The sequence below is a fragment of the Pipra filicauda genome, unplaced genomic scaffold (genome assembly GCF_003945595.2).
Source record: "Pipra filicauda isolate LSUMZ 115617 unplaced genomic scaffold, ASM394559v2 scaffold191_size1418713_pilon, whole genome shotgun sequence".
NCBI classification, from domain to species: Eukaryota; Metazoa; Chordata; class Aves; order Passeriformes; family Pipridae; genus Pipra; species Pipra filicauda.
Window position 1 is genome coordinate 128,577 of NW_024104300.1, and position 103,303 is coordinate 231,879.

General features: G+C 41.0%; 2 protein-coding genes and 1 long non-coding RNA gene across 4 annotated transcripts; 2 read left to right on the forward strand and 1 right to left on the reverse strand.

Annotated features, from left to right (window-relative positions):
• Positions 1 to 37,558: 37,558 nt before the first annotated feature.
• On the forward strand, positions 37,559 to 78,735 carry TUT7 (terminal uridylyl transferase 7). The gene is made up of 29 exons (XM_027731840.2): positions 37,559 to 37,654; positions 39,551 to 40,077; positions 44,228 to 44,403; positions 44,926 to 45,042; positions 45,780 to 45,957; positions 46,458 to 46,546; positions 47,465 to 47,516; positions 49,302 to 49,371; positions 50,238 to 50,364; positions 51,116 to 51,235; positions 59,606 to 59,737; positions 60,460 to 60,640; positions 61,002 to 62,140; positions 62,267 to 62,417; positions 63,099 to 63,185; positions 63,522 to 63,622; positions 64,139 to 64,196; positions 64,914 to 65,017; positions 66,997 to 67,086; positions 67,175 to 67,288; positions 67,397 to 67,474; positions 68,690 to 68,867; positions 69,570 to 69,617; positions 69,731 to 69,822; positions 70,286 to 70,401; positions 73,063 to 73,382; positions 75,117 to 75,193; positions 75,333 to 75,396; positions 77,033 to 78,735. Exons 2-29 carry the CDS (start codon positions 39,582 to 39,584, stop codon positions 77,098 to 77,100), a joined length of 4,623 nt encoding a protein of 1,540 aa, XP_027587641.1. The 5' UTR covers positions 37,559 to 37,654; positions 39,551 to 39,581; the 3' UTR covers positions 77,101 to 78,735.
• On the reverse strand, positions 78,427 to 81,487 carry LOC120323070. Its single transcript, XR_005563163.1, has 3 exons — positions 81,372 to 81,487; positions 79,518 to 79,626; positions 78,427 to 78,811 (listed from the first exon to the last, which is right to left on the reverse strand). It is a non-coding gene; the product is annotated as an uncharacterized LOC120323070 (long non-coding RNA).
• Positions 81,488 to 81,513: 26 nt separating this feature from the next.
• Positions 81,514 to 88,587, forward strand: ISCA1 (iron-sulfur cluster assembly 1). 2 transcript variants are annotated; one of them, XM_027731844.1, is made up of 4 exons: positions 81,514 to 81,693; positions 83,781 to 83,834; positions 85,586 to 85,691; positions 86,150 to 88,587. In XM_027731844.1, exons 1-4 carry the CDS (start codon positions 81,613 to 81,615, stop codon positions 86,296 to 86,298), a joined length of 390 nt encoding a protein of 129 aa, XP_027587645.1. In that variant the 5' UTR covers positions 81,514 to 81,612; the 3' UTR covers positions 86,299 to 88,587. The 2 variants fall into 2 exon arrangements, with proteins under 2 accessions (XP_027587645.1, XP_039236205.1); XM_039380271.1 differs by lacking the exon at positions 81,514 to 81,693 and adding an exon at positions 82,628 to 82,888.
• The last annotated feature ends 14,716 nt before the right edge of the window (positions 88,588 to 103,303 follow it).

Below are 103,303 nucleotides of genomic sequence, written 5' to 3' on the forward strand. Positions count from 1 at the left end.
TAAACCAGAAGCTCTGAGCCAACAAGCTCCAAGGTCAGGGCCTGTCAGTCAGATTGCTGGTAGACAAGCAACTCTTAAAATGTAATCCCCATCTCAGAATAACACTCACCTATATTCTTGTGAGTTCATAAACTCCTGCAGCTGGGGAGCTGCAGTGGGCAGCACCCCAGTAGCAGACTGTGTGCTTCCTACCATCTAAAGGAATCTCAGAAGGGTCCCAATGGCTGGAAAATCTATGGTGTTGGGATTTCTTCTCCACAAAGGGCACCTCAGTGGCTGGTGCAAAGAGCAGCCGCTTCTGCCATCTCCAGCCTCAGACTCCCAGGGGACTGTGAACTGCTGAGCAGAAGGTTTCCAGGCACAAAAGAATTTCTAATCTCAACAGCGGTTTCAGGAAATAGACTCTAATCCCAGGCAATTAAGTTTATAAGAAATATGCAGCCCATAGGGGGACATTTAACTGTGGCCTGCAAGATTTGTGTGGAGATTCATTAATGCTCCTCCCTGCCCCAGTCCCCAAGAGGGCCACAATGCAAAAAGAGCTGTATAACTTCCGAATCTGTACACCAGGTTGAATGCACCTGCTATACTTCTGTGCCCCACCAGACTAAGTTAGCTGTTCAAAACAAGAAATAAAACAGAACTGGTATCCCAAGGCACATAGACAGATTTCTAGGAGAGAATCCCAGCTCACAGTTCACGTTTTGCAGCAGTGATGCAAGAAGCTGGACAGAAGAGCTGGGATGTTTATATCCTGTTATTTAACTGGGCCATTAGCTCCAGGGCCTCCACAGTACTTCTCTGACATGCACCCAGATCTACATGCAAATCTACCATGGTGGAAGACATGTCAGGGCCTCGTCCTTCCAGGCTAGAAGGATTTAAAACCATCCATCACTGCTTGCAGAAAGCAAAGCCTCTACAGAAGGGGTGTGCTCATCCGCAATCACAACGGCCAGCTGTAATTCATAGCTATCAGCTGAGTCCTGGCATGTCAAGTGCAGCACTGTTTCACATGAGACAACCAGGTGGAGGTGGCAGCTGGCACTGATGATGCAAGACAGAGTGGGAAGTGGGTGGTGTTTGGCCATGTTGGCTCTGACACAACCAGAGGCCTGAAATAGTGAGGGGATTCAGGAAGGCAGTGGGCATGTGGCGTTGGAGTTATGCAGGCATGGAGACTGGATATAATTGGGGACGGCCAATGTGACATAGAATCTTCTTCCAAAGCAGGGACAGGATTACAAGAAGCCTGCAATCACTTTATTGTAAGAGGCTGCAAACATTTATACTTTTCACACATCACACATGTCAACTTTCTATTGGTGCCTTTCATGTAAACATATATCAGGCTATACACATGTCATCCTGCTATTGGTACACATAGATCAGGCCATCAGGCCATCCACATGTCAACCCGCCATTGGTACTTTCATGTATACACACACCAGGATTGGTTGCAAAATAGCAAACACAGTTTTTGTCGAGTCATCCTGACTTGCAGAAAGTACAGGAAGTCCATTTCTGTTTTCCATCTTCTTCCTGTCTGAAAGTTGCCCACATTCCTCTGCATGCTGTGTTCTCCTCCTTTCAGGGGTAATCTGGTCAATGTCGATTGCTTCATCGATAAGTGCCAAGCTGCTGACAGACCTGCAGTCAACCCCGACAGGGTGGGAGCTGAGCCAGGAGGCTGGGGCAGGATTGAGATATGTGTAAACAGATGGCAATGGAAGAAGACCAAGGAAAGTCTTCTTTTCCTTAGAGCAGAAAGTTAACTCATGGAAGTTAACTCCCTTTCAGGGAGCCTCCCTTCCCACAGCAGCTCATCCCATTGGCCCCTCCAGCCTCCAGTAGACTGGGGAACTGCAGCATCTGCTACTGGCAAAATTGCTGGGGAGAGGGCAAGAAGTGCGAAGCCAAGGGGGAGCTCACAGCTGCAAGAGGGTGTGTATATTTCTTGGTATGCATGCTTTTTGGTCCTTGGAGACCAAACAATACCCCACATCTTCTTGTCCTGTAATTCCTCTTCTCTTCACTAGATTCATCTTCCTTCAGCGTGGGGTCCACACAGGGGAGAACAATCTGCCACTGCTATCAGTTACTTCATTAGCAAAATTGGCAATGGTTTTCAAGCCCTCAGGAGCATAGGCTTTTTAACTTGAAGGAGCTTGTCAGCTTCATAATAGAGCTCCACAGTCAGCTGTTACATTTGTCCCAAGGTTAGTGCAGTTGGTTAGAGCATGGTGTTAATTGATGCCAAGGTTGAGGGTTTGATCCCCATAGGGGTCAGTCAGTTAAGAGTTGGACTCAATGATCCTTGTGGGTCCCTTCCAACTCAGAATGTTCTGTGAAATGGCCAGAAAGGTAAACATCCAGTTTTTTAACACCCAAAGTACATTTGGAGGAGTTTTGAAGCAGAAGGTGAAGCTACTTTTGTTCTAGTCTTAAGTAACATACAGCAATTGATCCATCTAAGAAGATGACTCATGTCACTGACTAGCAGCAGCTGTTATATTTAGATTTGACACCCAGAAAGGAATCATAAAGAAGCAATATTTTATAAGGGAAAGACTTCACTAAAAACTCAAGGTTAGTTACCTGATGCCTTAAAGGGAGTAAAACTCCCAAAAGTAGTTTAGATATGAAAGACAACTACTCAGACTCAGAAAAGGTATGCACCAGCAAGTAAGAAAGAAAAGCAGGGAGGCAAGAGACTTACCAGTGTAATTATAGCAGTAGGGTTCTTTAAGAAAAAGAGAAACTCTTCAGGATTTAAATTTAACACAGATAAAGTCAATAAACAAGAACATAAATTACAGTAGGAACTAGGAGAGAAAATGGTTAAGCTGGATTGTCCATGGCAAATAGCATGAGGCATAAAAAGAAACACGAACGGATCACTTAGGTGTACCTAAATAAGCAAGCCTGTGAAAGCACTGGGAGATGTTTGAGGACTAGTAATGAGAAGATATGCAACTTCTTTGCATTAATCTTCACTGCTTCAGTAACAGCAATGAAATATCTGCTACGATGGAGGTGTCAGAATAAAAAGTGGAAGTAAATTTATCATCCTAACCATTCTAGATGACATCATCATGGCTAGGCTTCACAAACGAAGATTTGGGAAGGACTCTACCCACATTTGCTACAAGTGCGCTGGTGGCTAAAGAGGCCAATGCAAGATGGACAAGTCTGGTGGCAAAAGGAAAAGCAGAAAGACTCCTTGGATGGTATCAGCAAGACACGATTCTTTCTGTGTTGTCTTTTCTCGTCAAGAGTGATCGTGCGTGTGCTCTCAAAGGCATCAGCAGCGTTATAGATGGTGTGTCTCCAGGCATCCCGACTGGAGGCCAGAGTAGACCAGTGATGAAGATCAGTCTGGCCAAGGCCGAGATGTTGTTTCGGGGAGTCCCTATATCTCCTCTTCAGGGCTCCTCTTTTACGGCAGCCAGTGGCAAGTTCACCATAGAGCAGGATCTTAGGGGGGCGGTGGTCCTTCATCCTGGAAGGACCTGCCCAGCGCAGCTGTGTTCCCATCCACATGGCCTCAATACTCGTAATTGCCGCCTGTTCTAGAACAGACATATTAGTCACATAATCTGACCAGTGGATGTTTAGGATTGTACAGAGACAGTGTTGATGGAAGAGTTCTAGGAGTTGCAGGTGGTGGCGGTAGATGACCCATGATTCAGACCCATATAGAAGAGTAGACAGCACTATGGCTCTGTAAACACTGATCTTTGTACTTTTCTTCAGGTGTTTATTTCGCCAAACTCTTTTATGGAGTTTTCCGAAAGCACTATATGCCTTTGCCAACCTGTTGTCTATCTCTCCGTCAATCTTACCATCCGAGGAGATGAGGCTGCCTAGGTAATTAAACTGTTGGACTGATTTGAGCTCTGATTGGCCAATGGTGATATGGGGATGATGGAAAACTTCCTGAGGTGCAGGTTGACAGAGAACTTCTGTCTTCTTTAAGCTGACTTCCAGACCAAAAAGCTCAGCAGCCTCTGCAAAGCAGGATGTTAAACGCTGCAGAGCTGCTTCTGTGTAGCCAGCGAGGACATTGTCATCAGCATAGAGCATCTCCCGGACAAGATGGTTTAAGGTCTTAGTGTGGGCCTTCAGTTGCCTTAGGTTGAATAGGCTTCCATCGGTACAGTATTAAATGTAGATACCATCTTTTTCATCGAGGTCTACTGTGGCCCTTTGGAGCATCATGCTGAAAAAGACTGTGAATAGGGTTAGTGCGAGAACGCAGCCTTGTTTCATACAGTTGGTTATTAGAAAGGGCTCAGAAAGTGCATTGCCATATCTGACTTGGCCGTGCTGATCCTCATGGAGTGAGATGATCATTTTAAGGAACTTGGGGGGACAACCTAAACGTTCCAAAATCTGCCAGAGACCTTTTCTGCTCACAGTATCAAAAGCCTTGGTGAGATCAACAAAGGTTACATCGAGTCCTTTGTTCTGTTCCCTACACTTCTCTTGCAGTTGTCTGAGAACAAATACCATGCCTGTGGTACTCCTGTTGGCTCTGAAACCACACTGACTTTCAGGTAGAATTTCTTCTGCTATAGTGGGTATTAGTCTGTTCAAGAGTATTCTTGCCAGGATTTTGCCAGCAATGGAGAGCAGAGTAATACCACGGTAATATGAACAGTCTGATTTATCTCCTTTCTTCTTATACAAAGTGATGATGACTGTGTCACGTAGACCTGTTTGCCTAGTTCCCAACAGCACACCACAAACTCGTGAAATACAGCATGAAGTGCTTGGCCTCCATGCTTCCAGACTTCAGGTGGAATTCCATCAACCCCAGCTGCCTTGCCAGTTTTCACCTGCTGTATGGCCTTGAGGGTTTCTCCTATAGTAGGGGCAATGTCCAATTCATTCTTCACTGGTTGCAGTGTAATGTACTGAATTGCTGCTTCAGTAACAGCAATGAAATATCTGCTACAATGGAGGTGTCAGAATAAAAAGTGAAGTAAATTTATTATCTGAACAGTTCTAGATGACATACATCTGCGGTTTGTGACAGCAATCAGGAAAAAAAGGTAACTAAAAAAGGTCAAATAGGTAACAAAAACAGCAGTTACAGTCCAGTAACTTGAAGAGTATATAATGCATTTGTGTTTAGGGCATAAATAACAAAATATCTTAATCCTAACCATAAACATTTGCATTATATCACTGGTAGCACAGATAGAAATAGTTTACTTCTTTCAGTGTGCATTTGGAAGCTTGAGACTCGATATCTTCTCGGTGAAAGAATGATTTTTATTTATAAGCATGATGTGATAACTTTACAGAAGCAGGCCTTCCTAGAGGTGAGAAGGACCCTCCTCAGTCTGAATGTTCCTAGAGCCCGTCATCCTCTTTGGGACACTGATGAAGGCTCAACCTTTGAGTCCCCTTTTTTCTCTACTGAAAGAAAAGAAAGGACATTCTACCTTAAAATTGACAGAGAGAAAAAACTTGTAAACAAGTGTCTTCTATAGCCTTGGATTCTGTTATTTTTGTATTAAGTTTTTTCTCTCCTCTCACCATTCAGTTTTTCTCTAAGTCTTAGTCCTTTTTTATTTCTTTGGTGTTTTATTTTCAATTTTTTCATCACTTTGTCTCTGTTTGCCCCTTTTTGCCTTTCTTTCTTTCCCCTGCCAGCCTTTTTCCATAACTGAGATGTCTTTTTTTCCTCTTTGCAAAGTCCGGTATAGTAATGAATAAATAACTGATAAAACACCCCACTCTCTCTGTCTTTCCCTTATCTCATGAAGTGCTGCAGCATGAACATCATTTAGGTAGTGGTCTGTGGCATCACACTCACCCTTCTTTGCCCTCTGCTGCACGACACTTCCTTCCCATGACAATATTCCTAGTTGAGTTCTCAGAATTGCAATCCCCAAATCTCCACCAGATTCCTGGCTTGATTTCTTCTCAGCTAAACTATTAAGTGTCTGTCCAGCCTTGCAATCTCCCCTCTCTCTCCACCTCTCAAGTTTTCTGTAAAGCCACATGCATAGCCTAATACTGCTGTCAGTAGGGCTCGTTCAAAACAAACCCTCCTGGAACAGCATTCCTAAACGGTTTGGGGATGATTTTCATTTATGCTGCAGCTCAGTGTAAGCCAGAAGCAACATGCTTTTGTGCAAACAGTAATGCAGTTGTGCAGACACAAGCTGTGCTAATGTGTTTATCTGCGTGGGCCGCACATCCTGTGGGAGACTCTCATCTGGGCAGCTACCAGCAATGGCAGCAGCAGTCGGATGTAGGCAGAAGGGCAGCAGTGGGTGTGAGATGATGTGCTTCCCCCTCTCCCTTCACTACTACTGCAACCAGCTAGGGTAGCCTAGGCACAATTTAATCCTTCCAGCACATACCAGGGCTTGCTCTCTGTTTCCCTGCAGTCATGTTTCTGAGGAGCTATCCTTCTCTGGTAGCCTGTATTGAAACCCATGACTTGGTTCTCCAGGCTTTAGGGGGATATGTCATCACACCCACATAAAATCATGAAATGTCAGAGGAACAAAAGGACACAAACAGCAAGAGCATTCTTATGCCTCCATTCCAAGCATGCAGTTCCCATTCACAGCTCTGGATCTGAAAGCTCCCTGGCAAATGTCCTCTTCACATTTTACACCCGCTGATTATGGGTGTGGGAGTGTGTGTGTTACTGCAAATACCCAGCGAGAGCCCATTTTTGTTGAATGAGAGAAGCCTTCTGAACTGATATTTTGGAAGCCTTCATGTGATGTTAGCCAAATGCTAACATTATTTTTCTTCACCCACGTACTGCTAGGAGCCAAAAAATGAGGCAGCTGCCTGCTGCTGCTGTAAGTTTGCCAGGCTGGCACCACACCACTTGCAGCCTGCCATCAGCTCCAACCAGCTCACAGGTAGCAACAGGCACACATAATTCACATTTATGTCTCAAGAACAAATTGAGCTCAGCAGTTCTGAGGCTTGCAGCAAAATTCCCATATGCTCTTTGGTTTGTTTGCTGAATTAGAAGTACACTTGAAGAAAGACCATCAACTTGGGATTAAATGTGTAAGAAACACTAAGACTCATACTGTGTATGTATTTCAGGATACAAGCTTTTCACCAAAACTGAAATATCACCAAGTCATGGGATGACCTTTCTCTTTACCAGTAAATTTTTAATGTATTCTTCTTTTCTACTTTTAGTTCAGCCAGGTATGTTTTGGGTTGTCAAGGTTACCTGGGATTTAGTGCCTTGCCATGTTTCCAAAGCAAGTGATTTACTTGGAGCATCTAGATATCCCAGCTCTTGTTCTCTTCTTACCTGACAAACGTTTAAATAACAAATAAATTAAGCCATTTTCCCCACTATTGCTGATGCATGTGCCTCACCTGGTGTTTACATTTCTGACATGATTCTGTTGTTGTGACTCTTTTGGGCAGGATATTTTCAGAAATTAGACAACAAGAAGCAATTTAGCAAGGCTTCTTCCGAGAGCTAAATGACTGGAACACAGCTTTTTTATGATTTGGAAAAGAGGATTTCTAGATATCAATCATGCTGACAGTTCTTTCTTCCAGAAAATTTTAATAGTCCATAAGTTGTCGTCAATTTGTTTTTTAAATCCTTCTTTAGAAAACAAACTTAGTCATTTTGGAAATAGTTGTTGGTAGTGCTAAACAACACTTCCAAGAGAACATCTTACCTAAGACAACCAACCAAAAATGTGAACAGAAGGAGAAATAATTTCAGACTTCAATTCCTCATTACTACATTCTGAAAAGCGGAAAAGCATAAGCCCCAACTGCTGTCACTGATGAAAGGGGTATGAAACAGCTGAATAGCATATTTTCAGACAGACTTTTCTGTGCACTTCTGCAGCTTTGGGCCAAGGCCTGAGCAGACACAGTGAACCAGACCCTCCACTCATATAAATCAGTCTAGTTCCAGACAAATCACCAAAACTGTCCCATGACACACAAGAAGAGGTCTGGTACCTCAGTACTGCATAAACACGCATTTCAAGTGTGAGATTATTGTGTGCTCTGAGTTCTGAAGGACAGGGAGGAGCACTTTGGGGAATGAGGGAGGGAAGAATTTATTGTAGAATAGAATAGAAACATCTTCCAAATTCTCAGTTTTAATAGTCCTTCTTTCAGGTTGGATTTCCACCACTTGGATTTGTCCCATGCAACTGCAGTGAAGGTGGCTGTGTCAGTGCTCCTTCCTTAGAAACCTTCTGGGGCCACTTTACTGCCTCTGCGTGATAGATTATAGAAATAGGCTAGTTGTTCCCTGCAGCATTGCCCTGTAGTTACAGCAACATAACACCACTGACTTTCAAAGAGCTACATCAGGTCTACGCAGGCCTACAGTGGCAGGGAGGAAAAGATTCAGTGAATGGTTTATTTTATTTAAATTCACCCATTTCTGTACTGAGAGTGCTCCAGGGTAAAGCATCTTCACACGTTATCAAGTCTATCCTCATGAGGGTATGCACAGCACATGCATATTGGGAGTGGGAGGGAAACAAAGCACAACCTCAGATGTGTGCACCCAGATCCAAACCTGAGGACTGTGTTTCTTTCCTGCACATTGCAGCCAGAAGCCGAAGGAGCACAGCAGCCTGCCAGATTTGTTCCCATGCATTTGGAAATCACGGTGAAACACAGCAGCCATATTTCTTAGTGTAAGTGCCAAAAGCTTTTTCATCGTCTTCCTTCAGCAAAATCAGCTCTTAAGCTGTTTTTACATTTTCATTTATATATTTATCCATCATATTCTCAAGACCTTGGAAAGACTTCTCTTGGCTTGACTAAGGGTTGGATCATGCCTTTAACAATGCATCAGTGAGAAAAAATTTGGGGGAAAAAGAAAGCAGAGACAGAGATAAGAAACCATTTCAAGTTTTTTTGAGTTTTCCCTTGCAGTTTTGAATTTAAGAAGGAAAATTATCTTCAAGAGCAGATAGTTTTTCCCTTTTCAAAGAGGGTTTACAATAACATTTCTATTTACAGGATGAACAGAAGGCCTGAGTGCCTGTGTGTGATCTACTGATCAAGTAATATTTGCTAAATACTTGTTTGCTAGGGTATGTAGCTGTTGCAATCTTCAGAAAATGGAAGTGCCCAGGTTCTAAAAAACTGAAAAATAACCATGTTTGTACTATTTATAGTAGAAAAAATGCCATAGTTCCTAAATCCACTTAACCACCTAAATAATATTCTTTAACCTGACAATCCAACTAATTTTACACTTTAACAGTGTAAAACGGTGAAAATTTGAGACACAGCAAGAGACATGGCATTTGTAGCTGATTAAGAAAAACTGGATAGAGCCCAGATATGGATTATGCAAAGTGATTACTGGTGTTCTTTAGAAGTTGATGATTTTGAAAGCATTTCCTTGTGTTTGCTCACAGTAAACCAAGTGTTTTTCCAGTAAACCAAGATAAAAAATATTCTAAAGGGAGAAAAATATGTTTCTACAAAGTAAAACTGTCAGTGACAATTATTTCCATTATTTCAAATTGATATGTATGGTAGTCAACGATTGGGTCACAGCCATTCTTTCAATCAAATCTTATTTAGTTGTAACCCAAAGTAAGCACTGCATGTAGTTTTCAAGCATGGAGTGACATTAATTGTGGAACTCTACATAGTAATTCCCACTGGGAATATCTGTGAAATAGTAATATTTCATTTGTGCTGGGAAAAAGCAAGCAACTTAATAAATACTAATTGGTACTGGTAAGATTGTGCTATGTTTGATACCACTGAGCTGCTAAAGTGAGTGAAGCTGCTTGTCAAGTAAGAAGCCAGTCAACCTAAGGAAAAGAGACAGAATCAGACTTCATAGAAGAAACTGCCAGCACTATACCAGGACAGCATGAAGAAATACAAAAGATATGTTGCACAAATAAGCAGCAAAATACTTGTAAATCTCCTTTTGAAAGAATATTTATTACAAGATTTTTTGATAGTTTATCAAATTGCCATCAGAATATTGGGGTGGAAACTGCCAAAAAAGTGTAAGCAATTTGGAAATGAATTTATGCTAATTTTGTGGTGGGAAACTTGCCCATGTGCTTGATTTTACAAAAGTAAGAAGTGGTATCTGTAGTAGCTTCTGCTTTCTCTCTTTCCTCTCTCTGTTTTAAAGGCCTACTGATCTTATTGTTAAATACTAGCAATTTGGCATAAATGAGCCTTAGAATTCAGTAAGAAAGTCTCCAAACAGAAAAAAATTGCCATTCTGCAATGCAATCATCACAAATTAATATGATTTTTAAGACCAATATGCCCCTTCTGGGTTTTTGTAATCACTTGTTGAATTACTCTTCTCTACTTGTTGTAGTTGTATTGACAAATATTGCAGTGTAAATATAAAATATTTTTTGGTTATGAAACAGAACAGATGGAATTTTCGATTTCCATTCTGCCATGGTGAACTAAATTGGACTGTCTTACATTTTCTGTTTCTGTTCTTAAAGACATTTAAGATGATTACTGTTCTATGAACACAAGGGAGTTTTCACGCTCCATGATTTTCTCAGTCTACTTCCTACCTGTCACCTACAGCCCCATTAAAGCCTCAAGACACCCTTGCAGCACTTGATATCTATACCCACATCATATCTGAGATCACCTGATAAGGGATGGCATAACCAGATATGCACCTGGTGGGTGCCAAGTTTAGAACCAGCCCCATGGGCTGATGCAGTGTGAAGACAAGTGGACTGGACATCCATGAGGCAGTAGATGCTCCTTCACAACATGTTGCAGTGGGAATACCATTGCCAAGCAGACTCTGATGGAAAGAGTTTGCAACCAAGGAAAGAAGTTAGAACCAGATGCAGACAGTCGTTGAGTGCAGTGCAGCAATAACTTGCTAGTCGTCTCAATATCCCAAAAGCTCAGTTGCTGTCTGCTTCTTGGAAGCACTACAGAAAAGGAGGGTTTTAAAAGAAAACAAGTCTGTTTTGGGGGTGTTTCCCACAAGTTCTTTTTGAACAAGAGAACAGCATCATGACAGAAACCACAAAGGCACTTGTTTGTCACTTAGGGAAGTGATGAAAACCCAGTCATTTGGGAGATTTTCAGCTAGTTCTGGACAAGATGAATTCATGAGCAGACTGGATCTTGGGGAAGCAGGTTGGTGGGTGACAGTGTCTGCTTCCTTTAGTATTTTTATTATGAGGCACAGCAGCAGGCATGAATAATGAAAAGTTGCACACTGTGCACATTTGTTAAGATTCAGACCAAACTATGTTGCATTAAAAGACTTGTTAGCAAAAGAGACTTTATCATGTTATCTAAAGCCAAAACACAGACATCTGGAAAAAAAAGTAGTCACAGAGTAATAAATAATTATCACACACAGGACTGACCCATGGTTAAGCAAAGTGAGTGCAGATGGAAGAACTGGAGCTGAAATGAGCTATATTTCATTTGTGAGCGTAACTATTGCCCTCACTGTGCTGAACTCACAGAACTGCACATACGAAATATTGTTAGAGAAAACAGGGAAACTATATTCCATACTCATTATTCTGAGATAGAGCTCTTTCCTTATACCCAGACATATGCTGTTATTCCATGTACTCATAAAGTGTCTGCTCTGTTCTTCATTTAAATTTTGGCCTCAGCAAAAAACAGCCTTTATTTTCATATTTATATATTCCCAAACATAACAATATATGTGGAAGAACATATTGATATCTGTGTATGGTATCTGTTTATGAGATCAAGAAAAAAAACCTGTCTGTATAGATAATATTCCATTCCAGTCATATTATTAAAACCTTGATTATCCAGTCTATTTTCATTGCTCTCAGGGACAGAAATTTTAAAAGTGATTAGCAGCAAAGAAAGTTAAAGGTAAGGTTGATTTAAAAGCCTTTCAGTTTCAATAATTTACAGTAGTATTAGTAATTCAGCTAAAGATGTCTCTAGGAATGCACAAAAAAAAATATACTGCTTTATATCCATCCTTGCAACACCAGAATTTAGCTCATAGCTTTTGTCTTGATAACATCTTGGAGACTGAAGTTGCAGCATCAACTAATGCTCTTTCCTGTACAGAGCTCTTAAAAAAGTGCATGGCCTCATCATAAGTGCCACGTATATCTTCACAGTCTTAATTTCCTCAGTCAGAAATATTTCTGTAGGTAAAATAAAAGTGTGTTTTCCCTGTGGCTGAAATGATGCATAAATCTTGCAAAATGCAATGTACTGATGGATACAGTCCCAAACTATTTGGGGTCTCCTAACCTTTGTGGGAGTACATAAGAAGGCATAGCAAGGTGCCCTTTGAGGGGTGTGCACAAGCTCCCCAGGATCTCCTGCCCTGGATGTGAGGACATGACTTTCACACAATTGTTCTTGACTACAGTTCTCTACACCAGGAGATCCACCAATGTTGTGTTAGGTTTCTCAGCCCCAAAATCCCAGGCAACGCCCTTGCCCCACTCCCACTGGCTGGGCACCACAGCCATTCCCTCCACTCACCTTCCATTTACAGCAAGTCCCCCTCAAAGAATCAGTGAGAGCAGGCTTCCAGATTTCTTTCCAGAACTTGCCAAATTCCAAATTTTGGATGGTTTCAACTCAAAACCAGGAATCTGACCAGATTTTCTTGAAAACGGGCCCAGTTTCATTCAAAATGTGTTACAGACTTCAACAAATAGAGTCTGGGTTTTGACTTTCTTGTGAAACTTTAAACCACATGTGTTCCACATGGTTTAGGTTTTTGTTGTGAATATTTTACACAGCTCTATGGGAATAACCTTTTCTTGTGGGTTTTTAGCATTTCCTATCCCAGCCAGAACCATAAAAAGCAAGGGCTGGAAAATATGAAAACTACAATTATGTGGAAAAAAGGGGAAATTAACTTTTTAAACCTCAGACGTTTGTGTTCATTTAGAGTGCGGAGTGAAGTTTTGAATTAATTCATGTTTTATTTTAACTGTTAGCCTTAATTAGGTGCACTCAGGAGAAATCACTTCCCTTCTAATATAAAATCATGGAGCTTGCGACACATGGAAATTATAAACACTTTGGAATTACTTAGAAGATGGGTGTTGGCTTTGCAGCAGCAGAAGAGCAAATATTTACAGTACATTATGCTTCACTTCACTTCTAAATTATTATCTCCCCCTTTGGAATAATCTGTTTGCCAAAGACAGATTGCTACTAACGTTAGTGCTCTCTTCATCCATTTTGTTGCAGGCAATTATTTTTCACTAATTTATACATTGAAATTTCTTACTCTAGCTCTCTGCAGAGTCAAATGAAAACTGAGGAAATCCTTAATTTGATGTCTCTTTTGTCCCTGAATCACACTGACAAATTGTTATACTTCTATGAGCCTCAGTCTTTCTTTTTTCAAAATAAAAATACCAATACTTAACTTCTCAACAGAGTTGTTAATTAATTCATCTCCATAATAGGACTTTAAAATATAACTTGATATATAATGTTAATTGGTGGTATTATAATTGCTTATTCTAAAAGCCCAAAGAAGCTGTTACTTTACAGATTACTTAAACTAATGTTAAAATATTTCCATCTTTGCTCTCAAGGGGCTCAGTTATGGGAAGTTAAATATTAAAAAAGCAATGCTATGACATAAAGGAGAAGAAATAATCACATATGCTGTTTTTATTCCCCTGATATAACTTCTTCAGTGCATGATGTACCATTAGGTTTTGCAATAAAAGTACAGCAACCTGGCTTTGCACTTACAAAAGCTAAAACCATCTGCATACGTGTAAAACCTTTGCTGGCAGGTTTCCATGTGTGGTTCATGCATTCCTTCACCTGTGCAATTTGAAGCTGTCAAAAACTAATTAAATAATTATGTGGTTGTTACTGCAGCTGTGTGTATTCTTCATTACAAGGCTGTGGTTTGAGGCACTCTCCTGCTCTAGGTTTCAAACTATTAGTAATGGAAGGTGTGTTGTCACTGCATGTTCAGCTGCTGCCAGAAAAAGCAGAGAGAGAAAGTAACAGCCTTTTATATCAGTCTATGATTGCACTTTTTACTGTATATTTCTTCTATACAGCACAGAGGTGAAAATACAAATTGACTTCTCACAGCCTTCTCACATTGGGCAGAATTTGTCATGGCCTGTCCTGAATATAAGACGGAGAAAAGTCCCTACAGTACCTCCACAGTGGGTGGTTGCATATCTGAAGCATGCATGTTTTTCTTTAGTGCCTCTCAGCCTGGTGAGGTGATTTGGAGGCTGACAGCAAAAGGAGAAGATAGAGGCTGTGGAGGAGACCTCTTTCTCACCTTCCTGGCCAGGAAAAACACTGCTACCACTTGTGCTCTTGATTCACTCCCTGACTCCAAGGAAATGACTCTCTGGGCCTACCTGCCCTATCAATAAATCATGGATAACTTGGTATTACCTCCTCCAAGAACACATCAGGATAGTAATTCAACTTGATCTCAGACTGAGGATGCTACCCAGACACAGTACAGTATTACAATATTCTGTTATTGGCAATGATGCCAAATTACCACATCACCACTCACTACCACTTTTAGTTGAAGAACAAGGAGCTATCACTGCAATAAAATAATACCTACTCATTCCCCCAACCCTCCTGATGGAAATTACTCTTGTACATAGAAAAACATGGCTATTATTTACATTGAATAAAATAGTGTATATGAGCACCAGGAGTCAGCCTTATGGACATAATCCTGCCTCACATCTCCTGACCAGTGTGAAACAGAAAGGTAGCAGTCCCAAAGAAGAAGGTATCTGAGACCTCTTCACTGAGGGACACTTTTCTCAGGACTACTTAATGAGGTGTCTGAGGCAGCTAAATCCACATAGTGCTGCTCTTTCCAGACCAAACCAGACCATATCAAGGATGTTTTTCACTGCTACAAAAGACATACCCTGGTTGCACATGCCGTGTACAATTTAGAGTCAGCACAGCTGTTGGAGGAACAGTGAGTTACTGCAGCAGCAAAGCTGCATAATACAGAGTGTCTCCAATTTATTATGTTTATGGAGCAACTTTACTTTTGGTAAGTTTTTCCTCTAATTTATGGAACTGTCCCATCACATCTGCAGTTTTCTGCTTGGCTGAATGTTCAAAAATACTAATAAAGGGAAAATTCCAGATCCTAATTTTCCTCAATATTTTTCCTGTATGCACCTGCAGTATAATACATGAGTGCAGATGCCTTCTTTCTACATATCTTCAGATGGTTTACAACTATCAGTCTAGATGCCACACAGCCTTCCCTAGTTCACCTGGCAGCCATGACAAAGTTGTTATCTACAGCAGCCTTTTATCTAAGCGTTCTTCTCAGACTTCCCTTCAAAAGCTTATAGGTGAGTCATAGTAAAATTCCTGAAAGCTAAAACAAAATAAGCTGCTTTCTGAAAACCCAAGCTGGAAGCTAACGATCCTTCGAGTTTGCAGGAGATACCAGAAAGCAGTGCATGTCTTTGGGTCCCTCTTGTGGTCTTGCAGTAACTAGCTGCCATCGCTAACACAGTCTTTCATGATCCCAAACACACCAGCACACAAGGAAAGACGCGCGTTCTCAGACACACAGCCAGATCCGGCACAGACAAAGGAAGGACAGAAGTGCCAGTAATCCATCTGAGAGCTGAATGTCCATTTCTTATCCTTACTACAACTATTGAAATTCCAGGGAAATACTACATAGAGCCAAAGAGTGTTTCCATTTTCTTGTTGAAACCTTCTTTACTCATAAATAATATTCATTATTTATGAAACTACTGTAGATTACAATACAACATGCATAAATGATATCAGAGCATGTGTCTCAGATACTTTCCAGATATACATCCAAGATCATATATTTGAGATTTTGTATAAATGTATACCGAATATTTTGTGCATTCAAGATTTGTATATGGTATATTTGTATATTCAAGATTTTGAAGGCACTCTCCTTCTGAGGCATAGCCATAGCCTTTGGGATTACTATAAAGCAAAGTTTGTTTGGGGCAATATAAATTTAGTTTTGGGGAGAATCTAATGATTAAAATATAACAGCTAGCCTTATCCACTCTTTCTGAACTTCAGCCTGTTTATAAGATAACAACCTCAGAAACCACTTCAGACAATTAGGCCATAGCTTGAAATTACACATTTGAGGAAGACAAGAGGAGGACAGAGTGAGAAAAATTCCTTTAAAATGTGTAGCCCTGGCCAAAGGAGCAAACTCCTTTTGGTATCTGTCTCCATTCAAGCACCAAGAGGTGACACAAGAAAGTCATATGCCGTCTGGTCATAGGTGTTTCAGAGGAGCCTAAGGAGTATTGTCTTCTCCCTCCAGCTGCTCCATTACTACTGCAGATCCTCAGAAGGCATAAAAGGGTCAAAGAGGTACGAAGCAACAGCTGGGTAAAGAATCATAGAATCAGCTGGGTTGGAAGGGACCTCCGAGATCATCAAGTCCAACCCTTGATCCACTACTGCTGCGATTGCTAGACCATGGCACTAAGTGTCACATCAAATCTCATCTTAAAAACCTCCAGGGACGGACAATCCACTACTTCCCTGAGCAGCCCATTCCAATGTCTGATTACCCTCTCTGTAAAGAAATTCTTTCTAATATCTAACCTAAACCTCCCCTGGCACAACTTGAGACCATGCCCTCTTGTCTTGCTGATAGCTGCCTGGGAAAAGAGACCAACCTCCACTGGCTACAACTGTGGCACTAAACCTGCATTATATGGGAAAACTGTTGTTTAAACATGTCTTAAAATGGCTTTTTGTGGTCTCTTTGCAAACATGTGTTTTTTCTTCCCAACACCCCCCACAGCAACTGTTATCTCCCATGCAGGAATGTCCTGGGAAAGTGTCCTGAGGTGTTTGCCATTGGTCCTTGTTAACCCCTTCCTGTGATTGGGTGTTCCTGTAAGCCCCTTGAGACTTCTAATTGGTTAACCTGTGATTCTCCCTAACCCTATAAATGTGACATCCCCCAACAATAAAGTCTCTCTTGCCTCCTCTCCACGCCGGTGTGCTGTCTCTGTGCCTGCCATGGAGCCACGTGGGTGCTGGGGGGAGGGGAGGGCACCTCTCCCCTCCAGGCTCGGGGCCTGAAAAACCCTGTCGCTGGAGTCCCCTTTCCCCGTCCCTCAAGACGTCGGAATGGTTCTTCAGATGGAGAAGGAACTAGAACTGGGCTCCACCACGTCGTGGGTGGGGAAAGGGATCCAGATACAACCTCCTTTCAGGGAGTTATAGAGAGTGATGAGCTCTCCCCTGAGCCTCCTCTTCTCCAGGCTGAACAGCCCCAGCTCCCTCAGCCTCTCCTCACAGGACTTGTGCTTGAGTCCCTTCACCAGCCTTGTTGCTCTTCTCTGGACCTGCTCCAGCACCTCAATGTCCTTCCTGAACTGAGGGGCCCAGAACTGGACACAGCACTCCAGGTGTGGCCTCACCAGCGCTGAGTACAGGGGAAGAATCACTTCCCTGGTCCTGCTGGCCACACTGTTCCTGACACAGGCCAGGATGCCATTGGCCTTCTTGGCCACCTGGGCACACTGCTGGCTCATGTTCAGCTTCCTGTCAATCCAAACTCCCAGGTTCCTCTCTGCCTGGCTGCTCTCCAGCCACTCTGTGCCCAGCCTGTAGCGCTGCAGAGGGTTGTTGTGGCCAAAGTGCAGGACCTGGCACTTGGCCTTGTTGAACCTCAAGAGATCAGTGCAACACCCAAAGTCATAAAGAATAGCAACATGTGGGATCGGAGGAATGTGTGCTAACGAAGGAGGTTCATCCCAGACTGCTTGTTGCAGTCCTGCCTTCACCATCATTCAGCTGTGACAGCTTCATGTCCTTTCTATTGCCCAAGTACCTGTCACCTCAGGTCCTTAGTGATCTCCCACCTCTCCTAGAAGTAACTGTGCAGCTTTGGCCATGTTCCTAAAACAACTTTCCTGAAATGCCACTTATCCTTTTTTGTCCTTCCAACAGCTCCCCAGACCACCAGGACTCCTCTGAGCTCCTTTCTCCTACCTCCAAATCATCTCTCCCAACTTTCTTCATCTTTCTCACCAGCATCAGATCTAACACTACCATAAAACCACACTTTTCTGCCCCCGAAGAGTTATCTTGCTTTCACCTGTAAAGAAGCAAAATTCAGTGTTGCCTATGCTACAGAGAAGCCTGAAACTACTCTGAGTTTATTTATAATGTTGGCTCACTGTTATTTGCCACAATGCAACTGTTAAAGGTAAGAACTGATTTTCTCCAGACTGAGGGCAAGGGTACATATATCAAACATCCAGCAGTGTTGTGTGCAACAGCTTGCATCTCCAATTTTAGCAACCAAATTCCTTACACACTTCCTTGGAAATTATAAATAATAATATATATCAGTATGTTCAGGGAAAACCTCATTGTTTCGTTCCAAATAATCCTCTAATCTACATATCTAATGATGCAGCATCAGAAAGGCAATCAACGCTTTTGGCTCAAGACTGTCCACTTTTATAGCTTCCCCATTTCAGAAATATTTACATCTTCCTACATTCCTCATATACTCAAGAGGCTTTTTAAACTCGCCTAAATACAAATAACTTGATGCATGTGAAAAGATAATACAACGTATTTCTAATGCTGGACAATCTGAAATGAATATTTTGATAGGAATACAAAAAACACAGTAGAATTTGTTTTTCTTTTATGCAGTATTGTTTTCCTGTTTCCTTTTAAAGGGAAGGCAGACCTTTTCTCACATAATGTGTCTCCACTGCTTGGAAAACCATTCCATAACAACGCTAACAATTCCTTAAATGCCAGCACTACGTAGGTAAAGCTGACTGGAGCTAAACTCACATTTCCTCATTCAACTGCCCTCTTAAGAATACACAGGCTTGCAAATGAAAACTAGCCAAAAAAGTTATCTTATTCAGTAGTTCTCTTTATTCCTTTTTGTGACTTCCAGACTGAGCTGTTCTTTGATTTTCTCAGCTACGTCCTCTTTTCCAGCCTGAAGTCTTTTCTGGGAAGATTTGGGGGACTTTGGATACTTACACTGGGTTTTCAGGCATCCAACAGCCCCAGCAGAGAGGCAATACTTGTTCCCAGTGGACATCTGAAAACCCTTCATGTTCCACTTTGGCACAAATAGGGCATCCAGCCTTCAACAGGTCTGCAGTAGAAATCCCATCTTTCTCTGTTTATCCAGAGTGGCTGAGGCAGAAGACACAGCTGTAGGGGTACAGAGGATGCGCTGTCCCACCACAGGGGCCAGTGCAGGTCCTTCAGTGAACCCATGGGGGCCACTTCCAACACAGCTGTGTTCACCTACACTTGTGCTGGACTGTGACACGAGATAACGTCCAGAACTGAATAATTTTCTGGGTCCTGTCCTGCTGTGTAACTGTTATCGTTAGTACTCCAAAAGTAGCTTTTGGAGGGAAAGCTTGGCAAACTTTCCCCCCAAAAAGAGCAATAGTACAAAGCCATATTGTCTCTCATCTGTTTGTAGCTTCTCACTTGTAACAACCCATGGTAAAAAAGCACAACCACAACAAGAGTTTACTTTAAAACTGAAGCAAATATTTTCAATTTAAATACCTAAAGATAACACATCATCTTACACAGCCGGTCTGATTTTTAGAGATACTTAGCACCACCATTGAATTCAGGAAGTGCTGAATTGAAGATCAATATTTATGACTACACAGATTGCATTTTGAGTATTACAGCCCAGTTGTTATAGGCAATCAACTTGAGAAAATCTTAGTGTAAAAGGATCTTTGGACAATATTGTTTCCTGAATTGTGGTTGTTTTCTATTTTGCCAGTCAGTAGAAATACATCAGTTCAAATGAACTGAGTATCTGACTCCTCAGATTTACATATTCACATGTGCATACATATAGGTAAGTACATGTATATACGCTGTATTTACTTAAAGTATTTAAGTCTTTTTATAAAGTAATGCTTCTTATAAACTAGGGAAGTCAATGCTATCTATATACTTTTTACAACAAGAAATTCTCACAATGAGTAACTTGCCATGTTCTGTTCCTCTAATTTATTATAATGTCCAAAAAATACATTAACCTGGGAATTAATAAACATGTGAGAGTTATAAAACTATCCACCTAATAATAGACTTACAGTGTTTTTAGCTAGCTGAAGAACCGGGATTTAGGCTGATGGAAAGGATTATTGCTTAATATTTTCCATAACATCAGCAATTTTGTCAAAATCCCCTGGTTGCTCTGAGAGTAGGAGACATCTGTTTTATGGGGTGAGCACATATCCTGGAATGTCTGCCATTAAACAGTATCACAAACGGGCTTCATTACCCCTTCACATATTAAGCCCAGTTTACGCTTCACAGTGGCGTGGAATAAGCATTCTGCTTATGCCAGCAGAAGCCTTGTTGTAGACATGGTGCTGAAGATTAGAAAGTCTCCTTGCCAGTATCATTTAGTACATGTGGTGAGAGACTGTAGGCTGTACCAGCACATGAACCATTTTGCTATTTCCTTGCACCACAGGTTTGACATGTAAGCTTTTGTCAGGAGGGTTTGACTGTGTAGTTGTTTCTCATATTCTAGCTTTAGGATTGTGATCGGTGGCACAAAGCCCACCTGGAGGTCGTTTCCTAGTGGTGGGCTCTATGGATTAATACTGGGGCTACTAGTGTTTGACATTGCCACAAATGACCTAGACACTGGTAAAGAGCGCACTCTTGCCAAGTCTGCAGAGAGTACAAAACTGTGAGGAGAGGATGATATGCCAGAGGGTCCTGGACAGGCCGGTAAAACTGGGTCAGAGGAACTTTATGAAGTTCAACAAATGAAGTGCAAAGTCCTACTCCTGGGGAGGAAAAATACCATGGACAAATACATGCTGGGTGCTGACCTGGCTGAAAACCAACTCTGCAGAGAAGGGACTGGTGGTCTTGTGCACACCAAATTGACTATGAGCCAACAATGTGCCCTTGAGGCAAAAAAGGTCAACAGCTTCCTGGAAAGAACATTGCAAGCAGGTTGAGGAAGATGATCCTTTTGCTCTACTCAGCACTGACGAGACATATCTGGAGTGCTGGGCCATGTTCTGGACTCCCCAAAACAAAAACAAACACAAGCATAGTGAAGCAAGCCCTACAAAGGGGCACAAAGATGATGAAGGGGTTGCAGCATCTTTCATACAAGAAGAGGGTGAGAAGAGCTGGCCTCTTCAGCTGAAAAAGAGAATTCTCAAGGGCATCTCATCAGTGTATATAACTACCTGATGTGGGAGAGCAGAGATGACAGAGACAGGCACTTTTTATTGGTGTCCATTGAAAGGACAAGAGACCGTGAGTACGAATTAGAACATTTAGTTCCATCTGAAAACACTTTTTTATTGTGAAGGTAGTCAAATCTGGCACAGTTGCTCAGAGGGCAGCATCTCCATCCTTTGAGATACTCAAAATCCAGCTGGACATGGTCTTATGTAACTTGCTTCAGGTAACTCTTGACAGAGATGGGTAGACTAGAGGATCTCAAGAGGTCCCTTCGAATTTCAGCTATTCTGTGATTCTGTGGCTGTGATATTGACAAACCTTTGGAACTAGAATGAAGTTTTCAGATCCATGTCCCTTGACAGACATGTCTTCTAACTCCATCTACACCAGCAGAAGGTGTTACCCTTTCAATTTATGAAATTTTTCCTCAGGCCCTCTATTTCTCAATTTATGAATTTTATAACAGGTATAGCAACTGAATCAGTTTTTAGGAAAAGATCAGATATGGAGGTCTTCTGGAGCTTTTTAAGATAATGGTGATAGTTAGCTAAATATATTTTGTGAGCCTCTGTTTTACAGCCTCTGTACTTCAGGGCAAAGAAAGCATTTGGGAGAAAGACCATTAGAATAAGAAAGTCTTTCACAGAGTGGGAAACTATTCTAATAAATTGTCTTAGATTCTACTGACATAGAGCTCTTGGATGTGGCACAGGGAAGCTAGACATGCTAGCTTTAATCTAGCGAGCCTGGGGAAAGAATGGGAGAAACCTCAGCCTAGGAGGGCCAGCAATCTAAAGATTGTTCAGAAGTTGTGACATAAGACTGTACTTATCGGACCAGACTGAAGGCTGTGCTACCATTTCCATCCTGCCTTATCCAGATTAGATAAATTTTTATCACATTTTATTATGGCACCTTAATTTTTCTGCATAAGCATGTCTTTAAACTCAGTTTTCATGGGTAGTTTTTCTACCCATGAGCTACAGTTTTTCAGCAATTCTTTTGAATCTGCTGCCATCTAGTGAGCAGAAATCAAACTGAAATGTGTGGGATTTGTGGCCAGCAGTACTTTTACCTCCCAAGACATGCACGATTTTGTTCTGCTCTCCCTACATGTCAAGGCATAGCTTATGGTATGGTTTTGCATGCATTTCCCTAATAGGCTCCCAGATGTAAAGATAGAACTGACATAAGGTCTCCTCTGCCTTATACCCTCTCTGGCTAGTTCTAAATCACTTCATTTTTAATACCCGGAGATTTTCATTTGACTGCTCTCCATTGATAAACCCATATTTGCAAATGTCAATAAAAAGTTGTGAATATGCAGGATTTTGACCGGGTGTACTAGTTTTGGCTGGGATAGAGTTAAGTTTCTTCACGGTAGCTGCTATGGGACTGTGTTTTGGATTTGTGCTGAAAGCAGTGTTGCTATTACAGAAATGCTTTCTTTACTGCTGAGCAGTGCTTACACAGAGTCAAGGCCTTTTCTGCTCCTCACCCCACCCCACTAGTGAGCGGGCTGAGGGTTTACAAGGAGCTGAGAGGGGATACAGCTGGGACAGCTAACGCCAGCTGGTCAAAGGGATATTACACTACATACAACTCTATGCTCAGCATATAGAACAGAGGGAAGGTTGGTGGGATTGGTCATTTGGGAATAAGCAATTGTTTTCATTTATATCACTTTTCTTGGGTTTACCATCTTCTTCTCTGATGTTTTCTCCCTCATTACAATAACTTTTCAGTATCTTGAAAATCCTTGTGTAGTTAAAATACTTTCATTGGTATTTATTAGGAATATTGTTTTGCCTTTTTCTAAGGCTAACAAGCTATTAAGGGATATGACCCAGGACCTGTGGCAGCGTGGTCATGGCTAGTAAGCATGAGGGAGAATATGAACAAGAAAATTCTAGAAAAATCTAGAAAATTCCTCACCTGCAATTGTGGAGGAACACCAGGGCGAGTGGGATTGCTTCCAAGCTTGGAGAGACTTATATGGAGCTTAGAAAAGACAACTATGGACTTTCGTGTTAATCCCCAGTTCATCCCATGTTTTATGTACACTTACATAGATGTTTCTGTATTAATCCCCTTGGTCTGTATTGTTTAGGGCTTGTCTGTACTTGCCCTCATGCTTTCCGGCCAAAAGTTGTTTACCACCTTGTTCTCCCCTGCTTTCCCGCTCATCCCACACTGATTGGCCAATGAGTGCTGCAGTGCGGAGTGAGCTCCCTTTGGTCCCTGCTGCTCAACTCCTCCCAAGTTCCTCCCACCTTTCCCTCATTCCCCAATCCTGTGATACCCTGAGATGTCAATCCCATGCTCCGCCCTGGTTATCAGACCGCCCCTCATCCGAACCCTATATAAGTCCTTGTTCCCCTCAATAAAGTGGCCATTGCACCCTGACCTTCCACCTTGTCAGAACCCTCTGTACAGTGTCACATCCCTATTCCTCTCCCACTGGGCCGTGGCATCCAATGGTCTGGAACTTCACCCCCTGACAAATGGAGGATCCTAATGAAGTAACAGTATGTTTGAAAAAAAAAAAAATGCTGTAGCTATTTCAAAGAGGCACAAGTTACCACAGTGTGTTGAGGCCTTATCAACACCTACGAAACGCTGCTTGATATGCAGGACACTCCAGAAGAAGAGAGGGTGTCTGGATCTGAAAACATACCACAGATACTGTGGCTAAATAAAAGACTATATCAGTTGCCCCTGTAAACAAAAAAAACAATGGAAATGGGAGTCAGCTTGTTTAGCAAGGGAAGAAGTTTCTCCTAAGAGGAAGTGGGAAAAAGAGTCAGAGGAGGCAGCCCTTAACTGCAGTAGATGGGGAAGAGACTGAGAACATAAATGAGACAGAAGCCACATGATTCTTATCCCTAAGTGAGCTATGAGATATGTGAAAAGATTATAACTGTCAACAAGGTGAGAAATTCTCAACAGGTCAGTCTCATGTTTGGATATTGGGGCCAATAATCAGGAATTAGAGGGCAAGGAAGACCAGCAGCTGGGATACCTTGCTAAGGACAAGGCCACTGACAAAGTGGCATGAGTTCTCAGTCTTTGGCAGAGACTCCTGTCACATGTGAAGTACCAGTAGTCCTTCAATGAGGAATCTGCAAATTTGTAAAGTAAATGGACCAACATTGAATGACATATCCAGTATCTGAGCTTTGGCGGAGGTGATCTATAGCAACCTGGATAATGACCAGGCATCCAAAGAGCTGGATGAAATACGGTGTTTGCAGTCCACGTGGTGAAAGTTTATACAAAGTGCACCAATGTCATACGACAGCACCCTGGATATAATGAGCTGGATCAATACAGGGGCACCAACTATGGATGGATTAGTCAAACATCTCCACAAGTACAAAGATAAACTTCCTCCCTCTCTACAGGTCTGTGTCTTAGCTGTGGAGGAACTGACACAAAATTTTTCAGAGCAATCTGAGAGTGATAGATCCTCCTCACTCATGCCAAACAATGCCTCAGCAATTGAGTCACCTTTCCAAAGTAAATGTAGTGCCCCTCTACAAGAAGGGCCAGAAGGAGGATCCAGGGAACTACAGGCCTGTCAGCCTAACCTTGATGCCAGGGCAGGTCATGCGTCAGATCATCCTGAGTGCCATCATGTGGCATGTGCAGGGCAATCAGAGGATCAGGCCCAGCCAGCATGGGTTTGTGAAAGGCAGGTCGTGCTTGACCAACCTGATCTCCACCTATGACAAGGTGACCCACTTAATGGATGAGGGAAGGGCTGTGGATATTGCCTGCCTGGAATTTAGTAAAGACTTTGACACTATCTCCCACAGCATTCTCCTGGAGAAACTGGCTGCTCATGGCTTAGGTGGGTGAACTGTTTGTTGGGTTAAAAACTGTCTGGATGGCTGGGCCCAGAGAGTGGTGGTGAATGGAGTTACATCCAAGTGGTGGTCAGTCACTAGTGGGGTTTCCCAGGGCTCAATGTCATGGTCAGTATTGTTTAATATCTTTTTTGATTATTTGGATGAGGGGATTGAGTACACAGTCTCCAGATGACACCAAGTTGTGTGGGAGGTAGAAAGGCTCTGCAGAGGCATCTGGACAGGCTGGATTGATGGACCAAGGCCAGTTGGACAAGGTTCAACAATGCAAAGTGCTGGGTTCTGCCCTTGGGTCACAACAGCCCCATTCAGCACTACAGGCCTGCGGAAGGGAGGCTGGAAAGATGTCTAGCAGAAAAGGACCTGGAGGTGCTGATTGACAGCAGCTGAACATGAGCCAGCAGTGTGCTCATGTGCCCAAGAAGGCCAATGGCACCCTGGCTTGTATCAGCAATAGTGTGGGAGCAATTGTACCCCTGTACTCGGCACTGGTGAGGCCACACCTTAAATTGCGTGTCCAGTTTTGGGGCCCCCACTTCAAGAAGGACATTGAGGTGCTGGAGCATTTGGAGAAGTGCAATGGAGCTGGTGAAGGGTCTGGAGCACAAATTATATGAGGAGCAGCTGAGGGAGCTGGGGTTGTTTAGCCTGGAGAAAAGGAGGCTCGGGATGGACCTTATCACTCTCTACAACTACCTGAAAGGAGGATGTAGCCAGGTGAGAGTCGGCCTCTTCCCCCAAGTAACAAGTGACAAAAAGAGGATATGGCGTCACGTTGCACTAGGGGAGGTTTAGATTAGATATGAGGAAAAATTTCTTCACTGAAAGGGTGGCCAAAGCATTGGAACAGGCTGCACAGGGAAGTGATGGAGTCACCATCCCAGGAAGTATTTAGATGTGGTGGTTTGAAAAAAAGGCCTTTCCTCAGGGGTTATTATTTTTAATACTGAACCAATTGAAAGCTCCTATGCTTTTGCGGAAATTACATGCTCACAAAAACGGAAGAGAAGGGCTTAATTTTTTTAACTGCGCAACTAGAGGGAGAAGTGGCCATGCTTTGAACGCGCCTCGTGGCGGGGCCAAGGAGCTCCTGTCCCCCTGGCTCCTGGCCGGCCGGGCCAGGAGCAGCCAGCCATGGAGTGGCTGCTAGTGACCAAGGGGGACCCTGAAAGATCGGGAAGGCCCCCTGGGTTGCAGTTCCTCCCCCCTCGCAGCGCTGAAACTGAGCCAGCACGAATTGAGGAGTGGCCGGAGCATGACGAGCTGTTCAGCCATGACCTTTAGGAGGCGGCTGCAGCACACAGTCATGGAGTGGCCTGGGACAAGTTGAAGTGGCAGCACCAGTGAATCAGTTGGAATCAGTTCTAGGGTAAGAACTAAACTAAAAGCCCTTAGAACTCTTTGACTCCGGGGAGGAGGGGTGGAAATCCCCGAAGAAGTCTCCTGAAAGCTGGGGCTCAGGGGCCAGGACGTTCACGGAGCAAAAGCAGGGGATAAAGACTTTAAACTTTAATCCCTAGCACTCTGTGCTGCAGACATGATAACATGGGTGTTCCACGAAACCTACGGTAATACTCTCGGAATGAGGTGGCCGAGGAGTGAAAAGTTGGGGTCGACCCCGCCACACCCCTTAGAAGAAAGAAGAATTCTAGCTACAACAAATCAAAATTGCTACCTTAGAATAAGAGACACTTCTAAAAGCCGCTGAAAATTAATTTGGAAGAGCTGTGGCCTAAAAGTAAAGAAAAAGGACCTCTTCTCCTTTCTTCCTGGACTCTTTTTGAAAGAAAGGAGAGACTTAATCTAATGTAAATATATAGCTTTACCATAGAAGAGATAGTTAAGTTGTTACATGTATATATATGTGTATAATAAATTGTAATGTATATTTCCCCTCCTCCTATACCAAGTTATGTGTGTGTGTGTCTGAAAACTTCTTCTCTCTCACATTAGAACAAATTGTAACAAACCTTTTAAATTAGCCTTTTTGAAATTCCTGTGTTTTTTCAAACCACCACATTAGAATACATACAGATGTGACATGATTTATTGGTGAACACAGTTGTACTGGGTTAGCAGTTGGCCTTGATGACCTTAGAGGTCTTTTCCAACCACAACAATTCTATGATTCTGGGATTCTTTTTCTGTTCAAGGGAGAGAGACTGGTGACACACACCACGTGCAACCTTATAGTTCTTCCCGATCAGAGGAAGGGCATGAGGAAGTAGAATGATGAGCCTACTTGGGCACTAAAAGCACATGTACAGGTACTGCAAGGAAAAACAACAGCCAAAAGGCATCCGTCCAGGCAAATTAATGCCCCACTGTCTGTTGAGCAGAGTAGAAGGGTTGATTGTACTTATGACTCTGATGAAGGGACTTCTGTTTTGCAGTTACAAACATTAAGCAATGCAGAATCCAGCTAGGAATAGAAGGGCAATGCCCAATGCCTTCAATGAGGCAAAGGGACACTGGGTTTACTGGACCATATGGGTTCAATGGCCTGGAACATCAGCCCCACAGGAGTCTAAATCTCTAGCGGACACTGGTGGTATTGTATTAGTATACACTAATACCATCAGATTACAAAGGTACAGCATCCATCTCTGTTTCTGGAGAGATGCAAGGATCCCAAGAACTGTCTGTGTTAGAGGCTGAGGTAAGCCAATCTGGGAACAAGCGGCAATTGTGACTGGTCCAGAGGGTCCATGTGTCCTTGGCATAGACTACCTCAGGAGAGAGTATTCCAAGGACACAAAAGGTCCTTTTGGTATAGCTGCCTCGAGTACAAAGAAGATTAAACAGCTGTCTACCTTGCCTGGTCATTCAGAGGATCCTTCCACTGTGGGGTTGCTGCAGATTAGAGAACAGCGGGTGTCAGTTGCTACCATGACAATGCACAAGGGACACTATTGCAGCAATGGAGACTCTGGGGTTTCCACACATAAGCTGACCCAGTGACTGGAGAGCCGAGGTGCAATTATTAAGACTCACTCACCCTTTAATAAGTCCCATATGGTCAGGGCAAAAATGTAAAAAAGTGGAGGCTAACAGTGGACTGCTGTGTCCTGAATGAAGCCACACTGCCACTGAGTGCTGCCATAGCAGACATGCTAGAACTCCAGTGTGAAGTGGAGTCAAGGGCAGCCAAATAGTATGCAACCACTGGTATCACTAATCCATTTTTCTTGATCTCCTTGGCAGCAGAGTGAAGGCCACAGTTTGCTTTCACATGGAGGGGTATCCAGTACATCTGAAATCAACTGGTCCAAGCGTAGAAACAGGCCTTGTGATGCTCACAAACCGTTTGCCATGGACTCATCCAGACTGCACTCGAACAAGGCGAAGCTCCTGAACATCTGCAATATACTGTGTGGGGCAATACAATGAAGAAAGTGTGTAAGGGGAGAACATTAATGCAGATTCTCTTGAAAGCTGGTTTTGCTATGAAACAACATAAGGTCAAAGTCTGTGCACAGGAGATCCAGTTTGCAGGAATAAAGTGGCAAGATGGGTATTATCATGTTCCATTGGATGTGCTCAATAATATAACAGCTATGTCTTCATCAACTACCAAAAAGGAAACACGAGATTTCTTAGGTGTTGTGGGTTTCTGAAGAATGCATATTCCAAGTTACAGTCTGATTGTAAACGCTCTCTATCAAGTGATCCAGAAGAAGAACAACTTTAAATGGGACCCTGAGCGGCGACAAGCCTTTGAACAAATTAAATGGGAGATAGTTCATGCAGTAGCACTTGGGTCAGTCTGGACAGGACAAGATGTTAAAAATGTGCTTTATACCTCAGCTGGGGATAATGGCCCCCCTGGAGCAGAGCTCTTGCAGAAAGCACCTGAAGAGACTCATGGTTGACATCTAGGGTTTTGGAGCCAGGGGTATAGAGGATCTGAAGCCCATCACACTACAACTGAAAGTTGTACCAGTTGGTACTTAAGCACAGTGCTTTTTAGCACCTTGATTGCCCATGCTGTTCTGGATGTTCCAAGGGAGACTCACAGAATCACAGAATCACAGAATATGTTGAGTTGGAAGGGACCCACAAGGATCATCGAGTCCAGCTCCTAGCCCTGCATAGTACCACCCCCAAGAGTCACACCATGCACCCCAGAGTATCATCCAAAAAGTTCTTCAACTCTGTCAGGCTTGATGCTGTGACTACTTCCCTGGGGAGCCTGTTCCACTACCCAATCACTCTCTCAGTGAAGAACCTTTTCCTAATATCCAACCTAAACCTCCTCAAACACAGCTTCAGGCCATTCCCTAAGTTTCGATCCATGGTCACCACAGAGAAGAGATCAGTACCTGCCCCTCCTCTTCCCTTCACAAGGAAGTTGTAGACTTCAATGGGGTCTCCCCTCAGTCTCCTCTTCTCCAGACTGAACAGACCAGATGACCTCAGCCGCTCCTTATATGGCTTCCCCTCAAGGCACTTCACCATCTTCGTGGCTGTTACACTCTGGATTTAGGCCACAAGCTGCTCAGAGCAGTTACATTTATTTAAGGCTTTTAAAAAGCCTTTGGTTCATTACTGCCTCAAGTTCACATCCACAGAAAATGCTACTACGCTTTCTCTAAGAGAATTTCTTTTAATTTAGTGAGAGAAATAAGATATTTTGGCAAAAGAGTTTTACATAAAACAGATAACATACAAGCAAAGAAAAGCACTAAAATGCCCAGCATAAAGACGCATTCCACAAAAAATCCACCACGAACAATCAATACATTAGCTTTAGTAAAACACAGATCATTTGTTTTAAGTTGCCCGCAAGAAAAAGAGTAAAACAAGAAAACAGATTAAAAGAGTAAAGAAGGAAGGAAGAAGGAAAGAGAGGAGGAGAGAGAGAAGAGACAAATAGTTACTGCCAAGATTGGATGGTTCACATGGTAGCAGTTGGACAAGAAAAAGCTCACATGGAGCCATATGGTCCCGCATTTCTATAGTTTGGTCCTGCCTCCCAGGCAAGACACCTGGGTCACTGAGTACTCTGTTCTCCTGGCCAGAGTAAGGTGTGCTGTAGCCAAACACAGGCTCCAGGGGTGTGGTGTGGGCAGGCTACCAGGCAGGCCGTCCTTGATTGACAGCCCAGCCACATGGCGCCCATGGCCATGTGAGCTGCAGGCCATATGCTTGCCGGTCTGCCATGTGCTCTCAGCAGGCCTTATCATGTACCTGCAGGCCTCAGCCCAGCCCTCCCCACACACACACTCACAGTGAGTTGGCTCCGATGCATATGAATATATAATTCAGTGAGATTTGAATTCAGTATCTCACAGTTGCCCTCCTTTGGATGGTCCCTAAGAGCTTAGTATCTTTCTTATATTGCAGTGCCCAAAACTGCACGCAATATTCCAAGGTGAGGCCGCACCAATGCAGAGCAGAGAGAGACAATCCCCTTCCTGGACCAGCTGGCGATTCTTTGCCTGATGCACCCCCAGGACATTGTAGCAAGTCAATAACTATGACAATTCCAGGGACGTAGAAAACTGGAATCCTTTATTGGACTTATAAGTTCATATTTAAAGGGTTTATGGTTTACATATTCATTGGGGGGGGGTTGCATATTCATTCTATTAAAAATGGGGGGTTTCACAAGGATGAAGTAATAGGGAAAAACCCAGGTTGACAAATCCTGGGGTCTTAGCAATTACCCGACGGGGAAAACCCATTTTATCTCAGTGGATTTTACAGAGGGAAACAGGTATTCGGGTCTACAAAATGCAAGGATTCAGGGAACACAGAGGGAGAGATAAGGTACAATGGTTCTTCTGCACGGGTCTGATGAGATCAAGGTTCAGACTCTCTGGCTTGGGCAAGGCATGTGATAACGTCATATAAGGAGTCTCTTTACGTCCTGCTGAAGAAGGCAGGAGGAATCCACAGAGATGAGGTCAATGAAGAGGGGTTTTCCCAGCTTCTGTTGTAGCCCATGGCTTTTAGCAAAGACCACTCAAATCTCTCTCTGCAGATATCATATTTTGGAATCCAGCAGGACATGGCTGGCCCTCCTGGCTGACTCATATTCAACTTCAGATGATGTGCAAGCAGTGGTTTGCTACTGCATCTTGAAACAGATGGAGAGATGGCCCTTGTGACTCCAGAGCACCATGAGTGAGACCACTACGCCAGAATTTTCCTTTAATTTAAATTAGAAGAGTGTCCTACATCTTCCTGGTTAAGAAAAGATACAACTCTGGTACAGCAGCCCCAAGTGCCAAGATCTGCAAGCAATGTGCTTGCAAGTTGAGCAAAACACCCCATTCATCTCATCTGGACTCTATTTAACATCAGCAAGCCTGAACTCTGTGTAGGTTCCCAATACGGGGTAGGTCACCATCAATATAATTTCATCACAGACCTCTCAGTGTGTGGATTCCTTACCTGCTGTCTTCCCTATCACAGCTTTACAAAGACAGGCTCTACACAGCAACCTCTACACTCAGGGTCATCTGCACTTCAAATCTAACTGCTTCTGAAAGAAGAGATTACTCCCCTGCGACTAACATATTCTATGATTATATACATTGTGTAGACTCCTCTCTATACATCATGCAACTGATACTACATGGATTAAGTGGATCACACTGATAACTCAGTGGGCTCACATGGGAAGCCTAAACCACCCAGGAATCCTGGAAGTGATCATGTACTGGGAAGAAGGCTGAAACTTCAGACTGTCACCAGGTGACTGATGCTGAAGAGACCCCACTGTATAATAAGTTACCAGAAAATAAAAAGCAGTATGCCTCATTTACGGACATATCTTGTCATGTTGTGGGAAAATATCAAAGGTGGAAAGCTGCTGTGTGGAGTCCTACATCACCAGCTCCAGAAACTGCTGAAGGACAAGGCAAATTGAGTCAGTTTGCAGAAGATAAAGTTCTCCAGCTGGCTTTAGACATTGCTGAAAAAGCAATACTTTATCTCTGTACTGACCCATGGATCATGGCAAATGCTCTGAGAGTTGCTACAGCAATGAAAGCAAAGCAGATGGCAGAGCAGAAGTAAACCCATCTGGGCTGTTGAATTGTAGGGAGATATTGCTGCTCATGTGGTAAACCTTGTTGTAAAAGTACATCACATAGATGCTTACATACTCAAGCATCTGCCACTGAAGAACATCAAAATAATGAGCAAGTGGACCAGGCTGCTAGAATGGAAGTGGTTCTGATGGATCTGGACTGGAAATTTAGGGGTGAGCTATTTATATCTCAACGGGCCCATGATATATCAGAACATGTAGGATCGGGAAGAAATATACAAATGGGCTCATGATCAAGGCATGGACTTGATCACTGATGCCATCGCACAGATTACCCATGAATGTGTGCCATAATTAAATAAGCCAAGTGGCTGAAGCCTTTTTTGGTATAGAAGATGACGGCTGAAACATACATGCAGGGAAGCCTGGCAGATTGATTTTATCACACTACCATGAAATTCACATAGCAAGCACTGTGTGTTTACAGTGCTGGAAGTGACTACTGGATGGTTAGAAACATAACCTGTAACCCATGCCACTGCCCAGATTACTATTTTGGACTTTGAAAAGTAAGTTTTGTGGCTGCCATATATTGAAGGTATTATAACCTCTTGCTTGTAGAAAGCTAGATGGAAGAGGAGGAATTCCTTGTCATGTTAAAACATACAGCCTAGTCCAAAGGGACTAGAGCTGGAGAATGTAATGGATACACTTTTAAATTGTTGTAAACCATTATTTGAGTTGGATGTTACAGAAAGTCCTATAGCAGAAATTACCTAAACCAATGAAGGATGGCCCTCATAAGAAGCACTGGTGCAAGTGCAGCAGTGACCTAACCTGAGCTGGTTTTTGTGCCAAACAACTCTACGCAACACACCATCTCTTCCATCCTGAGTGACAACAATAACAGATGGAGCCCAAAGTCAAAGACCAAGTGAACAAAGCAAGCATTTTTTGGATATTTATGGACATTTCACAAATATATTATGGGGAAATGGGATGTATTGAGATAGGGCGTGACCAGAACATGACATAAATTGTATGGAATAATGGGTGAGGAATGTACTGGTTTGGGCTGGGATAGAGTTAGATTTCCTTATGGTAGCTTTTACAGGGGTGATGTTTTGGATTTATGCTGGAAACAGTGTTGATAATACAGAGATGTTTTAATTACTGCTGAGTAGCACTTACACAGCAACAAGGCCATTTCTGCTTCTCACGTCAGCCCACCAGCAAGTAGTCTGGAGGTATACAGAAGAAGTTGGGAGAGGACACCACAGTGGGTCAGGTTATTTTCAGGTGTAAATGGTCAGATCCACTGTCTTCAGAAAATACCACTGTAAAATATCTGGCAGACAAGTTTTCTAATTTATCTGCAAGTGATGCAATCTTTCACTGATGAAGACAAACAGCAACATTTTCTGTATTTCTAGTAGTTTTTCAAGCTGGAGAGTGTTACAACAGTGAAAGGCTGAGGTGACAAAGTGTATTAGGGAGGGTTCGGAACATACTGAAGTTTGCAAACCAAGGCACCGTTGAAAGCTCAATAAAACAGATATTTATTACATAGAAGTGGCTGAAATAAACTGGCACCTGGGAGAAAGAGAAAACCAAAGAGGAAATATGACACCCTACTCACTTAGGTGCCATTTACGGGATGATCTTACCCACTCCAGATACTATAAAATCCTCTGCAGCAGCTGCGTTTTCCGGAGGGTTAGCAGGCTCCCATGATAGCAGGCGTCCTCGCTAAAGGCAACTTGATCCTTCGTGTAGAGCAAGCCCACCACACACGGAAAACCTGTCTGCTTTTATACAATCCATTGAGCACCTCTGCCCGGGAAGGTGTGGCCAGTACCGCCCTGCCAGAGGTTCCCAATCCCACCCTCTTGGTTATGTAAGTTCATCCCTTCAGCACATGCGTGAGAACTTCGGAAATCCCCCGACGCACGCGCAGTATGCTTTAGGGGTCTTTTCTAATTGAGTTGGGGGTCGAGCCTTCCTCCCTTCCTCTTCCTTCAAATTCAATTCCTCCTTCAAATGCCCTTGGCAGACAATGAACCAATAGTAGAACACCAATTAAAATGGTTTATACAGAATTTCTCCCTCCAAGGACGAATTCACTGTTTTATCACTGAACTTGGCAGGGAGAATATAAACTACTACAGGTGGCTGGGGCCAAACACAGACCAAAAAATATCAACATTCCCACTACACAAAGACAGCAGGTATCTGTGGGGCTCCAAGAGATGTTTGAGTCATAGTCAAAACAGGCAGTCTGTCTCTGCTTCCTACCATTTCTGTGCCTGGGCAATCCTGCCCCATTAGCACAACTATGGCAGGTTTTGGATTCCAAAGTGCCCCAGTTTATCTCACAAAATGACAGAAAAACGCAATCTTTTATTTCTTGGTGGACAAGCTTTTGTAAAGGAAAACAGTATCTTTTGTACGACAACAATAAAACACACCAAAAGATATTTAAAAGATATACAAAATACTTGTTTGAGCTAAAAGAGCTCAAACTGGAGAAAATGGGAATGTAGTGACTTGCTCTAAGCTGGACCAAAAAGTCTGAAGCAGATTCCAGATCAGCACTCAAAAAATTCAAGAGACTACATCTCTTAAAAAATAAAATATGATTCTATGATGCCCAATACCGTGATTTGGTCTTTAAGCTCAGTCTTATAATTTATATGCATCTGGCTGATCTTACTTGACTTAGTGAGTTGAAGTCTTTTACTATTTTTCAATTTCTCTCTCTTGTTTTCTTTTATTACAGAGAAATTTAGGAATATTTGCTAGCTACCTTTCCCATTTCAGTATATTTGTAATCAGTATATTAAGTTTACTTTTTCTCATAAAAACTGACTAATTGCATCTTCATGCTACCTATTTAGAAAAAAATCTCAGCTGATCAAAATCTGGATTTTCCAAGTACCAAGTGTGTTTAGGACATATGACACTCTTAGCTCACTTCCTCTTGTTTTGTCTGATCATAAAAAATTATAATATTTGACTATATAATAATCCATCTAATGGAAATCTAAACAAGAATCTGTGAGTTTTATAAAAACTACAGGAATTTTAGTTTAATAAAAATTGCGGAAACTTTAGACAGTCTTCTATACGTGCACTAGTGAGGAGCTTCCATAAAACCAAAAACTGTTTCACTCACCACAGTTAATATGACATGAAACATCCTCAGCCTCCAACCACTCAACAATGTTATGGAGAAAAGAGGTAAGACAGGGCTCAGAAACATTTTTGTGTTTGGTACCTGTGCTGGTTTTGGCTGGGGTAGTTAACTTTCTTCACAGTGACTAGTATGGGGCTGTGTTTTGGATTTGTGGTGAACACAGGGTTGATAGCATAGAAATATTTTTGTTATTGCTGAGCAGGGCTTACACAGAGCCAAGAGCCAAGGCCTTTACTGCGTTTCTTACTGCCTCACTGGCGAGGGGGCTGCGGGTACATGGGAGATTGAGAGAAGACAGCCAGAACAGGTAAACGCAGTCGACCAAAGGGATATTCCAGACCTTATGAAAACTTGCTCAGTATATAAAGCTTGGAGAAAGGAGGAAGAAGGGGACATTTGGACTGATGGTGTTTGTCTTCCCAAGTAACTGTTATTCATGATAGGACCCTGCTCTCCTGGTGATGGCTGAACCCACCCATGAGAAGCAGTGAATTAATTCTTTGTTTTTCTTTGCTTGTGTGTGTGGCATTTGCTTTCCCTATTAAACTATCTTTATCTCAACCCACAAGTTCTCTGGCTTGTACCCTTACGATTCTTCCCCTGATCCTGCTGGTGAAGCAGTGAGCAAGCGGCTGCACGGGGCTTGGTTGCTGGCTGAGGTTAAATCATGCCAGTCCCCCAGCCACATCTGCTCACAGTAATTGTTTTGGTAAGTTAAGGTATTCTTCCACGCCAGGCCCTCTCCAGAAATTGTCTTACCAGGAAAGGGTAACGGAGGGGAAGGCGAAAGTATCTTGCAAGTGTTAGTACAAAGCACCAGGCTATAAACTCTTGTATGGAAAGGTGCCATAAATGATTTTTGGAAATCTCTGCTATTTACCTCCCCTCAAAACCTGTATACTGATAAGGGATGATCAAAATATAGAATGGTGATAAAAGATTGTAGCCTTAGATACTTACTAGAGTTAATTTTAGATATAATACTGTTAAATTGCCTTGCTTGCTTGAGTTAACTCACAGACAGGATACAGTTAACTTTATAACGAGAACTCTAGCAGGAGCACAAAACCTTGGAGTTTCAATAAGGAGCTTTGAGGCTTAAGAAGAGGGACCTTGAAGACTGATAAAGAGAGGTTCCTAGAGATGATACTGGGTTTGAGGTAATTGGACAATGCCAGCTCAGCAGTTCTTAGCAAAGGTGAAAAGTTTAGGGCAGAGGAAGACTGCTTCATCCAAAAGATCCCCAAATGAAGATCTCCAAGGGGCGTTCTGAGGTGGAGTTGGAGGTGTGGTATATGTTAATGATTTTCCCTCCCAATTTTCAGGAATTTGCTGACACAGTTAATGCATATGAAACAAGCTAATGTATATGTAACACAACAATGCATATGTAACATTGTATCTCTTAAAAGGGGCTGCGTTTGGCGAGATTACTCCCCATGCATCCAGCCGCTGCAATAAATATACCTGCTTCAATACCCTTTGTGAGTTTTGGGGTTTGTTTCCCGCAAGTCAATATATATGCACATTTTGTCAGTGAAGTCTGAATTGGAATGGGAAGGTGAATTCTCATGAGGTTTGCTAAGAGCACCTCTTTTCCATAAAGATGAATACAAAAGAGCGGCAGGAAGAGACTTTCCTAAACCAGGCAGTAATTAGGTAATGAAGAGGGCATGCAGAAACAGGACGAAATTGTAGGAGGAAGAGGCTGAGCAACTGCAAGCAATATTCACAAAATGCACAGGTCACTTAATCACTGAGAAGGGTAACTTAGTGCGACAGGCAGTAGAATTTTTTTTTCCTACAAGAAACCAGGCATGTGTCCATTTCCGCACCTGCCCCAGGTTTTCCCAGTTCCTGTAATTTGTATTTATGTTTCTCATGGGTAGTTTGCTCTGAACATTAGCTGCTGCAAACAGGGGTCTTGTTTGATGAGATACACATGCTGTATGACTCGGTTGGTTTCAGTACCTGGTGGTGCAGCAATGTTTTCAGTTCTCCCATGAGAGAGACAACAACATCACATTCAGAAACTATTAGACAGTTCTTGAGTTGGGTCCCGCAGAAAACGAAGTGGCGCGTTCACCCGGCTGTTGGTATGAGTTTCCGGGGCCCAGTCCCAGGGGAACTCTCGAACCCTCCCTCTTCATAAGTGCTTCCCGCCTCCTCCCTCTCCCTCTCTCCTCCTCTTCCCTCCCCTCCCGGTCCCTGTCCCGCCCCGCTGGGCCGGAGGGCGGGCTCGCGCAGCCGGAAGACTCGCGCAGATCGGGCGCGCCGACGGCCCAGCGCTGCTTCCGCCTCGGCACAATGGCGGGCGCCGGGTGGCGGCCGGGCCAGCGGTAGCGGGCGGTGAGTGCCCTTCTCTTCAGCGGTCGGCAGCTGGGCGAGGCCTTTCCTGACGGCGGGCGGTGTCCCCCAGCGTTCTGTCCTCCTTGCCCGCCCGTGCGCCTCTCTCCCTCCCTCCCTGGCCGGCCCGTCTCTGCCGCGGCCCCTCCGCCCGCGAGCTCTGTCCGGCTGAGGTGGTGGGGCCGGGTTGTGTGTCGCCACAGCCCCTGCACCGGGGTCAGGGCGGGCAGGAGGGGGCTGGGGGCCTTCGTCAGCCGATGTGAAGACGGGGAGAAGGGAGTCGGGAGCTGGGGCGTGGGAGCAAGGGAGCCCTGGCCCACGTAGCGTGTTTGTGCGCCAGTATCGTAACGCCTCTGCCTGCGTCCCGCTGGCAGCTTGACCGGCGCTGCCTGGTGCTTCTGGCCCCGCAGGAGCCTTGTCGGGCCCATCTGTGATGCCGCTGACCCTCTAGGGCAGCCTCCCCTTCCCCCTGCCCGCGCCAGGCTCGCACCTTCAGTCGTGGTTGGGAGCCGGGGGCGAGCGCAAACTGACTTTTTGCTTCGTTCCAGTACAGGGAAGTGTCGTCATCCATCCTGGCGGCAGAGTATGCGCGTTGCTTCTGGGGATGACTAAAACAAGCTGGTTTTAGGTTGCTCTGAAATTCGGATTTGACAGAGGTTTCTTTCCTAAAATAGGAAGCAAGTACACTTTGTGCGTTTGAAACTTTTCTTTCAGCACTTAGCCGTAGTAGCTTCATTTTCATAGTTGTACATAACTGCCTAAGAATTGTGATCTTTAGGACAGGAATCCTACTTGGTTTGTTGCTTGTGCAGGAGCAAAAAAACTGCTTAAGAGGGGGATAGAACTGAAAGCCTTAGGCCTATAGAAAGCAGACACTGAGATGCCTAAGAGTTCCTTTGTGGCCTGCAGAACTTAAAAAAAAAAGTAAGAAAATCAGGTACCCTACTTCAATATTAAAGGCAACAGAAGGGCATCTCCTGCTGCTTAAGTGCTTCTTAAAAATGCTCCACAGCTTTATCTGCATCCTTAAGCACCTGCACATATTTTGAGAGAGAAAACCTTTTTTATTTGGTTGTAAATCACACAATATTCGGTGTTGATGAGACCACTGCTGCTCATGTGGTTTATGCAGTCTCTTCCAGTAGTTCCCCCTTTCACAGTCCACATGGGTTTATGCCAACATGGGAGTTACAGCTCCCTGGAAATGTTTCACAGTAAGAACAGGAATGTGGCTGGGGAAGGGGGTGGAGGTACACAAGCTAATCAGTAGCCCAGATGTTTTAGGCAATGCTAAAATAATATGAACATGAGTACTTAATACTGAGTGCTGTGAGACCTCACACTGATGGTCTGGGTAAAATGTGCAGAGTCCACAGGGAGTGCATTGTTTCTAAATAATTGTATCATATTTGCTGGTTGCAGCTCAACTTCTTCATCTCTGTCTACTCTGATCATCACAATTTTCATTCTTAACAGGGTGAACGGTTTCAAGGTTATGTAGAATGGCTTTGGGGCCATCCTTGTCATCTCCTACATTATCGACATGCCTTCAGTCGATAATGAAAATTCCTTCAGTCATTCTTTCAAAACTTTCCTGTACTGAGCTGAAACTCTGATGTACACTCGTAAAATTAGCTATGTCTTTTAAAGGCATCTAGACCTTAATGCTGGAAAAGCCATAGGCTGCCTCTGCATTTTATGAACAACCTATAGGTCTCAGACATTTTAAGAGAAGAAACCTAGCTGAGTTTTGTACTGCCTTTTGTTTGTTTCTGCCGAGACTTGCTTGCCTTATTTCAGAGCCAGGGCTTTGATTGTTGAGATTTCTGTAACAAATAAGAGCCAGTGTTTATTGCTTGATTGTTTTTAAAATGCAGCTTTTAACTTTTTGATTTCTAGGTGAGAATCACTAAATTGAACAGCAATAACCATGGGAGATGCTGCAAAACCTTGCTTTACCAAACAAAATAAGGAACAGGACATTTTGCATCAAGAAGAATTAAAAGGAAGTCCCTTACGGAAAGACTACCAAGCCATGGATGAATATGGAAATGGCCATAGCAATAAAATAGATACCAGCCTTCAAAAGAGAAAGGGAACACCAGGTCATTATGGAAGCAGTCTGAGGCGAGGGCCGCATAGTGTTTTGAGTAGCCCAAACTCACTTAAAAACGCAACTTCCAGTCAAGGGTCAAAGTTAAATGACACCCAAAGAGACCAAATGAAGAAGTGGATATCTGATGACCACCATTGTGCTTTCGACACCTGGAGAGAGTACCGATCTGTTTCCTGGGTTCCTGTGCATGGCAGGACAAGAAAGGGCTCTTTTCATGAGGTGGAAGGTGCCGGAAAAAGAAATGTAAGACCACAACTTCAGGAAGACGTAATGAGCGAAGATGCGCCAGATGTGCAGAAAGGAACTTCTGGTAATCAATATGTTTGTTTGTTTTTACATAACTATCCAGTGAAGTAGCTTCCTACACGTGTTACTGAAAAGTAAAATTTCAAGAATTCACTGTTAAAGCAAAAAATTGTTTTGTCATATATTGCAAACTATTGACTGCACTGTACTGCAGCATTTTAAACAAATTGTTAACAGCAGATGGTACAGAACTTGTTTTATAAATTGTGTTGTCCTTGTAAACTGGTTTGTAAGTGGTAGGAGTGAGTAGGTTGCAGCATCTGTGGTGTTCCTGTTTGTAGTTTTCCCTGTACAACTTAATTGAGTCGTCAGGGCTGGTAAGGGATGTTCCAATTAAGTCGATACAGTTGATACCGATTTTGGAGCTGCTTATGAGGTCTGTAACAGTGTGTCTTAATTAAGATTGAGAACAATGCCTTGTTAGTATTGTGAGGACTTAATACAGCAATAACACAAATCTAATTCTCCATACATACTGACCTTTCCTGTGCACAGTTGGTACTAATAATGAGAGTACAAGCCCAAAGCATTGAAATGCAAGGAAGGACAGGCTAAGGGAGTACAAAGTGATCAGTACTCTAATATCTTCATTGAATGCAAGTAAAGCAGAAAGAGGAAGCTCTAAAGAAGAGGCTAAGATTAGATAAAATAAGAAAGACTAAGGCACAGATGAGGTGCTACTAACATAGAACACCTATTGACAAGAAATCTGTATTGTTTTAGTTAAGACTGGGAACCAAAGACAGCACTGATCTGACCCCCCTGCTCAGAGGAAAAGCTATGCTGGTTGATACGAGGAAGTCCAGGAATTAAATGTCCTTTCTGTTGATATTAACTGTCACTAAAAAGATAAACTGTGAGCTGGTGCCCAGTGTCTCACTGTTAGAAGTAAATTGCACACAGTTCAACTTTTTATGAGGAGAGAGCAAAATCAGAATGCTTTCACAAGTTTATTGTCAAATTTACTGGATCTAATGAACTTTTTTCTGTGAAACTTCAGGAACTCACTGAAATACATTTTTGGAACCACTGACAATCATACTTGAGAACTTACTCAGGGGAAGTGAGCTACTAATATAGGGAAAGGGCAAGTGTCTCTTAGAAGTGGAATTGAAAAAACTGGTATACAGCTTTAATCTTGAGAGTCTGTTTTGGAATGAATAAAGTAATCTATTTTAAGTATTTGAAAAGTAACAGAGATAAGTAGTAGTAAGTATGGATTTGTTAAGAAAAAGGTATGTCCGGTCCCAATCTGTTTCTATAAAGTCCCTGTGGACTTGGGAAAAGCAGTTGGTAGATATTGCTGGTACTATATTGTACTACTTTAGATATTCCTGTGTGACGGTTCTGTAAGTAAACTAGAGGAAAATTCTCTGAATTAAATTAATGTAAGAGACTTGCAGAGCTAATTAGATAACTATACTCAGAAAATACTAAAGATTTTGTCAAAATTATAAGAAGTAGTGAGTGAACATCTAGTGAGTGAGGATTCTGTCCTACTCAATGTTTATTATACTACTCTAATGATGAATGAAGACTCCACGCTAATTAACTGTGTGCTGTTAAAATTGAATATGCTGTGGAGCTGGTAGGAATGGAATGCAGAAAAGCAGGAAGATCAATTAAAATAACTTTGCAGAATTGGAGAAATGACCTACATATAGGATGAAATACAAAGGACATAAATGCCATTGTTAAAGTAGGTGTATCAACTGTGCAAATAAAGGAGGAAAAGTTATTGTAAAGCAGTACTTTTCCCAGAGAAGAATCTGAAATCATAGTGAATCGGAAGATGATAACGACTGAAGTGTCATGGTGTTGTGAGGCATGAAAAATACAGCCTCGAATACCCCTTTTTCTAAAAGCTTTTTGTAAACTCAGTTGCAGTACTGTGTCCAGTTTTGGCACCCCAGTTGTATGAATAAAATGGAAACAGTTGAAAGAAGGGCAAGAAGATTGTGAAAACATACAGAAAACAGAAACTACTCAAAACTGTGAACAATGCCCGATCTTTCTGCGAAATGATAGGGTAGGGAGGCATGATTCCGCTGTCTAGGAAAGTAGTAAAAATCTGATGTAGTAATCTGTCTTGTTTCTTTCAAATAGATGAGACACAAAACAGTGGGCCCAAAATTGAGCAAGAAAGATTCAGATGAGGAATAAAGGGAAAGTTTCCAATGGTAAAGCTAGGAAAAAGGTACCTGAAGGCCTTTAAGAACTGGTTACCTGAGCATTGCTCAGGATTGACAAGGTTCCTTTCATCGTGCTGTGAAACAGAGGCTTGGCATAGCTCACCTCTTGAGGTCCCTTCAGAAGCTCTACTTCTATGTCAACTAGCAAAGAATTATTAAAAATGTTTCTTTTACCATTTTCTTTTACTTGAAATATTTTGTGCAGTTGTCCTTTTCCATTACCTTCATGTCTTTTTACCGTAGCTCATAAGTAAGGAGTTTACAACATCTCTGAGGCACTGATTTTTTTGCTGGAGCTTTATCTTTAACTTGCCTTTAGTACTTTATTTAATCATTGGCCTATAATTAGGTTGTCACTGTTGTAACTACCAAATATGAGAAGTATTTCTTTACTTTTAATTTTTTTTAAAGTTAATTAGTGGTTACAGAAATAATTGATAAGTAGGTAGTTGTCACAGTCTTTCCTGTAAAGACATTAATTTAATACACCTTTTTTTCAGTTTCTGTCTACACTGATCAGTTAAAAACGTAGTCAAACAGCTGTGGAAGGTCTTAGAAATTTGAACAGGAGAGTCAATGCAAAAATTGAAGGGTTGTGTAAAGTTCAGAAGCTCAGACTTCTGTTCTGCTCCTTGGAGGTTCCTTTGGAGTACTGCCCCTGCAACCTATTAAGCCTTAGTTCTGTTTATTCCTGCTTAAATTTGTGCTGCTGCTGAAAGAAGTTATATTACCATTCTTATCCTGGTCCTGTTTACACTGCTAGCACATGCATGCTGTTTAGTGAACTGAATCAAATAACTGAAAATACACAACCACGTTGTTTCTCTTTTGCCAATTATTAAGAACAAAAATTGTGGTCACGGAAAAGAAACTTTTTAAATGTATTTGGTAGAGCAGCTGGGTTTTATCTGGGAGGTTTATTGTTTTGTTTTTTTTTTTAATTATTACAAATTAAAACTTCATGTTATAATAAAGGTTTGGGAGTCTAAGGAAGTTACATAAACTTTCTTAGGAGAATGGAACTGTAGAAATTCCATGCATCTGGATATCCTGTTTAGCTGTACAAGTGAAAGGTAAGATCTGAAGTCAGTGTGAAAGTCTGATCTATGTGTATTCATTCCTGAGATGATTTTTACAGGTATGCTTTGGACCAATAGCAATTTCTGCTTCAAAATGATGACAAAAGCTGCTTAAAAGTAGATGTGGTATTTACATTAATTTGTTCAAGAACTTTTGCTGTAAACATTGCAAGCTTCCTAAGCATTATTAGTATGTTTTGCAGCTTTATTAAGTAATGTGTGCAAATACTTAGCAAGTCTATTCTTTATTGATTTCAGTAGCCAACAGGGCTTCTTACTGTTTTCAGTTGTTTATTTAATAATGTGAAGGCAATATTAATGCATATACTGATTTAATTGAAAGGCAAATGACATTATCACCAGTAATAACCATTTGTTAATAAGTTGCTATATGTCATGTAAGGCATAGTGCTGTTAGCCTTTACAAATTATTCAGTCTGTGATACTTGTAGTGGCCAATGGGTCTAACTTATTCCTCTACCAAAGCCTGACCAGGCATCCTGAAATCTTTGGATATATTCTGCCTTATCGTTATAATGACATACAGGTACATTCCAGCTAGGCAGCGAAATCTATTGCACTGAGTTTTGATTTTTTGCCAGTTTTGACAGAGGTATCTGAATAAGGTCATTGTTTTCAATGGGACAAATCAGTAGGGTTTTTTGTAGTTCAGAACAAAGGTACTGTAGATTTTGAAACTAATATACACTCTTATTAGTATCAGACTTGCACAGAAGAGATTATGAAACCATACAGGGTAGATGAATTGTGCCTTCTTTGATTTGCACATAAATAGAATGGTAATTAAGGAAAAATAAATTAAAAAGTGCTGTGTGGTACTCTGCAGTTATTTGATATATTTGCTCTCATAACTCTTTATAAGAAATGAAGAAGCTTAGAAAACCAAGAAGATCAAGAAGAACTAGAAAAGATGAATGTGATCAAGATGAATTGGATGGTCCAGTCATAGATGAATCTGGGCTGTCAGCAAAAGAACTTCTCGGGCTGCAGCAAGCTGAAGAACGATTGAAGCGAGACTGCATTTATAGGCTGAAGAAGGTGCCACTGTCTTTACTTGTATAGATCTCTCCTATTTTTTTTATTCTGTAAATACAATATAGAGAGTATGCTTTGAGCAATTTCTCTGATTGTAGCTAAAAAGTTTAGTTACAGAATTTTAGTAAAATAAAAATGGTTTCTGTTAATGAATTGTCAAGCGAAGTCAGGTTGTCCTTTTGGATTTTTTACTACAATAAGTCTTTGACAACAATTCACTGAATGCTCCTTTAGTTCATGAATTAACACCAGATGTTAATTAAAATGCTGGAGCAGTTGTTTGTTTAGTTAATATATTCTTTCATGGGCATTGGGTATTTTCTACTGTAAAAGATAGGGTGATTGACACAGTAGCATCATTATTCTGGCATTTGATTTGATATGCAAACTTTTTGACTGTAAATATGGAGTTAGGGAAGTTAGAGTAGTTCTGGATTTCAGAGTTAGTCATTCAACTTAGAAAGGGTACTGAATGAAGGTAATACCTTTGTATATTTTAGGGGTTTTTTATTATCTTTATTTTAGCAACCTCGAAGCTACCCATCAGCAAAATATACCTGCAAATTGTGTGATGTTTTGATTGAATCAGTGGCTTTTGCTCATAAGCATATTAAAGAGAAAAGACACAAGAAAAGCCTGAAGGTGAGTTAAGGACAAGAAAAAGTATAAAATGCATATTTATGATACTTTCCTTACCCCGCTAATGACAATGAAACTGCACTGCTTTTAAAATCATTCCTCGTTCATTTTTTGCTATGTTTCAATCTTTTTAAAAACTATTACTTGGTGATACTGGTAAAAAGATTAAACTTTGGGACCTGCACTTTGGAATGAGCAGTAGCAATAAGGAAATGTAGTTGGTATGGCAGAATTAGAAATTATAACGTATATGTCAGAGTGAATATTTCAGTTCAGAAATACTATAAAAATTAAGAACTCATTGATTAAGAACTTGTTTATATTCGAAGGAAATTGGGTTTGTTTTGAACATAAGCATCAAAATAATTTCCAGCACAGTGTCAATTTTACTGGGTTTTTTTAATGAAATATCTTCTGTTCCTTTTACTTTCTCCACTTGAAGTGGACAAAAATATGTCCTATGCAGGTTTTCTGTTTCTTTCTCTTTAACTCCTACCTTTTCACACCTCATAGGTGAGGAAAGAATTAGTGATTTTTTTTTAACATACCAAATACATGTATATATACCTCTGCACATTACTGAAGGCTTCTGGAGTATCAGAATTCTTTATTGCTTCTGACTACCTACATTATCTGGAAAACCTCTGGTGGTGTTACTTGGGATGAGATGTTGGTGTTCGTTCTAGTACATTAAGCAACTCAAGGAAACCATTAAAACATCAGTCTTATTATCTCGAAAGGAAAAGCAAGAAGAACAGCTGCTGACCGCTCTGCCTCCTCCAACGCCTTCCCAGATACAAGCTATTGGTGTTGCTATTGAAAATGTAGTGCAGGAGTTTGGCTTAAATAATGAAGATCTAGAAGAAAGGCTCAACATTAAAACAGTGATGGAAAACTTACTGCGTCAAAAATTGCCAGGTATTATTTGCAATTCGTTCTAAGTGTTAGATATGCCAACTTAAAGGCAAAACAATGACAACAAAAACTGAACAAACAAAAAAGAAATCAACTAAAAGAACACAAAACCCAGACAGCTTGTAAAGTGAAAACTGAATTAAAAATCTTGGCTAGCTAAACTCTGAAACAGTGTATTTAGTTACTTGTCTGTTGAATGACATGATGTAGCAATACAACCATGTTTCAGAATTAAATTACAATGGTGCTCATGACCCAAACAGACCTGCAGTAAAAAGTGAAGATGAAAAGGACATGGGGATCATTTGACCTTCATGGTAAGCCTTTACTAGCAGCAGCATGGAAGGCAGGATTTACTAACAATTCTGGGTTTTTGGAAGACCTTCTTTTCCTGGGGTTATCAAAACCAGTTGTAGGTTTAAGATCTATTGACAATGCTGTGAAGTAGCTACAGACTTAGAATTAGGCATAGAGTAAATGCAGTATAATTCTTTTTGTTGCAGAGTGTTCATTAAGATTGTATGGCTCCTCCTATAGCAGATTTGGTTTCAAAACTTCAGACATAAACATAGATACCCAGTTTCCTGCCCATGTAAGTAAGGCTATTTTATTAAGTATGTCTAAGTAGTTTTGAATGTTTGTATCTTACTTAGATTATAGTTTAAATATATCTTACAGTGTGGTAGCAACATTTTTTCTGAAAACCCAGTGAGTAAAAAAAGCAGGTCTGGTCTTGGGATAACATTCCTTTCTTCATATAAGAGTAGTGATCAGGCAATATAATACAACTTTGTGTTTTGTTGAAACTTCCTTCTGAAAAACTGAAAACATTTAAACATCTGTGCTCTAGCAGTCCTGTGAGACAGATCATTATTTATTTTCTCTTACATATGGATTAAATAGCACTTCTGTGATCTGGTTTCTGTACTGATCTTGTTACTGTACTGACGTATTCACATATATGCATGTTTTGAGCCATGAGACCATATTACGTGTTTTATAGGTAGACTAATTTGAAGTCTTAATTTGTCATGCTACTTGTTTCTATACATCTTTGTGCTTGAACACTGAAAAGGAATTAAGGACTTGACTCCATACTCAAACTTACTCCTGCTGTAGTTGATTTGACAGTGCCATTGTTGGAATTTAGCATTTTCTTTAGGAAACAAAGAATGATCCAAGTTCTTAAAGTGCATATGATTTTAAAAAGCTGTGATTGCAGTCTGTGACCTGATGGAGATCCGCTATGTGAGAATGCAGTCATATTTAAGCATTGAAATAGTAGTTCTCATAGTGTTTTTTTCCCAAAACCGGATCTTTGATAGAGGTAAAAATAACTTTACTTACAGTTGCTCAGAATTTTTTTTCCTTCAAAATAAGAAGAGTTCCTGTTCCTTTTGATACAACTTAATAATAGCCAAATACACCTAGAGGCAATGTTTTAAATTTGAATTGTAGAAAATCACCTTTTTGACAGCTATGAAAACAGCTTTCTTCCTTTTATTGACAGATGACTCAACCAGATGTTCTCTTACTTGTGCAAGAAAGTCTCCTAAGCAGTGGTAAGAAAAAAGTTGCTGCCTTCTCAATTCCACTAAATTATTACTGCTTAGTATTGTTGAGTTTCATCTCTGTTGAACAGATAATATCACAGGCTATCCCTTTTTTAGAAAGATGTGAGACTGAAAAATACTGCAGGACAGAATGCACTGGCAGAACTGCTTTTGATTTGCTATTCAGTGTTATGAGGGTTGAACTTCCACTAGTTGTGCTAATGTGAAAAATTCCTAGTAGGAAGCTTTCTTCTACATTGTAAGTGAAGATGTCATTACACATGAGGTAGACTGCTGCCTTTCTTTCCCCAGACTGCTCTATTAGCCATGCATAGTACAGAAAGTAGCCTAAGCTCTTTAACATGTAACAGAAACCTGGTAAGGTACTTTCAGATGTGGTCTCTTTTCCTGTAATTGTGCACACGCCTGTTAGTGCGGTGAGGGCCATGTGCAAATGACTGCATACACACACATGGGGTTTTTTTCGGGTAATGAATGCAACTCTATACATTAATACAGGGAAATGAAGTTTACAGTCTTTTAAAAAGAGTGCACTTACTCAAACCAACTCAAGCATATGCAGGCAAAAAAAAATGAAAATATGCAGAAAAAAGTTCTGTACTTTTTAAATGCAAATTGCAAAAAGCTTCACTGCTTTCTTGCCTTGCTTTGTGCCCGCAGTTGGGAAGTCAGACCATATGGTTCCAAACATGTATATTAAACGTGCATGTATTTACTGACGTAGATTTTTCTCAGTGCCACCCCCACCGTTATTGTATGTACATTTTATTGTCTGGTCAAATGACCATTATGATATTGGAGAATTTTTCAGCCACATTAGAGAGATCCTGTAAGAATTTAAGATCTCTAATGTGTTTCAAATGCAAGTAATATTTGCATTAACATGTTGTGCAAAGCCTTTTCTATGAGTGAGAATATACAGGGATGGAGCATTAGGTGTTTGAGGTACCCCAGTGGCAAAAGCAAGATACTTTTTAAAGAAATTAGGTGTCCAGTTGGCTAGGTAACATCAAGCCTTGGTAACATCAAGAAAACCTTGTCATTTCAGAATTTTTGAGTTGAGTTTCTAGAATTGTTTCATAGTTTTCTCTCTTCCTGGCCCAGTGAAACACTGAGGCATCAAAAAATGAGTCCAGTTTGAAGCAATAAACACTACTCAGAGAAAAGACTGCAGCAGGATTTGTACTTGGTTAGTGTTTAGATTAAAATGAAACTGAATTGTATTTGGAAAACTGTATAAAGAATAGGAGGAAAAAAGATTTTAAAAGCATAGCAAAAAGACATTACATCATGTAGGCAAGCCAGTTCTGTACTTATATAGAGCATTGTCAGATAGCCAGGGAAAACAAACTTTGATTCTTTCTATATAGTACTGACTTAACACTCTGGATTTTTATTTTTCATGCTAGCATTGTTCCACAGGTGTCATTTGTCTGTATGTATGCCTAAATTATTGAAACCAGCTCTTAACCTAAATATACCTCCTTAATTACAGCTATTGTGTCTGTGTAGATATGAATTTTGAAAAGTTCCATTTTTCTTCAGTATTTTCTTAACAGTGCTTATTGTATAGACCATACTCTTCCCATCACATGTGAAAGTTAATCCAGTCATTCTTGTAAATCATCAGATATACTTTTTTGTTTTTCTCAAAATTAGTCATTGTATTAGGAGCTGAAATTCTAGCTGTACTCCTCTAGTTCCATCCAGTTCAACATATTTTTTTTGTCAACACCGTGCTTAACGTGGCTTCTTTTTCTTTCTCCTATCTAGAATCTTTTACAGAAGTTGATGCAGATTTCCATGCTAGAGTACCAGTGGTGGTGTGCAGAGAAAAGCAAAGGTCTCAGTTGTCACTTTGTGTGTTCTAATAGTATATAGCAATGTAAATTATGTGTACCAACATCTGATAAATGACGTTTCTGTACTAAATTATTACAGTTCCATGGATCTTGAAACACAAACTAACACTCATGGGCAAGTCATTCCTAGCCTAGAATAAGAGGGTAAGGGTTGTTCTGTCGTCAGCTGTGTATTTCCCAATCCCTTCAACCATTATGGCTTCCAGCATGTACCCTTACCCTTCCATTTGGGATAATTGCTTAAGCAGAAACTTTCCTTTCTTATAGGTAGCTTACATACCATATTAAATTATAGATTTCTGTAAGGACAAGATCAGTTCGCTTAGCTTTGCTAGTATTTTGAGAACAAGTGAAAGCTATTTTATTTTGCCCATTTAATGGATATCAGTTAAGATTCATGAAACAATCTATAAACAGCTACTGATAAAAATATTACCTGTTATTTGCTGCTACCTTTATTTTTTCATGTTTGAAAATATTTCATGTGCTGTGTAAACAGCACAGAAACTGTTTTCTGGTGGTTGTGGTATGGGAGGATATTTTTGTTTCATGAAGGAAATTAATACTGTAACTTTTTCAGTTCAGTAAATTAATATCGTTAGAAAAAAATACTTAAATTTGAATTGTATTTTAAAACACTTTTACAGGAAATTATAATGCATATATCTTCAACCTAACCATAAATCAAATTAGTATTGCATGCTGCTTTTCATGCAGAGACACAGTCTTTGAGAGGTTTTCAAGTCTTTCCTTACAGCCTTCTGCTACACTGTTCTGTGAGATATTATCTGGCCTATGGGTGTTATTATGAAACCTCCAAGATCTTTTGTTTCTTTTTGGGTTTTAGTGGCCTTATTTGTAAAGTGAGTGCAGGGAATGAGAGTGCTTGTCTGACAACAAACCATTTGGCTACACTTGGAAAGCTGGAACCTGCTGTCGTACCTTTAGTGACTGCCTTCAGGTACTGGGCAAAGGTAAGAGTCATTTGTGTTCCCCCATCTGTGAATAAATATTGAATGAGTTTCTATGTTATGCTGGTAAGACTGTTGTTATAGTTGAGAAAACAATTGTTGAAACAGTCCTTGGAAAAAGAGTTGGAATAAGGGTATAGATTTTCATAAATTGTAAATTTTGTAAATTATGTAACTATCATTTGTCTGCAATAATGTTCTGCTAAATTTCAAAAGGGGAATTTTAAACTTCATTCAGTAACATGCAGACTGTAAGAATCCTGCTTTTTTGCTAAACTAATCAGAGGAATGTATATGAAATGGAATTGCAAGTTCCCCATAAACTTAATCCATCATGAAAAAAAATAAAGGAAAAAACTACTTTTCTCCATTGTAGATGAAAACCATCTTGTGAATAAACAATGTGTTCTAAAACTTTGTGTGCTCACCATTAAAATATTATTTAATTTAAAAAATTGAAAAACTTTTGTCTTGTACTGTAGCTACATAAAAGGAGTCATCATTTTCTGAAAATGGCAAAGCAGACAGCATATGGCACAGTCTGCATTCTATGGCTCTTATACTGAAAATGTTACAGTAGTAACATACCTGCAGTAAATATACAGGCCTTGAGAACAAATTCCATCCATTAAAAGCTCAAAGATATCTGAATTTCTGTCAGTATTTAATGTGTAAGGCTTCTGAACCATAATTAAAAGAATATTTTTCATGGTATCACTTCAAAATCTAATGACTGCACAATTCGTTTTTGCAGTTGTGCTGTGTTGATCGTCCTGAAGAAGGAGGCTTGTCACCTTACGTGTTTGCTTTAATGGTTATTTTCTTCCTACAACAGAGGAAAGAGCCTTTACTACCTGTCTATTTGGGATCGTGGGTATGTGTATTTATACAGTGAATAGTGTGAATGAGAGGACCAGTCGCTTGTGGTGCTTTGTAATCTGTCAGCTTCATACTATTCTGAGCAAGCCATTAGCAAGCCATTTCTGCAGGAATTAAGAACGTGAATTCATCCAGGCTACACCCCTAACCTTTGTATGCCTGGCTGTAAGATTGCATTTCACAATCTTAGCCATCGAATTAAGTGCTCTATTGCCCCTTTTGTGGATAAGGAGAGCTGGACATTGAATAATGCATTTTGCAACAATTTATTTTTTCTTTTTTTTTTGGCCTTTCTTCCAGAGTCTTGTGAACTCAATCCACATAGCTACATATCCCAAAACAGTATCTTGGAGTTTGACATCTAATTCTTCAAAACATAGACTATATTTGGGGAGCACTCTGGTGTGATACCTGCCCAAGGGATCAGATTAGAAGTTTAGAGCATGTATTTCTTGGTTTTAGAAACTGAAATGCTTCTTAATATCAAGAGTTGTATTATGGATGCAAATCCAGAATCCAATTCTCCAGGACACCGTTTAGGTGTTATATTCATGGCACCCATTTTTGTTCCTTTAATCTCATTATATTAAGTGTGCATGTTCCAGTGTCTGTAACCAATTACATGGGCCTTGTAGTTAAGAATTTACTTCAGTACATTAGTGACTCATTCCAAAGCATCTCAACTCTCTAGATGAGAGAACTGGATGAGTAAAAATATCCTGTTGTATATGGTGATGTAAGGAAAAGATACATGTTTATGGTTGTCTAATGTGCAAAGACAAGGTTGCATGATGCAGAATCACAGAATGGGTCAGGTTGGAAGGGCACAGTGGGTCATCTGGTCCAACCTCCTGTCGTGTGGGGTCTTTATATGATAAAGAAATGAAATCAGCTCCCCAATGAGATGGTAATCAAAGAGAGTTTAATTCAAACCCAGCACTGTTTTTATCCCTTAAAACCATGTGACCTTGTGACCAATGAGGGTACATCTTTCCACGCATGTCCCCTGGGCTTCCCTGCCCTGGGTGCTTCCTCTGCACCCTTGGACACGCCTCCTACATCACCCCTTTCTCAATTATTTAAGACGGTCACGAAAACAGTGCAAAAACAACAGTGCAAACAACAGAACAGTACATTATAAACTACCATAGCTTTGCAATGACCCAATACATCGCTTCCTTTGGCTTCTTATACATCTGTTGTAAACCTTTTAAAGCCTTCTTATATTTCTAAGGGGTAGTGCAACTTGGAAAAACAACTTTATTAACCTAGGGGCCTTAGCCCAACCATGCATAGACTTATAACTTTTATTAATCTGAGGGTTTAAATAACTGGGGAGTTCAACTTTATTTCAAAAACAGGGTAAGCTTAGCAAACTGAATTCTCTTAAAGTGACCATGTGGCGGAGGTAGTGTTATTTTTGTGAGGTGTTTGGTGTTTAAGGCACTTGTCCAGTCAAACAACTCTCTTATTCATTCACTCACACATTCACTGACGCCCGTCATTCCATTCATCATACACACACTCATGGATTTTGTATAGACTCAGCATTTTGCCACACTGGTCATCCTTATATGTAAACTTGAAACGTAAACATAACCTTTCTATAACTTCTACGTTACTCTGGTTCTTGCTGCTGTGGTTGTGTACCTAGGTAGGGTCTAACACACCTGGAAGGAATCCATTTCAACTCCTTTCCTGTAGCCACACAGGCATAACCTCGCCCCCAAGTCACGAGGTCCGTTGGTCCTGTCCACTGCCCTGAAATCAGATCTCTTACCATGACTGGTGGTTTGGGAGAGGCGAAAGCTTGAGGCCTGTGCTGCCTTCCGTACCTGCTTTTTTCAGCATTGTCACAGTTTAAAAAATTTATGACATATGTGGCTTTCCACAGACACTCTTGCAGACTGATTCCCCTCTTTTTTGTTTTGTTAACATGTCTTTCAGTGTGCGATGTGCCCTTTCAACAATTGCTTGTCCAGTGGGTGAGTGTAGAATACCTGTGGTGTGAGAGATTCCCCAATCCGATAGGAAGTTTCTTACCTTTTCTGAGATGAAAGCTGGCCCGTTTTCGGTCTTAATCTGTTTTGGGGTACCAAGGGTTGCAAAACAACTGAGCCAGTGTCTTATTACATCCTTGGCCTTTTCCCCAGTGTGTGCTGTGGCAGTTATGTATTGTGAATGGGTGTCAACTGTTACATGTATGTATTTTAACGTACCAAATTCAGCTATGTGTGTGATATCTGTTTGCCAAATCTCATTTGCCATTAACCCTCTGGGGTTAACGCCTTCCTGAGATGGCATGGGTGTGATTTGCTGGCAGTCTGGGCATGACATGATTATGTCTCGAGCCTGATTGAGTGTTATTCGAAATTGTCTCTTCAGTGAACGTGCATTTTGGTGGAAAAATGAATGAGGCGATTTTGCTTGCTCTAAGACTCTAGGTACGGTGGTAAACATAGCTGATTTGTCAGCCTCTCGGTTCCCATCAGCTATTGGTCCTGGCATTTCTGTATGTGACCTTGTGTGCATTATGTAAAAATCAAACTTTCTGTGATTGACAAGAAACCATACAGAACGCATTTGAAACAACAGGTGAGGGTTAGCAACATCTCGAAGAAACGAACTCTCAAGACAGGACACTAACCCTGCAGCATAACAGGAATCTGTGACAATATTAACAGGTGGTTCAGAAAACTTTCCCAAGGCAATACGTATGGCAGCCAGTTCCAGAACCTGTACAGAACCCTGGTTCATGGTCTGTACCTCTCGTTCCCATTCTCTTGTATCAGGGTTTACCCATGCCACTGCAGCTTTTTGGGTCTGCCCAGATGCGTCTGTGAAGACCGTAAGGCCTTTCGCTGGTTCATGTTTGCATCTGGTTGTGGCTTTTAAAGGTAAATTACTGATTTCTGCCCACAGTCTGTGTTTAGGGAAATGAATTGAAATGTCACTGTCAAAGGCTGCCAAGGCAGCCTGGAATCCTGCATCCTCAGCTAGCATCCAATCAAGGTTGTCCTTTGTAGCTGGGATGTGGATGGTTGCAGGATCTCTCCCGTCCAGCTCCTGTAGTCGTTCTCTGCCTTTAATGACAAGCTTGGCAAGCTTTCATTAGTAGTCCACACAGTTTTAGGTGGTGTGTGGGGCAGAAACAGCCACTCTAGAATTGCAGTGGGTCTTTTTCAGTCTGATCCCACTAAAACAAAGCTGCAAATGGCTGGTACCTGCTGGAAACAAGGGCAAGGCAGATTTGTAGTTCAGGATTTCTCCTTCTACCTTGCCTGCCTTCTATTGCCTTGGCACAAGTATCTAATGCCTGCTTTGCCTCTGCTGTCAGAGACCGGCTAGACGTTAGGTCTGAGTCCCCCTTAAGGAGCTCAAATAGAGGGTGTAGCTCCTCTGTGGTTAGGCCCAAAATAGGCCTTAGCCAGTTGATGGCTCCCAGAAGTTTTTGCAGCTTGTGTAAAGTTAATTGTCTTTTACCTTGAGCTGCAGTGGCTGTGGAGAAATTTCCTGCTGCATGATTTGCCATCCAAGGTACGTCCAGGGTTGTGATTGCTGCATTTTTTCTGGAGCAGCCTGTAACCCGGCATCTTGGACAGCTTTGAGTAGAGCAGTAACAACAAATTGCAGTTCATTTTCTGTGGCCATGGTTATTAATATGTCGTCTATATAATGGTGTATGATGGCTGTTTGATATCTCGTTGGGCTATTTTGCATCCCCTGAGGAAGGACAACCCAACGATACCTCTGCAGGGGCTGTGCATTGTTCAAGGCGGGGATGGAAAAAGCAAACCTTGGTGCATCCTCAGGGTGTGGGAAGAAGGTAAAAAAGCAGTCCTTTAAGTCAATAACCATTAGCGGCCACTTTGCTGGAAGCATAGCAGGTGAGGGAAGTCCAGGCTGCAATGCTCCCATAGGTTCTATGACTGCATTTACTGCTATTAAATCTTGCAGCATTCTCCACCGGCCACTTCTCTTGGGGATGCAGAATACAGGGGTATTCCAGGAACTGGTTGTTGGCACATTATGACTTGCCTCAAGCTGCTACCTCTCTTGCTCGCGAAAGCGGGTGGCAAAGAGGAGGATGGAGAGCAGCACGGTGGCAAGCAGTGCAGTGCCCATGGCGTGGCCCCGGCCCCGCCCACGGCACCCTTGGTACAACTCGGCCCATTCCCTGCTGCTTAGGTACTTGTGGGGTGTTGCTGCTAAGGGTCTCCAAGGGCAATCCCTTTGAAAGTGGTCAGGGACACCACATCTAAAGCCAGACCCACCACTCTGGGTCTGGCCCCTTCCTGCACTCTTAGCTGGGCGCTTAGGGCTGTGGCTAAAGAGGCAGACTGGTGCTCCACAGAGCCAACTCCTTGGCAGGGTCAAACCAGCTCAGCAATGCTACAGCTCTCCCTTTTAGGAAGGGCCTGCAAAGCTCTTTTACAGTCTGGGTTTGCCTTCTCAAAAGCCAGTTGCCTATAAAGCATCTCTCTGGCTTCATTGTACTCAACTTGCCTGTTTAAAGCAGATTGCAGCTGATCTGGGGATTGTGAATATGATTCAGTAGAACCTTGTAACACTTTTGTGGATGACAGGTTGCTATTCCGGTCTGTAGTGGGTAGCTTTCTCATGGCTTTCAGGGCTTCTTTGGCTATTACTTTGTACACCTCCCAGGGATAGGTTGCCTGGGCATCTGCTCTGCTATAATTTCCTTCCCTGGTTAATTGATTTGCGGTTATGCCTACTTGGGTGTTGGTTGCACATGTAGCACAATTCTCCAGGTAGTCAGTTAACCAGACTGTATACTGAGTGTTGTTAAGAACTAATTTCATTAGGTTCTTCTAGTCATGTGGGGTGAAAAAATAGATGGAACTCGATGTCTCCAAATACGTGAAAGTATTTGTTAAGGACACGCCAGTATCTCTTACCAATTGCCTCAATTCCTTTGTCACCTCATATGGCAGAGACTGGAATTGAGGGGGCTGACTTTGGCAAAAAACAACTGGGCATGCATGAATAACCTGCAAATCTCCCACTCGAAATGCCTCCTCCTGACATTGTTCCCCCTTGTCAACTGACCTTTCCCCGTTTGCCTCCTCACTCCCTTCCAGTGGAACCATCCCTGGTCCCTCCTCCTCATCCCCCCATGTCTCTCCCCCCTGTGCCCCCAGTAAACCCAGTTCCCTCTGGGGGGGAGTGGTGGGTGATGGATGCGGCATGGAGGAGAGCCCCCCCCCCCCCCCCCCCTTGTGCCTATGACTGGAGCAGGGCGGCGCTGGGGCTGGAAGAGACGGATCGACTTCCTATCCGTTTGGCGTGGAATGTGTTTGCGCCTGTGCTGGTGCACGTGGTCGCTGATCATCTACAGCGTGGGGTGGCAAATAGGCTGGGTTCCCCCCCTCATCACTGCAACAGAGCCCCCTGCGCTGCTCCCACGCATGCGGGGCTGGGATCCCACGTTACAGGCTTCATTCCCTCCCAGCGACCCCTGTTCCCGTGGCTATTGGCACCCAATCCATAACTTAACTCTCGAGCAGTTCCCTCCCCTCCCGGTAAACCCTCGTCGGTTTCGGGCTGCGACTAGCAGTGTGGGTGGGGGGTGGTGTGTTGGTGTTGGATGCTTTTACTGTCCACTTATGGCCTCTGTGTGGTGCAGACATTATGACTTGCCAGGCTGAAATGGCATTGTTAGCTTGGGGGTCTCCCCCCTGAGCATTCAGTTTCATGAGGTTTCCTATCTTGTCCCATATTTCTATGTGCAGAGCTTCTAGCAATGGCAGCTCTGGGACTGCTGCATTAATGAAACGTAAAAGCTCTGTTAATTCAGCCCTTGTGGCTTGTGTATGGTAAGGTCTTAGCAGATAGATAAGGTGTCTGTGTTTTGTGAAATCTTGGTGGAGAAAAAACTTCCCATGTTTTTTACCTTATTCTTGCCGCTGTCGATGCACGCGTGTGGAGGGGTCCTTTGATTTGCAGCTGCTGAGTTTTACTTTCAGTTTCTGGATCGGCTGTTCCTTCACTGCTTTTTTTCTTTTCGGCGTCTCCGTCGGCGTCCGGTGCTGTCCGGGTTTCGGCTGCTGCTCCGGCGGCTTGGGGGCGGTGGCAGATGGCGGGGGGACCTCCCAGCGTGGTGCATTGGTCGCAGCAGCGGCGGCAGCGTGTGAGGTTCCCTTACAGTCTGCGGCGCTCCTGGCGGCTGGCTCAGCGGCGTGGAGGCTGTACGCGGCGGCTGTAGGCACGCACGGGCCAGCGGAAGGCGGCTGCCCGCTCCCACAGTCTGCTGGGCGGGGCGGGGGCTGGGGCGCTGCGGTGGGCTCGCGGTGCGGCTGCTACAGGTCCCGTGCTGCTTCTGGTGTGGGCGCGGGGCTCGCAGAGGCGGCGGGCGAGTGCGGGCAGGCAGCAGGCTGCACGGAGTGGCGGCGCTTCTCCACTTGGCAGAAAAGTGTGCCGGTGCGGGGTTCGCGGGGTCTCGCAGGTGAGCTGGGGGTGTTCAAGCAGCAGCGGCACTGCTTTCGCGCTCAGTGCTTAGTGCACGGCAAGCGGCGGGTGGCAGGGGTCCCGGCGGGGTTCGGTGTGCTCTGCCACTCGGGTTTCCGAGCTGTGGGCTCACAGCTGCTCAGGGAGCAGCCCTGGCCACGGTGTTGGTTGCTGGCGCTGTTTTTCAGCTCACTCACTGCTCAGGTGGTTAGTCGACTCCGCTCTGCTCTCTCCGCAGGTGCTGTCCCGGTTTCTCGGCTTCTTCTTCTTCTTTCTTTTTCTTCTCTGTTCCTGTGTACTTTCCTTAATCTTTTTTTGAGCTCTCTGTACTAACTGCGTTTCTCAGTATCGGCTGAGACAACGGCTTAAAGACGTCTGATTTTTTTTTAGGTGAAAAATGCCCATATTCTAAAAACGGATACGATAACCGGAATTTACCAATATTCCCCTGATTGAGGGATTTCTATTCTGGCCTAACGTAGGTTCTGAGCCCCAAGTTCAGGCGCCACGTGTTGCGTGGGGTCTTTATATAATAAAGAAATGGAGTCAGCTCCCCAATGAGATGGTAATCAAAGAGAGTTTAATTCAAACCCAGCACTGTTTTTATCCCTTAAAACCATGTGACCTTGTGACCAATGAGGGTACATATTTCCATGCATGTCCCCTGGGCTTCCCTGCCTCTGCACCCCTGGACACACCTCCTACAACCTCCCTGCTCAGGCAGCGTCATCCTAGAGCATATGGCACAGGATTGCATCCAGACAATTCTTGAATATCCCCAGAGAGAATACACAACCTCTCTGGACAACCTGTTCCACTGCACAGTCACCTACACAGTAAAGAAGTTCTTCAGGTTCAGGTAGAACTTCCTGTTCATCTGTTTCTGCCCCATCTTGTCCTGTTGATTGGCACCACTGAGAAGAGCCTAGCTGCGTCCTCTTGCACCCTCCCTGCAGATACTTGTATACATGAGATTCCCTTCTCAGCTGTCTCTTCTTGAGGCTGAACCGGCCCAACTCTCTCAGGTGATCCAGTCCTTTAATCAACTTTGTAGCCCTCTGCTGGACCTGCTCCAGGAGGTCCATGTCTCTCTTGTCCTAAGGAACCCTGAACTGGGTACAGCACTCCAGACATGGCCTCACTAGGGAGTAGAGCGGCAGGATCACCGCCTCAACCTGCTGGCAATGCTCTTCCTAATGCACCCCACAATACCATTGGCCTTCTTGGCCACACGACACACTGTGAGCTCATGGACAGCTTATTGTCCAGCAGGTCCTTCCCTGAAGAGCTGCTTTCCAGCAGGTCAGTCCCCAGCCTGAGCTGGTGCCTGAGATTATTATTCCTCCCCAAGTCAGGACCCTGCACTTGCCTTTGCTGAATTTCAGGCAGTTCCTCCCTGCCCATCTCTCCAACCTGTTGAGGTCCTTCTGAAGGGCTGCACAGCACTGTGGGGTATCGGTCACTCCTCCCAACTTTATGTCATCAGTGACCTTGCTGAGGAGACACCTGTCCCTTCATCCAAGTCACTGATGAAAAAGTTAAATAACAGTGGACCCAGTATTGAACCCTGGGGACACCACCAGTGACAGGCCTCCAACTAGACCCTGTGACACTGATTATGAACCTCTTGGGATCTGCCATTCAGCCAGTTCTCAATCCACCTCATATTTGTCCACATTTCCGGAGTGCATAGCCTTCCAAAAGCATCAAGCTCTAGAGAGCTTTTTGTAGAGAAGTATGTGGAGAAGAGAGAAGAAGATTGGGCCATATTCGAGACCTGTAACAGCTATTTTTAAACTTTGCTCTGTTCTCATTTGGCTTACTGTCATAGGGAGTGGCGGTAAGATTTAAAGTTCATATGATGTTTAGCTCTATGTTTCTTTTTCTATTTCTTTAGATTGGAGGATTCTCATTAAACAAATTAACTAATTTTCATCTGAAGGAAGTCAAGAATGATGCTGTGGTTTGGGAGCATAACCCTACTGATGATTCTGATTTGCCACAAGAAACTTCTCCTAGAAGGGGCAAGGTTGGAACTTTTAAATTTATTTCTGTAGTAGTCTAGCAATTGTTTTTGTTCACAAAAAAGAACCATCTTCTATTTTAGTTTTGTATTTATGTTTCAAAACCGTGTGCTGAACTAAGATATACCTATAGGATATCCTTACCTATTGGCTAAGAAGCTGGCAGGCAAATAGATGTTATTTCAAACTCTTTGATAAGACCCTGGGTTTTAATCTGTCATGGGAGAATAGTTTATACAGTTGGAGCAGTTTTATCTCAGAAGTAGGTTAAGCATATGGAAAATATTTCCTCTTTGCTTTGAACTCTTCCTTATTTCTACTATAACAGCTTTGTAAGAAACGGTATCACTATATGATTGCATGTTATGAGAGTTAACAGTACAGCCTAGGCTTTGCTAAAAAGTGAGCTTTATAATCCATTCTGTCCTGTTAGATGAGATATGCTACTTTCCTGGAAATTTATAAATTATGGCATAAAAACTTAAAGAAGCAATTGTTATCATTGATGCTATTTTTTACCATTGCTGCAGTCTTTAATTTTGAAGTTTCATAATCTGATTTTATACTATGGCTTCCAATTTTTTAATTGCAGTTATATTGCAATTGCAGGAGTATAGTAGCAGTGATAAATTCTGTCATACTATATTGCAGATGAAATACAAGGCAGTGTAACAGTTGAACACCTGTGCACTAAATATTATTTAAGATTTTCTTCTGTAATTGACAGGTTCCCTTAGTATTTCATTTAGGTCAGCACCGTTCAGCACCTGTTGGTCAGCTCTGGCTTGAACTGCTTCGTTTCTATGCCTTGGAGTTCAATATGGCTGACTTGGTGATTAGCATACGACTCAAAGAAACAGTGTCTCGTGAATCAAAGGATTGGCCTAGAAAGCGCATTGCTGTGGAAGGTATCTCAACAAACTTCAAAGAACTGTTGTTTTAATTTTGTAGAGTACTGACTTGGCTATTGACATTGCATGTTATAACTTGGAAATTTTCAGTATTGACCTGTGCTTTCCAATATACTAGAATATGTCTTGAAAAGAATCAATTTAAGTAGTATTTCTCTTGCGTATTATTTTCAACATTATCAGAAGTAATTAAGTGAACTTAAAAATTGTCTTCAGCACAATTCGTAGATCATATGTCCTTACACAGTGTTTAGGAGTAACTTAAGAGCAGTATATTCAAATTCTGTAAAGCTTTAAGTGTATTCTTTTTTTAAAAAGTGAACTCCTTCACTGCTGGCTCACTTCTTCTTTTTACTAGACCCATATTCAGTCAAAAGGAACGTGGCGAGAACTCTGAACAGCCAGCTAATGTATGAGTATATTCTTCACTGCCTGAGAGCAACTTACAAGTATTTTGCCTTGCCTCATAAAAGAAGTGCAAAATTGAGCAAAAGACCCTCTTCAAATGCCAGTGAGGAGAAATCCCAAATGCCAAACCATGGGAAAGGTGCTATAAAGCATGAAGATTCTGACTTGCGAAACTTGGATGGTAGAACAAACACAGCAGTAGTGGAAGACTGTGTAAAAGAGACTGCACGCACTCCCAAGGAACCTAAAGTTGGTCCTTCAAAACTGTATGATGGCTCAGAAAGTTTCACAGAAGAAGAATTGGCTGATGATATAAGTCATTTGGGAATTACCCATGAAGACTCAGACTGTATAATCGAGGAAATTATTTCTCAAGATAATGAGGATTTTAAACCAAGTTGTGAAGAGACAGAGAGTGGAAATGAAGATGAAGAAGAGGAGGAAGAAGAGGAACATGAACAATCAAAAAGACAATGGAATAATATTCTGGCTGCTGAGCAGAGAATAGATGAAGACAGTGACAGTGGAGATGTCCTAGTTACAGTGAACGAGCATGATGTGGAGACATGTAGTATTTCAGACTTAGAAGGTTTTCAATATGCTGCACTTACAGAGAATGAAGGGTTTGGCTTAGAGTGCAGTGGTATAATGGATGACAAGATTGACATTGATGAGGATAGCAGTGAAGGTACTGATGAACTGGATGAATCCCCCCAAAAATTCGTATGTTCAGCATGGAGTCAAATATCCCAAATTATTAACTCAGATGATGAAGAGGAAGAGGAGGAAGCACCAAGCCTTCAGAGAGAATGCAGTGTTAGCATAAGAGCTGGAGATGAACTAGATAACAGATACACTGGATCTGGAGAGGATGATGCACTGTCAGAGGTAGAAGGTGGTTTTTCCGTCCTAAGTAAATATGAGAATAAACATTTCAAAGAAAATGTAGATGGACCTCTGCGGGTTAATTTGAGTCAAGAAGATCTTAATGAGAAGAAAAGCCATCTTGAAGACAACACAGCAACAGAGCAGTGCTTAGAATCTGAACTTTTTTATGAATTCAGTAAACAAGCTTTTACAAAGGGCAAGGTAAGCAAGCTGTATCAGAACATAAACATATTGCTTATGTTCTATTAGAAGTTATATGAAAGTGTTGCTCAAATTCATTAAAGTACTATAGTTTTTAAAACCAGTCTTTGCTTTCTGTTCATGCAGTCTCCTACAGTGGTATGTAGCTTGTGCAAACGGGAAGGTCATTTAAAGAGTGATTGTCCAGAAGACTTCAAGAAAATTGAGCTTGACCCATTGCCAGCACTGACACCCAAATTTTCAGTTATTCTAGATCAAGTTTGTGTCCAATGTTACCGTAAGTTTTTTCCTTTGAATATTGTTGTGTCATAAAAAAAGAATCAGAAAAAATAATGAAATAACCACAGGCTAATGGCATTACAAAGGGTGACGGTTTATTTGCTACATAGCCTCCAACTCTTAGATACAATTCTAAGATTTGTAACAGCTTATTAGGACTACTGAGTAGTTTGTATCTAGAGAAACAGAAAGTGTTTAGGCTTGTCTTCCGCGGAGTGGCTGGCTGATTACTCATATAGGCAAATAAATTTAATTTCTGAGAATCTGATTTTGGGTGGGGTTTTTGACTGATGCTTTTACATTTGTCTGCTTTGAATTTTGTTAGTTACTTACCTTGTGGTTTTTAGTAAACAAAGACTTAAGTGTTTAGGAAAAAAACAGTCAAAATACAGTTTTGTAATACTTCTCCACTTTTGTTCTTTTCAGAGTGACCCAACTTTCCTCCTTTCTCTCTCGCCATTTCTGACCAGACAAAATGCATTATTTGTCTAATTAATGTTTTTCTTTGAACAGGTATTTTTCTCCTACATCCTTGCTTTCTTTCCTTCATATGTGAATCTTCTCTTGCTTCTTCTCTTTCCCCTCCCCTGCCCTACTGTAAACCCCTCACTATTTTCATTTGAATCTTTGCTGTTCGCTCTTTCTACAGATGCCTAAATTGTTGTCTTTTGTTTTTAAGATGATTTTGCTCCAACTATAGTAGAGGATCAAGCTCGGGAATATATAAGACGAAACTTGGAAATCTTCATTAGACAGGATTTCCCAGGTAAAAAGGCCCATTCTAACTTCATATTTATACTTTTGACTGTTCCTACTTGAGTGTTTTCCAAGAAAACATATAATTTCAGCATAATAAACACTTTAGTTTTGAACATTTAACATATAAATGTTGCATTTATACCAGCATTGCCATGTTTCATTACATTAATTTCTGTTCTAAGTCTTTTAAGGGTTTCATTTAGATTTGGGGGGTTTTATGTATTCATATCTAGAACACAGTAGGAAGGAACAATGGCAAGGTAAGGAAAAAAACAATCAAAGCAGCAGAGAGTAGTTTTGTAATAATTATTTTAACTTGATTTATACATCACATTTCTTACAGGAACCAAGCTGGATTTGTTTGGCTCCTCAAAAAATGGCTTTGGCTTCAAACAAAGTGACCTTGATATCTGTATGACCATAGATGGACTGCAAACAGCTGAGGTAGTTTGGAAGTATTTTGGTTTTGTAGTTTAAAAAATGCAAAATTTTACTGTTATATTGTATATCTAGTGTAACAAATTTATTATTTTATAGAAGCTTTTCATATTAGAAGAAGGTGCCACAAAGGCAGATTATTTTTAAGGTTTTTGCTGTTGATCTAAGCATTAGTTTAAGAATAACTTTCAGTAGCCAGTTTTCTTCTGAATTCTGCACTTCTAGTTTTATCTGTGCGGATAAATAACATGCTTTGTAGCATAAACAACTAGGAATGGTAAACAGTGGAAGGGCACATCACTCTCCCTTCATGCCTAATATCAGTTTTTTTAAAAGCTTACATTAATATATTGTCTACTGTTGATACATGCTATTTTGAAACAATTTCTGGTGTTCAGACATATACACATTTTGTATAACACGAAACGTTCAATTATACAGCTTTAAGCTTAATGGCACATAATAAAAGGTTTGCTAAAATAGAGCAGATAAATCTTTCAACTTTTTTTCTTAATGTCTTAGGGACTTGATTGCATCAGAATCATTGAAGATTTAGCAAAAGTTCTCAAGAAACAGTCAGGTAACTTTCTGGAAAATTAAAATAAATGATTCTGTTTATGTGACTTCAGTTGATGTAATGAGAATGTTCTGGGGCACTGTAGATGAAAATCCTTAAGATATAATTAGATTGAAGGGAATAGTAGTAAGAGTGAGATTAAATATTGTGAACATTTGGATTTTTTTATTTTTTTGCATGTGGGTCTATGAGGTTATAATAGGTCCACATCTGAATTGGACAGATATTTATAACCTACATGTATCAGAACAAACAATTTAAGATTTGAGGCTTCAAGTTAGTAGTTATGTTGTATTTGTATGTTCAGTGAGTAGTAAGTTGATAGTCAAAGATATTCTGATACAAGTTTGCAATGAGAATTCTGTTTTTTCTCCAAGAAATCATGACTTTCTTAGTGCTTGTTTTGGTGGATCTCAAGTTAATTTTGTATAATTAGAGTGAACTGTCAATTCTCTCTTAAGCTTATTTCTCTATAAAGAAATTATATTCTCTCTTATTTAGACTGATCTTGGTTTTTTGAGGGGGCTAAACGTATAAATTATATTTAGCAGATTGATCATGTTTGACACATATCTAAAATCACTATTAAAACATAACTGACCAACATAAGTTTAGTATCAACTAAGATTTTATTCTGTAGCCTTTTTGCTACAGTTAGAAGTTATTTGATACTATTAGGACCGTACTGTAGTCATTCAGTAATAAAACATTTTGTCCTAGGTTTAAGAAATGTCTTGCCTATAACAACTGCAAAAGTCCCCATTGTCAAATTTTTCCATGTCAGAAGTGGTCTTGAAGTAGACATCAGTTTATATAATACTCTGGTAAGGTTATCTCCTTTTCTTATTTTATGTCTTATAGCAAAAAAGCGCAGATCTATTTTGTTATCTGGTATTGTCATGACAATCAGTTTAAGGTTGGCAAGCCCTTCCCACATGACTTGAGAAGAATCTGATTCTGTAGGTAGAAGAAATTCTTCAATATGTATTCAAGGCCAATCCCAAATTAGAGTAAGAGAATAAACATCCCACATGCTTAAGATGTTCTCTGTATCTAAAACAAACAGCATATTGTCAAGGACTTGAAGTTTTGCAGCACTTTTGACCAAACTTGAATCAGCAAAACTTTGAAGAGACGCCAGGGCATTGGTAGTGTCCACCTTCCATTTGGAGAGCACATGATCTCCTTAACCCCCAGTTATCAAATGGATCTTGTTCACTGTGTTGCTGATCACAAAATCCTGACAGCCCAGGCTGTAATGCTCCTCTGTGGAAATGAAGGTTGACTTTATCTGTCCTTGTAATTTTTTTGCTATAGTCATGTCCATCTTCTCCTTGCTTCCTGTGTTTTAGCAAGTGGGAGACATATAATGCAGAAACATCCATTGCTTGTGAGAACAAACATGTGATAAACATTTGCATCTGCAATATCTTTTACAATAAAGAGGTTTAAGTAAGCCTTTTCACTTCAAGAATATTCAACCAAAATCTTAGTTAGCAAGGTTTGTTTGGATGGAATGTGAATAAGATGGAAGTTGCCGCTTTTCCCACCAACCACTAGGAATTGTTTTTCTTGACACATACCAACTACATCCAGATTAGTATCAAACTGAATGTGGAGCAGAAGAGGCAGCCTGGTGCTGTCTGGCAGTGCCACTGATCTGTCAACAACAACCACAATGCTGCCATCCCTTGAGCTGCATCCTTGGAGCTATGAGTTAACAGAGACCTTTTCTGAAGATGTGATTTGCTGCAGTGTATCCACCTGGTACAATGCAGTGCCACATTCCTGTCCCAAACCCACAGGGAGCTGCACATTCCCTGTGTCATCACTGACCAGGAGCTCAGTGTCATTCCATATCTTCACCAGTAACACTTCATGCCCTCAGTGCTCCCTGATCCCCTCACGACGCCCCCTCTCCCCTTCTTGAGATTGAAGTGAGTGACTGTTTCCAATTAGCTATTGCAGTTTTATATTTAAAAAAAACTTTTTTTTTTTTACTTGACTATTAGTGGAGTCAGCTGCACGATTGTGACTTTGGAGTTGTCACTTTTCTAAGAAAATCTGTTAGTTCTTCACTAAGAGTAAGAAATAATGGTTTAAGTGTCTAAGTCTTTCTGTAAATGAGAGAAAATAATGTAACCTCAGCCTTTTTACACTCCACTTCCCATCATGGCTCTTGCCTAGCCTTGAGACCTGAAGTAGTGATTTTGAACCCAGCTTGCCTGAACTATAACATATTTTTGGCCAAATATTTTAAAACCAGGTTTTGTTTATTTCAATATCTCTAAATTTTGAAAGCCAGTTCCTTGAAACAAAGGAAAGTTAAATCTGAAAGCCAATTCTTAAGCTTTCTGAAGATTTTGTATGAGTTCAAGAGCAGTCTTAGGAATACACCTCAACCACTAAGTAAGTCTGAAAGTTTTCTTGAAGTTATGCATCCATATGGGTCCGTTGGTAGCTCTCACGTTTCTGGACTGACTCTTGGTTCAAGAAGTTACCTTCTACCAAATATTAAACTGCAGTAGTAGATCAGTACTTCTTGTTTTGAAATACTGTTCTGTGAGTGCTGCTTGGTACCACATCCACAGAGATTAAGAAAGTTGTTTGGCTTTTTAACAGAGCAGGTGATAACCTCATGGTGGAATGCTTCCTTTCTTAATCTATGTTCCTACTCTGCAGGGCTTCACATCTGCATTTCTTGAGGACACAACTTAGAGTTTTTGTTTTTTGTGTTTTCAGCTTATTTCCTTAATGTCTTCAGAACTCTGGTGTTTTCTATATGACTTTCTTATTTTTGTAGGCCTTGCATAACACAAGACTTCTGTCATCTTATGCAGCTATTGATCCTAGAGTAAAATATCTGTGTTACACAATGAAAGTCTTCACAAAAGTAAGTATATTTCAGACATTTGAAAGCAGTAGTGCCTGCAGCAAGGAGTGATAACCATGAAAGATACAAATCATGTTTCTTTTTCTAGATGTGTGACATTGGAGATGCATCTCGAGGTAGCCTGTCATCTTATGCATACACTCTTATGGTGCTTTATTTTCTTCAACAGAGAAATCCACCTGTCATCCCTGTTCTTCAAGAGGTACGGTATATTGGAAAGAAATGCATATCTGTACACAGTATTGACCAGAAGAATGTCAGTGCTGAATATGAGGGGCTCTTCTAATGAGTTTTAATATTATACTTTCAGATCTACAAAGAACCAAAAAAGCCTGAAATTTTAGTTGATGGCTGGAACATATATTTCTTTGATAAGATAGAGGAGTTGGTAAGTAAATCAGGCTAATTGGAAATGCTGTTACCTGTAGCTGGGCAAATGAAAAGAAATTTCTTTTGAAGACCTTGTTCCCAAATATAGTGGTTGAGTATTGTAGTTTAACCCCAGCTAGCAACTAAGTACCACACAGCCAACCTCTCATTCCCCCCACCCTCTCCCAGTAGGAAGGAGACTCAAAAGAAAAAAAACCTGTGGATTCAAATAAGAACAGTTTGTTAATTGACACAATATAAAATACTCATAATACTTACAATACTACCACTACTATTAATAATAATAGTAATTAAAAAAGAGAGGAATAAAACCAAAGAGAAACAAGAGATGCACAGTACAATTTTCAGCACCCGCTGACCAGTGCCCAGCCCATCCCCCAGCAACCATGGGGCTTTTCTGGCCAGTTCCTCCCAGTTTATATACTGAGCATGATGTTCTGTGGTACGGAATGTCCCTTTGGCCAGTTCGGATCAGTTGTCTTGGCTGTGCTCCCTCCCAGCTTCTTGTGCACCTGCTGGCTGGCAGAGCATGGGAAACTGGAAAGTTCTTGACTCAGGGTAAGCATACTTGGCAACAACTAAAACATCAGCGTGTTGTCAATATTATTCTCATACTAAATCCAAAATGCAGCACTGTACCAGCTACAAAGAAGAAAACTAACTCTTATCACAACTGAAAAAACAACAAATATAGGAGTGGAAGTAGAGGAACTTCTGCTTTGAAATCCCAGTTCTCTGCTGTGAAGCTTTTAGAATATGGTTGGTTGTAATTCATCTGTGAAAATATAATCTCCAAAATCTGAAAAAATAGATCAAAAGGGTGTTCATGATGATTAGTCGCTCTGTATGTCTCACTGATTGGAGATAACTCTTAAAAATACTCTCTGTATATCTGGTCATAGCTAGTTAATCCTGTTGAATAACTATTTTATAATATAGATACATAAAGTGAATTAATAAATTCTTTTTTATAGAGGCAAAACCTAATGCTAGAAGTTTTACTAGTTGTCCACTTTTGTTTTTAATAAATTAAAAAATATACCATTTAAAATCACTATTGGATTATTAATACCAATTATGAAAGGAAGTATTCTGGTATAAATCAGTTGTGTTTCTTTATAAAATAAGACTTATATTGTTTGAGTTTGGAAATTATGGAAATTATTCTGCTTAATGTAAATACTGGACATAAAAATATTTCTGTCATTTTCAGTCAGTTGTTTGGCCAGACTATGGCAAAAACACTGAATCTGTTGGGCAACTGTGGCTGGGACTTCTCCGGTTCTACACAGAAGAATTTGATTTTAAAGAGCATGTCATCTGCATTAGGAGAAAAAATCTGCTCACAACTTTCAAGAAGCAGTGGACTTCAAAATATATTGTAATTGAAGGTAAGAGCATATGAAGTATGTGAATATACAAATTTCTTTAATGCCCACTTGAAAATTCTGGTTTTCTCATAAGGCTTATTTATTTTGCTGTTACTAGATTATAAGTTATTTGCTCCTGTTTTGAAATCATCACAAAATTGCGATTCAGTTTTGGTAGTGCTTAAGGGGTTTTTTTGCTACTGAAAAGAAGTTGCATAGCAGACTTCATACTTCTCATTATGACAGTAACTGACAGAAAAATAGATTTAAGGAAATGCTTTGATAAAGCAATTAATTGTAATGCAGTTGAGGTTTTCTCAAAAATACTAAGTTTAGCTGAGCCCATATTTACATTACTTATTTAACCCTGTGTATGATTACACTGTTAAGTATTACACTATGGTCTCTGACAAGAGAATGCAGTGACACATTTTAGAAGTGTTCTGTAAATCATTTTCTGGCCCATTTCACTTTCATGGAAAGAATTTCTATTCTCTTGCTTGCACGTTCAGCTTGCTCTTTTACAATAATTCAGTTGGTTCACAGCTGGACAGCTGTGATCCTTTGTCCATGGACTTAATTTATTCCCAGTAGATTTGTGAACAGATCGATTTCACTGTCTTAATTCTGCATCTGGAATAGTTGCCTTGGGTTGTTCATATGTATATATGCCTTACCGATCTTGCCCTGGACTTAGTAATGTCTGTCATGTTTTTTCTACAGATCCCTTTGATTTGAACCACAATCTTGGAGCTGGATTGTCAAGAAAAAGTAAGTCTTCTAACAATTTCGGTTACAAAGTGAAAATCTTGTCTTAGATGTCATTTTACTTTCTGGTTTGATATTTAGATGAGTATTTCAGTTTGTTTTTTTTTCTTTCCCAGTGACAAATTTTATAATGAAGGCTTTTATCAATGGCAGAAGGGTGTTCGGTACCCCTATAAAAATATTTCCTAAAGAATACCCATCAAAAATGGTAAGTTCTTCTAAGAGGAGTATGTGTGTGCTTTTTGGCGTGTAACTTACTGTTAGCAGGAGTATGGTTACTTTAAACTATTTCTCTTACATTTCCACAGTACTCTAAAAAACTTTATGTGAGTTATTGATGAGTACTGTTTTAATGTTATTTGCATGTAAAATATGTTGGTAAGCAGAATGCTAGTCAAGTCACAGTTTCATTGTACAGACTTACGTATTTTAATCCAGATCAAAACCACCATTTCTTAAAACTGCAGTTTTATAAAAGAGCAAGCAGACCTGGTTGGTAGGCTGCCTGTCAAAGAGAGGTCAGTGGCCAGTTAACAAGTCTTTCAGGGTTCAGCTGCAGACACCAAGTTTATTCTTTTCTGTAACTCTTACTGTTGTTTTAACAGTCTACATATCTGTCTTTATTCCCAAGTGTATGAATTTTCATTTTAAATGCATGATTTCTTCTACAGGAGTATTTTTTTGATCCTGAGGTACTAACAGAAGGAGAACTGGCACCAAATGATAGATGCTGCAGAACTTGTGGTAAAATTGGCCATTTCATGAAAGATTGTCCCATGAGACGAAAGTGAGTGTAGTATTGGTGTCTGTGTGTAACTTTTTTCCCTTAGGTTTATTTAAGAAAGATTAGAATAGTAATGCTAAAGCAAAACTTGTACATGCTGCAGATTATTTCCTTCACTGTTGAAATTAAGATGTATCAGTACCAATTTTGGCAGTGGTGGATGGTATTGCTGCAAAACTGTTTAGCTTAAGGTAGCAATGCTGACTCTGCACTTCATTATATAGGAAAGGAGTAGTCAAAGAGAAAAGCAGAGCTCAATAACTGTGTTCTGTGAAAAGCATTCATGGATGCATTTTATACTTTTTTTTATTCAATAGCATCTACTACCAGAACTCTGCGTTCCCAGCAAGACACAATTTTATCATGTTCACAGAATCCTGTAATTCATGTCAAAAAGCAAGACAAGAATGCATTGTTTTTTGTAAGCACACACATATGAGAACAATGTTCTGTTTTACATCCAAGAGAATGTTTCCTGACCCTGAACAACCACATGTCAAATATTCAACAATTTTCTTTTTGCAACAAATAAATTGGCTATATGGCTTTTGTTGCTCTTCCTGTTATGAAATGTCTAAACTTGAAACTGATTGTTTCATTTTGTTTTCTAGTTTAGACAAATCTCTTTAAAGACTTCATGTCTATAAAATAGTGAAAACTGACAAGTAAAACTTAAAAAGAATGAAATCTTGAAAAAGCCTTTATGCTCACTTGTAAGATGGAAGGCAAAATCTAACCATTGTTTAAAGTCTATCTATGTTAAAAGCTGTAACTAAAAATCACCTAAATAAAAAAATACATTGGGTTGAATGAAGTAGCTGCTCTACTCCACATTAGAGAATTGTGAACTTATATTGTTGAGACTATTAATTTGGATGTTTACTCAACTTCAGCAAATGCAAGTACAGTAGCTGATGATAGTTTGAAATTAGAGAGTGCTGAAGGTGGTGCGAAATGTCTAAACTACTATCTCACATGGATTTTTAATCTTGCATTCTAAAGCGAAACACCAGTTCGTTGCACATACTCAGCTATGTTCAACAAAACATTAGAGGGAAAGTAAGTGGGATTATGCATCTAAGAACAGAAATGCCTTAGCGGGTAAAACCCCTGATACATTTGAGTCCTCTGTCCATTCATTGCAATAGGGGTGCTGTCTATGGAGTGCAAACTAGTTGTCTGTTTTCTGTAGTCTCTTCTTACTTATTCCCTCAGCATCTGCAGTTGCTGTATAAGAGATGTTAGAGCATATACATGCCCTGGTCTGGTAATGCTCATTTGTGGACTGGATTTGTTTTATGATTTCGTCCTTTTAGTTGTTTGTTTGGGTTTTTTTCCTGAAACTGATTGTCCTGGTTTCCTTAACAGTCTTTTGTGGCAACCAGTTCCATAAGAGTTCTGACCGATGTGTAAAGTAATACTTTCTTGTATCTGTTTGAAGCCAATCTCTTTTTAGTCATCCATTAACTTGCTATGTCCCTAATAAGGATGTTAAATAATATTGGTCCAAATACAGACCTTTAGGAACACCACCCATAGCTGGTCTTCACAGGGACACCAGGCTATTGACCACAATGCTTGGAGTGCAGCTATCCAGCCAGTTCCTTATCCAGTGAGTGGTCCGTCTGTCAAGTCCATGTCTTTCCATTTTAGAGACAAGGATGTTGTGTGGGACAGTGCTAAATGCTTTGGACAAGTCCAGGTAGATGATATCAGCCACTCTTCCCTTACCCACCACCTCTGTAGCCCTCTTACAGAAAGCTACCAAATTTGTCAGGCATAATTTGCCCTTAGTGAAGGTGTGTTGGCTGTCACCATTTGCCTCTCTGTTTTCCACATGCCTTAGCAATAGGTTCTAGGAGGATCTGCTCCGTGATCTTACCAGGCAGAGGTGAGACTAAACAGCCCCAGGTCTTCCTTTTTGCTTTTTTTTTTAAAAAAAGAAGCTCACCTTGAAGCTCATGCCATTCTTTTGCCCCTTCATGCCATTCTTTTGCCCGTTCATTCAGTTTTGTGAAGTATTTTCAAGTTGCTTGCAATTAGCACTGCATCTCATGAGCAGAGGAGCCTAGTAACATCTTCAGACTTGGAGGTTTCAGTGATGTCTCCTTCTCTAGGTCATGTATAAAGAAAGATGTTAGATGAAACAAGTGTGGCAGTGGTAGCTGTTTCCCCACTGCTAGATCTTTAAGTTACATAGAATGTTAGAAGCTTCTCCCAATAGGAGAGACTTTTAGAGTGAATATGCACAGGTTCAGAAGGAAGGAACTGAGTTTTGATCAAATTGTACAAATAGGAAAAAAAATAGAACAGCCCTGTTTTTTTACACTTTGCTGGCATTTTGCTTCGTGTGTCTTTTCTTCCACTGTCTGCAACTTGAGCGCCCAGATTTGCAGTCATGTTTATACTTTTCAAGTTATAACTATTAGAATTTAGGACTGTATTGTCATCTAATTGTAAAGTTAAGTTATTAAATATATGTTACATCAGTGTAGCACTGTTTGGTAAGAGAGTCAAAGGGAGAGGTACATGAATTGACTTTATTTAACCCACTGAAAAACTACTGTTGTCTGTGGACAGCACGTGGTTTTTCATTCTGTTTTTTTTGACTCTGTGTATGAATGTAAGGCCTGTGAACTCTGAAGCATTTCTCTGCTTCTGCAGACTAAGACGGCGTCGTGATTATGAAGGTACACAGAGGTATGCTGAAGTCAAGGAGAAAAGAAGCAAAGAGGACAAAGAAATGCATAATAAATCAACAGAAAAGGAGAGCTCAGTCAAGGAGGGGAAGTTGCATGTATGTACGCCTCAGAAGAGGAAACTAGCAAGGGTAATAGTGGAAACTGGAAGAGAGAAAACTCCCAGGCAATCAGCAGAGAAATGGAAGCGCCTGGAAGACAGAGACTTAAGAGAAAAACGTTGTTTTATCTGTGGGAGAGAAGGTCATATTAAAAAGGAATGCCCACACTATAAAGGAGTTGCAGGTATGAAACAGATCAGGCTGAGTAGTTTAAACAGCGCTTATAGGTTTTTGGTAATTTTTTGAGGATTGACTAACAGGTAAGGTTTTTACCTTGAAAGGCATCATGTAAATGCTATCTTTTTTTATTTAAATGCAGTCACATTTAACCTCTTTTCCCCTCATCTTCACCTTTCATTCAGAAATTTGCTGTATCCCAAGGGATCTGGTATGGTTTCCCTTAGCGGATATTTGTAATGAAAAGGGTATGAGTATCAGTTACGTTGAAATTGCTTCCGGTGTTGTCACAATATATGAGCTTGCTAACATTTCAGATTACAGCTTCTATTCCAGTACATCATAATTGCAACAAAAGCTAGCATTATATAGCTCTTCACATCACCTAAACCAGAATTATTCCATATGAACCTGAAGTCAGTATGAAAGTATACAGATTGCTCAGATAGAATACTGTGAATTAAATAAAATAAAGAATATTTCTGCCAGTTCAGCAGTTGGAGGGACACAGCAGTCCATCTTACAGATCCTGACTGACAGACCTGAATGAAAAAATTAAATACTTCTGCTTAGCAGTATCTAAGTCATCCTTTAAATAATTTGGATCATCTGTGTTGTGAAGGAATATCTTTCTTAGATAAAACTGAGGCTTAAGACAATAGATAGTACTTGTGGTTAGGTTCCAAAGGAACACTGTGTCACAGTTCCCTGTAGGTAAACCTAAGTGCATTTAAATTCAGGCTGGAATTACAGATTACTCATGACTTGACCTCTTAAAGGAACAGATAGGAATCTTAAAGGAACAGATAGGAATCTTGTGTATAAACATTTTTCAAATCAGCTTTTCTCTACTAGCAAAAATATTCTGTCTGGCTTAGGTCAGGAGACCCTTCATAATCAGATGTATTTAGTGAAAGAGGCGTAAGACTGTTAAAATACTGGAAGAGGGAGAAAAGTGGTACAAATATGTTCAGAACTGTGAAGGTATTTAGAAGGATTCCTAGTTTGATAGACCACTAGAAGTATTGGATGGACAGAAAAGATGTTTAAAAATCGAAGCCATGCTTCATTCAGCCTCTGACCTTTTGAAGGTGTATGTCAAGTCTAAATTTAACTTTTGAGTTTGTTTATCTTTGACCTTGTCTCGTTCAGCTTTTCTTTCTGCCATTCTGTTTGCCATGATACTGAGTTTGCTAAGGTGGAGGGGAATATGCCTGACTTGTAGTTAATGGTTTTTAGCATTCATCATAGGGGAACTGTGCTTAGGCTGTACAGTATATATGTCTAAAATAATAAATTCTGGAGTAGGCGTTTTTGTCTGTTACCTGAATTTTGGGAATTTTTGTATTTGAATTTGAAAGGAATTGCTATAGGTTGGGCTTTGTCTTACATTGCTTGCTTAGTGCCTGAAGTGTTCTCTCTAGTTGAATAAAGTACTATGAACAAATGAACCTGAGAGGTCAGACTTTGCTCTTTGATCTGCTACATTTTGTAAGACTACGGACAATTCACTTATCACCATATCTTCATTCATTCTAAGTTCCCTGGTTCTGGATGGGTTCCTAACTTAGATGCATGTCACCTGTGTCAGTTTTCCATGTTATAAAATTGAGGAAATTTACACTGTCTTACCTTCTATTTTCTGTGATTCTAGATTGCAAATCTTTTGATATTCTTCTCTTATGATATCCGAAATGGAAACTAGTTTCAAGTTAGCAACTCATTGTTATGACTTTTTCAGGTGGCTCAAAACCAGAAGTGTCGTGTGGATCCCCTTCTTTGCCCAGTACTGTCAAACATGCTGGTAGATTAAATCAGGTAAACACCAAGTGTCCCTTTTGTTTGATCTTTTATTTTTTATATGGTTTAAAGTAATTAAGAATGACTTTCAGGGAAAACCTTTTATGTTGTGGAATGACATATTTCAGTTTTGTTGATGTGTGTATGTTTTTTATAGGGAGTGCTTATACATGAAGAAAAAAAGAAACAAAAAGGAAAAGTGTTTTTGAGTCCCCAGTCAGGTTTGTATCTCTTCATTTCAATTTAGAAACTGTGTAAAAGCAGTGTTGCCAGCAGGTTGAGGGCAGTGCTCTGCTCTGGTGAGAACTCACCTGGAGCACTGCATCCAGCTCTGGGGTCCCCAGCACAGGAAGGATATCAACCTGTTGAATCGAGTCCAGAAGAGGGACACAACAATGATTAGAGGGATGGAGCACCTTTCCTATGGACAGGCTGAGTATGTTGGGGTTGTTCAGCCTGGAGAAGAGAAGGCTCCAGGAAAACTTTATTTTGGCCTTTCAGTTATAGAAAGGGGCCTGTAAGAAAGGTGGGGACAAACTTCTTAGCAGGGACTGTTGCGATAGGACATGGGGTAACGGTCTAAAACTGAGAGTCAACTTTAAGATCAGATTAAAGGAAGAAGTCCTTCACAATGAGGGCGGTAAAACACTGGCACGGGTTGCCCAGAGAGGTGGTGGATGCCGAATCCTGGGGAGCATTCAAAGTCAGGTTGGGTGTGGCTCTGAGCAATCTGATCTAGTTAAAGATGTCCTTGCTCATGGTAGGGCAGTTAGACTAGATGACCTTTAGAGGTCCCTTCCAACTCAAACTATTCTATAATTATATGATTCTCCATCACTCCATATGGAAACTCTGCCTAATTTGCTGAACATAGTGGCAGTCTGGATAGATTGAAGACACCCTTTTTTTTTTTTTTCCAGCTGGAAACATGTACAATTTTTAAGTTTTGTTTTGGAAGCAAAACTTGGGCATAAAAATTCTGTGCACTTATTTTATTGTGAAGGATATGGTGGGTTTTTATCAATATCTCTTTCCTATTTTGGCACAGATGGGGTTCTTTGGTTATTCAGGGACAAAACATGGAGTGCTTTCTTGGGCATCTTCCTCAGAGTAATTGTCTAGAATTATACATGATAAAATAACTTAGGAGAGACAATCAAACTACATCCTTGGTCTGAGCTGCCAAAATGCAAACAAGTTAGAATTACATTTAAAAGTAGTAGTGAGATTATATTATAAAGGCCTTTATGTATTCTTTCTGGATCAGAGATGTTTTGCTTGAGATGCATGATTACAAATGTAGCTTCCTTACAGTAATTTCACATACTTATTAACAGGTACAATGAAGATTTTAAAAACAACTGGGTTTTTTTCAATTATTTTGAGTTTCTAGTACAACTCTGCAAACCTTTTAGCAGCTTGGGTTTATAATATACAAATCTCTACTGAGGCAGCTGAAGGGAGACCTAATTAGTTTTCCAAAAATTGTAAAGACTTTACTGCAATTAACTATCTCAAATTATCAGTTTTCTTGGGAAGACACAGTGGATTTTGTCTTCACTGCAAGGCTTTTTCAAATCTATATTTGGGGATTTTTAACACAAAGGGATCTGTCACTAGGTGTTTAGTTGAAAAAAATGCTGATTTTCAATTTTGTATTTTAATATTTCTTACTGTCCTTCAGCAGGTAATGATCTAAAATTGATCTGTGTGTCCTTTCCTTATAGTTTGACTTAACAGTAATTATCTCCTTTCTGATTCTTTCAGTTGGTTTATGCCTTGTCTTTTTTAAAAAAAAACAAAGAAAGAAAAAAACAATACCTTTAAAGTGTGATGCTTTCTTCCTCCCAATCTTAGGCAGCCTTTCCAATAAATACATGACTCAGGGAAAAGCCTCACAGAAGAAGACCCAACAAGAATCATGAGGGTTATTAAGCACTGGTAAATTGCAGTACAGGCCCATCATTCATTTAAAAGAAATGTCCTTGGCTAAAGCATCTGGATTCACAGGACAGCAGCACAGACAACATTCGACTTAAGTTTTGTTTTAGATTGCTAGTACAAGCAACTGTGGATTCTAATATGGAACCCTGCTCTTAAATAGATTGTTTAAACACTTTAATAGAAAGCCGTGATGTTTTGTATTTGTTTACTAGGTAAATCATCTAGAAAAGGGCAGGTACTAAAATGAACTGTTTTCAAGGTTTTGTTGTTCCACCTGACCATCTTAAACTGCACTAAAATTGTGTGCAAGCCAAATAAATTATATTTTCTTCAAAAATTAATTTTTTTGAAGGAGCAAATTATATTTATTAATGTTAATTGTTTACTGAATCCTTGTGTAAGTGTTTGAAATGTTTGTAGATTGGTACATTATCTTTAATTTCTGTAGAGAACTGAAAACATAGACACTAGTAAACATACGTAAAACAATCCCTGGCCAAGGAGCGCCGTTGAGATTTTGTGAGGTTTTTTTCTGTTCTGTGACTTCATGGGAGTTCATTTGCTGCTGTGCTTGTGTTCAAGCCGAAAAAAAGACTAAGAAACAGGTCTGTCCTGTTTTGTTGCTGCTAAGAATCTTTTTCAAGGCCTTGGGGATACAGACAAAAGGAATAGAAGTATTTTAAGGAATAGAGTTATTATATTTGGCAAATGGGGAAAAACACACGTCCGTTTTCATAGAATGTGAAGAGAATCCTTGTACCAGTCAAGAATTTACATTCATCAGTAGTATGAACTTGAGCTTTACTTGAAGTCCTTCCAGAGCTGGTAATGTACCATTTTGTCTTGTTCAGGAAAGAATAAATTACATGTTAAAATGGAAACCACTGTTAATTTATGAATCTGAAATAAATTAAAAAAAGAATCAGATTTAAGATCTTGTAATTTTTCTTAGGTTGTAGTTTTCAATGTTCCTGACATAAATGTAGAATTAATGATGAGTTATTAGAATTATCTTGTTTTAGAAATATCATGTTCAATTTTTTTTTCCTTGTCCATCTATTCTTATTAAAGTTGTAAACTAGAATTGCCAAAGTGGTCTTAAGGAACTGGATCCTAACTCGTGCTTTGGTTTTCATCCATCTGAAGTCAGCTATCTGTGAACTTCTAGATGTGCTACTTTCACAAAGAATTTGTTCTGTGTACTTTTCTAAACAAATTTTCAAGCAAAATATTAGCCAGCAACAAAGAGAAAATAATTCCAACTTTGTCTTCTATAGCATATTTCATCATCTGAAATAAAATCAGTTCTTCCCTCAAAAAGAAATTAATTATTGTAGTTTTTCAGTCATATATATAAAAAAAAAGGCTGACATGAATTCTGTGTGCTTTATTTAACCCTTTGTTCAGAGTTCCAGTTTTGCTGATGAGAATGAATTGTGTAAACCTCTAGGGGACTATGGCTTAATCTCAAATACAGAAGTTATTTTTAAAAGAAAAACATAATCAGATTTATGTATACTCACCCTTTTCTCTTTGTGATACTTTGTAGTTCAGTGGTGACATTTTCAACAGTGAAATTTCTAAACTTGCATCTGAATAAAAACTCATTCTGCAGATCCACGAGTCTTCTCATTTGAAGATGCTGTTTCCTTACGCAACTACTAATTCTATATAGTTGCTAATCTCATAGCCCTGAAGTGAAATGCCCAAACTTGGGATATATATTACAGACATTAAACTATTAAGCAATCCTTTGTTTGTTTAAAAAGTTTTTAAATACCACAGTCATAATTTACAGGATGTCTGACATAGAAGAAATGCAGTTGAGGAGGCACAGCATATATATCTGCTGGATTAAGTTGTAAAGTATAGGAGATTGATTGAAAATTAAAATTGGAGACCTGTAAGTTCTTCATAACAATTCTTGACATAGAAGATACCCTGTTTGCCTTATGAGAGTATGTTCTCAAGGGAGCAACTTTGCACATAGACACACTGCATTAGTAAAAAGTTTCTAGAAAAGGAATTATATTAAAAGTAACAGTAATAAAATAATAGTTTACAACTAAATTCATACTAATAAAATGTAGTAATAAATACTAATAAACAAATAGTTTTAGAAGACCTCTTTTGAGCCACTTGCATACTCTGTCCCTTTATGCCTGCATAAAGACTGTGAGTGATTATATTGGGTCTGGCTGAGCTGGAGTTCATTTCCCCACAGTAGCCCTCACAGTGCTGTGCTTTGCATTGGTAGCTAGAAGGGTGTTGATAACACACCACTGTTTTGGCTACTGCTGAGCACAGCATCAGCACTGTAACATTCCTTCCTCAGTCGAGGGCAAGATCCTGAGAGGGGACCCAAGTAGGCCAACTAACAAAAAGGGGTATTCCATACCATATGATGTCAGCTCAGATAGAAAAGCTGAGGCAAGGAGCAGGAAGGCAGGCAGTCATTGTCTCCAACGTGTCCTGAAGCCCTGCTGCTCGGGAGTGGCCGACCATCGCTGCTCATGGGAAGTAGAGAAAAAACCCTGCTATCTTTTGCTTTGCTTCACTTTTGTGCACGTAAGCTTACAGTTTGCTTTTTGCTTTAAATAAACTGCCTTATCCCAACCCAAAGTGCACACAGAGGTATCTTTGCTACAGCTGATATGTCAGCATTACATGATTATTAATTTTTGTTCTCTGCATTCCTGTTACATATTATGACATTTCCCAACACTTATTAGCATATATCCTTATAAGATCTCTGAGTGGCTTCACCAGGGGTCTCTGGTGGTCATTTCTGTCTGGAGCCCCCAAAGTTCTAAGTGACTGCCTTATGAACATCTTTAAGACAATACACCTGGTTACAGAGTAAGTGGGCGTTGCCGACCTGGCTGTTTTGGTCCCATTCTTCATTGTTTATTTACTTTGCTTGGCTAGTTTCTTTAAATTGCTTGGCTCAGCTATAGGTAATTTTCCATGGTACATTCTCTTGTACTAGTCCTGTTACACTTCAAAACTCTAGTATCAGGACTAAATGGTGTGTGGAGCAGAACGGAGACACTGTAAGCCATGCTCCCTTGCACAGGAGGGAATTTGGTGGTACTTTCTAGCTGATAAGCTGCACAGCAGCTGAAAACCAAGAGAGATAAAGGAAGACATCCCACTGTTGAATCAGCAACCACGGTGAAATCATTCTCCTTGGACTGATGCATTTCCCATCCCAAGGTTATCTCGGGTACTAACTGAGATATCCACCCCCAGGGTATGACCACTGCTCACTGAGTAAGATGTATGATTGGAGTCACTCAAGCTCTACCTAAACATAAGGAAATAATATAAAAGTGAGTTAAGAATAGGGGGAAATTAGGGAAGACTCCATCATAATTTTTGGGGTCAGTCAACAGGCTGAACCCTTCCTTTCGCCCATGGGGATGCCTATCAGGTAAGAACAGCGTTCTATGCACACTGAATTACTATCTTCAGCTAGCTTTTCTTTGGGATTAGAGCTCGTTAGTAGGTTGCTTTGAATTACTATATTGCTTTGAATACATTTTTGCAGTCAGATATTATCACCAGCAACCACTGAAACTTGCCCTGTTCGAATCCTGGGCTGCATCAAAAGCAGCATAGCCAGCAGGCTGAGGGAGATAATCCTGCCTCTCTGCTCTTCTCTGGTGAGACCTCACCCGGAGTGCTGTGTACAGTTCTGGTGTCCCCAACTTAAGAGCATGGAATTGTTGGAGCAAGTCCAGAAAAGGGCAACGAAGTTAGTAAGAGTACTGGAGCATCTCCCCTTCCAAGATAGGCTGAGAAAGTCGAGGCTGTTCAGCCTGGAGAAGAGAAGGTTGTGTGGAGAACTGAGTGACCTTCTAGTATCTAAAGGAGGTTTACAGGGAAGCCAGAGAGGGACTCTGTCAGGAACTGTAGTGATAGAACAAGGGGGGAAATTTAGATTAGATATTAGGAAGAAATTCTTTACTGTGAAGTTGGTGAAACACTGGGACAGGCTGCCCAAGCAGGCTGCAGATGTTTCAACCCTGGCAATGTTCAAAGCCAGGCTGGATAGGGCCTTCAGCAACCTGGTCTAGCGGATGGTGTCCTTGCCCATGGCAGGATACCAGGGCTGGATTATCTTTAAGGTCAATTCCAACCCCTTAACGTTCTGTATCAATAAAGATTGTTATTCCATAATCAGTTAACGTGAGTCCTTCAGGGGCGCCGACAGACTAATCAAACATTAAAGGATTCGAGAAAAACCCACCCTTTCCACGTGACACCCGGACAGCTGTTCTCGCCGCGTCCTCCGCGGGTGCACCCTGAACAGCAACGCGTCCGAGCCGCCCGGGCCTTTTATCGCAGCGCGCAGCCCCGCCGCCTGCGGGGCCCCGCCCGGGGCCGGGGGCGGAGCCGCCGCTCGTCAGAGCCGGGCCCGGCGGGGCGGTGCCGTGCGTGGTGCGTCAGTGCGGGCGGGCGGCCCTGCTCATGGCCGAGGGCGGTGGGCCATGGCCTCGTCCGTGGTGCGCGCCACGGTGCGCGCCGTCAGCAAGCGCAGGATCCAGGCGACCCGCGCCGCTCTCACCCTGGTTAGTGCCGCCGGTGGGCAGCGGGGCGGACCCGGGGCCGAGGCTCCTCACGGGTGCGCGAGCTGCGCCACGGCCTCCCGTCCCCGGCCCGGGGAGCGCGGCCGCCCCTGGCGACAGCGAGTGGGGACGAGGACGGGGCCGGGCTGCTTGGGCGGGCAGCGCCGGGCCGGGATCGGCGGGGCCGAAGCCCCCGCGGGGCGGCTGCGGCGGGCGATGCTCGGAGGAGAGCGCTGCGAGCGGCCTGGGGGGGCTGTCCTTCCCCCTTCGAGTTCAGAGGCTGCTTCTCCTCGCTAATCCCGCTGACAGAAGGTTCCCCGCGCCGGCTGGGGAACCGCAGAGTCCCAGGGCAGCACCAGAGCGGCCCTTCGTGCACGGGGCCTTGTTGCACAGGCACCCCAGGAGGTGTATTTTATGCATTTATTTAAAATTTTTTAAAAAAGGAAATGCATTACCTACCAAAGCTGACGAATAGGTTGTGTCCACGAAGGATTTATATCCTGTTGTTAATAATAAAGGAAGTGCATTCTGTACTAGCGGCCGTACTGGGGAGGCCACGCTTTAAAACTTGGTGTTCGGTCACGGGTTGGACTCGATGATCTCAGAGGTCTTTTCCAGCCTAATTGATCGTGAGAGGGGTCAGTGCAGAGGAAAGTACAGTCAGTTCCCTCCAGGAGCAGGGGCGGATTGTGTGCGCACACAGTTCAGTCGTTTGTCAGAGCAGGTAGTTCCTTTTCAGTAGTGGTTCTGTAACAAACGAAGAGTGGTAGCAGTAATTAGAAAAAATTTTCTACTGCAAGGCTATTTGTGGTTTGCTTTGTATGTTTAAGCCGGCTCAGTGTAAGAACTTCATCTTACTAATGCTTTTGCTTTTCTCAGTGTCTTAGAAACTTGTAGGCATGTGATGGAAATTTTAATGCTTGTGTTGTATTCTTGAATTTCTGCAACAACTAGATCTGCATGAACAGTGAATTTTATCTGCTGTAAAGTCACCCCCTAGGATAATGGGAAGAGAGAAGTAGGCCATAAGCCCTCCTGTGCCTAATTGAGAAGCTTCGCGGGTGCTGGTGGATGAGAAGCTGGACATGACCCAGCAATGTGCACTTGCAGACCAAAAAGTCAGTCATATCCTGGGCTCATCAAAAGCAGTGTGGCCAGCAGGGTGAAAGAGATGATTCTTCCCTTCTACTCTGCTCTGGTGAGACCCCACCAAAGTACCGCATTCAGCTCTAGTGCCCCCAACACAAAACAGACATGGAACTGTTGGAGCAGGTCCAGAGGAGGCCACGAAGTTGATAACGGGAGCGGAGCACCTCCCCTACCAACACAGGCCGAGAAAGTTGGGGCTGTTCTGCCTGGAGAAGAGAAGGTTACATGCAGACCTCGTGGCAACCTTCCACTATCCAGAGGGGGCCTGCAGGGAAGCCAGAGAGGGACTCTTTGTCAGGAACTGTAGTGATAGGACAAGGAGTAGAGGGTTCAGACTGAAAGAGGGAAATTTAGGTTAGATTTATGGAAGAAATTCTTCCTTGTGAGGGTGTTGAGGCACTAGAACAGATTGCCCAGCAAAGCTGTGAATGCTCTATCCCTGGCAATGTTTAAGAGTACATTGAATGGGGCACTGAGCAGCCTGGTCTAGTGGAAGGTTCCCTGCACGCAGCAGGTGGGTTGGATCGAGGTGATCTTTAAAGTCCCTTCCAACCCAAACCATTCTATGATTCTAACAACCAAACCCCCTACTTTTAAGCACCGCATTTCTTGAGGTGGGTGAGGAGGCAAGTGAAGAGTTATTGTGTTCTATATGGATTAGTTTCAACAGACATCTGTTTTACAGCAGAGTGTGTATCTTCAGATACACACAGGCATCAGTTTCAAGTAGAACACAGAATAGTCAATACTGATAGGTGGCTAATGCTGAAGGGGGACTTTGCAGATAGAAGACAAATGTAAACTAAGAAAATCTGAGTACACGGAGTTGGAATAAAATTTTTTTACAGTGAAATTAAGTACACTGCACACTTTAATACATGCAAACACAGCAAATAAACAAACAGAATAATTTCAAATTTATGTGTGTGGTTGTCTTTCAGACCCCATCTGCTGTTCAGAAGATAAAAGAGCTTCTGAAAGATAAACCTGAGCATGTAAGTATAGATAGACAGAGTCAGTCTGTACATTGTGCTAAGGTATTAGCACAGCTCAGCTCATGATTGCAAACGATTTCTGGCTAACTTAGAAGTTTGAAATAAACACTGAGGTGTTCATTAGTGATATTGACATCTTTTTTTTGGAGGGGAATGCATAACATTGTTTCTCTGTCAAGCTTCATTTTGTTATAAAATGAAATGTAGGAATGAAATGAAATGCAGGAAATAACCAACTGTAATGACATTTCACTGTACAGTTACTGTTGAGATTAAAAAAACTGAAGAAGTTTTAAGCTTCAGATATTTTTGAGCTACATTTTAATGAAGCCTTTTAGTACAGCACAGTGGTGACTTCTAGAGGGGAAAGAGATCTTCAGCTGTTGATATTAAGAAGTAATTTAAGTTCTTTTAGAAATTCTCACTGTGAAGTATGCAATAATAAAGTTATATTCATATGCATTAGAAAACATCTAATTCTTAGGAAACCTGCCAGACAATGTATTTTTCATGTAATCAGTGTTTCCCCAAATAACTAATTGAGCTTGTCATCTTTTCTTCTTCAGCAAAAGACACACAGAGTCTTCCTTTATAGCCATTGTAAAAAAAAAGCATTAGATTTTCTTTACTGTAAGTATTACTATTACAAGAAGAATTATTTCTCTTTTCTCTTTCCTACAAGGCCCATTGTTTGTTTTGCTTCCTGCACATCTGCAACTCATTAGACTATTTGTTCTAATGTTTTAAACCATCCTAAGGAGGCCTTGGGCCTACAAATTACATGGTCAGTCATTCCCTTGCTATGAATGGTGTTTACATTTTCCAGCGCATTACTGGTAGCAGTTCCTGTAGAGAAAGGTATTTAGTCTGAAAGGATCAGATGTAGTTTGTCTGAGAGCCCATTTGATGGCAGGTGATATGTTTTGATACATTTTTATCATAACATTAATTACAGAGATAGATAACAAAATTTGCCTCTTCAGTCATGAAGCACTGGTGTGTGGAAGGTGATACAGATACTTCTGAAAGATTGTTGTGCACAGATAGTTTTCGATTTCATTAAAACCTTTTCTCAGCGCTTTCCTTACAGATAAGCTCTTTTTGTCAGACTTGTTGAATGCCGTGTTACAAACATTGACTAGGTTAGCTTTTAAGGTCAATTAAAACAGTAAGCAAATATACATACTTGAAGGGATTGCTTTTTAGGTGAAACTGGCAATAAAGGTAGTGACGAAATCAAAGTTTTTTCAGAACTTCGGTTTGAATTACATTTTCTGATGGTGTCATTACAAGAGTTCTGTGAAAATCTATTAGCTGCCCTTGTCTGGTCTCACAGCTTTATAATTATGTTACCATCAATAATCTTTACGTAGTACCTGATTTAGCATCTGAGTAAACTTCAACTTAAAGTCACAAAAATACTGTCTTTGAAATTTGACTGTCTTTATGAGACCCGGTACCTACAAGGATGCCAACAACGTGTTATTTCAAAACTTTAACATCCTTTAAGGCTTGATCCACAGCAGCAAGTATCTGATGTTTTCTTTTACCTTGGCAGTCAAATTTGTAAAAGGGAAAACATGTTACCTCTTAATCCATTAAGGTAATTCACTTCTCTGTTAAGGCAGTGAAGAATAATAAATGTCAGCATTTTGTTGTTCTGCATACTTTTTAACTTGATGTTCCACAATAGGTTTTAAAAGAGAAGTCATGCATGTGGTGGTGGCTTTTTGTTGTCTTTTTTTTTTTAGGTGGGTGTGAAAGTGGGTGTTCGTACAAGGGGATGCAATGGACTTTCTTACACTTTAGAGTATACAAAATCAAAAGGAGACTCTGATGAAGAAGTAATTCAAGATGGTGAGTTTCTGATGCAGCAGAAAATCATTTGGTGGGGGGGGGCAAAACCCAATCATTCTGAGAGAAGAACATTTGTTTTTTCAAAGTTTTGGGTCATCTTGTTGGATTCACAGACTTTAAGAAGGGTATGAAATGGTTTACTGTCTGTATGCATGGGAATTGTGTACTGAAGCTGAGATTCGTTCACAGGTTCTACAGCTTATTTTCCTCAGTATCATTATTTTTTGTCCCCCATCACAATACAGACATGCATGTCCACACACAAGTAACGGTTCTAGACTGTTGCCAAACTTCTGTAGGTAGAGTGAAAACAGTGATGAAATTAGACCAGGGAAACCAAGTTATACTGGTAGTCTTCTTATTTAGCTCCTTTTTTTTAATCACCTGGCAAAAGAGAATTTCAAAGGGAATGATGGTTTTGCTGTATGTAATTCCTCTTTTTTTCTGTTATCTTCAAGGGGTTAGAGTGTTTATTGAGAAGAAGGCACAGCTGACACTTCTAGGAACTGAAATGGACTATATAGAAGATAAGCTGTCCAGTGAATTTGTTTTCAATAATCCAAACATCAAAGGAACATGTGGCTGTGGAGAAAGCTTTAACATCTGAAATCTCAGGACTACTTCTTTGACTTTGAACAGCCCAAAACACATACTATTACAACATTCAGAAGCAGATGTGTTTCCTTCAGGTTCGTAGCCTGTGTAAAGTGGGGATACTCTTAAGAAAAATAAATAATTTTGAAAATGTAAGTTGTGTGGTAAATTCCACCACTGATGTAGTTATCCTGTAATTTGTGATGAGTTGGGATCTAAAAGGTAAGAACAGTAAGTGCTGCAAGTAACATCTCTGTACTTCCACTTGCCAAGGAAATAAAATCTCACTGTTCTTTTCCTTTGTCATTTTCTTTATCCATCTTACTCATACTTGCCCTTCCAAAACCCATTTGAAAGAATACACTGTGTTCTGCTTTGATTCAAAGAAAACAAACAAACAAATGAACAAAAAAACCCAACCATTTGTGTGTGTGTTTATAGAAATTTATATATACAGGCACACAGTCCTTGCTTGCTTTATAGTTTTCTGATGCTTTCATCCTTTTACAAGTGCATTTCTGATGGTTTATTTGCCCTTAAATCCAGGGAAATAGAAGGGTTGTTCATGTATTAATAGAGTGGTTACACTGCTTGTAGAAATGCTTTGAAGAGGGCTAGCCTAAATTTAGTTTTTTTCCTTTCCTTGTTGAAGGCACAGTCTCTGCTGTACTTGGTCATTTTCAAAACAAGAAATATTTAGGCACTGGAGGACTAAATCGCGATACATGTGGGCCTTGTTTTTCACACTTCTGTTGTTTGTCGTTCCTCAATTAAATTGCAAAGTTGGTAAAACAGCCTCCACATTCTGATTCTCCATGTTCACAAGATGTGCTCTGTGTGTGCACCAAAAGCTATAAATGCTTTTTTTGAGAGACAAATTTTAGATTTCTCATTACTTTTTTTTTTTCTTTTGTAGTCATGCCTGCTACTAATTTTGTTACAGTCTGAACTCTTCTTTTTAACTCTCTAGGTATAGGATTCTTTCACCAAAGCTTATGGTAACTTCTGTTTAACTCCTGTCTTGAGGTTAACTTGGTAACAGGAGAAAATGTGTTTATAATTTTAAAAAAATTAGTAGTTCATAATAGTTTTAATCTAGACAGTAATTAAAATAGTACAAGAGGCCATTTTTTTCTTTGGAATTTAAATGTACTTAATCAGAATTTGTTTTTTTTAAACAAGTGTTTTTCGAGCTTATATGGTCTTCGGCACTTTTTCACTGATGCTGAGGTGGAAGTGTAAATATCTCTCCAGACGTTCCCAAAACCTGTTATGAGAGAGGAAATGTTCTGCCCATTTATGTCCTGATTATCCAAAGATGACATTGTGCAGCTAAGCTGCTCACTTGTGCATGAGAGAAGATAACATCTGCCTGGGCAACTGATTGGAACAGGTGGTGAAACGAGTGCAAATAAAAAGTAGGGGGCAACAGGGATCTTGCAGTCAAGAACAAGAAGGTGTTGAGATGGGAGTGAACTGAGAGTATTAAGGCTGCATGTTGACAATCTGGAGGTCATCTTGATCTGGACAGTTGTGCCCATATGCCTGTCACCAACTGCTGTAGATGTAGAATTGCAGCTATAGTTTGGTTCTTCCCTTTATACTTTCCCCAGGCCAGAGGGAAGAATAAACATTGAAAAATGAAATAACGCTTCATCTGCTTTATGTAGTGCACAGGAACAGAAAGTCAGAATTACCTGTAGTCTAACACTAAATACTTGAATTTTGGTTGTATGTCACCTTTTGAAATAAAAACACTGTTTCCTTCAATAGTCAAGTATTCTACACAGTTACTTTATGTAGTAATTCAGACATCACTGGTAATATACTGGCTAAGTGCTTCTGTAGTGCTGTAAGTCTTCCTATCTTGCCAAACAAAAACATAACATAGCTGCATTACACTTAAAACTCCAATCTAGGGGCATTTCTTCAAATAAGACTTCAAATATGGTAACACTGGTGGTTGCTAAGAGTGCTAGTACTTACTCATTTAACTTGTTTTGGGGTGGGGGGGATTGGTTTGAGGTTTATTTTAAACCTGTGGCATGTATAGCAATCCTTTTCATGTGTTTGTGTGTATGCCCTGAGTGAAAGTTTGCACTGTTGTATTCCCATGAAATAATTATCTATGTTGTCACCTTACTAAGACAACTAATGCACAACGTGTTAAACTTCTGCTGAAGTGCTATTTACAGTTGCATATGAACATGATTTTGTTGATTGGTCTATTATAATTTTATGCAACTATATGTGTAGAGTCCACAGTTATAATAATAAATATTGCCTGTTGATAACCATGAAATATTCCTATCTTGAACAATTTTTTAAAGTACTAAAGCATGGGGAGAGAACAGTTTTGTGTGCTGGGATTACAAAGTAGATGCAATACTATTGTTACCTGAGTCAATGTTTCTCAAAAATATTAAACATTTCCAGATACTATTATATTCCACCATTGAAAGAGCATAGAAACATATGGGGGAAAAAAACTAGTTAACTACGTATGTAAGGTATTTACACATACCCAGAAGGGTGAGTAAATGCACAGACTTCTATTAAACTTCACAACACGGTGTTGTCGGGGTAAAAATTCTGGCAGGCAAGATCAATATATTTTGAAGGCTTTTATGTACCAAAAAGTCATTGTGGTATGTTTTAATGCAGGATAATGATGTTGACCAAAGTAACTGTTGACATAAAACTCTTTCTTAACTGGTGAGATAGTTTGAGTGTGGGAGTCAAAGGGCATTCCTGGCCATTCCACCTAAGCGCTGTACCATGGCACTAATACACTATAGTGTACGATGCTCATGACACACTTGGGGTTTTCTCTTAGGTATAGTCTTTCCATCTCTAAAGTTAGGCTTCCTTTTCCTGTTACATGAAGATTCTGAACAGTAGGAGGTGAAGTAATAAATTCTGGAAAAGTGTGAGAGATCATTGATACAATTGCATACTCTTGATGCTGGAGAGAGAGAAACAAATCCTTCATCCCGTCAGGAGCCTGGAAAGGCAACAGTTACTTTTCTGTTGGAGCTCTTACAGAACCTACAGAAACAACTTGCTTGCATGACCAGGTCAGTATCCCTGTTTTTATAGCTCTTTTTGAACGGCTCAAGAAGACTTGTTTATGAAAACATTGAACAGTTCAATATGCAAGTCATCTGCACAGCAGGTAATGGGACAAAAAGAATAGGAACTGTAAGTAAGATGCAGGAAATGAGACTGATTTTTTCATGTAAAAGAAACATTTTTTTTTTTTTTAGTTAAATCCTGTATTCTGTAGGTTGCTACTGTTGGGTTTTGGGTTTGCTTTTTTCTCTTTATTGTAATTACTATTCCCATTTATTTAAATTACCACCCTTAGTAGTAGAAGAAATCTCCAGCCACACCGTTATTGTGCTTACACTGGCTGCCTGGCCATTTATTAGTCAAATTTTATGATGCTAAAATTTTGCAGTTTTTTCTTACAGAATAATTCCATAGTTGTCTGATGTGGCAGAGTGTGCACCTCTGTCTTCATCCCAAGGGAACCCTCAAAAGAGTACTCAAATTTTAAAATAAAACAATACTTTAAAATTACTTTTTGTCATGACCAGTACAGCTTTTCACCTATAGAGTGATCTGCCAGTGAGCAGTATGAGCTGCTATGCATTTTACTGCCACTTCTAACATATAAGAGATATGCTGCTTCCATATGGTGTCAAAAATGTAAGTCCTTAATGGAATTACACATGCATTTGGGCTTGAACAGCATTTGAATGGCAATTTTTGTTTGCAATGTCTGGCATTTTTCGTAAAGAGAGGTACAGCAAGGGAAGAATAACTGATCAATTATAGCGGGGTCTTCACCCTCACCATTTACATCCCTTTCAGTGGGCTGTTCTTCATCCTGTGTGTGCCTTAGTTGGTAGCAGTGCGCTCCAGGCTCCTTACAAAGGGAACCCCGGAGTTCCAGACTGTTCATGGGAACAGATACCTACTGACACTGGGTGGCAGCAAGTTTCCAGTCCACACCTTTCAAAAGGCAAATCGCCTTTCCCAATGCCCGTGTTCTAAGCTTCCTGTTGGATTTCCCAAATATCAGAGCACTTTTGCTTATACTAGTGGAAACTATTGTTCATCTCTGCTGTTTGTCCTTCCTGTGTTCTGTTCTGTGCTTTTTATCTGGTCCTGAAAACGGACAAATGATTGCAGAAATCCAAAATGCCAAACCACTTCCAAGCTTCTGTCTCAGTCTGATGAGACTGGAATGTTTGCTAAAGAGGATGAGTTATGAGATAGACCAAACTTCTCTCTCTCAGCAACTGTAAATTCAAAATTAAGGGGGCTTTAATCGAGGAAGTGTGGAAAAAACAGAAGAAATAACAACCCTTTATTAAAAGATATATGTATGTTGGCAAAAACAGTAACAGAACACAAAAGAACTAGACAGTAGTCCTAGGAAAACAAAAAAAGTCTGAAGGAATACTTCTCTGTCCTTCAGCACAGCCCTAACCACGGCCGGCAGGGGGCGCTGTTGGATCGCTGGAGGTGCAGGGCCTGCAGTGCTCTGTCGCGGCCGGCAGGGGGCGCTGTGGGCTCCGGCGGTCACCGGGCGGGGAGAGGAGGCGCTGAGGGAGCGGTCCCGGCCCAAGGGAGGAAGCCGAGAAGGAAATGGGGGGGTCCTTCCCTCAGGGGGGGAGAAAGGGAAGGCAGGCAGTACACTCCCATGGGACTCACCGCTGTCTCAAGTGATGGCGTCTCAAAAAAACCCTCCCCCTTCTCTCCCGCGGGCAAGCAAACTCTCCGATGAAACACAGCAGATCCGGGGAGCGGGACAGTCAGGCAGGTCGAAGCCAGTAGGATGAGAAGTCGAGCTGACCAGGATGAGCAGCCAAAAGAAAAACCAGACCCCCCAGTCCCTCTCCCCAAATGCCTGCGTGCACGCAGACCCCCGTCTCACCCCGAGAGCCAACAACGCAGTCTGCCCCGTTCTCTCCTCCACGGCCAGCTCCTCCCAGCTTCCTTGATGTCTCATTAACCAGGAATTCGGCTAGATCTTTTGTAATGCTAATCGACTCTCTTCCCCCTACTCAGTCCATTTTTTCTTGCAGTGAAGCAGGGAAAGAAAAAATTCACCTCTCAGATTATAACCTATAACAGCTTCTGATGCAAAAAGAAATGGGGAAGCTTTTTGATGAGCTCTGACTTTTCAAGAATTGGGGTTTTTTTCACTATTCTTCCTCGTCTTCACGACTTCCTAGTAAGAGATTGACTGGCATTTGGCTGCCATTGGGTGCTGGACGTAAATTCAGCAGAGGTATACCCACTTCCTTAGGTTAGGTTCCTTAGAGGTTACAGCTTCCTTAGGTTCACTTTCTCCCTCCTAGTGATCTGTTTTATTCAAATGTCATAACACAGTGTTCAGACAAATTACATTTTTTAACTACTTTTGGACAATTCTATTAATCAAGGCATGAAGTGGAAAATTAGAGGGTTGTGTTTTTTTCGTGGAGCAGTTGATTTCTACAGTCTGTTATAAGCATTATAGAAGATAAGCATAATATTACATATCAATCCAAAGGGAATGTACTCTGTCATTATTGTGGGAGAACTGAGAATAGAGTTCATTGTCTCTTATGTGATAAAGCTTTTATCTTCATACCTGGCCTGTGATTACTTCTTATACTGCGTTAGATTGTAAGGTTTTTGTTCCAAGGATGATTTTTTTGCATTGTATGAAGTTCAATGGCTACCAAACTGTGACTTTTGTCACTGCACCATTATTGTGAAAATTTTCCTATATGCTTTTCAGGTATTGTCATCTCTCACAAATAAGAAAAATGAGCAGTAAAAGTACCCATGTTTTCTGGAGCAAGCACACATCTCTCATTTTTTTCTATGCTGTTAGCAGTAACATCTAACAACTGGGATGCTACAGCATGCAAACAAACACAGCTTTCTTTCTAATGAGTCTGTTAGTAGCAGTTGTTCGCAAATAGATGTTGAAATGCACAATGCTGAATCACCAAGAACAGGAATGAGAATCCTAGACATATCTTCATATCTTAAGATATAGAACAGTTCTCTAAATCAAAGTAAAAAATATCTGTTGCAGGAGGGCACAAAGAAGCTGGTGTGTGACCCATGGCAAAAAGCTATACTCCCTTATGTGATTTTGCCAGGTTTTTTGGTCCAAGACAAATACTCTGGGGAGAGGGAAGGGGAAGAGATATGTGCAAGATACACTACTTCAGGAAAAAGACACCAGTGAACATTCAAGACTTCCCTGATTTCTACAGTTCTGATGGCAAGCAGTCTGTACTGATAATTACTTATAGATGTCTTGGAGTACTACAAATGGGATTTTTCAGGAACAACAGAACAAAAATTAAACAAAAAATAAAAGAAGGAAAAACCTGAATTCTAAGAGCCAGCTCCTGGAAATAAGAATTCAGACATTACACTCTGAAATAATTTGTAAATAATAGAAGCATGAATATCTAGGACATAAAAAAAAGATTTTTTTTCAAAGCAAAAGTAGGCAAATAATAATAATCTGCTGCATTTATTTACACCAAAGATTAATTTTTCCACAAAATCTGCAAGAAATATTGAAAACATATACAAAATCATGACAGGTGTTTCGGAATGCTTTCAGATCCATGTGCACAGACGTAGTTAATTCTTACAAGATTTTTAGTTGCTCCTGACACTGAATTCAGTGGGAAACTTCTCTTGGATTTTGGTAGGATCTGGATTCATGTATACAATTTTCTCCTCTCAACTTAATGACACCTTGCTTTTAACAGTAGATTTATTCTGAAATGTTATAACAGGCTCTTTTTGTGGATCTGCTGCAGCTAATGGCTTGATACACTGTGACCATTCTGTGTGGAGAGATTACCATACCAGTGCATCTTTGATCCCGCTTGAATAACAAAGGGAGAATCTGTGCCAAAGCAATACTTTCAATATTTCTTCCCTCCTTCCCACCTTCATTACTTCAAAGTACTTTAGGGCTTATATGCTGGTTTAAAGGTAAACCAGCAGGGGAAATGAACCCAACTCCAAAGAGATTATAAGTCAGAATAACAATTTAATAAAAATAATACAATAAATACAATTACACAGACAAACAATTGGTTTTAACTCACAAAACCCAGATGTATAACCCAGCACCCCACCCTGGGGCATGAACAGAGTGGTGTTCGTTGGGCCTCCCCTCCCCGTGCTGAGCCCCACGTGGTCCCCCTGAGTCCAAAAAGTAAAAGGAGAGGGAAAACCTGTTGGTGAGAGTGCTGGTTGCAGTCCAGTCGAGGCTGGTGATCGCAGTCCGGTTGGGAGTGCTGTTGCAGTCTGGTCGAGAGTGGTGACTGCAGTCTGGTTGAGAGAGGTGGTCACAGTCCAGTCCAAGTTCTGGTCCTTCTCTGGATCCCACGAGAGGTACCAGAAGTCCCAAGACCCCAAGATTATATACCCTCAGGTTCAGGCAGGAATGCTCAGTACCTCCCTCAGGTCGAGGAGTTCCACAAAGGGTGTGAGGACAGGAGCATCCTCCTATCTCACAGGCCTCTAACACCCAGCTTATAGCCTGAGGGGTCAGGCATGCTCTGGGCAGCTGCTGTAAATGGTTTATTGTTAACAGTTTCTGGGAAATGGCATGGCAGGGTATAGAATATACAGTTTTGGGTTACACCCACACAGTGATGAGCTGATCCCAGCTGTTCTAGCTAGGGCAGCTTAGTATCGATTTTTTGTGTATTACCCTGGGTGTGTGTGGGGGGGTGTGTGCATGTGTGCATGCACGTCTCAGTGAAACACTGTGGGTCTGAGTGGCCTTCCTGCATAACTTGGGAAAAATTAAAGCAATTGTTTAACTTTTGCATTCTCGGATATAATATCAAATCTTCCAGGAACAGTTTGGTGGAGGCTAATTGTTTTCTGCTGTTACAATACTTTTGGGTAGGTGAGTCTGTACCTGAAAACTACCACACCACAGTCTTCCTTATGCCACTTAAGAAGCTGACAACTATTCAGGCAGACAGTTTCAATTGATTCTCATAGTGTCTCTGCCAAGATATTCCTCAGAGGCCAACAGTGCAAAATCCACACCCCAAAGACAAAGGAGGCTTTAACATGGGGACAGAATGAAACAGACTGAAATAAGATCTGTTTTTTGCTTAAAATGATGCAACATAGGCAGTGTCAGTTCAAGGCTGTCTTCCTATTATCTTTCCAGCAACTGATACTTGTAAGAGTGTGCAGTTGTTAAGTGTTGACATCAAGATGGTTTTGGCTTAGTGACTGACACTGGCAATATGAGTGTCAAATAGTGATGGTATGTGAATTATTTTTCCCCTTGACCTTGTAATCAGTAAAAATCTCTCTATTCACCTCCATGAAAGCAGGACTAGGCCTACTCCTTCTTTCTTTTTCTTTCTTTCTTTGTTTCTTTCTCTCTTTCTTTTTTCTTTCTTTCTTTCTTTCCCTCTTTCTTCACATCTTTCTTTCTTTCTTCCATTCTTCCTTTCTTTCCTTTCTTCCCATTCATTCCTTTCTTTCCTTCCTTCCTTCCTCCTCCCCTCTCTTCCCCTCTCTCACCCTTCCCCTCCCCTCTCTCACCCTTCCCCTCCCCTCCCTTCCCTTCCCTTCTTCTTCCCTCCCCTTCCCCTTCCCAAACCTTCCCAAACCTTACCTTCCCACCCCTTCCTTCCCAAACCTTCCCACCCTTCCCTTCCCAAGCCTTCCCAAACCTTCCCTTCCCAAACCTTCCCATTCCCTTCCCTTCCCTTCCCTTCCCTTCCCAAACCTTCCCAAACCTTCCTTTCCCAAACCTTCCCTTCCCAAACCTTCCCAAACCTTCCCTTCCCAAACCTTACCTTCCCTTCCCAAACCTTTCTTTTTCCCAAGACCCCCCATGGTAATGTCCTGAGAAGGTGTCCTGAGGTGTTTCTCGTTGGTCCTTGTTAACCCTTTCCTGTGATTGGGTGTTCCTGTGAGCCCCTTGAGACCTCTAATTGGTTAGTCTGTAAATCCTCCTAAACCGTATAAATGTGACATCCCCAACAATAAACTCCCTCTTGCCTCCTCTCCACGCCCGGTGTGCTGTCTCCCTGCCGGCCATGGAACCACGTGCGTGGGGGGAGGGGAGGGCACCTCTCCCCTCCAGGCTCAGGGCCTGAAGAAACCCCTGACGCTGGAGTTCCCTTTCCCCATCCTTCAAGACCCACGCCGTGGGTGGGGAAAGGGATCCAGATTCAAGAGATGTTATCAGAATTCACAATTATAAATTCTTTGTGATGCAGGTGCAAGACCCTGACTATGGTTTCTTCAGTTACTGCAGAGAAAAAACTCAGAAGTTGCAGGCTTTTGAAAAAAAGTGTGAAGCATGTCAAGAGTTGGAGATGTGGCACGAATTGCAGAAGATGCACTGAGATTTGCAAAACCACAACTTCTAGGCCCTGCTTTTTGGGTTGCCTTCTGTATAGAGAAGTTGAAAGACTAAATTAGAATGAAGACACCTCAAGACAGCCTGGATCCTCTTTCCCTCCTGAAACGGCAATGACTCAGAAAGCTGACATAGAAAAGTATTATGGGTCTAGCTAGGAAATCCTTGTTTTCTCTGGGGGACTTTTTTTCCCCTGTCAAGGTGGTTTTGTTATTAGGAAAATTTTGAAAATTTCCTTCTTTGTGAGATGGCAGAGTAATATTAGCAGGGTGAGTGGCACGCAGATCATGACCAACAGTAGGTCTGCAGACTTAGAGTGCTGCTGAGCAGCCATTGGGGAAAAAAAAAGTGAGAAGGTTTTTGTGCTCTCCCTATGTCCTGGAGTATTCTGGGGCAGGCAAAATTCTGTTGGCAGTAACAGCTTGGAAAATGGTTCTGAGGCCTGTAATTTCTTGCACATGCAGCTGATCCCAGGGTCTTAAAAATCATATTCCAACAATCAGGGAAGAGAAACGCTGTACGCAATTAGTCCCTGCTTGCAGCTCTTGGGCAACAAGAGAGACGGTCTGTACTGAGCCAAGCTACAGTGGGTTGTCACATTGTTGTTTGGAGTATATTATTTCAAACACATTACTTTTAGAGCCTTCAAGTCTATAAAGGCCTATGGATGTTGGATCAGGACCAGGTCTGACTGCACTGCTAAAAGTGGTGGCCACAAAGAGCTATTCAGGGTAGTTCAGTGGGTGACATGCAGATCTGGTCTATACTGGGCCAGCTGTGTTTTTCTGTGCTGCAGGGCTGCCAGCTCATGAAAGGTGCTTGTGTGCAATTTATTGTTGGACCTAAGGCAGTCTATGGCTGCGCAGAAGAGCATGAATTTACTTCACAAAGTAGCCTTAGTGTGCCATAAGCAAGCAAAAGATAGCACAGCCCCTACACATAGATGTGTTTCAACTGTTGCACAGGTTCCTCTTCCACGATACAGCAGCAGGATCACATCACTGTGCCACGTATGAAATATTTATCACTGCTGTTCCGATAGTCTTTTGCCATCTGTTTTCTATACAAATTCAATGATAAGATTAGCACTGCTAGCATTATACTTTCCACCACTGCTACTGTCTATATCATTAGTCCCCATGAAATAATTTAATCTTCTAGAGACATGATAGAACATAATATTAAATAGTACCTCTTCTCAAGGAAAACTGAAGTCACTGGTGAAGTGGACAGGTGCAGATATGCATTAACTTCTGTCATCACAAGGAAGGTGGTAGAAGCAGGAGCAATGGATTATCTGTTGTAAAGTCCACACCTTTCCATTTTCCACTACTATGAATCCCTGTTCAGAAAACAACAAAGAAATCTAGGCAGAGCATTATTTCATGTAGAAACTTTGATGGGATCTTGTAATGGAGCCAGCTCTGCTGGCTGCCAATATAGTATTAAGGGAAGAGGTACAGATGAGATCCAAAGGAGCATGAGGATCAAAAAGAACTTTGAGACAGCCAATTTGCACCAATTTGCCCATACATATAGACTCTTAAAGTCTGTATTTTGCATACTTTAAAAGAAAAGGATTCAAAATTATATCTCAGGATAAAAAAATGTTAGTCTTTGAGAGGCATGAGTCACTCAAAAAGCAAAGCAACACTGACATCCTTTGAGCAGAGGTGAAAATACCTTGTGAGTTCTTCAAAATCCATCACCTTCTTTCCTGTCAATGTCTCAACTCCTAAGCCAGAAAGTTCTAGAAACAAAATAGCAGTAATTCTTGTGGTGGTGATGGCGTAGGATTCAAGTGCTGGCTTTTGGGTTAGGTGTCTTTTTGTTTGTTTTGGCTTTTGTTTGTTGGTTTGGGGTTTTGTTTAATTTTGTTTTGTTTTGTGTTGTTTTGTTTCATTTGCTTGTTTGTTTGTTTTCCCGGCTGGTGGTGATAACCTTAGCAGATGTAAGCTTTGGACTTCACCCAGAAACAAAGCGCAAAGGAAGCTCCCAGAAGGCCTCATGCACTCTCCCCTACTTACACACTCAGCCTTGTTTCCTAAATGTTATGCTGTTCTAATGTCCGGGGAATCTGTGACCACAGAAGTATGGTACAGTCCCTGTAGCTGTGTGAATCAGGGTCAGCATAAATATAATGCACTGTAATGTTTGATTAGGAGTTTAGTATTTATTGATCTGTGAGAAAGGGCAGATTTTCATGTTTGCCTAGAACAGTCTAGACCCCACTGTTGCTTTGATTAACAGATGGTATTAACATAGAATAATAGATGAATAGCCTGAAAAAGGTTCTTCCACGGTATATCATTAAATTCTATAGCATTTATGCAGAAGCTGTCAAGCAGCAGAGTTTAATAAGCACCAGATTCTTCTTGACTTTAAACTGAGGATAAAATTTGACAATGCAACAACCAGTTGTCTGAAGACTGCTGTCACTCATGTTGCTCAATTTTGCAATCATCCTAATTTTGTCTCACCTGTTTGTCAGAAGGAACATGGAGGATGTGTTCTGCTAACAGTAGCAAAGTGATCATTAAGAATGTAACTCATTGGTGTTTTTTTGATGTAGAAAATTCTGAGCAGTTGTCCACAATTTATGTAGCTTTTTTGCAGATCAGCCTGTTGAGCTCACATGTTTAAACACGCGCATGAGTGTTCATGGTTTCAAGAAATCCAGTATAATTGAGAAAATTCAACAGATACCCATACTATGTGTTTGCTACCATCTGGTGGCTATCTCCATACTGTATTTTTATTTGTTAATTATTTCTGTCTCTTCAAATAATAGTGATGCAAAATTAATTTTTTTTTAATGTGCCTGCTGTACAGTCAGAATTTTTTCAGGTTTGCAGATGCAAAATACTGGCACAGAGGCTGTGTTTAATCTGAACCTTCAGAATATGCTGTGGTACCTGTATTTTTAGGGTGCAAAAGCTGTAAATGCTGTTGATGTGTCTGGGAACAAGATGAGTTACTCTGCACCTGACTTTAGTTAATCAGAATCAAAAGGGAGGAGTGACCTTAGCTAAGTGCTTCGAGAGAGAGAATGTTATTTTTCAAAGTGGAAAACCACCTTAAACAGCCTACATGATAAGCATGTATTTTTCTCTGGTGGCTGAACACAGCCACCACATGATGCTAGTGCAACGTGTGGGATCAGGGCATTGGTTTGGGACAATCCTGGAAATTCCAGTTAACTAAAAGAAAAACACCAAGTGCTGTTCACAAGAGAATATGAATAAAAGGGGAACGCTGAAAAGTGTTGGTGGACAAGTCCCGAAATCAAACTCCATGTGTGCAGCCTCATTTTCTCCTTCAGTGCTCATAGATGTGACGTGTTTCAGAGGTGGTGCATTTTTTTTCCTGCTGTTACGTTGGAAGTGTAGAAACATCATTTTCTCAATTACAGTGGCATCCTGTACATGCCATCTTTGAACTGCTGACAGAAGGAGATTTGACTCATAGCACTGAGTTAATGCTGGCAGCAGTCTCAGCCCAGGTGTGGACAATTAGCTAACAGCCCCAGTGGAAATACTTTGCTTTGTCTTGATGCTAAATAATTGGTAAGACCGTCACTCTCTATTAGCTCCCTGTTGTGACCCAAATCTGATTCACACACAGGCCTTGTGCCTCTCAGACACCAGTCCCAGAAAACACAGCATTACCTTCACATAAACAAACACCACTGTATGAACCTTATGCCTTGAACCGCTGTAAATTCAAGAGAAAATACTTCTTCCTTTGCTTTACTACCTCTATATAGGTAGACTGCCTTGCTAGATATCCCTCCGTTTCCCATCTGCATTTCCAAAATACTTCTAGCATTTCCCATGTGACCTTATAATTGTTTCCTTTTTTGCCCTGTACCTGCATATGTAGTACATGTATTGTGTACAAAGTAGTGCAGAGTCCATGTTAAGAGGTGTAAATCAGCCTGTGCTTTATAGACACCAGAGCTCTTGGTGTACCAAGGTGCACCACTGGAGCTAAAATACTGTGGCTCTCAAGAGCCAGCCAATTTCACAGACAGTCTATCATACATTACCATAACCTGTTACCTAGTGTGAGCCCTGGCACCAAGAAGTGATAAAATGATCCTTATATGTTCTACCTATCTTTAAGCTAAGTGAGACGTTAGCCAAAACTGTACTTAGCTACCATGCCCTTCCCTGTAGAATTGCAATTTTTGTGCCACTGACAGTTTTTCTAAAAACTATGAATTGAGACCATTGTTTCCTGGTTAGACATTCAAGGCCTGGAGCAGCTTTTGAACATTTTAAATCCTGTTTTATGTATTTATATTGGGCTAGCCATGTGCTCTCCCCAGTAAATTAAGCCTCTCAGTGCACTAGGTGAAAACAGCATTATTATTCTGACTTACTGGGAAACAGGGAAAACTGATTTGTACTGTAATTGCACAAGAGAGGTCAAGCTAGATCGTTCTCTGTCAGAATTTCAGTCAAATAGACATAAGCTTTCCAAATATCAGTCTATGTTCTAGGAAAACCAGGTTCAGCCTGTGACCTGTGCATGTGACTGCATACATATGCACAAGATTGTATCAAATGCTTGTGAATCTGCCATCCTTCATTGCATGTGCAACTGATATTACAGAAAGGTGTCCATCTATATAACACCCACAAAAAATAATGGGTTCCATTCATCTTACTGGCTCACACATATGGAAGCTAAAAAAGGTTGAAAATAAGGGTCTCAATCTTTTATGTATCATTTTGTAAGAGAAAATAATTACTTAATTCTGGCTCCATAGGCATCCAAGTTGAAACATCAAGAGTGAATACAGCCATTGACTGCAGGTAATACTTTTCCCAAGAAAATGGCATCAACCAACACAGAAGAGTAACAGCAATCCATAGACCTTCTAAAGCAACCTTTAGAGGCATCCTATGAATTAAAAACCTATTTCCCAGAGTAGGACAGGGTAGCTGCCAAAATACCAAAACCACAGGTGTAACATGAAGAAGTCAAGCAGTGAGCTTACAGTTAATCTGGCAAGGATCATGGACAGGGATATCCAGCTCTCCAAGTCAACATATTCTTTTCTAAGCTGGCATTTTACTGCCTTTACAGTAGATGTTAACTTTGTCCTATCAAGACCAGCCCGTCCAACTGTAATTCTTACAGCTAGTCTGGATTTCCCATGAAGCTGTGTGTTCTCATATTAGAGCACATTGGACATTTTCTCTAAATGAGGCAGTGCAATTTAAACAATTCAGCTGACAATTTGAAGCAACTTCTGTAGAGTTGAAGAAGCCAGAATGACACCATTTACAGAAGTTATGCCCAGGGACAGTATCCAGAGTTACTCAGAGAGACTATACAAAAGCAGGGAAAGGAAAAGAAAGCTTCGTATCATTGTCTGTGCTTCTGTAATGCAAGACTGCAGTCGGATTTCACCTGATAGATCCTCTGAATATTGTTGTAGAGGCAAACGAACTGTTCCCTGCTTCCTTCATTGCTTGTTTTGTTTGTAAATGTGGTGGTGTGATTTACCTTGATCAAATTATTACCTAAATAGATGGTTTCTATCTCTGCAAATGTAGAGGTGAGTTGAAATCCAGATAAAAGTCTCAGGTTTTCTTTCTAAATGGAAGTAGAAAATATCACCAATTCTAAATAAGCACATAATTACTTCAATTTCCAACTAGCAATGGAATTCTAGCTCAAAATAAAGCACTGTACCTAAATCCTGTTCTAAAGAGTAAGAGCACTAAAACTTGCATAACACTAGGCATGCGGCTTGACCTAAGTAGTGAATAGCGACGTCAATTTTTGCAGTATATATGCTAGAGTTTTCTCACTTCATAAGAGAATGTCAAAGCTTACGTAGATTCATTAGTTTGTAAAAGGGTTAGTTTTTATTCAGTGTTTCAGCCTGCACTCATTTTATTTGAAGATTTTTTTGATATATATTTTCAAGGCCAAATGATCACTAGGCTGTATATCCTGCAAAATGGAGGCTACAGTTTGACATCCAGTAGGTGGATAGCCTGTTTGGTTTTTTTGGTGAAAGATCAGATCCTGAATGTGCATATAAATCACTATGCACTTACTAAAAATAATATATGCACATGTATTGTGCAGAAGAAAATAAATCATTCATATTACTTTTTGTCTGCTATTGAGAAAGGTGTTGCTAATGTGCTCTTTCATATCCTGTAATATGCTCAGCACTTCTGAAGCATGTAACATGGATTTAAGATGTTCTTCCTTGAGAGCAGGAGGCAGAGGAGATCATCCATCTTCCAGTGGTTGTCTTCAGCAACTCAGTCCTCTCTGGTTTTGGTGTTTAGCTCTTACTTAATTAAACAAACAAACAAATGAGCAAATAAATAAATAAGATACTTTGTTGTGCTTTCATGATAATTCTTTTTTGTAATTTTATAAGCCTTTTCAATGCTGTGAGACACTGGACCAGTTATTATTAGTACTTTTATATGGGTCAGAGCCAACTCAATTTTGTTTGGTGGTGTGAAGAAGCTGTTGGTCCCCGCAGGGAGGGCCAGGCCTGCAGTCTCACAGGAGCCATGTGGCAGCCCTGGGCCCACGGAATGCACATGGCAGAGCTGTCAGTCAAAAGGCCTGCCTGGTAGCCTACCCACACCACGTCCCTGGACCCTCTGACTGGCCTGTAGGGCACTGAGTGGGCAGTGAGCCAGAAGACCCTCCTGGGAGGGGTGGCCACAGTAGCCAGACCACATAAATACACCAGCACATGGGCTTCATCTTGCAGTTCTTTGTGGATCTACTATTGTCATGGAAGCCTTGGACTTCCATAGGATTTTTTGCTGGTAGCTATTTAATTCTGTTATTCTAATATCTTCTTCCTTCTTTCTTTACTCTTTTAATTTCTCTTGCTTTCTTTACTCTTTCTTAATCTCCTTTGGGTAACTTAAAGCTAATGGGTTGTATTTTACTAAGGTGAGTACTGGGTGCTTTGTGCTGTGTTATTGTGGAGTGCCTTTGCCTTGGTGGTATGTTATCCTTGTAAAACTTTTCTCAGAATGTTTATTTTCCCACGAAATTAAAAAAAAATCTCTTGGAAAATGCATGTAGTGTGTTCTCTTTATGTGACTTCATAAGAGAAGTACGGTATGAAAGAACTTCATAAGGTATGAAAGAACTAAAAGGCTTTGCAAAAGTTTGGTGGGAACTTTTGGACTCTTAAATATAAGTAATACCCCCAGTAAAGCTTGAAGCCTCGGGACATGGGTGTTACAGATGCTTAGACTACAACAGTAAAAAACTTCATTTCATCCACTTAGGTCAGATGTTCAAGAGAGTCACATCTTCAAAGGTAGGATCCTCAAACTCTACAATGCATGATATCGCATGGGTAAGACTTCTCCAGAGTAGACAGAGATGTCTGGCAATGTAAGTTACTGGTACATGGGAAAAAAAGGAATGTTTTAAACATTGAATTTCATTGTGTGCTGTGGGAAGTAAGACTGCAATTGCTTGGGATCTTTAGAAGTAATAGTGTAGTAAAGCAGTTGACCTTACTCTCACCAATGCATGTTTAATGCCTTTCTTGAATAGTTTGAATTTTTATGCCTCTGCT

Excerpts from the sequence above, each read along its gene's own strand:
- TUT7 (XM_027731840.2), top strand. The coding sequence starts at position 39,582 with ATGGGAGATGCTGCAAAACCTTGCTTTACCAAACAAAATAAGGAACAG. Across the intron at positions 62,141-62,266 it reads AAGCTTTTACAAAGGGCAAG|TCTCCTACAGTGGTATGTAG; the intron begins GTAAGCAAGCTG and ends CTGTTCATGCAG. Across the intron at positions 65,018-66,996 it reads TCAGTTTATATAATACTCTG|GCCTTGCATAACACAAGACT; the intron begins GTAAGGTTATCT and ends TTATTTTTGTAG.
- ISCA1 (XM_039380271.1), top strand. The coding sequence starts at position 82,787 with ATGTGCACTTGCAGACCAAAAAGTCAGTCATATCCTGGGCTCATCAAA. Across the intron at positions 82,889-83,780 it reads TTCCCTTCTACTCTGCTCTG|ACCCCATCTGCTGTTCAGAA; the intron begins GTGAGACCCCAC and ends GTTGTCTTTCAG. Across the intron at positions 83,835-85,585 it reads TGAAAGATAAACCTGAGCAT|GTGGGTGTGAAAGTGGGTGT; the intron begins GTAAGTATAGAT and ends TTTTTTTTTTAG.